At 44.1% G+C, this 144,179-nt stretch overlaps 4 protein-coding genes across 19 annotated transcripts in view; 3 read left to right on the forward strand and 1 right to left on the reverse strand.

Moving 5' to 3' along the window:
• The first annotated feature begins 92 nt into the window (after positions 1-92).
• On the forward strand, positions 93-6,115 carry CCK (cholecystokinin). Of its 2 annotated transcripts, none has more exons than XM_027451478.2 (3): positions 93-270; positions 2,035-2,292; positions 5,332-6,115. In XM_027451478.2, the coding sequence occupies exons 1-3, from the start codon at positions 108-110 to the stop codon at positions 5,466-5,468; spliced, it is 558 nt and encodes a 185-aa protein (XP_027307279.1). In that variant the 5' UTR covers positions 93-107; the 3' UTR covers positions 5,469-6,115. The 2 variants fall into 2 exon arrangements, with proteins under 2 accessions (XP_027307279.1, XP_027307280.1); XM_027451479.3 differs by lacking the exon at positions 93-270 and adding an exon at positions 831-959.
• Positions 6,116-26,258: 20,143 nt separating this feature from the next.
• On the forward strand, positions 26,259-58,841 carry LOC113840589 (uncharacterized). Its single transcript, XM_072033216.1, has 6 exons — positions 26,259-31,336; positions 31,820-31,904; positions 33,079-33,208; positions 33,769-33,900; positions 34,480-34,599; positions 58,210-58,841. The coding sequence occupies exon 1, from the start codon at positions 26,261-26,263 to the stop codon at positions 29,684-29,686; it is 3,426 nt and encodes a 1,141-aa protein (XP_071889317.1). The 5' UTR covers positions 26,259-26,260; the 3' UTR covers positions 29,687-31,336; positions 31,820-31,904; positions 33,079-33,208; positions 33,769-33,900; positions 34,480-34,599; positions 58,210-58,841.
• LOC113841408 (uncharacterized) lies at positions 35,648-114,857 on the reverse strand. Of its 15 annotated transcripts, none has more exons than XM_072033211.1 (28): positions 114,585-114,857; positions 111,810-111,862; positions 108,926-109,091; positions 97,989-98,199; positions 95,683-95,931; positions 94,333-94,472; positions 94,128-94,250; positions 91,867-91,977; positions 91,691-91,729; positions 91,539-91,592; positions 86,579-86,737; positions 68,888-68,940; positions 65,995-66,160; positions 55,058-55,271; positions 52,752-53,000; positions 51,402-51,541; positions 51,197-51,319; positions 48,936-49,046; positions 48,760-48,798; positions 48,608-48,661; positions 46,215-46,373; positions 45,041-45,093; positions 42,142-42,307; positions 39,723-40,487; positions 39,147-39,287; positions 38,081-38,171; positions 37,638-37,772; positions 35,648-36,257 (listed from the first exon to the last, which is right to left on the reverse strand). In XM_072033211.1, the coding sequence occupies exons 1-27, from the start codon at positions 114,642-114,644 to the stop codon at positions 37,681-37,683; spliced, it is 3,981 nt and encodes a 1,326-aa protein (XP_071889312.1). In that variant the 5' UTR covers positions 114,645-114,857; the 3' UTR covers positions 35,648-36,257; positions 37,638-37,680. The 15 variants fall into 15 exon arrangements, 13 of the variants coding, with proteins under 13 accessions (XP_071889312.1, XP_071889311.1, XP_071889310.1 ...); XM_072033210.1 differs by having other exon boundaries at positions 55,058-55,268; positions 97,989-98,202; XM_072033209.1 differs by having other exon boundaries at positions 38,081-38,168; positions 97,989-98,202.
• Positions 114,858-142,329: 27,472 nt separating this feature from the next.
• LOC101790104 (transmembrane protein 170B) overlaps positions 142,330-144,179 on the forward strand; it is a 14,893-nt gene continuing 13,043 nt past the window's right edge. Inside the window, exon 1 of the mRNA XM_038174657.2 lies at positions 142,330-142,786. Within this exon, the coding sequence (XP_038030585.1) occupies positions 142,690-142,786 (97 nt within the window). The 5' untranslated portion in view covers positions 142,330-142,689. The remainder of the gene's footprint in view (positions 142,787-144,179) is intronic.

Genomic DNA, 144,179 nt, shown 5'->3' on the forward strand with positions numbered 1-144,179 from the left:
TCCAGCAACGTGCTTCCACTTACTTTCCTGTCCTCAAAGCACGTTGCAGGTTTGCTCTTTCTTAACCAGCTTGGGACAGCAACTTCACCCGGCATCGGTGCTCAGCTATGTGGGAGACGAAAAGCTGCCAGAACACCGTTCTGGGGACATGCGCCTTGCCGACAGGCTGGGGCATGGTGAGAGCGCTTCCACAATCCCAACCCCATCCTCACCACCTCCGACGCCAACCCCATCCACAGCACGCCACCAGGAGACCCCCTTTCCAGGCCGGTAATCCTGAGGGCTGTGCCGCCTTCCTTCAATTTTTTATTATTTTTTTGCTGTTATTATTTGTATTTTCTTGCTGCCGTCAAGTGACTGGGGGCCGGGCTGGGTGGCCGCCGGAGGGGCGCCCCTCGCGGGGCCCCGTCGCCCCCTGCCGGTCGCCGCGGGACGAGCATCAGGAGCCCCCTCGGGGCCGGGGCAGTGGGGTACAAGGTGGGATTTGGGGAGGGAAAGCAGCTCCCTGCCCGGGGCGGCTGCTGCTTCAGGGGGTGGGGAAGCCCATTCTCGTGGTGTCTGGGCGGGGGGACAGCTCTCGGCGACTCAGTAGCCGGCGTGGGCTAGTAGTCCCGGGGGGGGCGAGGGCGGAGGGCAGGGGGCGGGCAGGGAGCCCTGCGTCAGCGTTGTGCAAACACCGCCGCCCCTATTTAAGGGGCCGTCGCCGAGTCGTCCCACAACTTCTTCTTGTCCCTGCCTGGGTGGGTTCTCGGTGCTCTGCCTCGCTCCGTCCTCGGGACAGGTAAGGGGCGGCACGCACGCGCACACCCACCCACCATCCCTAGGAAATGGGGGGAGAAGGTGGGACGGACACACAAACACACGGCATCCCTAGGAAATGGAGGGACAGGGTGGAACATACGTGGGAGTCGGGGTAAAACGAGGTCCCCGCGGAAAAGGGTGCAGAGCAGCAGTGGTGTGTAAGTACCAAACCCTGCGTGGGTACAGGACCTATAATTGCTGCTCGCTGGAGAGGTGCTTTTTGTTCAGTGCCTGGGGATGCTGACCAGGGGTAGCTCATGGGTTGTGATTGTTTTCATGCCGGTATGTGGTGGGCAATCAAACTTCGTTTTCCCCTCCACTAAAATTAGGAGTATACTCGATATGCTGTTCAAAAATGTAAACTATCAAAAACCCCAATATAGATGTTTTCATGGATATTTATAAATGGAAATTACCCTCATAGTGTTAAGTACTAGGTACCTCATTTCTCCTCTTAGCAGACTAACTTGGGTGTTTCAAAAATACAGTTTCAGCTTGTGTGATCAAATGATCTGGTAAAATGGCAGTCTTGTCTAATATCTGTTTCTTTAAGGAAGCAACAAAATTGTCTTACACTTGAATTGTCTGTTTTATATGAAAAAATATGGTTATATTGCATGCTATTTCTTACACAGCTTTTCCCACCGCAGCTGTTAGATCAAATGATTGGGGTGGTGTTAAATTTGTGTTTTGTTTTGTTTTTTCTACTGTAACAAGGTTTTGTTTCTTCTTTCCTTGTACAACGAGACAAAACCTCTTGAAAACTAAAGTTCAAACCAATTAAGGGTTAGAGAGTTTAGGCTCTTTGCAGAACTTGTCAAAATTAAGTATTTGTAATAGTGGATTTTAGTACAATGGGAAAGTACAAGAATGTTTGAATCCTGAGACTTTTTTTTTTTTTTTTAAAAAAAAAAAAGCTAGGTATAGCTCCCTTGTGTTTTACCGAAATGCAGCTTTGAAAAAAGGAAAGCAAGTAATAACTGAGTGAGTCAGGGAGATAGAATACATACACTGGAAGGGATAAAACCAATTCACTGTGGTACCTTCCTCTTACCAATAGATATTTAACTACTCCTGTGCATTTTGTCCAACTTAAGACAGATCCCACAGTTACCTGCAATTAAAAAAAGTTTTCTTGGAAACCAGCACCTCCAAAGAAATTTGGGGGTGAGGATAACACATGATGTAACAAGTTTGGTCATTCTAACAGCCTGTCACTCCTTTTTCCTCCAGCAATGTACAGTGGTATATGCATCTGCGTGTTCCTTGCTGTGCTCTCCGTGAGTTCTTTTGGACAGCAAACTGGGGGCTCACACAATGACAACTTTCTGGCTGCTGAGCTTGAGCAGAGCTTGACAGAACATCACCGACATGCCCGCGCCCCTTTGTCTACTGGCCCCCTGAAATCTGCGCCACAGCTGGATGGAAGCCTTGACCAAAGGGCTAGCATTGGAGCTTTGTTGGCCAAGTACCTTCAGCAGGCCAGAAAAGGTACTGGTTATGTGCTACTTCTGTATCCGTGGAGCTTCCTTCAAAGATACCTAGATGTTAACCCTGTCATCATCTAACATGAATTACTAAATTGCTATAGAAGATAGGAAGTAGATTTTTCCTGTTTATTCCAGAAGTAGAGACCATTCTTGTTCTCACCTACTGTAAAATTCCTCAAAAGAAAAAAAATATACACACACATACAATGTGTGTATATGTATGTATATATATACATATATAATTAGTACCATTTCCTATTAGATTTTCAGTCCCAGGTAGCCTTTGGACAGAATCTGGCAATTACTTAAAACCTCCATGGCACTGATTTTGTAACAAGGACGTGAGGTCCTCGTACAATGGTACATTATTGGAATTAAAGGATTTGAATTACTTTGAGATTCATTAGTCACTTGAGGAAACAATTGTATGTATTGTAATCGTATTGTATGTGAGCTAACAAGAGAAGGTGAAGCAGTTTCTGACATCTTACAGTGCATGTTTTACATAGGCAAAAACACATGCCATGTATATGTATACAGAACATGATAGATCAAAACCATTGCCCACTGCAACTCCTCACAAGAAAGAACTTTTGAACTCTCTCATCTCTGTACTGCTTTGTACCGGAATACAGTAGCACCACGGGCAACCTAACTGCTGTGTCCTCCAAGAATGACTACAAACCCCAGGAAAAGCCACTATGCAACTTAAAGGGTTAAAGGGTTGCATCTTGTTTACTTGCAATAGCTTCACTCCCATCTATCCCCTTGTACTTCAGGGAAGTAAGATACAGAAATAGAGCTTAAACTTGGGAAGCAGTAATTAGGATAACCTGTGCATATAGACACTGAGAATTTAACTCAGTTCCAGCCCCAGGCTGTATTTAGGATGAAATTCACTTTATTTATACAAGCAACGGTTTTCTTTTCCCTTGTCTCTCCATACAACCCTATGTAGATAATTTACTCCTCTCTTCCTGATAGCCTCACTGCTGACCTCTGTTATAGGCAGAATCCCATTCTTATTTTTGGTGGTGGTTTACAATTAAGAGATGTCACATGCATTTTATGCATTACATAGGCTGCCATACGCATTCATCCATGTACCTAAGAGGGCCAAATCAGAAACAACAGAAAAATAACCACTTCTAATATATTCTGAGAGACTTCATCTCATGTTACCAATTTTCACAATATCTATTAAAGAAATTAATTTTAGCATTTCACATGATCTAGTGGAAAGACAATTCAGATACAAAACTCTGTGCTACAGTTAAAGCTGCTACTGAATAAGAATCTTGCAGCAGGAGTCAGCACAGCAGAACCCTCCTTACATTTCTCCTGTATAGTCCTTGGCACCTTCCTGCAAGGAAACTGAACTTCTCATTCTAGTTTATGTAGCCATTATATTCTCTTAAATATTTGGCTGACATTTCCAAATAGCTCAACCACATGAAGTGTATGGTGAGGGGTGGACGCCTTCCTAGTACAGAAGAGAGAAGATTCACAGGGACAAAGTAGAAGAAAAATACGAAAAAACTTATAACAATGCATACAGTTGCCAATCAACTGCTTTCCCATCAACACATTATGTTATGTTCTCGTTTAACATAAAGGTTCAGGGCAACACTTCAGAAATCTCTGAAGAACACTCACATCTCCTGCACTAATCACTTTTAACCTGTACAAGCCATAACGCTCACTAGAAAATTCCATCCTGGGGGAAAAGGGAGTCTGCATTTGCTGGGGTTAGCTATTACCAGTGATAGCATCTGTCCTTGTGATTAATAGGCTAATTTGGGTCAATAATTCCAGTTAAAACAGGGAGAGTTAAATTCTCCCAAGAGGCTGCGGCTAGATGGCAGCCCTGTAGTCAAACTGCTACAATTTTGAAGCTGTTTGCTGTATGTTGATTCTACAGTATCCATGGGACATCTCTGGTGATTTAAGGAAAAGTAAGTAAGGTACTCTTAAGGAATTCGTTTGACTGTTTGTGACCCCTAGCTTTCAATTCACTTCATGTGCAGGCTTTCAGCATGAATTCAGCGCTGTGTAGCTGAGACAGGTGCATCGCTGATCTGTCCTCTGCAGAGCCCTTTTCAGGCCAGATCATAATGGCACCAGGGGAGTGCTTACAACCTGCAGGTCACTGCAGGCTCAGACATCTCTTAAATAGCAGTTTCTGAGTGATGGTCCTGCACTGTCCTAGCCCTGTCTGGTGCCAAGAAGCCATTCTCATCAACTTTGTGTTCTGAATGATGCTTGTGAATATAATGGGTTTTGAGGCTTTAAGGGTAGACAAACATACTTTCATAGAATTGTTTTGTCATTTTGTTTTAGGTAAATGTCTTTAGCATGTTTGTTTTCTTTTTGTGGTCCATTTACCTCTCCTATCCCTCTACTAGTAACAAAAACTTTGCATTTCTTTGATGCCCTGAACAAGGGTGATAGAAAGGCTATGGCAAGATCAAAGATCAGCATCCCACCCTGCTGTGAAAAAAGTTATGAGAACTTTATAAAGGCAGTGAAAATATCACTGAAATAGTAATAAGCCCTGTGTAATTTCAGCATTAAACACCTCTAGCTGTGAATTCCAGGCACAACGTCCTGAATTTCAGGACTATTCCTACTTCTTTACAAAACCTGGAATTCATAAATCTACAACTCTTGTTACTTAATTTGCACTGTAGGAGCTCCTATACTTACATATATGGCTCTTCAAGTAGTATAGAACTATAGGGAGGTCCTGGACTTTCCTTCTCTAGTGAAATAGAAATAAAATTTCCTATTCCTTTGCAGCAGCCAGGAGCAGAAAGAGATGAAAATAATCCGTATAATTAAAAAAAAAAAAAAAGTCAGAACATTACCCATAACATTCTGTGATATTTTCCCCAGTGATATAACAGCAGTGTTACGTGATCTGTATAAAGTCAAGCAGTTTCAATTATTTTATGCAGACATCTGCTAACAAATACAAAACACTCAGAAATGGATGAAAGTATGTCTACTTACTCTCTTCACTCCCACACTTTTTCATTAGGTCCCACTGGAAGGCTCTCAGTTATGGGAAACAGAGTACAGAGTATCGATCCTACGCACAGGATAAATGACAGAGACTACATGGGCTGGATGGATTTTGGACGCCGCAGTGCTGAAGAATATGAGTACTCCTCCTAAAGAACAGCAGACTATAGCAACAAGAAAAAAAAAATCACACTCCTATGTCTGTACAGAAAGAAAAAATAATTTGTTGTCCTCTTTAAATTAGTGTTTTAAATTATATCATGTATTTGATGTAAATTTGTCTGTAAGATTATACAATGCAATATATACATATGCAGAATTTTCCAGAAAATGTTTTCTTTCTTTTGTGGTTTCTCATACACCAATATTATATTAAAATGATTTCACTTATTCCGTCTTGTCCTTTCACCACATGTTGCTGGGTGTCTTACTATAGAGGCAGGAAAATACCTTCATTCATTCATTGTACATATTCCGTGTGTTAAGTAGGATGAACCACTTTATAGAAAAATCTTGTCACAGTAGTGGTGAGCTCTCTGAGGAGAACCTGTCCAAAACCAAACACAACAGCACAATGCTGCCGGAAAAGGCCAGCTGTCTTCATGGTAACCCCATCTGTAAAGGACTGAGTTATATACCCAACCTATGTGTTTGTGGCAAACAGTCAACAGTGCTAAAAACTGGAAGAGGAATGACACCAAAATGCTTCACCTTCTTGGCTTATTTATTTTATGTTGTGAACTAAATGTGAAAGTTCTGCTGATGGCTGCGAATCATGGAATAAACAGACCATTCCCTGCTGTGTGGTGAGCTAAGCCTTCATTTGGGGATGGCAAGGAGAGCTGTGCAAAGGGAGCAGTGGAGGCTTCTGAGGGAAGGGTGAGGTACTGGAGACAGCAAATCACCATGTTAAAGAGAAATGGGGTGATCCCAGTTACTGAACCCAGAGGCAGCCTGCAGGCTGCAAAAGGTGTTTCAGGTGTGTGCACCTCCACCCCAAGTAACACCTCCAGCAGCTACCAGCTCTGCTGCAGCAGCAGCAGGTTCGCACAGCCCAGGAATTCCCGTCGCTGCAAAAGGAGGGGGCTTTGAACGGCATAACGCAGAATTTCCACCAAGTGCATGCATTAATTATAACATGAGTGCATGTTTTACATTCTGAACATCAGGTGTTTGCCAAAGGAAGAAGGCAGGAAAACACCTCAGTAGCGTGTTCTGTAGCAGCTAATAGACACTACAGAAAACATTTATACTAAAATAAAACTCTACCAAAATAAAACTCTACAAAGGTTGGGGGAAACAAGCAGTTATGCCAACTACTGAACACAGCAAAAATAAAAACATTTTTGAGGAGCTGTTCCTAACAGAAGCCGAGAGACTAGACACTATCGTAGAAATGTGCAATGCAAAAGAGACTTCAACAAGTGGTAACAGACTTTTCTTTCTCAGTAACCCCAAATCTCCCATTCTGTGGATCTCAACTTGAGAAAATGAAAGTACCATACAAACTTTTCTTCCCCTCAGGGCCCCGTTAGACAAACTCCTTCCAGTCTGCCTTTTCTCCTTACTTCCTTTCCAAACATAATGAGTCTCTAAATACCTTAATTTTCTTCTCAGTGTTGATCATTGTCCATGGGAAAACTGTCCAAAGTACCATTTTTTTCCTCAAAATTTTACAAAAGATTAAAAGCAGTTAATCGACTATTGCTTAAAATGAGGAAAATACAAATTAATCTAAAAATGAGTAGATTGAAGCATTTCCCACTGAAGTGCTGTTTCTTTACAAGTAACATTTACTTTGCCTCTCCTCTCCTCTCCTCTCCTCTCCTCTCCTCTCCTCTCCTCTCCTCTCCTCTCCTCTCCTCTCCTCTCCTCTCCTCTCCAAGTCTACATGACTCTTGGGTGTAACTTCTTACAAATTATAAAAGATTCTCAAGAATGACAAAAAGATTCTCAAGATGAGAATCTTGATGCTGTACCAGTGCTGCTCAGCAGTAGACAAAGCATTGGTGTGATCTCAGTGCTATTCTAGCTACAAGTGCAGAGCACAGTACTCTATGGGCCACCGCAGGGAAAGTTAATTCCATCCCAGCCAGATCTAGTACACTTAACTATCATTGTTAACAGCTAAAATGTGTATATAAAGACAGTTATGGTGTTTGCACAAAGCTTATGAAATTACTACAATATTAAATGATAAAAGATGACTGCATCATATTACTCACATTGCTAAGTAAATCAGAGCCAAGGAGAGAGATAAAGTCTAGCATGTTTCCTGGTACCATTTTCACCTGTACCAACCTGCACTCTCCTACATAATGCCAGAATACAGTTCAAGAGATAGCATGTACCAACAACCACCCCAGATAAAACTCCATTATGTTTGTTCCCCTTCTCCACTACATAGCCATCAACAGGCCTTCGTGACACCATACAGTCATAAAACACATACCTAATTTTTGTTCTAATTTTTGTTCTATTTTATGAAATCCCCATTCTAATATAGTCTGAGAGATGTATTGCAGTCAGTATAGATTTAGGAAAAAAAAAAGTTAAAGAAAATTGAAGTTTTGTCTCAGAGCTGCCAGGGCATCATATGGTTCTTGGATATGAACAGCTTGCCACTAGAAGCAGAAAGCAACCTCTGGCCCTAAATCATTTGGCAATACAAACACAACCAAAGAAAATTAGCAGGTGTCCACAGTTATAAGCATCCATGAAAACAATGCCCTGTTCAGAAAAGTTCACAGAAAATCTACTCCATATACAACAAAACACAGAAAACTACCCAATACCTTATAACAAATGTAAGATAAATACAAAAATAAATTGTAATTGAATTCACAGATAAATATAAAAGTGAGAATTACAATATTCCACAGGACAGGGTTGGCAAGTTTGAGACAATGTACTTCCCCTTTACTTATGATTTATATTACATTACGATCCTGGATAATCCTAGTACGTTAGTACATTCCAAGTTCCAGAGAGGCTAAAACAGCTGCTCATCTTGCCAGTATGCCCATTTTATTCATTAGAAGACAGATATACCTATTTTACAGGTAAAAAATGGACCAAGGAGAAATCTGTTTAAATGTTCCAGGCCCTTTTTATCCATTAGTTCTTCTGTCTGGGGATTGTTATTGTCATCTTAGACTCTTCTTGATGCTGTTTAATTTCTTATGCATTGGATGCTAATGACTTCTTTGGACATTAGATTTTTCTAAGGTATAAACATTACCATTACTGTAATAAGTTGAAATTTATTCTATGAGTCATCCTGCTGAAGTCATTTATTCCATAAGCAAAAAGAAATCATTCTGGACCTACTAGCAAAAAGTGTTAGATTGGTAGATTTGTCAGATTGAAACTGAAAGCAACTGAAAGGCACCAGGGGTGATACACTCCAAATAGCAGTGGACTCTCTGCCCTGTCACTGTAAGGTGGAGTGGGAGGGGGAAGGGGTGGCTAAGAGATGGGGAGGAATTAAACAGGTCCCTGCTTAGCATTGCAGGCAAGCTCTCTCTCTCCCTACCTCGCCTTTGCAGGTGCCCTAAAACAATAGGTTTGAGATTCTGGAACTCGAGGGATGGGTAAGTGAGGATGTGATGAAAGGTCCACCCAGAAGGTTGTCTAGGGCAAAGCAGTTGACTCCACATATCAAGACTGCTTCCACTGTTATAAACGATGTCTCAACTCAATCTGAATTTAGTAATATTTATAAAAGACAAGTAAACAGTGCTGGGTGCATGGGGAGTCTATGCTCTACCAACACGCACACATGAACATCGAACCTTCTAAACATACAGTACATTGCTTTTACATACTAAACCCAAGTATGCCTATACATATGTACAATCAGAAAAGGCAACAAACAATCCTTTAAGTCTATTACTACCAATGTCCATGACCAGGGGAGCATAGTTGGCCTGGTTGAAATGCTCCCATATCTTCTATGACTTATAACAGTCTCCATTTTCCATTCCTTTTCTTGATTACAAACACCAGAGAATTCCAGGGCTAGTCGTGGGAACAATATGTCTTGCTTTAGGTTGTTAAGCAACTCAGTCTTCGGGCCTTATGTATCCCGTTCTTCCTGGATCGAAGAAAAGCATATCCATCTCCTTTTCAAGGCCAATGAGGCCTGGGTCAAGAGGCACGTCCAGGTCAGCAGGGGGCGGAACAGCAAAAGCCTTCGATGGCTGTAGTAGCAAAGGAGTCGATGCTGTAGCAGTCGGATCAGTAAAGGAGCCCGCAGCTCCCTCACTATCTGGCAAGCCACACGTTTCTGACTGTGGTCCCACATGGCTCTTTAAGGCCTCAGAGACTGCTCGCCAGGTGCCAAGCAATCCCACTGCAACCTTGTCATTTTTAGTTGCAGAGTCCCACACCTTGACCTCAGTTTGGTCCCATATTTCAGGAATAAGCTGTAAGGCTACCAGGACAGTCTTTGTTTCTAAGGACTTATGATTCCTCATAATGCGCAGCTGCTTACCAGTGAGGAGCAGTTGTGTGCACGGGTCCACTTCTCTCAGCTTGAGCTTCTTTCCAGCTCCGGTGTGCCTATTTCCAGTGACTTTCTGTACAAGCTTCTCTGAGCAGTTTGGTGAGTTTGGCCAAACCTATCTTCACAAGGCAATCAATGTGCCTGTTCCCATCCTGGTCCCTGTTCTGCTAGCCTGTCCCTATTCATTCCTTTTTCCTGCTTCTTTATTGATGACATAACTTCATTACATCGCGTTGCCTTTTTCATCTTGAGGGCAGGCTCCCCTCTTATACCCTTCTCCCCACAGCAGTCCTTTTCAAAAACAACTTCTCATTGTTCAAACGACATCGCCCAGCAACAGCAAACACCCAGAAACTTCCATGTCTTAACGGCTGGAGAACAAGCAACCCTCCAACCCGAGACTGCATGGTGATTCAAAGATCGAAGCCGAAATTCCTTTAAGTGGTATATTCTTTATTGCAGCGCTGGATGCACGGGGGATCTCTCCACCTATCGTGCATACCCAAAGCAAAAAGCAGTCTTGAATTTATACAATCAATCTATCAATATTCTACAAGCGCCTATACATATGCATTACCTATCCCCGCCTTCCCTCGCTTCTCATGCTAATTAGCCTTTTGGCACCTTGCGCCTGCGTAGAGCCTCCCAAGAATTGTGGGCAGGGGTCTTTGGGACGTGGGCAGGGGTCTTTGGGAGGAAGACCCCGAGTCTTCCTCACAGTGTACTTTTCACCTTTGGTCAGGAATCTGCTGAATTGGCACGTTTCTTAATTGCGAGAGCTGGTTGTTGCCAATTCTTCCGTTTGTTGTATCTTTATAATGAATTCCAATGTCCAGTTTTGAGATTTATAGTCCTTACATTTGTTTCTCTGTCCGTCTGCCGCTTCCTTATCATGAGTTTCAGTGTCTTGTTTCGAGATATACAGTCCATGTCTGGGGATTGTCCTTGCCTCCCCAATGCCTCCCCAATGCCTCCTTAATCAATGGAGTCTCCTGAATCACCCTTCGTTGTTCCCTCTATAAACATTTTTACATTCCTGATGGCCTCTTCGTTATAAGTCTGATGTTTTCATCAACCATGGGGCTTGCCGACCCCCATGGCCACACTCCCACATCTCCTCCTTCTTTATTAATATCACCCATTTTCTCGACACTAATTATTATGCCATATATCACATTAGGGACATGGTTTAGTACGTGGCAGCGATGGGAGGGTGATGGTTGGACTAGGCAACCTTGGAGGTCTTTTGCAAGCTTTACGGTTCTGTGGGTCTGTGATTTAAAACTGACACCGGAACAGCAATTCCAGCCGCTACGGACCTTACGGCACCCAACCCACAGGCGGGCTCCGCGCACCCTCCCTGAGCCCCCCGCCCCCCTTGCGGCCGCCAAACCCCCTCAGAGCCCCGGGCCCCTCCCCTCAGCGCCTCGGGGACAGCGGGGCGGGCGGGCTGCGCATGCGCCTCCTCCGGCGGGCCACAACCCGCGTGGAGGCGGTGGGCGGGGCGGGAGAGGGCGGCCTTGCTGAGGGGGCGGGGCTATGAGGAGCCCCCGCCCCGTGCCGGGCCCCGCCCCGTGCCGGGCCCCGCCCCGTCAGTCCGGCGCCGGCCCGCGGCGGGGCCGCAAGTTGCCCGGGACGGCGGCGGGGGCGGCTCCGCGAGGCTCGGTTCGGCCCGGCCCGGCCCGCGGGGAGAGGGGGACGGCCGTTGGCACGGAGCTCCCCCGCGGAGGGGACCGGGGGCTGCCGAGGCTGCCGGGGTCCGAGGGGATGCGAGCTGCGGGCCGGCCCCGCCGCGGCGTGGCGCGGGGGAGGTCGGGCCGGGCCGGGCCCTGCGGCGCTGAGGAGCTGGAGCCCCGTCCCGTCCCGTCCCGTCCCGTCCCGTCCCGTCCCGCCGGCCCGGAGCCTTCCGGGATGGATCATTTCTGTCAGCAGGTGCAGCAGAAGGACGTGGGCCGCAGGCTGCAGGTCGGGCAGGAGCTGCTCGAGTACCTGCGCGACCCCGCGGCGTCCCCGGACGTGGAGCAGGACCCGCAGCGGCTCGACAAAGTGATCGACGAGCTGGCGGCGTGGGTCAACTCCAGCAACTTCAAGGTGCGGGGCGGGGAGGGGCCGGGGCGCTCCTTGGCCACACGGACAGGCCGGCGTCTGGCCCGGCCTCCTGCCCTTCCTCCCCCGGAGACTCGGGAATCTGGCCTGGCTTTGGCTAACACTTCTCGCTTTCTGTTCCTTTTATCGTTGCCTGAACATTGCAGCACATTCCCTCTTGGGGGACACCCCCCCAACTGTTTCCTTAGCCTGACATAGCATGGCTATAACATAGCTAGTAATTCTTTTTTTGCTACCCCTCCCATTCCCTTCCCGTGCTGGGCTCTCTGCGCTTGGTGTAATGTTTCCTGGGATTCCCAGGATTTCCTGCAGGCCCTAAAGAGTCTTTTTCACTGTGTTCGTATTTCTCTCTGTTTAATGACTGAATTGCTTCCTCGGGTTCCAGTTGTAAATTTAAAGTTTTTCTATCGCTTTTAGGTGGCTTTTCCGTAGACGAGAAGTTACACGGTATTTTTATAGGTACCCGATGATGACTCATGTTTGGCTTTTTTTCCTGGTGCGCTTTTGGCTGACATACAGGAAAACAGTATTTACGGTGGACACGTGGGGAAGTAATATTTGTCAAATTTTCTGCTGTTGGTCAGCCGATAACGATAGACAATGTAGCTTTATTACCAAGCGCGATCGCATTCGTCTTAGCGCTTTATTTTATTTTTTTATTTTTTCCTGCTGTATGTAACTGTCGCTGGTCTGCACTCCCGTCATCTGGTGGCGGTGTTGATCTGTACTGCTGAGCTCAGGTCTGGCAGCAGGGCAAGAGCCGCCCTTCCTGCTGCGCAGAGTCCAGAGTTGCTGTCTTGTCTCCTAAGACACTTGTCCTTAGGACCTCTGGACTTAGTGCATGGAGGTTATGGTATTTTTTTTTTCCTATTTCTGTAATCTATGGAGGAAAACATAGGAACACCTTGCAAAGGCAGTGTGTTTGTGAAATACTTACTTTTACTCCTTAGGTTTGACAATGCTGTGTACTTGGCTGTGTTTGCACATAGCACTTCTAAGTTTGAGGCCTGAAAATGATCAGGCTCAGCTGTATTTGCATGTATCTCGCTTTTTTTTTTTTTTTTTGAGCAAATTTGTTCCTAAAGGTCGGGTTAGTTACAGGGAGTAATGTGGGTTGGATAAAGATGATTTACTTGCTTTTGAATTCTTAATATGAGGATAGTTGTTGGCAGTTGATAAATGTCAAAGCTAGGCAAGTTATTTTAAAACATCCTTAGGTGTAAAGAGGAACTGTTTAGTCACTTCTCTCAGTAGGATAACATAAAAGTTGTTTCCTGCATTTTAAATAATGAAATTGGGAATTGAAAAGGAAATGTCAAGGTGTTGTGGTGGTCGTTTCTTTTTATCTTTGTAAAGCAAGTCATTCTGGTTGCTGTTGATGCAAGGTAATAGTGATGTTGGCTGTTAGGACTGCACAACAAAGAAGGAATGTACAGTAGGCCAGATAACCTCATATTTTGACTGAGGCTTGGGAAGGTTATTATAAAATCTTATAATTTATAATTGTAATTCTTATTATATAACAATTATAATTCTATAAGTAGATTTCTATAAATTACGATGATTATCATAATTCTTACTATATTCTTACAGTCTCCTTTTCTGTGTGTCACCTGTTGGTGGCTCTGTATACATATAAAACTGCATTTTAAAGCATATTGTACATGCAGTATTAATGGCAACAGCACGAGGTGTTGGATTTTTTGTTTGCAATCAGTTCTGGTGTCCCTATCTATGATGGTGTTGTTTGGCATCTGATGTTTCCAAATGAAAATAAGGAACATTCTGGAAAACATCTAAAATTCATATTTCATCTTAAACAAGCATGGATGTTACATGCAGTGGGACTTGATCTTCGTAGCTCCCTTCCAAGTGAAGTATCCTGTCCAATGTTTAACTGCTAGGTCTTAGTTTGTTGGTAAGCTCAGGGCCTGAATGATGACAGAAGATAATGAGTGTCACAGGCTTGTATGTATTCTCGAGACAAGTATTTCAGTAGACTTTGTTTTTAATTATGGTATTTCTGTTGATTTGTTGGATGCCTTTTTGTCTGATGAGGAATAAGTATTCCTAGAAAATCCTACTTACCATCTTTCTTCCTATGTTGTCTTGGAGGTCTTCAAAGTCCTGAAGTAATGAATCCCTCCCAGTTTGCATGGCAGTTTAATTGGGTGATGGTTATGGCTGGCAATTCACTTATTTGTCAGAACTGCTGAGCTAGATGAACTGGAGTTACAAGCAGGGGATATTTAGAGAAAGTTACAAGAGGGTGCATTATTTTCTTGGAGGTGACAGGTATGGATAATGAGGCAGTAACTAACATAACTTGCCCTGGACGGGCTATATTTTTTCCCACTCCACCAAGTGGGAAACTTCAGTTCTTCTACATGAAGTGCTCCATCTGAACATCCTGAAAAAGAAGAGAGATCTGGCAGCTCTTGGTTCTTCTCTGTGCAATGTCTGAGAAGACACGACATCCTATGAGAGTTTCTGCCTCAAGTAACCACAAGGAGAGGAACTGGAGGAAATAGGAACAGAAGGGCTGATTTGGCAGACTTGGTAACGAATGAAAAGAGATGAGGGGTTCAGTAAGCAAGTGTGGACTTGTTATCGGCAGGGTTGAATTGAGGTCGAAATCTTTTTGCTACAAGTGCTTTTGCTTTTTGGAAGTTCGCAGCTATTCATAGCAGTTTACTAAGCAAAACTCAAACGGTAGTTCCAAACTATAAAAGCTGATCAGGAAAATGTCTGCGTTCATCTTTCTCATTGGAGAGGAGAGCAGTTACCAGTTGGAGCTGCTGACAAATCAGTAAGGTGGGATTAAGAACATGCATTGATTCAGCTATGAATGGCATGGAGTGAACGTTTGTTGCAGAACACTGCAAGCCTCCTAGAGAGGGAGATGAGCTGTCATCCCAGGCTGTCTGTAAGGGGTGTCCTGGGGACTTGAGTTGGGGTGTCCACTGTGCAACCAGCGATGTAGCAGCTTCCAAAGATGCTCGGAAACTTGTCAATACCAGGGAATACCCAGAAGAGGTGCACAATTAAACCTTTTCATTTCGGACCTCATTACAATCACAAAGTTGCCCACTGAACTGGAAATTGTTTGCCTAGCATCCTGGTGCTATGATTTGTTTTAATATACAGTGGCTGTGACTTTGATTTGTTGTTGCAACCTAAAAGTTTTTCATGATTTTGTGTTTTTTAAGTGGCCGTTTTCCCAACGCTGCGAACAATAGTGGGGAAAAAATGAAGGGGAATGAATTAATGAATTCTGATTTTATTTATTTATTTATTTATTTATTTTAAAGAGAAGTTGGATGCAGAGTATTGAGAGTTGGCTGATGGCATTACTTCACTGGTATTCATTTTCCTCAGACTTAGAAATACCTGTCAGACTCAGAAAACTGGAGCAGTGATAATATTTGTGATAATACTTCTGGGTATCTTGAAGCAGTGAACTGATGACTTCTGGAGTGTCCCATCCTTTTATTACTAACATATATAATCACTGGCTTTATGGGACTAACCTGGATGTTCTTCTTGATGAATATATGAGAATAAAACATCACTGGTCTTGTGTCAGAGCAGTAGATTTTTTTTTCCATGTGTTTTTTTGCAAAGCAGGTTTCAGTAATGAAGGAGAAATTGGAATGGCAATTAAGCAAAAAGGCTATGTAACAGCTAGAACCACCGGTGAATGAGGTGGGAGCTGAAGTTGAAAGGCATTTGAACAAAAAGGAGTGAGCAGCAGTGACGCAGAGTGGAGACAGACAGAGGACCAGGTCAGAATATGAGAAAAAATGTCTCAGGGTGCAGAAATGAATGCCACACGGGAGTCACTGCCACGTGCCTGAACCACACACATTTCAAACACACATGGAAAACGTCTCTTACCACCACACGTGTGGACAAGGCTATTGCCCCTGGACGCCTGAACGTGTTCAGGCCTCATCCCTGAGCACATGTGTAGCCACCACACACCTGAACATGCATGTAGCTGCCACATGCCTGAACAGGCGTCAACATGGGGGTAGCTGCCACACATATGAACATGGGTGTAGCCACCACATGTGTGAACACGTTACTGCAACAGGCTTCCACAGACATGAATGCTTGTGTTACTGCCAGAGGCGGAATCATGTGTTGCTGACGCATCCATGAACAGGCACGTGGCCGTCACACAGCAGAACACATGAGAACATTAGTGTTCCCAATACACACCTCAACACATGTAAACATGTCTTGCCACTGAATGGTTCCACATGTGTGAACACGTGTTGCCACCACGTGCCTGGACATGCGTGAGCATGTGTTGCCACTTCAGAAGTGAACAGGCATGTTGTAGCCACACACCTCCATATGCGTGACCATGTGTTGCTTCCATAGGCTGAACGTGTGAACATGAGTGAGCATGTGTGTTGTTGCCAACCCCCTGAAAATATGTGCAATTGTGTATTGTCACAACACAGGTGTTCAGAGGTGTCCATGCCTGGCGCGTTTTCTCCAAACACCTGAAAACATGTGAAAATGCATCTTGTTGCAACACATGTGAACACGTGCGTTGTCATCAAAGCCCTGAAATCATAAACAGGTGTTGTAACCAAATGCCTGAGAACACATCTATTCACGTTTTGTCACAACACACCTGAAAACATGTTTTTTCACAACATGCCTGAACACACATGAGCATGTGTTGTCACCATATGCCAGAAAATATGTGATAATGCATTTTGTCACAACACACATGAATATTTTCATGAAATAAATAATAATGAAAAAATATTTATTTTATGTGTTAGCTTTATCTCCGCTCAGATTAACTTTATTGCTTTTCCAGCAGATGCTGAAGTGCTGTTCCCATTGCTGCCCTTGTGTGTTGGAGGACAGATGCAACATGTGAAATACCTCTGATAAACCTCGGAGAACTCATGAATGTGCATTTATGTTTTCATGCATGAAAGGAGTGCCCTCAAACTATAAAGTAATCTTGCTTTCAGCATTTCTCAGTTCTAGAGTCCTCAGCTTGGTAAACTAAATAATATCCTGTTAGCATAGATTTGCATTTGAGCATGTAATGAAATGCCACCAAATGCTGATACCACTGGTTATTACATGTTGCTCAGATGAGGTTTATCAATTAAACGGATACAGTTTTTCTTCTCCACATGGAAAGAGACTTAAGATTCAGATGCATTTCATATACTGGAGTTATTAACCCCTGCTATTCCTGCTCCATACTCTGCTGCCACTACTGGTCCTTTCCCTGGTAATGGCAGAGATCTCTGTAGACATAGTGTAAAGAGTATGTAGAAATAATGAATTATAAGCTCATGAGTACTTGTTTCTGCTGTGCAGCTGAGACTGAAAAAAATAGAAGTTATTCATATTATTTCACGTGATTACTCAGGCCATTCAAACTTAACCAGTCTGGCTAGCATTTTGAATACAGACTATTCCTAGTAACATGGCTGCAAAGGATACACAGCTCAGGGATTCATGTTAAAAAAATTTTAGGGAAATCATTCTGAAAGAAGAACTTGCTTAAATAGATCATCTTTCAGCTGGTCACAGACAAAGCTACAAACAGTAGGAGAACATGCTTGTGGTGTGCAGTCCGTGGAATTGTAGCAGTTATTAGGTCAAGTCTAAGCAAGTGCATGAGATTTTGATTTCCTCCTCCTGCTGTTGTCCCTTTTGAGTTACTTGCACAAAAGCACCAACCAAATCAGATTTCACACAAAGGGATTCTTATCAGCACCTTCCATGTTACACAGGCAGATGAAAGAGAAGATATTTCTGATAACATATAAAGTTATTCTATTTCTAGGTCGTTCAACAGATTCACCACCGCACAGGGAAGGAAATCAGCTCTTTCGACTCTGCCCCTGAGACAAATCCCCAGGAGACAAATCATTCGCTTTGTTTACAGTGAGTCTTTGCTCTCTGCTTTTGACTTCATACACAACTTGACACAAGTTTGCCAGGCAAATGCTATTCTTTTTATCTTGCTTTAATGTTCTCAGGGATTTTTCTTTTTTTTTTTGTTAGCTGGCTTTGTTTTGGATTGGCATTTTGTGGACTCTCACAGTCAAGACCTCTGAGATAGTTCTAAAGCCCAGCATTACTTGCTGCTCTCCCGAGTTCAGTGATACAGGGGCAAATAGGAGTTTGGAGGTGTGAGGCTCAGAAACAAAACAAAACAAACAAACAAACAAAAACAATAACAATCCAATTTTCTTGTCAAAATGACAGAAATACACTAGGTTATGCTCCCAGGAATGTCCTTGGGTGATGCACTGAATGCTGGAATCCAGTGGTTTGCTCCCAGGTTTTTAAGGTGCTTTCCTGAGAGGGGCTGGGAAGGGGGCCTTGTGAGCCCTATATCTTGCTGCCCATACCTCATGTGCTGTGCAGCCACCTCAGCTCTCCTGGGGTAGCCTTCAATGTGAGGCTACCTCATGAACACCTCAAAGCTCTGTCATGCTGCGTCTGTGCTTTGTTTATGACAGCCCCCATCTTGCAGAGCAGCAGGAGGAGGCCTGTGAGGAACACATGCATCATTAGCCCCTCCAGCAAGGGCAAGATACTCAGTGTACTTGGTGTTGAGTTGGGCTGAGCTGTACTTTGAAGCTCTCAAGGACAGGGAAATGCTGCTTCCTTACCTTGGGTTGTTGCAAAACAGCTTTTAATGGTTGACAGGTATTTTTGAGAAAGTAAATAAGGAACTCTGTGTTTTTTCAGGGGAATATGTAGCGTGCCTTTTTGAAACTACCAAGTAAAAATTATGCCCGTGGCTTTTCAAAGAAAACTCTCACTAAGCACTGAAGAGAGGGGCATGGTTTTGTGGGCAAGCAGTAGGGTACAACTTTACTTGCAGCAGCACAGGCAATGAGGCTGTGTTGCCTGTTATCCGCAGATGTCATGAATTGCATGGCCCCAGGATGGCCTAAAGGAAAAACTTGTCCCAGTTGCAACAGAAGTTTTGGAATTTAGTAGGAACCTTTAATAAGGTTCCTTGTTAATCCAGCAGCAAAATCCTTTCCCTCCTGCGCTCTGTGACCAAGACAGAGAATAAGTATTCTGGGCTGGAAGACCTACAAAAAGAGGCCTGGTTTTACAGACCCTGGTTTCAGGCCCCTAGAAAGGGATTGCTTCAAGCTGTAAGAAGTCCAACCACTCCTTGTTTAACCTCTTCACTCTGTCCAGAGCTTTCTGATGCCTCCGGCTGCTGTGTTCATGCCCTTCCCCAGCCAAAATGGAGCCAGGTGGAGAGAAAGTGAGGCTGTAGACCCAGAGAACTCCCTCTTACAGGGTTTGGAGAGCAGAGAAAGTATCAGAGAAAAGCAGGAGCATCTCTTCCTTGGTCTGTTTTGCACCCTTTTGGTATGTACTTACCCCAATGTTTGATGATTGTTAATGCAAGTGTTCCCATGCTGTGGATTTTACTTTCATAGTAGGAGGTTAAAGTTTCAGCTTCTGATGGATGTAGCTTTTTGTAACTATCAATAAAAGCAGTGGATGAAGGTGAAGTCCTTGAACTCTAAATTGGCTAAGATCCAACTATTGAATCGGCTTGCGTTGGTGTGCTACAGTTTATAATTAGTCTAATCTCTGATAGATTATAATTAATCTCTGTAAGGACAGAAATTAGACAAGTGGTGCTGAGACTGCTGAATCATGTGATAATGGTCATAGGGAAGAGTATCAGAATTTTGTTGCTAGGATAGCACCCCTCTTCTGGAGGAGGAAGTGTTGTCTCTTTCCTGATGGTAACAACTTTTCGTGGCAGGACAGCCAGTCTTCATCACTGGAGAAATGTGTCTGTAAAACCAGTGTGTCTCCTACTTCATGCAACAAACAGAATATAGAAGACCACTCATTTGGATGCCAGACAAACATGCTAACCCCTTGCAGCTGGGTTGTGATGAGAAGGATTTTGCTTGTTATTTTTTCTGACAATGCTTAGGTAGTTCTGGGTACACAAAATTTATGGAGTCCATAAGACTTCTGCTCTCCTCCCTTGCTTGTGAGGAGGGTGGACTTTGTGTTGTGAAAGACAGGTTTTTACACTGTAAACTAGCTGTGATGCAGCTACATCACCAAGGCTTAGGAAAACAAGTTTATTTTGCTCCTTTTGATGGTGCTTAATTGAGAGGGGCTCATGGACCTTGTTTTTCATTCCAAGAAAAACTGTTTCTATTCTTATAGTGGAAGGAACTACATAATGTACCTAATGCTGAGCTAGCTGTTGTATTGCCTGATACTGCTTCTCAGGAAAGTCACATTAAAACCATTATAAGACTTGTGGCCAACCCAGGACTTCTGCTAGAGCAGGACAGTGGACCTCTTCCACTTGTATAACCGGTGCTTGACAGGCAACTTGTTTTCTGTGGCATGAGTCTGGGCTGGAACGGATGGAAACAGTAAACTAAAATAGATAACTCTTGGGATAATGTGGTGAAAATTACATGAAGTAGCACCTGTTACAGTACCAAGTAAATTTGTGGGACCTTCACCTCTCTAGCATTTTGCCTGGTCACACTTTTATCCCTCTTCCTCAGTGACAGGCATCTTAGAGGACACTGCCCCAGAGAAGCTGCTTGCTGGTCATGATGCACCGCCTGGGTGATTTTATTTTCTGCAGCTGAGGTTGTGGTAATTTGTCCTGTCCCTGCTCCTGCCTTCTTCCCCACAGCCCTGTTGCATGCTGTTCTACTCCCATCACCCTGTAAGCTCACAACAAAGCCTTTCACTAGGGAATGAAGGGACTCTCCCAGTGTCTCCTCCTGTCTCCATAAGGTCCTGTGCCAATTCTGTTATGGGGCTCAGCAGTATGACTGTGTAAACTTGCTTGTGGTTGAAATTATGTCCTCATAATCCCAATAACGGGGGTGGTGGGACCATTTAAACATTAACTGTTGTGTGATGGGCATAAGGGGTAATTATGGCAGGGTGTTTTTATCTAAACAAACATTCTCTTATGAACTTACATAAGCATACTTGATAAGGGGGGAAAAAAATTAGATTTTAAAAGAATTAAATTCTTAGCACAGATTTTAATTTGGAATGATGCCCTTCCCTGCCCCAACCAAACAGAGTATCTGCATACTTAAACTGGAAGGTGACTGGGGCTAATGAGACCCTTGTTCTGCTCTTGGTTGTGCTTCTGGCTGGCAGGCTGAACTTCTTCAGGCAGCCTCCCTTTTCCCCACTTAAAAAGGGTATAAAATGATATTGACCCAATTGGCAAAGTGTGTTGAGGTGGCAGCTTCGCTTCTCTGAGGAACTTGTGGCAGGTCAGAGGCTTGATAACAGCCAAGAACAAAGATGAGGTGTCATCTGGTGTGCATATGGAAGCGCTCCCACTACAGACACTATTTGGCATACAAGACCTGAGCTAAGCACTTCACGTGAAAGGTAACTGCAATGGAAGCACACTGAGATCACTTTGTTCATGGTTACTTCCTTGATAAAACAACCTGCAAACTGTGAAAACTCTTTCCCTTAGCAACTTTTCTTTTTCTCCCACAGCTCCTATTGTATGAATATTCTTATCCTATGTCCTGATAAAAATGTGTTATTTTGAAACCTTTTGCTGGTAACAGCAAAACCTTTTGCTGGTAACAAAACCAGTTATGTCCTGCTCATGCTTTCTAATGACATGGTTCGAAACCTTGTATGTGGACACACTCCGACCTTAACTGGTACTCAGACTGTGGTCTTCCATGAAAACACATAGCTGTCACTTGAATCACGGAATCACAGAATTTCTAGGTTGGAAGAGACCTCACGATCATCGAGTCCAACCTCTGACCTAACGCTAACAGTCCCCACTAAACCATATCCCTAAGCTCTACATCTAAACATCTTTTAAAGACTTCCAGGGATGGTGACTCCACCACTTCCCTGGGCAGCCTGTTCCAATGTCTAACAACCCTTTCGGTAAAGAAGTTCTTCCTAACATCTAACCTAAATCTCCCCTGGCGCAACTTAAGCCCATTCCCCCTCATCCTGTCACCAGGCACGTGGGAGAACAGGCCAACCCCCACCTCGCTACAGCCTCCTTTAAGGTATCTGTAGAGAGTGATAAGGTCGCCCCTGAGCCTCCTCTTCTCCAGGCTGAACAAGCCCAGCTCCTTCAGCTGCTCCTTGTAGGACGTGTTCTCCAGGCCCCTCACCAGCTTCGTCGCCCTTCTCTGGACCCGCTCAAGCACCTCGATGTCCTTCTTGTAGCGAGGGGTCCAAAACTGAACACAGTACTCGAGGTGCGGCCTCACCAGAGCCGAGTACAGGGGGACGATCACCTCCCTAGCCCTGCTGGTCACACTGTTTCTGATACAAGCCAGGATGCTGTTCGCCTTCTTGGCCACCTGAGCACACTGCTGGCTCATATTCAGCCGACTATCCACCATCACTCCCAGGTCCTCCTCTGCCTGGCAGCTCTCCAACCGCTCATCTCCCAGCCTGTAGCTCTGCTTGGGGTTGTTGCGCCCCAGGTGCAGGACCTGGCACTTGGCCTTGTTGAACTTCATGCAGTTGACCTCAGCCCATCGGTGCAGCCTATCCAGATCCTCCTGCAGAGCCTTCCTACCCTCAAGCAGATCAACACACGCACCTAACTTGGTGTCATCTGCGAACTTACTGAGGGTGCACTCAATGCCCTCGTCCAGATCATTGATGAAGATATTAAAGAGGACCGGCCCCAGCACCGAGCCCTGGGGGACGCCACTAGTGACCGGCCTCCAAACTGGACTTGGCTCCATTTACCATGACTCTTTGGGCCCGGCTATCCAGCCAGTTTCTAACCCAACGAAGCGTGCACCAGTCCAAGCCAAGAGCAGCCAGTTTCTTGAGGAGAATGCTGTGGGAGACGGTGTCAAAAGCCTTGCTGAAGTCAAGGTAGACCACATCCACAGCCTTTCCCTCGTCCACCCAGCGCGTCACTTTGTCATAGAAGGAGATCAGGTTCGTCAAGCAGGATCTGCCTTCCATAAACCCATGCTGACTGGGCCTGATCGCCTGCTTGCCCTTCAAGTGCCGCATGATGACTCCCAAGAGGATCTGCTCCATGAGCTTCCCTGGCACTGAGGTCAAACTGACAGGCCTGATGACTTAGTTTAATGACTTATTGACTTAGTTTATTTCCTTTTTACTTGCCTAATTTTATTTTCTATTTTTAACTGGGAATATTTATAATATTAGAAAAGTATTTTCACAGAATCAGAATCACAGAATTGTCTAGGTTGGAAGAGACCTCAAAATCATCAAGTCCAACCTCTGACCTAACACTAACAAGTCCTCCACTAAACCATATCCCTAAGTTCAACATCTAAAACAACTTTTTAAAACCTCTTTTAAAGGCCTCCAGGGATTGTGACTCCACCCTAGGCAGCCCATTCCAATGCCTCACAACCCTCTCAGTAAAGAAGTTCTTCCTAGTATCCAACCTAAAACACCCCCGGTGCAACTTTAGTCCATTCCCCCTTGTGCTTTCACCAGGCATGTGGGAGAATAGACCAATCCCCATCTCGCTACAGCCTTCTTTAAGGTACCTGTAGAGAACAATAAGGTCGCCCCTGAGCCTCCTCTTCTCCAGGCTGAACAAGCCCAGCTCCCTCAGCTGCTCCTCGTAAGACTTGTTCTCCAGACCCCTCACCAGCTTCGTTGCCTTCGTTGCCGTTCTCGCTTGAGCACCTCGATGTCCTTCTTGTAGCGAGGGGCCCAAAACTGAACACAGCACTCAAGGTGCGGCCTCACCAGATTCGGGGTGGGCAGTTTGGGATGAGAACTTACACCTGTCCCTGATACAAACAATTTCTCAAGTAATTAATAAGACAAACTGTTGGGTATGCACCCATCTGCCACAGCATGGGAATAAGGGTGTATCGTTAATCAGGATTCCCTTGTCTGCAAACTTACCTTGGACTAATTTGTGGGAAAACACATCTTGGGGTCAAAAATATGAAGAAGTTTTGGAACTAGAAGTTAGTAGCTTCGTGCCATTGGAATCTTACTATGTATGTGTACAAAGGTGTAACCCGCCTAAGGGTATGGGAAAACAGGATTGTATAAATACGGGTACTACTTATGTGGGAAATCAGACATCTTGTAATCAAACAATTGATATTAGTACAACTAGCAGTTGGGCAAATTCAACCAGCTGGCCGGTTCCAGAAGGAAAAGGGTGGTATTGGCTATGCAATGATACAGCCCGTAAGGTCTTGCCCGAGAACTGGAAGGGAACTTGCAGTCTTGGAGCAGTAGTCCCCAGTATGACAGTACATGATGTAGTGCCTCGAGGTTACTTGAGAAATCATATCTGGAGAATTAGACGAAAAATTAACAATCCATTGATAGAGAGACACACCGCTTTTCATAGTTTTGTTCGCCCATGGTTAGGAGTGAATGAATTGGAAAAGGCGATAGTTAATATTTCTGCAATTATAGAGAAGTTAGAAAACAAAACTCTGGATGCTATAAAGGCTCAACGAGAAGAGATATCTAGTTTATCACAGGTAGTATTACAAAATCGGATGGCCCTAGACTTGTTACTGGCCGCTCAAGGGGGAGTCTGTACAGTAATAAATACAAGTTGTTGTATGTATGTAGATCAGAGTGGAAGGATCTCTACCGACCTGGAAGAAATATGGAAGCAAACAAGGGTCCTACATGAGATCAGTAAAGATGATCTTTCATGGAGTTTTAGTGAAATATGGAATAAGTTAACCTCCTGATTGCCCAATTTCCAATGGTTGAAACAAGTGTTCATTGCTCCAATCACATTAGTAGTGTTAGGAATATTTGTGTGCATGTTGTTTAGATGCCTGCTTTGTTGTGTTACTGTAAATAATGAAAGTATCTGATGCAAAAGAATTTGCATGGGAAAAGAAAAGGGGGGATTGATTAAGGAGGTATTGGGGAGGCATTGGGGAGGCAAGGACAATCCCCAGACATGGACTGTATATCTCGAAACAAGACACTGGAACTCATGATAAGGAAGCGGCAGACGGACAGAGAAACAAATGTAAGGACTATAAATCTCAAAATTGGACATTGGAATTCATTATAAAGATACAACAAATGGAAGAATTGGCAACAACCAGCTCTCGCAATTAAGAAACGTGCCAATTCAGCAGATTCCTGACCAAAGGTGAAAAGTACACTGTGAGGAAGACTCGGGGTCTTCCTCCCAAAGACCCCTGCCCACGTCCCAAAGACCCCTGCCCACAATTCTTGGGAGGCTCTACGCAGGCGCAAGGTGCCAAAAGGCTAATTAGCATGAGAAGCGAGGGAAGGCGGGGATAGATAATGCATATGTATAGGCGCTTGTAGAATATTGATAGATTGATTGTATAAATTCAAGACTGCTTTCCGCTTTGGGTATGCACGATAGGTGGAGAGATCCCCCGTGCATCCAGCGCTGCAATAAAGAATATACCACTTAAAGGAATTTCGGCTTCGATCTTTGAATCACATGACCGCTAATCACAAAGGGGGTTGTTTTCCTGACTGCTAATCAAAAGGGGGGTTCTTTTCTTGCAGGTGGGGTTGTTTTCTTATAGTTTTTTGTCTGAGTGCTTTTGACCAATAATCTTGTGTGAAACACTGTCCGCCCCTGTAAAGTTCACTATAAAAGTTAGGCTATTCGGGCAATAAAATGGAGCAGCATGATCTGACTCTGCTGGTGTCTGTCGTGCTTTCGGCCGTGCTTCGCAACAAATGGCGCCCGAACAGGCTGGGACCTGAACAGGGCTTGAACAGACATCGCAGCGGGACAGACATCGCACCGGAGCAGGACATCGCAGCCGAGCACGGACATCGCAGCGGCGCCGGGGCAAACATCGCAGCGCAGCGGGACAGCAGCGGCGCCGGCACATCCGAACGCAGGTAGACCAGGAGACCAGCGGCGTCGGGACCAGCGGCGCCGGGACCAGTGCCGCTGGGGACCAGCGGCGCCGCGACATCACAGCGCCGAGACTGAGACATCGGAGCGGCGCGGGACATCGGAGCGGACATCGGAGCGGCGCTGCAGCTGACCAGACACCAAGCCGCACACGCTGTACACAGGAGTCACGGTGAGACGCGCTACTCCCGGTGAGAGACGCGGGACACGGGGGGACGCGGGGACGCGGGGACTCCCGGTGAGAGACGCGGGACACGGAACCGCGCAGGAAATTGAAGTAAAAGGGACGATAATCCCCGCACCCGCAGCCTGAGAGGTGAACGGGACGTAACGGGACGTAAACGCGGAATCCCCGCACCCGGGGGCACCTATAGAGGGTCCCTGTCAGTCGTGTCTCGCAAAGGCTGCAACAGCATAAATAAAGGCATGGAGACACAAGCGGCATATGATTTGCTAAAATGCTTTTTAGAAAAGCAGAGCACGCAGGGTATAGACTGCAAAAAGGATTTACCAGGATTATTAGCATATGGAGTAGCACAGGGTTGTTTTATCAATCCGGATACAGTTTTTGAACAAGCAGAGTGGCGCAAATTTGGGGACAAATTGTTTGATGAAGTTATTAAGGACAATAAGACTGCTAAAAAATTATCGAAGCCTTGGAAAGCTGTCACTAACGCCTTAGCTATACATCAGGCTGAGCAGAGAGTCGCTGCTGCCGCTACAGAGCGACTGGGATTGCCAGGAAGAGCTGCTAGTGTTAACCCTCAGATGGACGAGGAAATAAGAGAGCAAAAACCAGATAGGAAAAACACAAGCCCGTTTACAGACGGTGTTCAACAGAGGCAGAGGGTGTGGAACCAAATAGCAAATGAGGCCCTACGTGAGGGTGAACACGAGATAGCTGCACAATTGGTTCCAGAGGCCTTCCTGGTAATATACTCACCGCCGGACGCCCAGGGTAATGTTACGGTTAATCTAGTGAATTTGGACTGGAAATTGTTAACTCAGCTGCGGTCCACAGTAAACGAGTCAGGTCTGAAAGGTGAACCTACGAGACAGATGCTGGACTACATTTGGGGAACAAATATTTTGCTTCCAGGAGACATACGCAACATAATGAAGTTAATTTTGACCCAACACCAGCAGCTCTTATTTAATGCCCATTGGCACGCTGCTTGTCAAGAAGCAGTCGCAGTGATAAGAGCGCCGGGGGACCCTTTACATGGGGTCACGCTGGAAGAGTTGATGGGGATAGGACCGTATTTTAGGACAGAAGCACAGGCATTGCTGGGACCTGATAAAGCCAAGGAATCAATGAGAACGGCCAGAAGAGCATTGGATCGGATAAAGGGGCCAGGGGGAATACCTTCCTACATGAGAATCAAACAGGGTAGAGAGGAACCATTTGGGCTTTTTATTGATCGCGTAGCAAACGCCATACAGGCAGCAGGGGTGCCCGATTACCTCAAGGGCATGATATTAAACCAGTGCGCAATTCAGAATAGCAACCCCTCTACCCGCACTATATTGGCTTCCTTACCCGGGACATGGACAATCGAGGAAGGGTTGGAAAGAATGGCTCAGGTACCAGTAGGCCCACAGGCTATGTTAGTAGAGGCAGTAAAGCAATTAGGTGACAGCATGCGAGAACAGGCACAGGCTGTGAAAGAGCATGTTCAGTCTACACAGAGTCAGGTCCTTGCAGCTCTTGCTCCTTTGCAAACCGCCGGTGGTCAAGTACCACCCCCTAGTAGCCAATTACCACACCGCTGCCGATGTTATCGTTGTGGTGCTTTTGGACACGTGAGACGATACTGCAAAGCTGGGGCAGTATGGTGCTCAAATTGTCAGTCGAACAATCACAAGGAAGCGGCATGTCGACGCAACGTGCCGGGAAACGGTTGCGGCCGGGGCAGCCCCTCCGGCTGCGGGGCGCCCCTCGCCGCCTTCTGCAACGCCTCCGGAGAGGGGCGGCCGGAGCCGGAGGCGGCCGGGCTGGCGCATGTCAGGGCGAAGTTCAGCAGGATGGTGGAGGCCGTGGACAAGACGATGGAGAAGCGGCTCGACAGGCTGACCGGGGAGCTGGCCCAGAAGACGGCGGAGCTGCTGGAGGTGCGGGCGGCCTTCGTGCAGCTCTCGCAGAAGCAGCAGGAGGTGCAGCGGAGGGAGCGGGTGCTCAGCAGGCAGGTGGACGTGGCGGTGGAGATGATCGCGGCCTTGAAGCAGCGCCTCAGCGAGTTCGAGGAGGAGGCAGAAAAAGAATTGCGGGGAAAAGCCAGGCTCCAGCACTTCATTGAGAATCTGCTGCAGCGCGTGGACCTGGCGGAGAGGCAGCTAGAGTATTACCAAAACCAGCAGATCGCCTGCAGCCGTATAGCAGATGTTACACGCTCTTTCCTAACTAGTAATCATGTGTCTCATCCATTTGTGGTGAATGGTCAGTGGCAAAAAGAAAAGGGGGAGAGTAAGGGGCGGCAAAGACAGAAACGGTACCAGGAGGATGCCACTGACACTGACGGCACGGGTAATAGCAGTAGTATAAGTGACACAGGTGCGGGGCGGCGGCAGGCGCCAGTGTCCTGGAAATGTGATGGTGAAAAGGACTGTGACAGTGGAGAAGATGAAGAGAATTGTGGCAATGTGACTTGTAGTGCAGCAGAATTTACATGCAATAGTGGGCAATGTATTTCCAAAAGCTTTGTCTGCGATGGTCAAGGTGACTGCTCCGACCACTCGGATGAATCTTTGGAGCAGTGTGGCCGCCAGCCTGCACCTCTGGTGAGGTGTTATGTGAGTGAGGTGCAGTGCGACTCAGGTGAAAAAGACTGTGACAGAGATCCTGATTGCAAGGATGGAAGTGATGAAATTAACTGCCCTTCTCAGACCTGCAGGCCAGACCAGTTCAGATGTGAAGATGGGAACTGTGTCCACGGAAGAAGGCAGTGCAGTGGTGTGAGAGACGGTCTGGATGGCACTGATGAAGCAAACTGTAACGATGTTATTCAGTGCTCTGGACCTGGCAAATTCAAGTGCAGAAGTGGAGAATGCATAGATATCAACAAAGTGTGTAACCAGCAGAGAGACTGCAAGGACTGGGGTGATGAGCCCCTGAAGGAATGCAACATAAATGAATGTGACTGTCTAGCTGGGTTTGAGTTTGTAGACAAGAGAAACTGTGGAGATATTGATGAATGTCAAAACCCTGGTATCTGTAGTCAAATCTGTATCAACCTGAAAGGTGGCTACAAATGTGAATGTAGCCGTGGATATCAGATGATTCCTGCTACAGGAACTGGGAAAGGGCCATACCGGTACAAAAATACAAATAACACCTGTGATTACAATGACGCTGCAAAGCAGGGTTTAGGGGTTCATAGTATGGAGACAAGGGGTAACAGCTACAGTGTTTGGAACAATTGTACAGCTTTGGCCTTACCTCCTGATGTTTTTCTGATTTGTGGGGATAAGGCCTGGCAAGGTATCGCTGCAAATGCTATCAGATGTCCATGTTACTTAGATAAACTCACTGTATTTGCTCCTAGCTTGTTACAGTTGTGTGAGATCACCAGACATAAATGGGCATTGCTTGCACCGGATTGCAATGATAATGTTGAATTGTGTGGGGTTGCAGCTAGAGCGGCCTTGGCAATTTTAGTGCTTGGAGTGGCATCTGTGGCCACACGTAACAACTGCTCGGCTACGGGGATCGGCTGCGGTGTGGACGCCCCTAGGTGCACCCTGAGCGTTTTGTTCAGAGGGGACTCCACTCTCAGCTGCTCACCGCAGGAGCAGACAACGATCTCCTGTAGCTGCAGACAAACAGTATGTTTTCAGCTGCTGGAGGGATACTAACTGGAGTGTTAATAATTGTATGTGTTATTCTTAAATGTCCAAGTATTTTGTGTTGAAAGTATTTGTGTAAGGGTAAGGTTTTAAAACAAAGTGTTGCAGGTCACTTCACGAGGAACACAATGAGAGACAATACTTGTTTGGTTGGTTATCATTCTAAATTATATTCTTGTGGTATGATTGAGGTTGTGGTATGATTGAGAGTGAGATGTGCCAGAGGCCTCTGGGTGTACGATTGTGCTCTGTATGTGTGATTGTACTGTGTACTGCGTGAGTGAGAGTGCATTTATAACCATAGTACAGGTTATCGTTGCCATAGTGCAGGATTCCGGAATATAGCCTTAGTACAGGTTATTGTTGCCATAGTGTAGGATCCCAGGATATAACCACAGTGCAGGCTAAAAGCATAGGTAATTGGTGCCGGCAAAAATCATAGAAAAATGGATTTATTAGAAAGATTCAATATGATATCAATCCTTTCAATCAATGGTTCACTGATTTGTTTGAAACAATGCATAGATGGTTACTGGGATTAGTCAAAGGGGCATTAAGGATTCTGTTCATTGTGGTGTCAATCATCATTACACGTAGTATTGTGATAAATGTGGTTAAAGGGTTACTTGCAAAATGTTATAGGGATTTTGAAGTGGTGCCGGGAACAGGTACCCAGTGGATCACTGCAAAGTGGACTGAAGCAGTTTTAGAATCTGCACACACTGAAGACGACCAAGAAGAGGTTCCTGATTCTGACAATGACATGGGCTGTGACACCTCAAGGACTGTCAAGAACAGCCTTTGATCACCATCAAGTGATTAGGTTTAAGTGTGTTACTATTAAGTTGTGTTGCTTACTATTAAATTGTGTTACCATTAAGTGCTTACAGTAATTGTAGTGTTATTAGGGTTAAGTTGTATAGTTGTGTTATGTTACGTATTTGACATCTGATGTAAAACCAAGTACTGCTTGTACAAAAAGAAAACGGGGGAATTGTTGGGAATTGGCATACAGGACGTGGACATGTGCCCATGGAACAATTGTTCGATCTGAGCTTGCTTTAAGCAACCAGGGGTAGGCCTTAGAAATCTCAGGGCCTGCTGTAGCTGAGCAAGCCAAGCTGCCAGAGTAACTGTGAGAAGCTCCCAGGGCAGTGACTCCCACATCGCCCAATTAAGGAACTCAGAAAATACTGTTACCAGCAGCTGGCCTCAAGGACTAGGTCTACATGACCGCTAATCACAAAGGGGGTTGTTTTCCTGACTGCTAATCAAAAGGGGGGTTCTTTTCTTGCAGGTGGGGTTGTTTTCTTATAGTTTTTTGTCTGAGTGCTTTTGACCAATAATCTTGTGTGAAACACTGTCCGCCCCTGTAAAGTTCACTATAAAAGTTAGGCTATTCGGGCAATAAAATGGAGCAGCATGATCTGACTCTGCTGGTGTCTGTCGTGCTTTCGGCCGTGCTTCGCAACAAAAGGAGATGCAACCCATCTGGATTTCAACTTGCAGTTTTACTTCCAGCAACAAAGACAACTTCACTTAGAATAGAAGGGGCAGATGCACCCTAACAAACGCAGCGCTTAATGTAATGCTCTCCTATGTTCGTATTTATAGAAAATATTAACCAGATGTCTCTTAACATCTCTGCTCCTTTAGCAGGTAGGAAGTACAACTGCTTGTTTTCAGCTGTGTAACTGGTACCACAAGCAGATACAACTTCTAATTTGTCTCTAAGTGTGTGTGGGGGGGGGACTTGAGGAGTTGTAGAAAACATGAAAGCTTATATCTTTGTTGCCTCGCTTTTAATTACTTCAGAACATGGAACTATTAAATTATAATATTGCATGTTCTTTTAGAAATAAGGATAAGGTGTAGGTCACTTAAAAGCTCACAATTTCTTAGTGTCTTGGACAACGCGAAAACGTTGTGGACTGCTACAGTTTAAGAAAATGAAGAAGACTTCTAATCGTAGTCCCCTTGGCTATGTATCCTTCTTGTCATGGCTAAAACAATTGAGACACATCAGAAATGAAACTCCCGAGTTGTGAATTAATAATATTAAAAGCGTTGGACAGGGTGAGCATCTAAGAAACTGACCTCAAAGTTAAGATTATTCTTGCCCCTCCCTCACATTTTTTCTAGCTGACGGACTGCAATAAACTGAGCGTTTGCAGCTGCATTCCTTGAGAAAGACAGAAGACAGATTCTTTCAACCATGGCAAACCAGGTAAGATCCTGTGGTGAGAAATTCAGGTTTGTAGTGTCTAAATGGATCCCAGAACCATACTCAGAATTCCTAGTAAATGTAAAGCTGAAATGGCTGGCTCACTCTGAGTTGGGTGTTCTAGTCCTGTGATTTCCTCTGCTAATTTGGTAATTGGTGGTTGTCTTCTGGATGCTTGATCATAACAACCGAAGCAGGTTGGGGGCAAAACGTTAAGCTTTGCAGTTTGGATTATTTGAGCATGAGTTCTTCTGAAGGATCTTGTGAGTAACACTCTCTAGGTAAGTTATGTAGAGGTGTTCTAGAGGAAGAACACTAAAGCCTGCGTAAGTAAAAGCTACTGAAAAACGCCAATCATATTTTTGGAAATCCTTGTTCTTCAGAATACTAAATGAGGGAGGCAACCTGTGTTGTTATGGCTGTTTCTCTCCTCTTTTCTGTAGTTATCACACTTCCTTTTTAACTGTGGCTTTTTTTTATTATTTTTATTTTATTTTATTTTTATTTTTTATTTTTGGAGGCACTCTTTTTTATGCCTCTTAGTTCCTGGCCTTGCATCTGGGTTTTGAGTTTTCCCCTCAGCCAAGTTAGTGCCTGTTCCTGGTCTGCTTTCTCCTTGCGTTCCATTAATGGGCCTCCTGTCGTCGTTCCTGGCCTGAGAGAGTGACTGGCAGCTAGGTAGTGAGGAGAGGCATCTCACATAAGGAAGAAGAATTCCTAGGAAAGGGGAGACAGGGACAGATGAGATTTCTTCTGAGCAGGAGTGATGATTTCCTGCATGTTCATCACTCACTGTGCTACTGAAGACTTTTTTTTTTGAGAGTCCGAGAGCTCAAATGGAGCACAATCCAGTCCTAAGCTAATTAGCGCATAGGATTGACCAGCATCGAAGGGCTAACTGCTTTTTTCCGAATTCCAAGAGGAAGCTGTCAATCCTTTAGCCAGCTTGACAAGTCAGGGGAATATGGCTGTTCATACAATCCTTTGGCTCTGTTATTTTTGCCAGGCGTTTTCCCCAGAGGCTGCTTTCCCTCATGGGAGGCAGAGGGAGAAATGGGACCCCAGGCTTCTTTCAAGGGCAAGGTGAATATGGGGAAATCACCTGTGGTGATGGGGAGTGGGAGGGAGGAATGTAAATGAGGCTAAATACTATAGAGGTGTTTTTTTATCCCAACAGGACTTGCTTGGGAAAAAACGAGAATGCCTCCAGGCCTACAGCTGGTGGAGAACACCACAGAAAAAACGAAAGAAAAGAACAAAATAAAACCAGGAAGAATAGGGTTTGTTAGTTGTAGTAGTTCAGCCAGGTAAAAACCTTTTGAAATGAGAAACTCTGCCTTACCTGTTTGAATTGGTAGCGAATGCCATCACTCACTTTTCAAATTCCAAAATGGCTGGTGTGGTTGCATAGATGCTAAATGTTGCATTGGCAACATGTGTCTATAAATAATGGTTTATTTGTAGTTGCTGTCTCCCATGGTCACTGGGAAGCAGTAGCAAACTAGTCATAGCTCCTTTGAATCGTGGCTGTGGTTTAAGTTGATCATTTTTCTTGGTATTTTTATGCTGCTTTCTTGTTCAGACAATAAACTATGCTTCTTCTTGAAACAAACTGTTGCAAGTTGTCAGAAAATGGGTCCTTGTTGCTGAAACAGTAGAATAGACCCAGAGTAATGGAAAACTTTAGATTAGAGTGGTGGCATTGCAATTTTCTACGCAACTCAGTAGAGTTCTGGACTTAGTACTCCTTACAGATTTGTCTCTTTTTTTTTTTTTTTGTCTGATGATAACTAACTGTGAATATAATGGGAATCGGCTATCTTAGTCTTGAACCTTAAAATTGTTCTCTCTCTCTCTCTTTTTAAAGACCAGATTATTCAGTATTTGTTGGGGAGCTTACCCCAGAAGTGGATGATTTCCAGCTCTATGACTATTTCCCAAAGAGGTATCCCTCATGTATTGACTGCAAAACAGCAACAGACCTGCTGGGATATTCCAGGTAATTCCAGTGCAAATGTGTAACGTTATCAGTGTGTTCGCTTTTATAAGCGATATGTAAGAGCTTGCGTCGGAGCTGTTCCAGTGCTTTTTTTCTGGGGCACGAAGAGTGAGATTAGTCTTTAGCACTGCTTTTCTTAATAGCACAGATCCTTGAGTGTTTTTAAGAGCTTTCCGGTTAGTTCAAGCAGTTACTGTGATAAGCTTCAACTTACCCATATGCATATCTACATGGGGGGAAAAAAAAACAACTAGAAGCTGTGGGAGAAGGAAGAGCTGTGCACTGAAATCAGCGCTGCTGTGTGTCTACTTAGTCATCTGCAATACTGAAGACAAAATAATTCCTATTTTGTTTGGGGAAAAACATAAGCCCTGGCAAATCTTAGGGGGTTGGGTGATGGAACCTAATGTTAGTAGTAAATAAAGTCTAGCAGAAACTACTGGCCATGCAGTGAGTCAAGCAGGAATGAGCGAGTTTGCTGTTCAGACAATGCTGCCTGTAATAGACTAATTCAAGAACCTTTAGTTTTGTAACTGTTATGCATACTAGAATTTGTTTTCTCCCTTTTGAAAATTGTAGAAGGCATGCCTATGTCAGATTTGGTGAGCAAGGTGATCAGATGAGGGCACTGCAAGACTGCCAGAATGCACCAGGTCTGGGGGGAAAATGAATCCGGCTGAGCATAGGAATTTCTAAAAGGTAACCAATGAGTTGTGCATTGATACAGTTATTCTAAATAATCAGATTCTTGTAGCTCTGCCTTTGTAAAGTCTGTGGCCCTTGCTGTAATGGCTGTACACAGGATGCAGTCTACAAAACCAAAAATGCAGAAGTGCTATGTTTTGACTCCCTGGATTCATCAACCTGTTTCAGGATGGCTGGGGGAATCCACCTCTTATGTCTAGCCAGACAGTGTCACTTGGGCTTAGCTGCCATTGTAACCAGCCTTCTTTCTCAACAGTAGCAAAGCTGAATGCATTCGTAAATATTTTCAGGTTTGGGCCTATATGAACTAGAAGGGACAACAAGTGGTTTTATACGCTAGGGAGTTCTTGTTCTTAGACCTTTCCCTCTAGTTTGAGAAGAGCACAGAACTAGTTTCCCAGTGGGCTGACAGGAAAGAAGTGAGGGAACATCTGGGAATGCAGGGAGAAAGCCAAAGGAGTTTATTACTAGAACAGGTGTAGAATACTATTCTTTGCTTTTCATGAGCTTAGGGCAACGGGGAGTTTAAAGTTTAGCACTTCTTGAGAGGGTTTCTTACTCTACTGGCTCAGTTCTATCATTTATTTAGAGCAATTTAGGTCTCTGAATAGTTAAAGAACCGATACCAAATTTGATGAACTCTGATTCAGGATACTGACAAAAGAGGACTTCATATAAACAATTCCAATATGTTCATGAGGTTAGCTTGTGTGTTCTGTTAAACAGTAAAAAAATGACACTTCTGTTTCTGTTTACCTAGCATAATTCTGCAAATGTTGCCTCCTGCTTTAGAACAGAAATGCTCTTCTCCAAGAGAGCACTGTCCAAAATTTCTTTGCCAAATTTCTTTATTAAATTAATATTTTTATTTTGAAAACAAGAATAAGCCCCAAACATGTTTTCTCGCTTTGGCTATCCAGATGAATGTCAACAGTATTTTCAGATTTTCCTTCCCTACAGAACTGTATGTAGGAAGAGTGCAGTTGGAAACAGAAGATGTAAGATGATGTATCTTCTGTTTGTTTACTACAGTAACAAGACAATAGATTACCTCTTTATTAGAACTTGTGTAGCTTTACAGTATTGAAACAAGCATAGGTATTAAAAGACACATCAGTAACAAGTTTCTGAATGGCTGAGTACCATGCTCTCTTAGCATTGAAATATCCAGCCACTGGATTAGTTTCAGTTGTGTTTGCTTGTTTTGGAAGCTGTTTCAGAATGCCTTCAGCCTGTATTCTTGACAAAAAGCATAGAACTCACTTCTCTGCATCCCCAATTCAAGTCAGATAAATTGGGCACTGCAAACACAGAAGGCCTGCCTGTACAGAATCAGTGAAGAAAAGTCTAAACAGTGGATTTTTTTTTTAATATGCAACTGGGTTATCTGAACGTATTTTATGCAGTGTACATCAGTTTTAGTATAGATAGCACTTGTCTTGGTTCTTGTCCGTAGTCTGAAGCTGCCCCGGAGAAAATCTTGAAAGGGAAAGTAGTGAAAACTAATTAGCTGGCCCTTTCTTCTTCAGAACCGCTGTATTTTGTAATTCTCCCACTGGTAAGGCTTCCTACTGGACAATTGTGATTATGTAGTTAAGCAAGACTGACTTCACCTGAGTGGTATACTTGGCAGCTGTTGAATGTTTCATGGCCTGTAAACAAACCAAAAAATCAACTGAGCAGGTGGAGGTAGGCATGGCAAACTGTCAGGCAGTGTCAGATGCTTCTTTGAAATGGATAATCTGACTCCATTCACTTCTTTCTGGAAATAAGATCTAGTAATTAACCAAACAAAAGACAGAAGGGTTAAGACTGCATCTTTAAAGCAGCTGTGCTGGATAAATGTCTCTGGTCTTAATGAATCAATCTTTAGCAAAGCACAGAGACTTAGCAGCAGCTTTCTTATGCCAACACTAAAAATACTTGCTATATACAGGTAACAATGTCAAGGCTCTGGAGTTAACAATTACTTCTGGTATTGGCAAAGGTGAGGATGTTTGCTTCTGTATAGATGGGGTTTTGTGCTGTGACTTGTAGTCACCTAAGTGATGAACTCTGATTCAGGATGCTGACAAAAGAGGACTTCATATAAACAATTCCAATGTGTTCATGAGGTTAGCTTGTGTGTTCTGTTAAACAGTAAAAAAATAACACTTCTATTTCTGTTTACCTAGCATAATTCTGCAAATGTTGCCTCCTGCTTTAGAACAGAAATGCTCTTCTCCAAGAGAGCACTGTCCAAAATGACAGTAATAGCCAAATGCTGAATATTAATTAAATAATAAAAACTCGAGACAATTGAACAACTGTCTAATTTTCTACAATATTTGTTCAAAATGCATCGCACACAGGACAACTCCTGATTCAAAGGTGGCAATTTTAACAGAAAAGACAAGCTACTAATACAGACACTAAAGGAAACGCATCTTGAACAGCAGCTCAAGTTGCTCGTAAATGTACATTGAACGTAGTTGTTTTGTGTTTTTTTTTGTTTGTTTGCTTTTTTTTTTTTTTGCTGTTTTGTTTTTAAATCAGAAGTGAAGTTTTTGAACAATGTGGATTTAGATTCTGCTTCTTTTAAATTGATACAGTGAATGTCACAGATTTGCAGCTTTTGCAATATCTTTAGAACCGAAACTCTTTACTATTCTTTCTGCACCTGGGCTGAAGGTGGGACAGGAGCGTCGAGTTTTACAAACATTTCCTTTTCAATTCCACAAATTGTATTTACTTAAAATGAAACATTGATCATCTAGCTAGTTCTCTTAGTACCTCAGTTACAGTTACATCCTAACACATAAAGGAGATGCAACCCATCTGGATTTCAACTTGCAGTTTTACTTCTAGCAACAAAGACAACTTCACTTAGAATAGAAGGGGCAGATGCACCCTAACAAACGCAGTGCTTAATGTAATGCTCTCCTATGTTCATATTTATAGAAAATACTCTCTTAACCATAAGTTTGTTGTTTGTTTGTTTGTTTGAAATCAAAAATGCTAGCGTATTTTTTAAAAGGAGTTCATTATCTCACCAGGGTTTCTTAGAACGTCTAAGACGCTTCCTTCCTTTAATCCTCATCCATATTTAAAGGGAACTCTGAAGGGAACAGCAACAAAACCTTCCTTCTCCTCTTGCTCATTGTTGGTGGATGCGGATGAGCTAGTTTCTTTTGAAACAAAAGAAAACAAACAGCTGTCACAATGCGACCTACCTAGAGCACATTATACTCACTTGCGTTAGAAACAAGAATTTCCAACTTTCATGCTTCTCACCTAAGAACCTTCACCAATTCTACTTACTTTATAATGGTTTATAATTACAAGCAATAAAAACAGATCTGTCACTGGAAAAATACTGCGGAAGTCCAACACTGCCCGGAATTGCTAGCATGCACAGACAGGACAGGTTTAAGATTTAATAAAGAAGAAAAGAAAAATCAGCACTTCAGATGTGAAGTGCTAAGATTTCAGTTACCTAGGGTAAGAAAGGACGTCACGGGCGTATCACTGGATCCAGAAAGCTCTGATGATTTTACAACGGGAACACTAAATGTAAACCCAATCTGCTATGAACAAGAGAGGTTTTTCAGAGCCACAGGAACGTCAATCAAATGCATACACAAAACCAAATCTGAAAGCTGGTCTTCACATTTGTAGCATGCATGCTGAATGACAAATTACAAGCCAGAAGCCTACATAGTTCTCTCCATCAAGGCAGATTCAGCTTTAGTGTTCTGCAACAGCCTACTAAATGCCTAAGAAAACAAGTCTAGCTTCTTTATTAGTTTACTTACAGGAAATGTAGATAGCACTTCTGCCTCTGTAGACTTCACAATTGGAGATGAAAATGCAAACGCAGGACTGCTAACACTACTTGTTGGCTGTATCCGTATTTTCAAAAGAATTCAAGGTTTACATTTAAGAGCAACAACTACCTGAATTCACTACCCAACACAAGTCCTGCAGTGACGTTGAAAAGCTTGATGTTTCAGTTATTTTGCAGACAGAAGTAGTAATAAAACAAAGTCAAGTTTCCTAGTGGGTATAGGACAATATCTTCACAAGCAAATTCCAGAAACCCAGAGGAAAAGCTGGAGATGCTACTTAGGTCTAAATGCATGGAAAAGCAAACCAGGAAGCTGAAGAACAGTAAACTCAGCCCAATGATACTCCAAGAACTTCAGCAAACACCTCAACATATTACATCAGCTACCTACTTCAAACCATACAAAAATATTTCAATTGCTCTGGAACAGATTGATGTTTATTTTATTGCAATAATATGCCAATTATTGCACCCTAGGCTCATTCTATGCGAGGCTTATACGACCACATTACCTCTAATTTAATAACTTCAATAAAGTTGTGGTTTAACCATTGTAGGCAACTAAGCACCACACAGCCACTCGCTCACTCCCTTCAAGTGGAACAGGGAAAAGAACTGGAAACAAAGAAGTTAAGTTGTTAAATTTGAGGTACCATTAATGACTCATCACAGTAATGGCTACCTGGAAAGACGAATGCCATAACCCTGTACATACCCCCAGCTCCTTCCCCTTCTTTCCCCCACCATTTATTGCTGGGAATGATGCTAAATGGTGTGGAGTATCCCCTTGGTCCTCTGGGGTCGGTTGTCCTGGCTGGGTCCCCTCCCAGCCTCTTGTGCATACCCAACCTCCTCGCTGGCAGGGCGGTGTGAGAAACAGAAAAGGACTCGTCACTGTGCAAGCACTGCTCAGCAACAGCTAAAACACCAGTGCCTTACCAACACTGTTTTGGTCACAAATCTGCAACGCAGCACCATCTACTATGAAGAAAATTAACTCTACCCCCGCCCAAATCAGTATAAATAGCTTGCCATAAAATGCACACCCCATTCCCCCCCTGAATCCCGCAGCATTTGAAGCAGTTACACAATCGCATTAAACAGAAGTTTGCAAGGTCTAAGACTGAGAGAAGCAGAATCAAAACATTTGTGCGTTTTTCCCCAAACTGGCATGCGACCCCAATTTATTCAGCCAAGCACAAACTAACATTCATTAGCTTCACGAGCACCACACAACTCGCAACAAAGCGGCATACTCACCCGAAGAAGTACTGACAGCAAAAAGACTTACCTGGCCCGCCGCCGTGATTGCCATGTCTCCCGCCGCCATTGAATTTGTCATGCTCGTCGTAGTCGTCGCCGCTGAATTTGTCTTGCTCTTTGCCAGTGTTAGATAAGGTATGGCTGTCGCCACTGCTGGGTACGTCACGCCCGCCGACACCGTTGGATATGTCACGCTCCCCCCTGCCATCGAGTATGTCATTTGTTCTACCTCCTCCTCCTCCTCTAGATATGTCATGTTCGCCTCCGCTGCTGATGGATTGCCCGCCCCCGGCGCTGCAGCTGGATTTCCCACCCCCGGCGCTACTGCCGGGTTTCCCTCGCCTGCTGCTGCATTTCCTGCAACCGCATCTGCTTTGCGACTTCCCATATCTCCTGCTGCTTCTCCATGGCCCGTGCCCGTCGCTTCCACTCTTCTTGAAATTCCTGTTTTCGCCGCTCGATTATCCAGGCCAGCTCCTTCTGCAGGGCTTCCCATGCCTTTTGCTTCTGCTGGATTCGCTCTTCCCGTCGCTGCTGCCGGCGTTGCCATGCCCAGCGCTGCAGCAGGCGTTGCAATGCCCGTTGCTGCCTCTGGAGTGGCAACGCCCTTTGCTGCTGCTGGAATTGCCATGCCTGTCGCAGCTGCTGGAGTTGCCATGCTCGTTGCAGCTGTTGAAACAGCGCTTGGTGACACCCAGACAGCACTACTACCAACAAAACTAAAATTGAACTGAGGCAGCGACGCAGTACCGATGGGTAGGGGGATTTTCGGTAGCACTGGTTCCTCCACTTCCTAAAGTTGTAAAAGAAAAATTTAAATTTACCAGACGTACTTTTACAAGACTACTTTCTCACATTGTCCCACCCAATTTATTAACAAAATGAAATCAAACAAAAACCCATGCAAATTCAGAGAAAGCAAGTTTCCAGAAGAAAGCCTGATCTCCCTACCTCTGTCTACTAGGTCATTTTAATTTATGGCAGGCCTGCTTCCACATAATACTCTGTTCAACAACTGTACAGCAAGAACACTGAAAGTTAACTCAAAACCTGTGCAGAACAAAGAGGCACAGATCAGATTTTTCTTTTCCTTTCCTATACTTTGGTCATCAGAGCTCTAGAGAAGCATCATCCTTTCTAACTACCCTCACACCTCTTCAATTAAGAGTACACTCTCAAGACAAATGAGAAAGCGTTCCTCTTGCAAAATTAGGCAGGAGGGTTGCCAAAGTTTCTAAAGTCACTACAGCAGTGAACGTGGAAAAAGGTAATGTTTCAAGAAGCAGGTAGCTTCAACAACCAACCTAAACGCAAAAAGCACCAAAGAAAGTCAGACTAGCAGCACTGAAGACTCTATTCTGGTAAATACAGCCCATACCACGTATCGGGACACAAATGCAAAAATCAGAAAACGCTGTTTTCAAAACTTCCATTTTTATCCCTTCCACTTACTTTATTTGATTACTAAGATTGGATGAGTTATGTTTTAAATGACGTAGACAATCTGATCAAAATTTCAACACTACTATCACGATCTACTTAGAAATGACTAGGCAGGGACGTAAGGAGGTACTACTGATATTCAGTGCATAAGGCAGCCTACGTCTGTTTCACTGTTTTGATTTGAAAAATTTATGAACTTAGGATATTTGGATCATGTTTGGACCATTTAATGTCCCATTTAATGTTTTTAAACTTAAATTAAATACTTAATATTAAATATTAAATGCTTTAATTAATAAATAACATTTAAATTAAAACTATTTAATTGTAAATACTTTAAATTAAATACTTAACATTAACTTAGTATTAATTAAATATTTACGTTACTATTAAGTATTTAAATTAACTTACAGGCACCTCACATAACATCCAGTAAAAGAAAAAATAATCCGAATATTCACGGTCACAGTTTTATGGAATAGATTTTTCTGATTAAAATGAGAAAAAACTCTCACAAGGAGTTTGGTGATTCTCAAAAATTGAGTCATCATTAGCAGACATGCAGAATGCTGTCTTCTACTACTCTTTTTCAAACTCTTGGCCTGTATCTTTTTATACGACTTAAATATGAAACCAAAAATTAAACTTTTTCTTTCTTTTTATACTTGGCACTCATGTCAAGTATCATTCCTGTATAAAAACTACACAAACCTTCACCAAAACATTACTTCTGTTCTTAGGACTCACTCGTTCAGTGGCTAATGAGAAATGTTATAGTTCGAAGAATCTCCAAAGTAGCAGAACTAAAAATTTCAAAATTATGTAAGCAAAGTTCAGGCATTCAAACACAGTAAATCAATTGAGCCTGCTCTGAAACCCCCAGGAAAACATCATACAAAACGAAAGAGGTATTATTATAATGTACTATGATGCAATAAAACTGACACACTTAGCTACTGACTTCAGCAATCTCAGTCACAGCAATTAATTTAAGAGTCACTTACCTGTTCTTGTACACATCTGGATAAATAGTGTAACCCTCTTTCCCTTCTCATTTTGCCGCCTCCACTACTCATTCCTGAGGACAGACCATTGGATGCGGCAGCACCGAAGTTGTAGCTGGTCACATTTCTAGTAGTTTCACATTTCACACCGCTCACATTTCTGTAGCTGGTCACACAACAGTACAGAAGTTGGGAGAAAAAAAAGAGAAAAAAAACTTAATCAGACAATTTTTTTCAAGACATTATAGCTGTTATTAGTCCTAGAATTGAAACCTGCTAACCAGAAAAAAATAAAGCTGTCTCACAAGTTGCTAAATGCTGGTAAATACTTGATGTTCTATATCGGAAAATCTTTATTAACAGCAGCAATGAAAAGGACATACATAAGCGCACCGTTCATATGGGAACAATGACTAAGCCAGAAGACCTGAAATAGAAGAGCTGATTTAGATTGTTATTTTCCAACGCTTCCTTTAAACAGGACTGGTTCTCTGATTCTGCGATGAACATGCATCTTTGCAGGGATATAAAAGAACAACTCACGAAAATATAGAAAGAGTGCTCATATGCATACACACACGGGACACGCTGCCAACAGCTATGATAGAACAGAGAGGCCGTAGACTTGTGTGGCAAGGTAATACAGCATAAGCTTCAGAAGCAGCTCTGGCTTTCATGTGGCCATCAGCAGCAACAGCAGAGGTGTTTGGGTGTGCCAACATTCCAGTCTTTTCAGACATGAATAGAGATCCCTTTTGTAAGGCATTTCACACAAAGGCATTTTTCTGTTACTTAGAAAAGCCTAGACCAAAACCAGAAAGATTTCCTCATCTCAGTGGAAACAGGGAAAAAAATATCCCAAACCAGAAGTGAAATAGGGAATAGCACTAATAAAAGCACTATGGCAAGAAAATGAAGTCTGCCTGGAAAAACTGTGACATCAAAGCTTATCTTGCAGCCAATCAGGAAGTACAAAAGTGCATTAGATCACACTGGAAGACACCAGCTCAAACTTCCAGAAGACTGAGGAGGAGAACTGGTCTAAACTTGTCAAATACTTGACAACAGCCTGCTTAGCACTCTGACTGCATAGAGGAAGACAGATCCCTAAGGCATATGCTCAGACTTTTCTCTAATCCAAACTGTCAATCAATTAGAACACTGAAAAAGAGTCTTACATCAGAATAGGTCTTTATTCGGACAAGTATCGTTTGCCCATAATAGCCCATATTCCTCTTTCTGTTAACACCTGTCAGCTTCAAGGGGGCAAAGACAATTGTCAGCCTTCAAGCAAGTCTGATCTACAATTGGACTCAGGCTTAAAAAAAAAATATATATATATATATGTATATATACACACACACACACACATATATAGCATTGGTGGGCCAGAGATTTACTGAATATTCCAACTCAGCTGTCCAAAGGGACTCTTGCCAGCAGATCATTGTGGTGCTCCTGCTCCAGAACATGGCACCCAACAGAGACCAGCACCACAAAAAACACTACCACCACTACACCACTTTTGTTTGTAGAGTACTACAAACAAAAGGTAGGGCACTGCAATGGACTGTGTCAACAAAATCAAAAGCAGTATGAGTTTTCTGGATCTCCTTCCTAAATGGAGAAGTAGAAAGGAGTGCTAACAAAGATAATTCAGAACAGTTTGAAAAAAACATAATTAAAACCCAGCAGCTGTTTGCACCTGTACCAGAACCTTAAAGCCAGTCGCTTCCACCCCTAAAAAGGTGGTGGTTGTGAAGTCGAACTTTTAGATGCCAAGACAAAAACGTTGAGTTCTTTCTGCAAGCCAAAGAATGCCCACGGTCACATAAGAATTGCTTGGCAGATGAGCAGAGTCAGCAAAATTCCCTGCTACTGTTCTTGGAAAAGAGCAACCCCCTAAAAAGGTAGGGTGCAAAATGTCCTAACTCAAGCGTTATTACCCCAAACACCATTTGCCCAGAAGGGAAAGCCATCAATATTATCTGGAGGATAACTCATCCTAACCCTAACCAACTAACTCATTAATTAACATCCTAAACCAAGAAAGCAGTATAACACAAAGCAGTCTCCTCAAGAAGAAGTTCAGTTAATTCTTCTGGATTTAGTTTTTTTATTTTAGAGATGAGTTAGCATTTGGCCTCAAATGATTCTAAACAACACAGGGTCTTCATGTGAACTCAGAGCAAACAATTAACTTCATCATGAAAGGAGCATTAAAAATAAATAAATACTAATAAATCTTCTTCCAGGTTTTTGCTCAAAAAATAAAGAAAAAAAAACTGTGACTCACTTCGCCTACTTTACCTTCTAAAGAATACTTCAGAAAGAATCATTCCATGAGGACAGAGCTTTCAAACTCCCAGCAATTAACTAGCTAAAACTAATAGCTTTTCCCCTAGGGAACATTAAGAGGGACAAATTGTTTTGTTATAAATAAATTGACATACAAACTATGAAATAGCTGTCACAGCAAAATTTGTAACACTAAAGATTTAGTTAAACTACAAAACGATCCCTATTTCCTAGAGAAGGAAAAAATTAGGCCTCCAAAAGCACAGAGCCTTTCCGTGGATACAGCATTATAGCATGCCTTGTTTCCCATCTTCACATCCTACTCAGAAGATAAACTTGGCATAAAAAGTGGTGTATCAGTCATTTTATTATTGTTCATCTTCATTCTTTTCATAAAAGCAACAATTTTCTCAAAGTTACACTGGTCTTCAAACACAATCTGGACTTCGCTGTTCCCTCAAAATACAAAATTTTCCTTGCATTTCCCATTCCTTTTACTGACAACTGTCACCACCTTTCCAAAAAGGCAAGCATGCAGACTGTACTGAAAAGGAGATTTCTTTCTTCCTTCAAGTAAGTTTTAAATGAACAAATGTCATACCTTCCACATTGTTCTGCTTGCTGTCTCACAGGCGAAGTCTTTTCTCTCATCCACTGCAAGTTAAATTTATTTCAAGATTTAGCTGAATAGATACAGAATACACAAAGTACCCAAAACCACTTATGTGTTGGTTTTGTTTTTTTTTAAAATTATTTATTTTTAATTTTATAGCACTGAATACGCCTCACCTACTTAACCTTGTTCCCTAATTCAGCATTGTGGGTACAGTTCAGTTAAACTTTGGGGCTAAAGTGAGCATCACTGCTTCACTCAGCACTGAGGACAAACTGATAGAACACTAAATCAAATTTGTCAAATTCTCTACCAAAGAAAGTAATTATTTTAAACAACATGACAAAAATTGTGTACATGTGGGGCCGAGTTTACCAGCCCCGTAAAAGGGACATACTTTTCTGTTTTCTATCATTTATCAACAAACAAGCAAAAAAAAAACTAAACAAAACAAAAAAAAACAACTCTACCTCCCCTAAAAACTAAGCAGTTGCTGCTACATGTGGTCTAGAACTTCACCAAATGGAGATTGTGCTGGCTAAACAATACAGAGATGGAAAGATTTAAAAGCAGTAAGTAACCAGTATGACTGCTCACTTTGATTTCCTGCCTAAAAAGCCCATACATTTAACACGTCGTCATTTGTACGCTCAGACTGATACTGGAAACATTGTTGTTTTCGCAGAAGGAGATGCCAATTTAATTTTATGGAAAATTTATCAGACTCCATCTACACCAAAGCAATCAAAAAGGATAACTCAGTGCATTGTCAGCTCTCACTTGGAGCACATAGCTCACCTGAAATAGTTTACACAGAACATGAGCATGTTTCAGCAGTGACAGCTCTGTGTTCATGAGAATACAAAAGGAAAACATTTCTCTCTTTTAATATTCTTTCACTGAGCACAGGGTGACTCAATAGCACATCATGACATCGTGAAAACAACGACAAGACACTGAGCATTCCAAAAACAGAATTAAATCCATAAAAGCTCAATCTATTTCACAATGGTTCCCACTGCCTTAAAGCTCGCCTCAAACATACTATCAGTACTTTTTGCAAAGACAGTATAATAATTGGTTTGAGAAACATTCCAAGATTGTAATAAAAACAAAACAAAACAAAAAAAACAGGCATATAAGGACTCAAAAATGTACTTACTTGGTACTTTGTGTCTACTCCATTGCAAATTTTGCTGGAATCAGGAGTTGAAGTCTTTGACGGTTTAGAATACCGGACCCGACGCACTGAATGAAGGTTTAACCTTGGTTTCACAAGTCTCTTTACAGGTGGATGCGGGGACTCATTCTGGGAGTCCAGCTTTGAAAGGGAAACAGCAATCAATTTATCCTGACGTCTACCCAAAATAATTCCAATATTTATTGATGAAAACAAATTACAGAACTATAAAGCTCCCATCGGTCTTGGCACTCTGTGAATACAATTTGAGAATTCCAAAAAGCATTCAACCTATAGAGGGAAATCACCAGAAAACCAGTAACAAAATCCATAAAGCTATATTTAAGTAGCCAAAGTCTGACTGAATTCCATTTCAAAATGTGGCAGTTAGCTTTGTAGACAAAATAATTCATGCTACCATAATTAAAATAACTCAGGTTCCTATATGTTCCTATCTTTTCCTCAGCCCACACTGATTTTTTTTAACAGCTTAATTCATTAATTTAACATTCAAAGCGTTAAGCAACTAATTATACAGGCTTCTGGGCTTCACATTCCCTACATTTTCCCCCTTCAAAGTTACACAAACAATAGAACACATTCAAAATAAAGCTGTCAATCTTACAATAATCTCATTCATTAAACTATGATCCAATGCTTTAGATGTGCATTTAGATGCACATCAAGTAGTGGGTTTGACTTCATTTTTCAACACATTTTCACAGACCAGAGTTACTCTTTAACACAGACCACCGCATGTTCTGCAGAACTGACTTAACTGAACTGTCAAACAGAAAACAAACCCTGAAGCCTAAAAGATTTACCAATGGCTCCACCTGCAGTCTTAAGGATCAGAAGATACAGTCTTAGCAAGTATGCTATTGTTCAAATCAATACCAACAGAAAATGGTTTACATTGCAGCTTTAGTTTCGCAGTATCTCCCAACTCTTAGTAACAGAATTCACACCACCTATGAAGTGTACAAAAATATATCTTTCTAAAAATTATTACATTCATTTTGAAACCTTGAATAAAATACGTTTTATGGAAGCTCACAAATCTCCTTCGAGTGAACGATGGTTCACTGCTGGTTTAAAGGTAAAAAAGAAAAATATTAATTCCCCCAGTTAGGCATTTAATACACCAAGAGCTATTCTGCCTGGTACAGTTCCTTGAAATAAGAAAAATACCACATCACTGCGACCCGCTGCAGAAGTTTAGCCTGAGTGCACAAGTGTTCTGTCAACCCCACGTTCACTTCAGCAGGAAAACACACAATCATCTCCTTCGCAAATAATTGCTTCTCATCAAGGGCTACCCTTCTCCTGCCAAGCATTATGAATTCCAGTATTATGAAGAGACAATCTATCTCCTTCTACCCAGTGACAGCTGCGTGCAACATTCATTTAGTGGCTGACAACTTCAGGCTTTCTGTTGCAAATCTGGCAGATCTTTCTTAATGCCTTATCACAGGTGTATTTCTATAATAGAACTGAGAGTTCACACCAGATTTGTTTTTAGTTATTTGGATAATACTTATGATAGACTTCACTTCTCTATGCCTTTGTCATTTGGCATATGGTGAAAAGATGGCACAGGAAAGCTGACATGTTTGCAAACTCTCAAGTGATTGTAAACTTAATTATACATCCAATCAAGGAATTAGCACAGAAACTTCTTCAGACATTGTCCCTTTTCTCATTAGAACAGAAGATGAAGAGTGTGCACATCCTGTTCTTTCCTTCAGTCACCTCATCTTAAAGCGGTCCTTTCAGGGTTTTGCAATTTAATAAACCCAATGACACCCCTAATTAAAGTCACCAAAAAAAGATGACCGGTTTTCATTTTTTAAACAAAATGAAAGGAAATCATGCTTTACCACAGCACTATCACCAATTCTGTGCTACCTCCAAATAGGAATTCAGGAGCATAAGATTTATAGTGTCAGAAATTAACAATTTTCCCTGGTTTTACCTTGAATGGTGATAAAAAGCAGAAAAATAGTTTGCTGTGCCTAAATGAACACCCAAGTCCGTACAAAGTCTATATGACCAGTCAAGCAGTATTTTTCTGTTTGTGATCATTTCTTCAAGAGAAAAAATTTCCTCAACAGGAATTTTAATATGCAGCTTCACCCCAAACTGGGGGACAAGATAAAACTACTTCGTGTGTTCTAGAGTCGTTGCTCTCAACTTACAAAGATAACAAATCTTAACGTGAGTAATCTTTACAGCCCTTCATCTCTTGTAGATAGATGCCAATATTAACTTGATTAGATGCGTATGTTGTCATTGAGGTTTGAGAAAATTTTTCTAATAGTGATAAAGCATTAGAAAAGTTATCTACCTCATCTTAAGACATTATTGGTTCTTACCTTTCTTCGTTTGGGCTGAAGGTCAGGAACATTCAGTTCATCTATGTCTGGAGGCTAAGGGAAAAAATAAAGCCTAAATGTTAGAGGGCTTTTCTTTTTTCCTGAGAGAGGGTTCCCTGCAACAAAAATATGGGGGCTCATGGTCAACTTACAGAACTCAGCGGCAAAAGAGGTGGCATTTTTTTAGCATCCTGTTGAAAAAATAGTGCAATAAATTAAACTTGACACAACATAAGGAAGAACAGTTTTATCTTTCTCCTTTGATGGCACATTTACTAAGTTTTAGAAACACGTGAAGCAAAAATGGATTAAAAGAAGTGCTATTTACCATCAAAGGGCTTGACAGCTTCTCCATTGCCTCCAAGATGCACCGTGCTGCGGTACTTAAGGTAGCGTGGGACTGCACTTTTTCTTGCCTAACTCTCCTTCTCATTTGTACCTGGAAAATTAGCATTTTAAGTGTTACAATGGTCAATTCCGAGTTAAGGAGGCATGTATTTTATGTTCCAAGGCTACACTGATGATATAACCAATATATTCTGATGACAGAGAAAAATGCAGTCACTGGGAGTTCAAGCCGTAAAGAAGAGTACATGCTGAGTACAACGAAGTTTACCTTGGGCCTCAGTGCATCTTGCTCGTGCTTGTTGCGCGAGTAATAAAAGAAATCCATACTTGTAAAAGGTCAAGACGGATGATGCTAGGACTGCTAAGGCCTCCAAAGCAGTAATCAGGGAAACAGAACTCAAGAAAAGGCTTGTGGTACAGAAAGTGCTTTCACTAACAACACAGACCTCAGAGTTTCACGATGGTGTAGGTGTACCATCTTAAAATCAGTGTATACAATCATAACCAGGAACTAGTTTTACTTCTCTCTTGCTTCCTCCCTTCCCCCAAGATTAAAGTTGGCTGCAAATCTTTGCTTTAAAAGATAAAGATCCGATTTCAACTGTAACACATCTAAATATTACACTGAAAAAGTGAACTGTTTATTTGCACCACCCAGCTTCAAATATCATGCAAAAACTTCCCTTGGTGTGACTTTTTTCTTCCCATGTTAAACCCCTCTGTGTTTATCACACGATATGAAGACAGGAAGCAGACCATGCAGCATATAAAAACACAAGTGAGACTCACAGAACGGTTACGGTTGGAAGTGACCTCTGGAGATCACCTGCTCTACCCCCTGCTCAAGCGGGGCCACCCCAAGCAGGTTGCCCAGGACCATGTCAAGTCAGCTCTTGAAGATCTCCAAAGAGGGAGACTCCACAGCCTCTCTGGGCAACCTGTGCCAGGGCTCCATCACCCGCACAGGAGAAAAGCATTTCCTGATGTTCAGACAGAACCTCATTTTGTTTGTGCCTGTTGCCTCCTGACCCGGCACTGGGCACCGCTGAAAACAGAATGGCTCTCTTTGCTCTTTGCACCATCCCTTCAGGTATTTACATACATCAATAAGATCCCCCCCCCCGAACCTCCTCTCCTCCATGCTGAACAGTCCCAGCAGTCTCGGCCTCTCCTCAGAGGAGAGGTGCTCCCAGACCCTTGATCGTCTTGGTGGCCCTTCGCTGGACTCTCTAGTACATCGCTGTAATCCACAGCAAGCAGCAATAAGCAAGCTTCTCTCTCCTTTAAAAGCCTAGTATTTTGGTTCCTCTTGTTACCATAATCCACTAATATTGTTAGAAAACAAAAATAGCTGACCAAAGAGGGTTCCCAGCTTTGAACCACAAGTTTTCAAGGTTTCCCCTAAGTGAGCTACTGCCCTTGTTCCATTGCAGAGCTGGACTGTCAGAACAGATCCAGCAAACCCACGTTTTCATTTCCTTAAAATTCCTTTTGATTTATTGATAAAAGTCAAATTGATTTAAATGCATTCCTACCAAACCTGATTTGACTTTCCTTTTCGATTCAGCTCTAGCTAATCAGAGTTGTCAGCAGTTTTTATTTGCTATTTCCAAGAACTCTTGGGCGCAAATACCTCTCTTCAAGAACTATATGAATCATTCAAAATAGAAAGCATGTTACTGCTTATCTTGAGACTGCATTTAGGCCTGCATGCCTCTACGTAACAGAAGAGCAAAGGATCAGCAAAGTTAATTTTAGATATTTTTAAAGAGCGCAGTTTTATACAACAGATCCATAGCATGAGTGCAGGCATGCTTGCAAAAAAAGATCCACAGATAAACATTGGCCAGGTTTGACTACTGTAGCTTTTGCTACTATAAACACAACTTTTCAAAGTTATGCTGCCATTGTTTTTATTTACATTAAAATAACACCATGCAATGTAGTCAGAGGCAGACAATGGCACTCAAATGGAACTTCTTGAAAGAAGTAACAACAGAGGAAACCCCAACTACCAACAACTAGCCTAAACTGTCATTCTTGCTCTTTCTGGCAAGTATTACCTGTGGTAAAAACTGCTAAAAAAAGAACTTAACCCGAAATCAATCTCTTCTATTTTTGTAGACCAAGAGGGCAGAAGAGCAACTGGTACCACATACTCAGCTCCCTGCTCAGAGCTCCTTTGGCAGTGCTGCTTTTTTATTTCCATCACTATTTCCCATTACCCTACTTTTCTCATACCCGATAAGGTTCTATCATCGACGGCTTTGATCTTCCAGCTGCACCACCATAGGCCGTCTTTCCAGGGTAAAATGGAGAATACCCAGGCTGGTTTTTCTTACAGTCAGATGTGCTTCCGCGTGCCTACAGAAACACAGTACGTTAAGTGGACAGAAAAACAGGTACACATTCAAAGTGATTGAAAGAAAGACTGTGCAGTACTTACAGGAAACATTCCTCCAAAAGCAGATAAACTGAATGCAGGTTTCTTAGAGCTAGCTGCAGAATGCTGCGAGAGGGAATGAGTTCTATCAGCTTCTGTGGTCCAGAGCAGTGATGAAGAAGTATTTTTTAAAACTCCAACATCTGCCAAAGTGACATATATGTTAAATGTAAACGTCTCTAGTACATACAGAACTTTAACAGTAAAGACCACACTAATTCAAGTTCTTCAACACGGAAAAATAAACGTGGCTTCAGCTTCTTTAAACAGCTTCGTGTACAGACTGAAAATCAAGTAACAGCTACAAACTTGAAAACTGTTCACTGAGCTGCAAGCAGTTTTCAGCAATCTTAACAAGTTAATACTGTGCTTCCAGTGCAGAAGATTTTTTTTTCCTTTTGTGCTAAAAGCAAAGAGAATTGCATAAACATCAGTGCATTTGTACAGACAAAGCTTTTTTCTATGTTGGTGAAAGGCTGGAGGCCAGCACAGATCATAATTGCACAGGTTTTACACCTGGAAGATTCCTAGAAGGCTGCTCTAAGAGTTAACGATCTTCTTCCCACATATGTTTTACGACGACACACCAGAAAGTTGTTGTGCGCTCAGGTTACACTGCTGAAGCCCAGCAACTCTACTCTCAACCATACACAAGTTCTCTGAAAAACCTGCTGAGGACACTTCAGTCCCTGTCTATCTGGGGGACTAGAAAAAGCTGCAAACCTGCTGTTTGCCCTTTCAACGAGAAGACCTAGGTACCGATCTACATCGACACAATGCTTATTTCTTATTTTAAAATGGTGTGCCTTCCTTAAGGAATTTGGCAAAAGACATGAAAGTATTGACAGCTGAAGCCTTCTACCAAGAAAGGTCAAAAAAACAGCCCGCAACGTGTTATGTCAGAGTACTTTCCTTATCTTCTCCTGCTAAAACACAGGAAAACATCTTGTGATTCTATTTGTCACCTACACTTATTCACATTTAACCAGATGTCTTGTCTGTTAGATATTCTGAGTCACTCTTCCTTCTAGACAATCAGCCTAGTTGTCAAGCTACAGCAAGTCAGCCTGATTTCCTACCATCCCAGTTCAAAATTTACATATAACCTAGCTGAAAGTGTGTATTTCAGCATCGACTCTTTGTAACAGCAGGGTATCACAAGCCTATTCCAAAGCAGGCTTCTATTCAAAAGGTGATAGGATTATACACTTCTAAGACACTAAAACAAATTTAATTCTTGCATCCAAAGCTGACATTCTCCTATTTTGTTTACTAAGGTGATGTGCAATATTAAAGAACGCAAAGGACTTCACCTTAAAAAAAAGTCAACTAAACAGAGAACAGAAAAATCACCTTTGTCAGATGCTCTAGAGGAGAAGCCACCGGTTCTTGACATGTTGTCATTGTCTTGTTGAGAGGTAGAATCTTTGATTTCTTTTATGAAAGAGAGTCCAGGACTGCCAATGCCAAATATTGAAGATGTCGTGGGCTGAGAAGGTGGGACAGAAGAATCCGACATGGTATAATTCAAATGGCTCCGATGAAGAGCGGGCCTTGTTAAGGCAACTGGGTAGTTCAGTGCTGAGCTACTTGTGGATGGTTCTAGACAAGAACAGGGAGATAATTAGCTTTGCTATAGACAAGCTCACAGAAGCCAAAACCTGTTTCCTATCAACAGCCATGCTATTGCCAAGTTCTAAGCGCAAAAATAGAGAAGCCAAATTTAACTTCTTCCTCACCCAGATACGGTTTCATCTAACTGTCTGGCTACAACAACAACACTGCTTGCAATACTGAGTATTAATGTTGCATTCAGAAGAAGTTAACTGTGAGGTTTCACAACACCAGATTCTGACCCCGTGTTCAAATGCTCTAACACTGACTTGGCCTTTCACCAAGTCAAACACAAATACTCCTCCTCACATGTACAGCTTGCAAGAAGCTTTACAAAATTTGAGATTACATGCTAAGGCACAGATAACACTGCAGCTTATATAATGTTGGAACAAAGGTCATTAATCTAAATACACAGCATGAAAATGAACACTTGCAGTACTTTTTTTCCCAAGTTCTACCAGATCAGCTCATCTTAGAGGCAAAACACTACCTCCTACCCGTTAACTACTGGGATTTTGACCCAAGGGAAAAGTACGTTGACCCAAGTAACCAGATGAGCATTTTTCCCTCTTGAAGCAAAGGGTCTGCAAACAATGCCAGTGGCCTGATAAAAGCCTACAGTCTCCCCCAGGAATCTGGGCAATTAAAATGATTTTGCGCCACTATCCTCTTGATGCTCGCACTCAAGCTTAAACTAGTTAGTTCAATCTTCATAACCACTGCAGTACCACTAATTAGTTCTCCAAACCATGAGCAGATTTTTAGAACAGTACCGTTTGAGATACACAAAGTTATTCGGGCTGAAGGCCACCTAAGCAAGGAATATAGGCTCCAGCACATTGATACCTCAGAGCTGAAGAAACACATTTGTTTAAAAATGAAGTAATAATTTTTAAAAAATATCTTATTCTTAAGCAGAGCAAGTAACACCCACAGACAGCTACATAAGCTACAAAAGGTTCTAGGATGTCCACCTGCTCCTGATCTCCTGGAGTTAGTAAGCTTGCAGTGCAGCTGTTCTTACTGAAAGCTCCTTTCACACAGTTACATAGAAAAGCCAACATGTGTTCCTCAGTCATGAAGACCTTCTCTATTCTTTTCTCCAAACTTATTCCCAAGCTACAGCTACACAGAAAGCAATCAATCTCCTTGTTTACAATTAGATGAGATTGGAGGCAAAGCTATTTCCGCATTATTTTTTGATTCTGCCAACAACAGAAGCAACTGACTTTCCAGTTTACCTATGGTTATCTACGCACACTCAGACAAAACTTCTTTACTTATTAAAAGCTGAGGTCCCCAAAACAGCTAATTTAAGAGAAACTCCAGTAAGAGTATGTGCGGATTTATACAATAAGACTACAGTAGCAGTGAGAGGCATCGGATATAAGACAAATTCATCTTTTATGCAGTAAAGTAAAGTAAAGTACAAACCTCGTTGCCAACGCTCCCAATACCTTTTCAAAGACACCCCTTCCCCCTGCGTAGACCTTAAGGTTATTGAATATTTTAAGGATAATAATGTCATAAACCACATCCATGCACAAGTTCCCTAGTTCTCCATTAAGTTAACAAGGAACTTGACTAAATTGATCAAAGCCCAAAACAAAACCAAACAAAAAAAGTCAGGACTCGAGATGGAATTTTCCTGTGCCACTCTAGCATCTATTATTTTGTTTTGAAGACTGCAAAGCAAATTCATTTTTAATTGCCTTACGCAATTAGATTTTCATTCCGTTTCTTGTAAAATATGGAAAATGCAACCTAGCACACTTGCAAATGAGTTCTTTCCAGCATTTAGCACCTGGCTAATAGAGTACGTAAAGTTGACTGATGCCTTCCAAGAGCATAAGAGGTATGCTTCGTAATTGTGCGGACAGTTTAAAGCTAAGACAGTTTCACAAACAGTTGTTTCGACTTTCTTGTTTGTTTTTTCATTCTGTCAAAACCCTCCTTCCAATTTCCTTTTGATATTCGGATTCAAAACTAGAAATCTGTGAATAAATACAGGTGGCCAGAATTCCGAATGATTTTTCACGTACCTTGTCTATTAAGTGTCGCTCGTTCAGGCATGTATCTCCCATCATTTAGGGTACCTCCATCTGCGTAATTATGATGCTGGTTTACTGGAGTCGCCGCCTGGTTTGCAGATTTATTTGCAGCTGCACACTCATTCTCACGCTTATTGAAATACTTCTGCAGCCACGCCGGTACAATACTTTTCACCGTTTCTGTCACTCTGCTAATTATTCCCTGCTTGAAAGAAAAAACACTCGTTTAATTACAGAAACACAGTCAACGGCATATGCTGGGATACAACTTTCCACGGACCCTGAAGACAGATATTATATAGCACATACTCAGAAGACGACGACAAGGTTGATCCTTAGCATAGGACCGCTATACTTCTGGTACACCTCAAATTCAGCTGACATTGATTTACGACTACTTACCGGTTTCTGCACTTCCAAGTGACCTTGGCAAAGTTCAAAATTTTGAAACTTCTGCCAAAATTCACCTGCAGGTTGTCAATTCGCAAGGGCATCAGGAAACTCTGTGCCTAAATACCTCCTGACCTACAGACTTGTTCCAGGACTCTTCGCGCTCTCACGTGAAAACCAACTAAACCTGCCTACAGCCACACGACGGGCTGCTCGCCTCCCTGGTGCGAGCAAACACGAAAGCTAACTCAGCAACCCCAACGCAATGACAAGTGGCAGGAGGTGATGAAGTTGAGCAAAAATCTGTTCATCAGTTGCTAACGCACGGGTCTGGCTGGGTCTGCACCAACAGCCCTGCTCGCCTGCTTCTCTGGTGTCAGGCAACACGATTGTCTAGTCTAAACTACTATTTGGGCGTCGAAAACTGGTAATGTAGTTTGAACATGCAGAAGTTACAGTCTAATCATTCTGAAACAAGAACTGTGCTGTATTCAACTCTTAAAACAAATTAGCGTAGAAGCCAAAACAAAAGCCTGAATCATTTAGGTTTTCCACACATGATAACGCAAACTGCGGAAAATAAGACAACCAGACAGCCCTGAATCTGGGGTTAAGAGAGAGGCATGGGAAGAGGAAGAAAGGAAGACCGAAAACACAAAGCCTTTCTCCAGAAAGACATCTTAATTCACGGTTTGACATTTTTCCTAGTGATCTGTAATTTCATCGTGTACTTGCACGAAGACAGAATAAATACCCAAGGACAGTTAAAACCACGCAGGACACCACCAAATAAACACAGCCATCACGGTTAATACCTTAAAACGCACACAGGTACAAAATGCTCTGGATGTTGCTATTCTTCTCCAAAAATCCTACGCCTCAGCTTCCCTACAAAAACCATTAAACGCACGTAATGCCATAGCTGACACACAGTCCGACACGCGGTACCAGCGGAGGCAGCCCCTTCCTCCTCCCCTGCCCCTCATTTCCACGTTCCCCTTTTATTGGGGCCAATATTCCTCTCCGATGAATGGAAGCCTATCAGGAACTCACATGGGTCCAAGTTTGCGAAAACAGACACTAGAATAGGCCTGCAGGATTCTGTTGCTGTGCAAATCCTCCCCGTACAGAAAGCGGCCCGAGACTCAAGACGGAACAAGTCACAGGCACTCAGAAGAGCAAACACCCCGTCACCTTGAATAACCTAAATGAGTAACTACAGAGCCTAGCTAGACGAATAATTAACCAAGATGACATTTTACCATCCAAACCTAAAGCCAGACTGCTTTGACCCTTTCCTGCATATGGCAGCCTGGCTGCTGCTCCCCGCATCAGTGGCATTTGAAGAAAGAACTGAACCCCGAATAATTTCTCCAGCCCTTTCAGAAGCCACAAGTGGGAAGTACTGACAGCCTGCTCCATCCGACCCGTGCATGGCGTAAGACAAGAAGCTTTGTCAATGACAAAGCAAGGAAAAGTAAAATATGCTGAAACATACCTCCAATTTCCTGCTGCACAGCAAAAAGGTTGATTAAATGACCGCAAAAGAACAAGGCAGGCGCTGTGAACGAGCCAGAGCCTGCCATCTAACATCGATATTGCCAAAAAAAGAAACAAACGCTCCCCCCAGAAGTAAAACACACCCTGCACACGTGCCCACTCACAACAAGGTTCAAGAAATCGAGGACTTCCCAATGGTGTCTCCCACCTGCCCGTCACAGCTACAGACCCAGAAATAAAGCACCACATCCCAGGTTCCCTACTGCCATCATTAATCCCTCTAGGGTTTAACACCCAACAGGCTGCTGCACAAGCCCCCTGCTTTCAGAGGAGGGAGCTGCTCTGGGGGCTCCCCATTGCCACAGGACAGGCAGTTTCACCCCAGCCGCATGGAGCAGCGCTTCAGCCGGTGACTGTGCTCCCGTCCTTCAGCAGACTCAGCATTAGCCCACTGATTTCAGCAGCCTGAGAGCTGCCGTCAGTCTCAACAGTTGCCTGCTCGTCTGAAACGCACTCGCACGCTATTCTCGTCCTAAAATAGCAGCAGGAAAGGAGAACAACACAGCACACGAAAAAATACCCCCTGAAAAGGCCCAATAGCTTACTAATAGGGATTTACAGCAGCTCCTCAAATGCTGCGCATCCCAAGAGCCCGCAGCCCTGCTACATACCTCTCTGTCAAGGTCTACACACACCAAGCAACAGTAGCTACAGTTACCAGAGGCAAGCTGCCTTCAGAGGCATCCCGAAACAAAAGATACAGAGGGGGAAATACCAGTAAACAACCAGGTGTCCTAGTTTACTACTTTGAAACACCATTTCTTTAAACGGTTTATATAAAGGGAAAAAATAATGTTACAGTTTAACTTCCGAACTTAAAAGCGGGCTATTTCTTGGCAAAAAATACTTAAGGAATAGGACAGTTCTCCCAGCTTGCCAGGGGTCTCTCACACAGCAATGGGGGCAAAAGTATTGGCAGGAAGACTTGGCAACGATGCCTTACTGGAAACCGTCTATTTTTGTAACAGAGCTGATGTCAGTATGAGAGACTTAAGTAAATCCCACTCTCTGACAAAGGACGGACTAAAACAATTATCCAGAAAGGCAACACACTAACACAAATTCTTCAGAGATGCAAAAAGCACAACCCGATAAAAGAGCTAATTCATTAGATGCACACCTCTATCAGCATCAACTTTTTACCTCCAGCTGAACTCTGATTCTTGTATTTTCATTTTCTCCTCCAATTTCAGGAGTCTCAGGTCTTAAAGCATACGAATCAGTAAATCCTCAAAAAGAAAGCCTGCACCTGAGGGTGAAGTTCAGCGAGCGGCAGCGGATCGGAGGAAGCGCTTCCCACCACCAAAAAGGGCTTCCAGGCTCTCTCCATCCCCCACGGTTACCTTGTGCCAGCTCTGGCGCACAGCAGGCTGCCCTCCCTGCTGGCTGCATTCGTTAAGCTGGCAAAACGCACGGGTTTCCCTGCTGGACTAATGAATTCAGCTGGCGTGGTGCAATGCAAACGGCCCAGGAGGGAGAGCAAGATCAAGCAGCCAGCACACGAGAAGGAAGAAACGAGACCTCTCCCTCCTTTTGATTGAGTGTGCGCACACCATGCGGGTTGTATCAAACCGACCCAGACAAACATTCACCTGTGGGCTGTGATGTATTTTGGGGGCAGCCCCGGGGCCAGCTCACCGTGTGCTTACACAGGCGCTGGTGCCAACCCCGACGTGATCCCCTCTCTTGTGCAGCAGCGCGGGCTCAGGCTGCCTGCGGACTAACCAAGCTCTTGCTGTCTAGGGAGTGGGTTCGGTTTGGATGCAGGACAGCAGAGTTTTTCAGTTAGAAGAAAAAGACAATAAAGCTTACGACTTAATATGAACAGTATGTTACAGGAATGTCATTAATTACGCGACAGTGGAAAAACCAACCACTTCATTGAAAGCAACTGGACTAGTTCAAATTTATTTCTAAAAATCGTGAAGAAGGGATTATGCTTCCCCATGCCAAAGCGAGCCTCCTTTTCCTTACCGTAGCTAGCTTGAGAAGGAACCTCCCAGGGAAATTCTGCTGCTGCTTTACATTTCAGCGCTGCTTGATGATTTCTCCCATGAAGACACAGCCCACTGTTACCATTTCCACCCGAGTGCAAAAGGCCAGTAGATGCTCTGACAGCTAAATCAGTGTCTAACTCGCTAGGTTAAATCCTTGTGGCGCTGAACGGCCTTATCTCAAGCTTGGTCCACACCTTCAGCCGACAACATTTCAAGAGAGGGTGCAAAGCACAAGACACCTTCCTTCTTGGTAAAAAGCACTACTTTAGGCTGTCGCTAATCCTCAGCAGAGATCAGTGGTGGTGCTGTAGATCTGAGCGCACGTTTTGTGCTACACTTTGAGATAGACACCTATCAGCACCAAAACCAAACGTTTAAGACCCAGGAGCAGTCTTAGGCGAGTGTGTTCTTAAACCCAAGAAGGGACGCATAAGTACGGTTACTATTCTTTACTGAAAGACTGCTTCACATATGCAGCGTGTCTGCAGCTAAGTTTCAAAGCCAGTCTACAGAACCGCACTAACAAAATGCAGTTCAGATTTGGTTTTCCCTTACCACACGGTCTAAACCAATTATTCTGACTCAACAAGCACAACGACAACTAAAACAATACCTGGTATGAGGATAACAGACTCTGGCATAACCCAGGAGACAAGAAGTTTAAAGTTTTCAGAATTAAGATGATCAAGAAATACACTGCCCATAGCACCAGATGGTCTTTACAGGGCCATTAGCAGTTACCAGATTTAGCAAGATGGATGGTAACATACTTTTATATTTAGGATTTAAGTCGACAACGTGATGCCTAAACTGCCTATCTTATTTCCAGGTATTCTCCATTAAGCAAAACACAATTCATTGCAGCAGTTCACCACCAACCAACATATTTGCCAAAAGAAACAGCAAACTCCCTATTCCCCCCACTTATTCTAAGTCAATCTGTGCATACGAAGGCACACCACATGCTACAGATCCGCTACCTCCAACAACACGCTTGACTCCCAGCAATGAATTAAACAATATTTTCAGTGCCACTTTGCCTAAAAGCACTCGCAAGCTACAGCTCGCAGGCGGGAGGACACGTTCTGCAGGTCAAACACAAGCAGGGGCAGGCCAAGTCCCACAACAGCTTCTAAAAGATGGTTAAATGCCACTCGAGGGCAGCTCACTGCTTGATGCTCATCGTCCCCGTGCCCAACGCTTTCTAGTGCAGAAGAGACGTTACAGGTAACCTGAAACACATCTCACAAACTGAAGTACTTCCTGACACAAAATGTAAGTCCTGGCACTTCGCAGTAGCACTCCAGAGTAAATCACCATTTTGTAACACGAGAAATGGAATTACATTTTTTAAATAACCGTGGTGTATATAAAAGATGTCAGAGTACTCTTACGCTCCTTCTGAACGACCTTTCCTATCCATGCTGATCTACAAACAGAGCTGACAACAGCTTATGCGGGTTTGCAAAACGCTATTATGTCAAGCCTGTCGTACATTCAGTACTTTTTCTTATAAACTATCTCAAACATGCAAGCTAAAACCAAGTAACCAAAGAGTCACCTTCAGCTATTTTTCTACGCTCCCATTAGGTTTCAGCAAAACTAAACCTTTCCTACTTTCAAAGCATCACACACAGACGTTGCCTAGCGTGTAACTTACACCACACAATGCAACCGCATCAGCAGACCCTGCAATTAACTAGGGCACGAGAGTTTTTTTAAAGCGTGTTACATTTGCCCCTGCTGCATGCACTCCCTAACAAGATGGAAGAGAAGCTAAAATGCTGAGTCTCAGACACAGCTGCGTTAGCTGCAGCAGCAGCTAGGGTTACATTTGTTGACATTCAGGGCTAACCTTCTGAAGCTGCAAAGGTGATGCAGGCTCACCTCAGCTGCAGGGCCGTAACCTCCAGTCACCGGAGGCAGCAACATCCTTCCGGCCACGTGCTTTCACCACAGCTCAGCTGACAGAACCAAGAGCAACTCACAAACGTAAGCCATGGCTCGAAATACTTTCCTCTTATGGGTAACCAAGAATTGCTGTTGCACAGAGATTTTTTTTAGTGACCCTAGGCTATGACATCTGCAAATCTCTATATAATCCACAGCTTTGTAAGGTAAGTTTAATAACAAATACTAAACAATTGCAGAGTTGGAATTATCATGCATCTGGCACAGTTGAACAGCTTGCATCTTTGGCTGGTCTTGGAGATCACCAGACCTGCACCTCTAACAGAGGAAGGAGCCCTGAGACCCAATTGCTTCAGGAAAAGTTTGATTCAAAACACAGCTATAGCTTAACAGCAAAGTCAGCGAGCTTTCAGGACACACTCGCACAACCCCTTCCAACAGCAGAGCTGTGGAGACAGTCATAAACAACCTTGGCAAGGACAATGAACATTTTCTGCTGGCACAGGTATTTGCAAAGCCAGCACATGTGGTAAAACCATAGCTGTAGGACCTTAGTGCATGCTGCTCGTACACGAGCAGGCACTTTTTTTGCAGCAAAGGTAAAGCTTATTATGAATTTATGCTTACTTTAAAAAACAGCTGGCGATCGCAACCAAGCCAAACACACACAATGACACGGTAAGTAAATGCAAAGTGCAGTTATAAGTTACAGAATCTCAAAGGAAACTGCCCCCCAGAACGTCAGTGTTACTGCCCTAACAAAACCACTTTAGTGCTGTGCTAATTCCTAGACAGTGAGCAGAATAAATACTTAAAATCTCTGCTTGTCAAAAGAGGGGAAGGTATCTGGAACCTCGCCCACAACAACACAGAAAAGCAAATAGAGTTGAGAGGCTCTTTTAATTAATAAGTATTTTTGTAAAGCAACCTAGAATACCACAACGACAAACACTGTATCAGCAAGTTGCAAAACGACTTACGCTTCAGGCAAAGTCAAACACGCCAGTTCATACTCACCTTGGCTCAATTTTAAGATGACCCAACCGACTTGGCTTGAAAGGGTTCAGAGAGTACTCACCCAGTCCCTAACAGAGCTGAAGGAGTACTAGCCTTCCTCCAGACGTGGTGACAAACAGCTGTGAAGAACGCTAGCTTCAAGTGGCTAGCAAAATTACTATCTCTTTGGCTTATAGAAGTGTATTTAAATCCTACCTTCACTAAAAAGGTAGGTAAGACCTGGAGGGCCTAGGCATAAGGAGAAAGCAGGTCAAGGCTTTTAAGAAGCACCGTAAAAAAAATACAGAATGTAGTAGCACAAAGGAACTGTGCAAGGGAAAACAATAAACGTGCCCAAATGTAGGGCCGTTGGTCATGAAACTGAAGAGCTGAATTATTTAACAGATAAAAAGTAATAAAAGTTTTGCCTAATTGCTAAAAAAAATCTTAATTAGAAAAATATTACAGACACTAATTCTTGAGCTTCAGACACGTATTTTATGCTACAAAAAGCACAGAGGAGTTTTTGTTATGTTCTCTTAGCAGCATGTACCACGAGAGGTACATTGGGGAACATCTCCCGGCTTCTATCGTGACTGCATAAATACGACTACCCAACGTTTCCTAGTTGTACGATAGCTACACAATAAATATTGGATTGACGAAACAGAACATCAAAAAGATGGCAAAAAAATTCTGCAGTTTTGCAGTTCAACGAGAGTAAAATGGAAAATTGTACCACATTAACAAAAGAGACGACTTGCTAAAAAGTGGTCTGGAAATAGCAAGCTCAGAGAAAAGTCTCTTAGCTGCGATCTCAAGGGCAACCTTGCCATTTACAAAAACTAAAAAACTGTTTTTCGGCAAGCAAAAAGAGATGTTGCACTCTCTCCTCGCAGTCTTCTGAATCAGCAGCTCAGCTCCTCCACAGCAGGGGAGCAAGAACCAGCGCTAATTACCGGCTGGAGGAATAAATAACGCAGAGGAAGTGATGTGCCGCCAGCAGATGAAGGCAACGTGCGGTGTCCCAGCTCACACAGGCATTTATTTCATCCGCTTTAAAATCTTCTGTCCTGAGACAACGCTCACTGCTATTGTTTTTCCCCAACACTGTCACGACAGCAACAAAAATAGGAATAAAACGGTATAGCAGTCACATTCTGCAGTTTGTGGTACCGCTGACAGGACTGCCAGCCTAAATGGGAGAAAACCGTCAGTATCCCAGTTTAGAAAGTTCTTCCCCACCAGGATACGTTTTTTGCTTTGGGTGGCAGTAAAAAGCCAAGCTGTATCTTTCAACACCTGTTCTGCCAATACAATTTGATATTGCTGCGACAGAGACAAAACCTCTGCAGTCAGTTACCAGCCCCTTCATTTAAAAGAATCTTTACACACAGTTTAAGCAACTCTTAACAGCTACAAATACTTAGCTCCAAGTGCTAACTTATTCCTACACCAGAAGGAGCAGGGAGATGCATATAAATATTAACACAATCACCTCAGCAGATTTCAAGATGTAATTCTGTCGATAAGAATTAAACCCATAAAGTCACACTTGCATAGCTAGCTCCCTATGGATGTTGTTTAATACATTTCAGAGTTTTATAAATTACTATTTCCCTGCTTCAGGTTAACATGAACTAATTTACATTACTCAATAGGATATTCTAGGAACTCTTCAGCATGAGTTTCAAGATTTCCTCCCAAAATAAAGCCGGCAGCTTGCAAGACTCCTTCTGCCCACTGCCTGCAGTCACTGCACGCCAAGAAAATCCCAGGCATAAATCAATCATTTACAACTGGCCCACCTTCAAGACAGAAGCAGGTGAGAATGTAATGACTTAGGCATTGCTGCATAGAGTTTAAATTCCTCATCCTGCAACTGCTCTGCAGTCTCACATGGCTCTGTAAAACTCGCCCATCAGACAGAGGTGCTATCTGATCGGGACATTCAACGAGTGGCTTTCTGGTAACACCAGAAGCATAAGACCAATTAAAAGCATGTAGCAACTTACGCTGGTTTCTTCAAGGAAAATGTTTGGATTGTTCTCTTGTATACCAGCGGAGCACATCTACGTTACGAGTGTGCACTGGCATACGCACGTGTAAGAAAAATAAAAAAGCCAGCAGAAGCTTCAATCTACAAATCTGACAGCCAATATGAAAAAGCTCTGATGTGAAGCTTAACACGAACGGTTAAAGAAACATTTCAGGTAGAACTAATTATTGATTTCTCATGCCTGAATCTGCCTGCACGAGTTTAAAAGCCCGAGAGAGTCAAACTTCTCTGACATTTTCATTTGAATGATTAATAATCAAATAAAAAAAATAACCCCCAAAGTTAAGCTAGCCTCTTCTCCTCCTGTAGGGAAGATGGTTAATAAGTGAACAATGCGAACAGTCATCCCAATCATGCATCCACACGAGTAACGCCTACCTAAATGGCTGGGGCAACCCAGCACTTCGGAGCACTTCTGGCCACATCCTGCAGACGAAAGCCCGGCGTTGGACACAGCAGCTCCCTCACCCTCACGTGCTCGGCTCTCAGGGCACAGATGCAATTTTAACCCAGGTGCCCAGGCTCCTTACACCATACAGAAGCAGGATGGATATTTCAGCATGAAATGGCTGAGGAAATGGGTAGCACGCCAAGCCCAGCATTATCTCAAGTCAGTGCAATCAGCCCGGGGCCATTAAGAAAGCTGTCCACAGGAAGGACTCCTAAATTCTACTCCCAGACTGCCTAACCCAGAAATGCAGAAAGCTTTTTGTTTCTGAGGATTCCCAGCCCAGAAACCTTCGGGGTGGGTGAGCCTATACTACCTGTACCTAGCAGCGCTGTTACTTGTTGTCAGTTTAATAACACAGCTGCTGATGGTGCCCTTTTTATAAGGCAGGATGGTAGCCCTGAAGGGAAAATACCACAGCTTAGTTCCTTCACTGGTGGGGCAATCTGTATCCATATCTCCATCTCCTAGGACACTACACAAGCTGCAAGTCACGAGTGCTCTCTTCCAGACAGCGTCTGTTCACCTCTCCTATTTCACCCGGTTTAAAAAAAGGCACTAGATTTAAAAACAAACAAACAAAACCATAACGAAGCGGGGCTCTAAAGTTTAGTCATCAGGCATACGGGCAGAAAAGGGCAGGAAATGATAGGCTTTGGATGCTTGCTGTAAGCAACATCTAACATTAAACGAGCACAAAGTTCTGAAACCAAAGGCCAGAACCTGCACGTCTCCTTTCTTGGAGGGCAACATTTTCTTATCCATCCTCTTTCTGGCTCAGTGAATCATGCGTTCTTTTTCTGGATAGTAACACGGCCTCAACCAGGAGAACTGAAGATAACACACAGCTTGACGACTGGGATACTTGCCTGGGACGTGGAAGATGTAGGTTGATCGCTCCAGGCAAAACAGGAAGCTGAAGTAGGGTCTACCACATTCTGAACAAACGCTTTAACTAATAGTTTTTAAAAAGCAGCAGCACCTCCTCTTGCAAGAGCCTCCTAAAGCTGTTGCTGTATTTTGGAGGAGACTGACTCTGCAGCTCACATCGGGTACGATCAGAGAATTCCCACCCGACCAAAACCCCAGGACCTACAGTTAAATAATATTCAGCAAGCTGACAATCATGAGCTAGGCATCCTGCTGATCATCCCTCCTGCAGGTAGGGGGGAAAAAAAAAAAGAGAGGGGGTAAAAGGCTGGGTAAAGCGATAAGGGGGATAGTGAGGGGCCGAGGGGATAACTAGGGGGGTAACTAGGCAGTTGCGGGGGGTTGCTGGGGGGGGTAACTAAGGGCAGTAACTAAGTGGTTGAGGGGGTAACTAGGGGGGTACGGGGGTGGCTGGAGCGTGATTAAGGGAATAAAGGGGGAAAGTAAGGCGCTGAAGGGGTAAATAAGGGGGTAAGGAGGTGGCTAGAGCCATTGAGCCTGCTCTGAAACCCCCAGGAAAACATCATGCAAAACTAAAGAGGTATTATTATAATGTACAATGATGCAATAAAACTGACACACTTAGCTACTGACTTCAGCAATCTCAGTCACAGCAATTAATTTAAGAGTCACTTACCTTTTCTTGTACACATCTGGATAAATAGTGTAATCCTCTTTCCCTTCTCATTTTGCCGCCTCCACTACTCATTCCTGAGGACAGACCATTGGATGCGGCAGTACCGAAGTTGTAGCTGGTCACATTTCTCGTAGTTTCACATTTCACACCGCTCACATTTCTGTAGCTGGTCACACAACAGTACAGAAGTTGGGAGGAAAAAAAAAGAGAAAAAAAAATTAATCAGACCATTTTTTTCAAGACGTTATAGCTGTTATTAGTCCTAGAATTGAAACCTGCTAACCAGAAAAAAATAAAGCTGTCTCACAAGTTGCTAAATGCTGGTAAATACTTGATGTTCTAAATCGGAAAATCTTTATTAACAGCAGCAATGAAAAGGACATACATAAGCGCACCGTTCATACGGGAACAATGACTAAGCCAGAAGACCTGAAATAGAAGAGCTGATTTAGATTGTTATTTTCCAACGCTTCCTTTAAACAGGAGTGGTTCTCTGATTCTGCGATGAACATGCATCTTTGCAAGGATATAAAAGAACAACTCACGAAAATATAGAAAGAGTGCTCATATGCACTTTTTCACACACGGGACACGCTGCCAACAGCTATGATAGAACAGAGAGGCCGTAGACTTGTGTGGCAAGGTAATACAGCATAAGCTTCAGAAGCAGCTCTGGCTTTCATGTGGCCATCAGCAGCAACAGCAGAGGTGTTTGGGTGTGCCAACATTCCAGTCTTTTCAGACATGAATAGAGATCCCTTTTGTAAGGCATTTCACACAAAGGCATTTTTCTGTTACTTAGAAAAGCCTAGACCAAAACCAGAAAGATTTCCTCATCTCAGTGGAAACAGGGAAAAAAATATCCCAAACCAGAAGTGAAATAGGGAATAGCACTAATAAAAGCACTATGGCAAGAAAATGAAGTCTGCCTGGAAAAACTGTGACATCAAAGCTTATCTTGCAGCCAATCAGGAAGTACAAAAGTGCATTAGATCACACTGGAAGACACCAGCTCAAACTTCCAGAAGACTGAGGAGGAGAACTGGTCTAAACTTGTCAAATACTTGACAACAGCCTGCTTAGCACTCTGACTGCATAGAGGAAGACAGATCCCTAAGGCATATGCTCAGACTTTTCTCTAATCCAAACTGTCAATCAATTAGAACACTGAAAAAGAGTCTTACATCAGAATAGGTCTTTATTCGGACAAGTATCGTTTGCCCATAATAGCCCATATTCCTCTTTCTGTTAACACCTGTCAGCTTCAAGGGGGCAAAGACAATTGTCAGCCTTCAAGCAAGTCTGATCTACAATTGGACTCAGGCTTAAAAAAATATATATATATATATATGTATACACACACACACACATATATAGCATTGGTGGGCCAGAGATTTACTGAATATTCCAACTCAGCTGTCCAAAGGGACTCTTGCCAGCAGATCATTGTGGTGCTCCTGCTCCAGAACATGGCACCCAACAGAGACCAGCACCACAAAAAACACTACCACCACTACCTACTCTACAAACAAAAGGTAGGGCACTGCAATGGACTGTGTCAACAAAATCAAAAGCAGTATGAGTTTTCTGGATCTCCTTCCTACATGGAGAAGTAGAAAGGAGTGCTAACAAAGATAATTCAGAACAGTTTGAAAAAAACATAATTAAAACCCAGCAGCTGTTTGCACCTGTACCAGAACCTTAAAGCCAGTCGCTTCCACCCCTAAAAAGGTGGTGGTTGTGAAGTCGAACTTTTAGATGCCAAGACAAAAACGTTGAGTTCTTTCTGCAAGCCAAAGAATGCCCACGGTCACATAAGAATTGCTTGGCAGATGAGCAGAGTCAGCAAAATTCCCTGCTACTGTTCTTGGAAAAGAGCAACCCCCTAAAAAGGTAGGGTGCAAAATGTCCTAACTCAAGCGTTATTACCCCAAACACCATTTGCCCAGAAGGGAAAGCCATCAATATTATCTGGAGGATAACTCATCCTAACCCTAACCAACTAACTCATTAATTAACATCCTAAACCAAGAAAGCAGTATAACACAAAGCAGTCTCCTCAAGAAGAAGTTCAGTTAATTCTTCTGGATTTAGTTTTTTTATTTTAGAGATGAGTTAGCATTTGGCCTCAAATGATTCTAAACAACACAGGGTCTTCATGTGAACTCAGAGCAAACAATTAACTTCATCATGAAAGGAGCATTAAAAATAAATAAATACTAATAAATCTTCTTCCAGGTTTTTGCTCAAAAAATAAAGAAAAAAAAACTGTGACTCACTTCGCCTACTTTACCTTCTAAAGAATACTTCAGAAAGAATCATTCCATGAGGACAGAGCTTTCAAACTCCCAGCAATTAACTAGCTAAAACTAATAGCTTTTCCCCTAGGGAACATTAAGAGGGACAAGTTGTTTTGTTATAAATAAACTGACATACAAACTATGAAATAGCTGTCACAGCAAAATTTGTAACACTAAAGATTTAGTTAAACTACAAAACGATCCCTATTTCCTAGAGAAGGAAAAAATTAGGCCTCCAAAAGCACAGAGCCTTTCCGTGGATACAGCATTATAGCATGCCTTGTTTCCCATCTTCACATCCTACTCAGAAGATAAACTTGGCATAAAAAGTGGTGTATCAGTCATGTATCAGCCATTTTATTATTGTTCATCTTCATTCTTTTCATAAAAGCAACAATTTTCTCAAAGTTACACTGGTCTTCAAACACAATCTGGACTTCGCTGTTCCCTCAAAATACAAAATTTTCCTTGCATTTCCCATTCCTTTTACTGACAACTGTCACCACCTTTCCAAAAAGGCAAGCATGCAGACTGTACTGAAAAGGAGATTTCTTTCTTCCTTCAAGTAAGTTTTAAATGAATAAATGTCATACCTTCCACATTGTTCTGCTTGCTGTCTCACAGGCGAAGTCTTCTCTCTCATCCACTGCAAGTTAAATTTATTTCAAGATTTAGCTGAATAGATACAGACTACACAAAGTACCCAAAACCACTTATGTGTTGTTGTTGTTTTTTTAAAATTTATTTATTTTTAATTTTATAGCACTGAATACGCCTCACCTGCTTAACCTTGTTCCCTAATTCAGCATTGTGGATGCAGTTCAGTTAAACTTTGGGGCTAAAGCGAGCATCACTGCTTCACTCAGCACTGAGGACAAACTGATAGAACACTAAATCAAATTTGTCAAATTCTCTACCAAAGAAAGTAATTATTTTAAACAACATGACAAAAATTGTGTACATGTAGGGCCGAGTTTACCAGCCCCGTAAAAGGGACATACTTTTCTGTTTTCTATCATTTATTATCAACAAGCAAGCAAAAAAAAAAAAAAAAAAAGTAAATTAGATATCCTAGGAACTTCAAAGCTGTTAACTACACTGTCTAGTGCCCAGGTACCTTCAGAGCTTAGTGATAAGAGACGGAGGGTTTGGTGGGCTGTAATTCGGATCACAAGCACACAAAACAGATCTATTTCAGTACTTCTACAAACTGACTTATTGACAAAAGTTGTAGGGGGAAGGATGAGAAAAACAGCCGGTAGGGATCAGAATCAGAGGTATAACCTCATGTTAAAATCGCCTCCATCGCTTTCGTGTCTCCCCAACTGCGTCACAGAGAGACAATTCACATTAAAGCACAGAGCCTTCTGCAGAGCGGGCATCACATTGAAAACAAACTGAAATCAATTGACAAATGCTCTAAGCAAGCTATTTACCCAAAGTTCATCCTGTTATGTTACGGGCATTTGCACGGTTCATATGGCTACAAAGTTATCAGCTATAATAAATAATATTAATAAATATAATATTATAATAAATAACATAATAAACGCACATGTATAGCGTCTATCAGTTTGCCTATTTATCAAATCATTACAATTTTTTCCCCGATAAGTTGCTGTTAATTTGATCTGCGTTGGATGTGCAGCATCCGTTCTCTGTGCAGAATCCCCCAGATATCCCCAAGCACCTCTTTGCTCTGGCACACTGCTTCAATAAACCTACTGGAAAACACCCAGAGATAACAGGCAATAGCAAAGTTGGAAAACCATCTCCGCTGATTATTAATTCACCTGTAAGGTTTATCAGTTACCTACGCAGCGTCGGCACACGCGAGATACAACACTTTCAACATTAACGTGTTGCTGAAGCCCGAGGTTTCAATGTTTGCTCTGTAAGCGTGGGGAATGTTTTATTGCCCTTCCAGGCCAGCTTTAGATGGACTAGACTGATTGTCAATATACGGTGTAAGGGACTTGGCACTTCTGCGAGTGATAAAAACCTAACTGAGCAGCTATCCATGCATAGTGCTCCCTCGGCTTTGCATATGATACTCAGTTACGTTGCTGATTTCATAGCGGAGAGGTTTTGGCTGAACGAACACGTGCAGAGGGCGTCTGCAGAGCACCTCTCTGGGCGCCTGACATTTCTTCGCAATGAGCTGCTGGCAGGGATCTCAGCGTGTCCCCCCTCCAGCACGGGGATTTTCACACCCTGAATTTACAGAATTTGCATTCACCGTCAACCTACCGGACCCTCCCGCACGAAGGAGAAGTAAAGCCCGGCAGGTAACGTGCAGAGAATTTACGAGGGGGCGAGGCGGGGTGCAGGGAGTGGGGAAAGCCCTGGAGGTCCTGAGGGCAGTGGGCTGGGGATGAAAGGGAGGGTGAGGAGGGGGGTAAAAGGCTGGGTAAAGCAATAAGGGGGATAGTGAGGGGCCGAGGGGGTAACTAGGCAGTTGAGGGGGGTTGCTGGGGGGGGTAACTAAGGGCAGTAACTAAGTGGTTGAGGGGGTAACTAGGGGGGTACGGGGGTGGCTGGAGCGTGATTAAGGAAATAAAGGGGGAAAGTAAGGCGCTAAGGAGGTAGGCAGGGGGTGATTAAGGGGATCAGTAAGGGGCCGAGGGGATAACTAAGGGGGGTTAGTAAGGGGTTGAGGGGTAACTAGGCAGTTGAGGGAGTAGCTAAGGGGATAAGGAGGTGGGTAGGGGGTGATTAAGGGAATAAAGAGGAAGTTGAGGGGGTCAGGAAGGGGCTGCAGGCGTAACTAAGGGGGGTTAGTAAAGGGTTGGGGGGGTAACTGGGGGGGTAACTAGGGGGGTAACTGGACAGTTGAGGGGGTAATTAAGGGGATAAGGAGGTGGGTACAGGGCAATTAAAGGGATAAAGGGGCGGGTGAGGGGGTCAGGAAGGGGCTGAGCGATAAGTACACGGGCAACCGAGGCGCTGTGGGGCAGGGCCCGCTGCGTGGGGGCCGCTCCTCACCTGCCTAAACCGGGGGTAGGGGGCCCTCGCGGCGCCCCAACGGTGGCGCCGCCTCTTCATCTTGCTGCCAGCCGCAGCAACTTCTCCTCCTCCTCCTCCTCCTCCTCCTCCTCCAAGCGCTCCGGCTCCGGCTCCCGCTCCGGCGCGGCCGCACCGCCACCGCCGCCGCCTCCGCCGCACCCGCCGCCGGCCGAGCCCTCCGCGGCCGTTCCGCCGCCGGCCGTTGGGCCGCCCGAGGCCATGCCGCCGCGCCCCTCGCTCTGTGCCGTCACACGCCCCCCGCCCGGTCCCGGTCCCGGTCCCGGTCCCGGTCCCGGTCCCGTCCCGTCCCGTCCCTCGCCCTCCCCGCTCCGCCGCTCGCCTCACGCGGCCAACTGGGGCAGGCGATGGCGGCTCCCGTCAGCGCGGTGCGCGCCGCGCGTCACCCGCCCGCGACGGCCCCGGCCCCGGCCTCGCGAGAGGGGAGGGAGGGGAGGGAGGGGAGGAGGAGGCGGGGCCGCGCGGGAAAGCGCGAAGTGAGGGGACGGGGACGGGGACGGGGACGGGGACGGGGACGGGAGCGGGGCTGCCTCGCCTCAGGGATGGCGGCCTCGGGGAGCGGCCGCCATAAGAAAAGCCGGCCCGGACAGCACGAGAACGGGGCTAAAAGACGGCCGCGGAGCCTCCCCGCCCCGTGCCCCGTGGTGCCGAAGGCTGGGGTGCAGCAGCACCGCGCCGGGGGTGGGACAGCGCCACAACCCCACAGTGCTCGTCAAAAAAGCCCCCCACCGATAACCAGTGTGGGAATAGAAATGTTGTTTGTGCAGAGTTACGTTGTTTAGAAGGAGGGAATGTGGTACTTGTTATAAGTTGCCCCCTTAATTAATTTGGCCTCTTGAAGGCCTTGATGTCCACCAGTGCTGGTCACTCTTTAAACGATGCCTCCTAGAAGCACAAGATCAGGCAATTCCTAAATATCGCAAGTCAGGCAGGCGGGGCAGGAGGCCGTCGTGGCTGACCAGGAACATTCTTATGGAGATTAGGCGGAAACAGAGAGTGTTTCGCTACTGGAAGGAGGGCCAGGTGACATGGAAAGAATACAGGGATGCTGCTCGTGTCTGTAGGAAGAAAATTCGTGTGGCTAAAGCACACCTAGAGTTGAAGCTGGCTGTGTCTGTGAGAGAAAATAAAAAGGGTTTTTTTAGATATGTGAATGGAAAAAGGAGAACTAAAGAATACATAGGGCCGCTCCTTGACAGGGAAGGTCTTCTCACAGACGATGACATAGGCAAAGCAGAGACGCTTAACGCCTTCTTTGCCTCTGTCTTCAATGCCGATGATGTGCTTCGGGAACCAGGGTGCCCCGAGCTGGAGGACCGGGACGGTGGGGATGACAAACTCCCAACCGACCCTGAACGTGTGCGGGATCTGCTACTCCACCTGGATCCCTACAAGTCCATGGGTCCGGATGGGATTCATCCCCGGGTGCTGAAGGAGCTGGCGGACGTCATCGCGGAACCTCTCTCAATTATTTTTCAACGATCCTGGGAGTCTGGAGAGGTCCCGGTAGACTGGAAGCTGGCAAATGTTGTGCCGATTTTCAAGAAGGGTCAGAAAGAAGACCCTAGCAATTACAGGCCTGTCAGTCTCACATCAGTGCCTGGTAAAATCATGGAGAAGATGGTTCTCGAACGTATTGAGGCGCACCTGGTGGACAAAGCAGTCATTGGTCCCAGCCAGCATGGGTTTGTGAAGGGTAGGTCCTGCCTAACTAGCCTGATTTCCTTTTATGATAAGATCACCCGTATGGTAGACCAAGGGAAACCAGCTGATGTGATTTTTTTGGACTTCAGCAAGGCTTTTGACACGGTTTCCCATAGGATCCTACTGGACAAAATGTCCAGCATACAGCTAAATAAAAACATCATACGATGGGTGAGCAATTGGCTAACGGGCAGGGCCCAAAGGGTTATGGTGAATGGGGCTGCGTCAGGCTGGCGGGCGGTCACCAGTGGGGTCCCTCAAGGCTCCATTTTAGGGCCGGTACTTTTCAATATTTTTATAAACGATCTGGATGTGGGAATAGAAGGCATTTTGAGCAAGTTTGCTGATGACACCAAACTTGGAGGAGTTGTGGACTCGAATGAGGGTGGAAAGGCCTTGCAGAGGGATCTGGATAGGTTGGAGAGCTGGGCGATCGCCAACCGCATGAAGTTCAATAAGAGCAAGTGTCGGGTCCTGCACCTGGGACGGGGAAACCCTGGCTGCATGTACAGACTGGGCGATGAGACGCTGGAGAGCAGCCTAGAAGAGAGGGATCTGGGGGTCGTGGTAGACAACAAGTTGAATATGAGCCGGCAGTGTGCCCTGGCAGCCAGGAGGGCCAACCGTATCCTGGGGTGCATCAAGCACGGCATCGCTAGTAGGTCAAGGGAGGTGATTGTCCCGCTCTACTCTGCGCTGGTGCGGCCTCACCTCGAGTACTGTGTGCAGTTCTGGGCACCACAGTATAAAAAGGACATGAAACTGTTGGAGAGTGTCCAGAGGAGGGCTACGAAGATGGTGAAAGGCCTGGAGGGGAAGACGTACGAGGAACGGCTGAGGGCACTGGGCCTGTTCAGCCTGGAGAAGAGGAGGCTGAGGGGAGACCTCATCGCAGTCTACAACTTCCTCGTAAGGGGGTGTCGAGAGGCAGGAGACCTTTTCTCCATTAACACCAGCGACAGGACCCGCGGGAATGGAGTTAAGCTGAGGCAGGGGAAGTTTAGGCTGGACATCAGGAAGGGGTTCTTCACAGAGAGAGTGGTTGCACACTGGAACAGGCTCCCCAGGGAAGTGGTCACTGCACTGAGCCTGACTGAATTTAAGAAGAGATTGGACTGTGCACTTAGTCACATGGTCTGAACTTGGGTAGACCTGTGCGCTGTCAAAAGTTGGACTTGATGATCCTTAAGGGTCCCTTCCAACTCAGGATATTCTATGATTCTATGATTCTATGAATTTTCAGAGAGCATTGCATTAATAATAGAAAGGAATTTATTGAGTAAGCAACAGCAAGCAAAACAGCGCTGGGCGGCCGGGGAGTCTCGGCTCCGCCAACGGTGCGCACCTCACCCCCCCCAGGGTCCCTTTTTATATCTTGGTGATTTCAGGATTACGCAGCACGTCTGGGTGTGTTCTGCGACTGCGCGCACTGTTGCTAGGGGGTCGTCTCTGTCCCTCTGGTGGTCGTGAAGATGAAGGCCGTAGTCTTCCTCGGCGTTGTGGTTCAACTTCTTTCTTTATTTGGTCATGTTGGCCCAGCGTGAGACAGGAAGGCAAGATGTTGATACACTAGTTTAACAACTTATCAGGAGATGGCTACATGAACTTTGCAGCGGTGTCTTTTGAACAAAAGAGGCTACTGAGATGCAGAAGGAGAGAAGGGGAGAGGGTTCTCTTTTTTGTTACATTAAGCAAAGGAATTTTCATAGTGTCTAGCTAAGCATTATACAGCTCCTTACTTCAGCAGGGAGTTTTCACAACTCCCGTTCCTCAAACAGAACTCCTTGTTTTTACAGAAGACAATGAACGAACATTCATTGTGTATTACAATCCCTCCTTTTTCTTTTAGTTACTCATTTTGTTCATTGAAGCTCTGCAATGCCTGGCTACTAAGAACTAATGTTTCCTCGATTCCTTCGTTGGTACTTATTGGCTCGTATCTGGCATGTATGAGCATTAAATGTGCCGCTTCTAAATGTCCCTTTACAATCGCAATCAATTTATTAAAAATACATGGTCCAAAAGTTAGTGCTATTATTAAGAACAACAAAGGTCCTGTTATTGTTGATAATAAAGTAGTAAGCCAAGGTGAATAATTAAACCAAGATTCGTACCAGCTCTGTCGGGCTTCATTCTCCCGTTTCCTTTTTTTTTCAACCCTTCCCTGGGTCTTGCCATTGTATCTCTGACCTCTCCAGTGTGATCAGCATACACACAGCATTCCTCTTTCGGGGCTGCACACAGCCCGTCCTGTTATAAAAAAAATACCAAATCTAATCCCCTATGATTTTGTAACACTACCTCTGAAAGCAACCTGATAGATTTTCCAGGGCCGAGATGGATTGTTCAATTTGGGTCAGGTCCTCGTCCACAGCAATGCATAAGGAAGTAAATTCTTGATTTTGTTTAACCAATGAGGCTACCCTGGTCCCCACTCCAGCTCCTCCCAGGATTATTAGGGTGGCCAAAGTTAGAGCCATGAATGGTTCCCATCTTTCCAGATGATGACTTTCCACTGTGTCTGGGTGTACATATAATCCTCAGGGTGGTATAGAATCCTTGGTATAATTATCACCTGTATACAGAAATCACGAGACGCATTAAAGAGTTTTAGTGATAGACAAGGAGTTATGCCCACTCACAAACAAACCCACTTAGCGTTGTTGGCTGGGATTAACCACTCGGCTGATTGTTTTCCATTCTCCATGATATTACGTAGGTGACACTTCCCACTAGGAACCGTGCACACACACCTACCACCTCCAGTGACTTGTGTTAGTGTTACCCTTATGTCTTTTCCCCAACTGCATTGTAGAGGGTTGTTCTCGTTTGTGCGGGAGGGCTCCCCAGGATTCCCGATAGCATCATAATATGAAGGCCTTATACTAAAGCATAATCAACAGTGTTTTGTTACATTTGGGTTTGTTTTGTTTAATAATTGGTAGCTGGCATTCATGACCCCCCCATATGTTATTCTCAGCTATGTTATCATTCTCGGCTTTACCTGAGCTCGTAGGGCTGCCGAGGGTTGGAAGTGTAGTATTTTCCGCAGGCTGGATTCCCTGGACATTTTCTGACAATACCTCATTTGGTCCTACTGCCTGGGGCCTATCGGCATCCTCCTTTTTATTAGTATGAGTCCTCCCCTATCTGTTCTGTGTTTGTAAAATCTGACACCTCACATTTTTCCTAGTACCCAGCTAGTATCATCCAAGTTTGTTATATTTATATATAGAACCTTGCAAATTTCTTTATTTCCATGGAAGGTTCCTGTATACCCTATACCATGCCCTCACCACCTGTAACGGGGACCTGCTTGTTGGTTACAACCTTGCGGCCCATATCCCACTTGTAAGAATTTATTCCGACCAGCCCCGAGTGTCCAGTCCATAGCAATCATAGAATCATAGAATCATAGAATATCCTGAGTTGGAAGGGACCCTTAAGGATCATCAAGTCCAACTCTTGACAGCGCACAGGTCTACCCAAGTTCAGACCATGTGACTAAGTGCACAGTCCAATCTCTTCTTAAATTCAGTCAGGCTCGGTGCAGTGACCACTTCCCTGGGGAGCCTGTTCCAGTGTGCAACCACTCTCTCTGTGAAGAACCCCTTCCTGATGTCCAGCCTAAACTTCCCCTGCCTCAGCTTAACTCCATTCCCGCGGGTCCTGTCGCTGGTGTTAATGGAGAAAAGGTCTCCTGCCTCTCGACACCCCCTTACGAGGAAGTTGTAGACTGCGATGAGGTCTCCCCTCAGCCTCCTCTTCTCCAGGCTGAACAGGCCCAGTGCCCTCAGCCGTTCCTCGTACGTCTTCCCCTCCAGGCCTTTCACCATCTTCGTAGCCCTCCTCTGGACACTCTCCAACAGTTTCATGTCCTTTTTATACTGTGGTGCCCAGAACTGCACACAGTACTCGAGGTGAGGCCGCACCAGCGCAGAGTAGAGCGGGACAATCACCTCCCTTGACCTACTAGCGATGCCGTGCTTGATGCACCCCAGGATACGGTTGGCCCTCCTGGCTGCCAGGGCACACTGCCGGCTCATATTCAACTTGTTGTCTACCACGACCCCCAGATCCCTCTCTTCTAGGCTGCTCTCCAGCGTCTCATCGCCCAGTCTGTACATGCAGCCAGGGTTTCCCCGTCCCAGGTGCAGGACCCGACACTTGCTCTTATTGAACTTCATGCGGTTGGCGATCGCCCAGCTCTCCAACCTATCCAGATCCCTCTGCAAGGCCTTTCCACCCTCATTCGAGTCCACAACTCCTCCAAGTTTGGTGTCATCAGCAAACTTGCTCAAAATGCCTTCTATTCCCACATCCAGATCGTTTATAAAAATATTGAAAAGTACCGGCCCTAAAATGGAGCCTTGAGGGACCCCACTGGTGACCGCCCGCCAGCCTGACGCAGCCCCATTCACCATAACCCTTTGGGCCCTGCCCGTTAGCCAATTGCTCACCCATCGTATGATGTTTTTATTTAGCTGTATGCTGGACATTTTGTCCAGTAGGATCCTATGGGAAACCGTGTCAAAAGCCTTGCTGAAGTCCAAAAAAATCACATCAGCTGGTTTCCCTTGGTCTACCATACGGGTGATCTTATCATAAAAGGAAATCAGGTTAGTTAGGCAGGACCTACCCTTCACAAACCCATGCTGGCTGGGACCAATGACTGCTTTGTCCCCCAGGTGCGCCTCAATACGTTCGAGAACCATCTTCTCCATGATTTTACCAGGCACTGACGTGAGACTGACAGGCCTGTAATTGCTAGGGTCTTCTTTCTGACCCTTCTTGAAAATCGGCACAACATTTGCCAGCTTCCAGTCTACCGGGACCTCTCCAGACTCCCAGGATCGTTGAAAAATAATTGAGAGAGGTTCCGCGATGACGTCCGCCAGCTCCTTCAGCACCCGGGGATGAATCCCATCCGGACCCATGGACTTGTAGGGATCCAGGTGGAGTAGCAGATCCCGCACACGTTCAGGGTCTGGTTTCACACCCCCAGTATGCACAATAATACATGTTCGGGTAATTACAGTACCCCTTTCCTGGGTTAGAACTTGGGCAGAAATAAAATCCTGATCGGTTAAAGCATGGCTGCACTGACACCAGGTCACATAATGTGATGCGGAAACTGGGAGCACCCGCTGTCGTTGTTTGCTGGATGACGAATTGATCCTTCCATCTGATCAAGCTCCATTTAAAAGGCTGATGGGGATGCGCAGACCCATAGCTGACCAAAATGATGATACTGACTCCCATGTATCGTAGGAGGTGGTTGGAGCCCATCTAAATTGGCGGCCCCTCAGTCCCCCACCGTTTTCACTTCTCTGCCTCGCTTGTCAGTTCGGTTGCAGTGAACTACAAGGTATCGGTTCTTCTTGGCAGCAGCAGTGTTCTTCAGGGGAACCTACTAGGGAGCCTTTGAAACAGGGCCTCCTCCCCTTCCCACGATACACAGATAATATAAAATACTTATCGAGTCCGTCTTAGTGTCAGCTTCAAGTCGTCAGGGCCTGGAGCTGCCTCCCATTTACCTTCCCGGATTGGTCCTTTCACACGGCTGGCATGCGTCCATCCTTTCTCCGCAGTTCGAACAGCCGTTTCTGTGGTAAGCAAAACAACATAGGGGCCTTCCCCATCGTGGTGTTAAAGCAGTCTCTTTCCAAGTCTTAATTAGAATTGAGGGTGATCAAGTGGCAATTCCAAGTCATAGGGTATACCATATAGCATTTCAAAAGGAGAAATTCCTACATCAGTTCTGGGCTGTGTCCATATGTTTAACAGTGCAAGGGGTAAGCATTTTACCCAAGAAGCCTTAGTTTCCAGCACAAGTTTTGTTAGTTGTTTCTTAATTTCACCATTCATTCGCTCTACCTTTCCAGAAGAGGAGGGGTGCTGTGAAAAATCCCACTCAATTGCTAAGGCCTGCTTTAACCCTTGCAGTAAAGCTTTACACCCATTCAGTCACATGGTCAATTACGACAAACAAGTAACTTAGTAAAGTCTACCTGTATACTTTGGAAAGGTCAAAACCCTGGCTCCCGTCCCCCTCTAGACAGGTTACAGAAGGCCTTTTTATTTACCTTTTGACATATAGTACATCCTCTGCATGTGTGCTTCTCTAAAGTATATATTCCTACATAGACATGCTTTCTTAGAACAACATCACACATTGCTTGCACCTCCCAATGACTCTTCTGATGTAAAACAGTTAATATTTGCCTCATTATCACTTTATTCAGCATTTCTCTCCCATCAGGGAGTATCGATTTTCCTTAAAATGATCCACATATTTGTAACATTAATACCTCCTTGGGAGGTTGTAGTTGCTCCAAAATCTTTTTTAGAATTTACCCAAATAGATAGGTGGCCCTGTATAGCCCTGAGGTAAAATTGTCCACCTATATTGTTGCTTCCGCACCCATTTCAGGGTCTTTCCAGTCAGAGGTGAATATACATGTATGTTTGCTCTCAGGGCCAGAGAGCACTCCATTAATAACACTGTTATTCTAGTCTAACAATTTACTAGTTGAATGCCCAATTTAATCATCAAATCCCTTCCCAACAAGTTAGTCTCTGCCTTGGATACATACAATAATTGCCCAGTGATCATTTTATCCCCTAGTCTCAGCTTGGTATCCCCCAAAAGTGGCACTGTTATCCCAGTCCCTTCTACCCCTATCACATTTAGGGTTTCATTTGTTAATTTAATCCCTGATACTTTACAAGTCAGTAATGACTTAGCTGCCCCAGTGTATTGGGTTTGATGGCAAGGTTCGGGGGTGTGAGGGGTGTGGGGGTGGGAAACTGCAGTGGCAGCCCCCGTGAAAAAACAAAAACAAAAACAAAAACAAAAAACAGAAACCTCCCCGTGGTAGATAAGGGACAATTTCATCTGGCCCTAAAGGGGCCCACTGCTGCCCAGAGCCAATCCAAACAAACAAACAAAGAAACAAACAAAAAGCTGCTGCTCAACAGCAGTTGGGAGAGCGAGAAACCCCCCCGCAGACACCAAAGTCAGTGCAGAAGGAGGGGGAGGAGGCGCTCCAGGCGCTGGAGCCGAAGCCCCCCTGTGGCCGCTGGAGAGGCCCCTGGTGGAGCAGGCTGTTCCCCCCTCCCCGATGCTTGGGAAACTGAACAAACACCACAGCAAATATGCAAATATACCAAAACTTCTAGACTGTTACTTAGATAATGCCTACATCACCTTTCCCTGCTCATACAACTTTGAATACCTTTAACACTTTCAACAAACCTTTTAACACTTCCTTTATCTTTCTCTAGCCTTTACTTTTCTAATGCCGACATCAAAGGCTCAGTCAGGGGCCAACTTAATTCCGTACCTTTTCCCTCCAAGATGCTGAAACAACCTCAATATACAACATTTCATCCTGTTTTCCTTCTTTCCACAAAAACAACATTGACTGTAATATGGTGTTATAATTAATACTTCCATTTAGGGGCCACTCCGCTCCATCCTCTAGTTTATAAAGTGGCCACCACTGATTACAATATTTGATAAGGGTTCTTTTACTCTCTGTACCCTCTCATCCCACTATATCCCTCCAATGTGTTAGTATACATCCTAGGGGGCTTTTCCTCGGGATTTCTTTGCTTTGAACTTTTCCTATTGTAATCTACAGTGGTTAATATTCCACCGCTTTCCTAGAATCTCTTTACTAGTCAATCCCAATCCCTCCAAAATCCACAATATATAGATACACAAGTAAAATCAGACCACTGTAAATTAATTGCCTGTAGACAATTACACTGGGAACATTTAAACCTGATGAGCCGATAATATGCCTGGGCAAATTTTGTTCCCTTAGACATACACCTCAATGGCAGTTCTTATATTTACATATTTACATATTAACATAGGTATAAAAGAACACTTTAACAAAAATGCCCGGGCTTGTATATATACAATATACAATGTACAGTTATTATTCCAGTTAGAATTATTCCTCAGCAGCTGGAAACATTATGCCAGTTGCCATTAAAGCTCGCTTACCCTCCTCCTGTCTTTCTTAAAATCTTGGACGTCCCCAGAGTTAATGGGGACAGCCACATATTCCTAGTCACTGGTCCCTGAACGCTAGAGTCAGAGTCGCTATCAGAGTCTCCCTGGGGTTGCAGATTAGGAAGCCCGGGAGTCTGAGGGGCTGCAGGTGGTGGTGGTGAAATATAGGGAGGCAGTGGGGCTGGGGTCTCTAATTCTCGTTTTTTCTTGTGCCTCCCATCCCCTCCTTTTTCTTTTAGAGGATATAAATTGGCTCGAGTTTCCAAGCTGATCCACAAATGTGCATATTCACTTTCTTCCAAACTAAAAGGTTCCTTTGAGTTTACATAAATATTTAGGGCCTGGCAAACCCAATCTTCAAAGGACCCAAATACGGGCCAGTAAAGGTGGTCTCCTCGAATCTGTTTACCACCCCAAACTTCAACACAATAATGTATCATTTTTACTTTATTCCTTCCCCGCCTAAAAGGGGAATCCTCCCAATTTTTAATCATTAATCCCGGGGTAACCTAACATCAGACGTTACCCCGCCCATGGGACCAGAAGGCTTACTCTTCTTCTGTCCCATCTTCTGGAGGGCCTTCACACACACACACACAAATCGCTTCCCCCTTTTCGTGGCCCAGTCCCTCGCGGGATGTGGGAACCGCACTACCGAGGGGTCCGCACTCGCTTCGTCCGCAATTGGACGTCTCACAACGCTACGCTCCAGGATACCCAACCCCAACCGAACGGATCACCAGCCTATACTTACTCACTCCTGAGTCTCCGTTCGGTCTTCGTGCACAAAGATTACTAGGGGTTGCCGGCTTTATTTGCTTGCTGCCGAATTTAGGGTTCGTCGGTGAAGGATTTGAATGAAAGTAATCCTAGCGAAGGCCGCTGAAATCAGCGGGGCGCCCCCTCCGAAGGTCTTTCAATCAGATTGCCTTCATCCGAGTCACGGCACCAAATTTGTTATAAGTTGCCCCCTTAATTAATTTTCAGAGAGCATTGCATTAATAATAGAAAGGAATTTATTGAGTAAGCAACAGCAAGCAAAACAGCGCTGGGCGGCCGGGGAGTCTCGGCTCCGCCAACGGTGCGCACCTCACCCCCCCCAGGGTCCCTTTTTATATCTTGGTGATTTCAGGATTACGCAGCACGTCCGGGTGTGTTCTGCGACTGCGCGCACTGTTGCTAGGGGGTCGTCTCTGTCCCTCTGGTGGTCGTGAAGATGAAGGCCGTAGTCTTCCTCGGCGTTGTGGTTCAACTTCTTTCTTTATTTGGTCATGTTGGCCCAGCGTGAGACAGGAAGGCAAGATGTTGATACACTAGTTTAACAACTTATCAGGAGATGGCTACACGAACTTTGCAGCGGTGTCTTTTGAACAAAAGAGGCTACTGAGATGCAGAAGGAGAGAAGGGGAGAGGGTTCTCTTTTTTGTTACATTAAGCAAAGGAATTTTCATAGTGTCTAGCTAAGCATTATACAGCTCCTTACTTCAGCAGGGAGTTTTCACAACTCCCGTTCCTCAAACAGAACTCCTTGTTTTTACAGAAGACAATGAACGAACATTCATTGTGTATTACAGTACTGAGATATGCTTACAGTGATAAGAAAGTTTAGCAGGCGACCTAGTGAAACGCAGACAACCAGACTCCTTAGGACAATTAGGTGAAAATCACGGTGTCAAGTCAGATAAGTGAAGAAACATTACCACTTCAAGCAGTAAAAATGTCAAAAGACATTTGAAATTTAACAGGCCGGCAACTGAAGGCCATGCATTGTTTGTGAAGCATCAGATAGATTGTGAACCTGGATTACCCACTCAGTGGGGAAACAGGGGAGGGTCCTGCCATCAAAAGGTATATAAACTGTGTTTTGGAACTAGTAGATGCGCTCTCTCCTGCTTGTGGGGCGCCCGCCATTGCAATCGCAAATAAATTACTACTTCACTGAGATCCTCGCCTGAGCCTAAGTTATTGGCTACGGAGTGTTTCTCACACCAGTAACCCCCACACCGATAACCCACAACCACACCAGTAACAAAAAAAAACCCACACCAGTAGCCCCCACACTGTTAACCCAAGCACACGCAGTGTTTGAGGCTGGGTTCGTGGCCGCCTTGGTCCAGGAAGCGATCGCCACGCTGAATTCTACCATGTGGCACGGGAAACATAGGCACTGTGACGGATTTTCACCACAGAAAATAAATGAAAGTGGTAACGGGGTACACATTGTGCCCTTAATAACACGCATCGGGCAGTGAAATCACTGATTTCCACACCAACGTGCTCAGGGAATCACTCTCAGCCCCCTCCTGCATTGGACATGGAACAGCTGGGCCAACAAAAAACACTTCCCTCCCTCACCTACACCAAACCTATTAAGGCAACCCTATTAAGATAACGTGATTTTTCTCCTCCAGATCAGTGTCAAAGGCAGCTACGCTATGTTTGCTCATAAGTTCAAATGCTGCTTTATTTATTTATTTTAATTCCATTTTTCTTATTTAGAAGGATTTCCATAGGGTGACGGGCCTTTAATGACACTCATGACTCAGAAATATTTGCCGATGCAGTCAAACGGTGTCTATTAACGTGAGTCACTGAAGTTAATTGGTTAATTGAAGTTAATTGGACCCTCATTACAAGTCACATGTTAGGGACCAGCCTCTCAAAGGCCAAAAAACAGCACTGATACTTCACATTGTTTCTGCTGGGCCAACACATCTGTAGCACTACCTTTTCAGTTGACAACACAACGAGTGTTTCCACAAAGTACTCAATGCAACCTAACTACTGTGTTTGGTGATGCAAAGCAAGCCATGTCAAAGCAGGCACACACCTGGAAGCTGCCTTGCTGCTCACATTGAAGAAAATAGATTAAAAAAAAAATCGCACTACAATTGAAGTGGCATCAAACCTTGTAAGGCTCTGAAGCTTCAGCGCTGCCATCCAAATTCAAGGAGGCTGCATCTATTACCTTGAATCTGCCCCAGCTCAATCCCCTGAAACAATTCCAAATACACATACAAGCAACCCTTTTCCCACCCAGATTTTCTTTGCTTCATCTATTCCACCTCTAACTCCTGTCTTATTAATCTGCCCCTCTAAAGACTCACTGGCTCACACAAGGAAGCAACCCACCAAGCCCCTGATTCCCCGCCACATTGCTTCCATGCTTTGGGAAGATCTAACTGCAACGGCTCAAACTGTGATGCCACCTCACCCACCTCACCCCCTCCGCCTACGTGAGGTTCCTTGCCTTCTGTCTCTTCCTACATGTACACCGGCACTAGAACCACGAAGAACATGTTTCCTGTAACACTCCAAAAGCCTTTTCTGTTTCAGGATGTCGTCATTTCAATTCAGGACTGAAAACACTCCTAGCAAAAACCCAACAGCTAATAGCAAACAGAAGCTGTTTCTGCTGATCAGCTAGAAGTAACCTCTAAGTACTGAGGAGTCACAAAGGAGAATTTGTATTACATTCAAGAACAGCACCCAGCTTACGACTGCTACTTTCCCTAACTACACTAAGCCATAAGAATTTGATTCTTACCTGCCATCACAGTAATTATGGTTTATATTGCCCCCAAAACACACAGGGCAGTACCAAAGCTGTGTCAGCTAGGTTTAACAGCTTCCACAGCTATTAAGTACAGTAATTTCTGCTTCCTTTTTTTTCTTGGAAGAATATTCTTTTGTTTCCAGCCTCAGTTAATTATTATATACACTGTTAATTAGCAACTATTTCTCAATACTCATAGGGTTATGGAGTCCCTATGACTGGAAAATACTCTACACCCTTCGAGATGAGAACAGCATATAAAGGCAGCAACTTGCAAGACCGCTCTAGCTTCAAGCAAAGCTTTCCTCATTGCTCTCGTCTCCTTTGACTTGAATACTGTCATCCTTCTACCAAAGCTTTATAAACTTCATTACCATGAATGAAGGAAGACCAGAGAAATTAGAGAGTAGCAGAGGATATAACTTAAGGAGCTGTTACTAGGATTATTTTTTTTTATTGTTCCTGGTGTTATTTTTCCTTCTTTAAGCCAGCAAGCTGTTTTCTCCAAGATTTTTTTTGTTAGGTTAAGAATATGTATTATATTGCAGCAACTTCTTTGCTGTAAGTCAGCTGAGAAGTCTACCAGTAAGAAGGTCAAGGGAAAGCTGAATGCTGATGCAGAGTGCCAACAGACTTCATCCTCATTCCATGGGATGTTTGTAGCTATGGCAGTTCAAGTTACGCTTCCATATGCTTAAAATTCCAGATTTAGAAGCCAATTTCAGCTGACCTAGCAGATATCAGCAGTACAGTTAGAGCCAGCAGCCTGCAGGAAGGAGCAGACAGGTGCTCCACAGCAAGGCCTGTAGGTGTCTCCCATACACACTTCCAATCTAAGCAAGCACATGAAGGGCTTGGCTTGTCACTTACCTAAGTGACCAGGAAAACAAGTGAAAACGAGATTTCGCTTGTGTCCTAACACCCATATAAAAATAAAGGCAGATGAAATACCCTTACTACCTTGTTAAGTTTCACAAGCCAGAAGAGAACGTGCTGCACACAGGTACAAGTAAATCCCTTGCTGGCAGGTTTGCAGAAACAAATTTTTATTTACACAGGCAAGTCTATCTTTAGACCCCATTTAACTCTTTACATTTCTAGAATATTTACATGATTTCATGATGCTCCAAGAAGAGAGTGATGAACAAAAAGATTACAGAAACTGTCAAAAGCATAGCAAAAAAAAAAACAACCTATCATTGTGCTTTAAAACTTATGAGCTAGAATAACGTAGAAGAAATGTAGTTTTAGCACCTTGGTCATAACGGTCATGCTATATAAGACACTTAAATAGCAGAGGAGATTTCAGAAGTGACCGTATCCAGAGGTTGCCAGTGACAATTCATGAGTGAATCGTAGAGTTCTTCGCTTGTCTCCATAAATTGTCTGTTCATTTCATCAACATCCAAGTAGAGCTGTGGATCTGAAAATAAAAGCCTGGTAAGTACAAGTATCGGATCTGAGGCATGCACACAAAAAACACTCATGTGAAACGGCTGATAAGATGTATTTTAAGCTATATGTAATAAGCTATTAGACCTACTTATTTTAGTGAGATATTTAGTCCTCTAAAATGTTAAACCTCACAACTCCAACTTTTGGGAATCCTACGGGCTAGGACTGCATTATCTTTATCTTGAAAGACGAATAAAGATGACGTTTAAGGATAATCGGCCATGAGACCTTCCCAAGAGCCATTTAATTCACTTCTACTCTAATAGATGTTACACAAGATAGTTTCTCAACACTGACACAAAATGCCTCCACGTGAAAAACTCTGCAAACCTTCCAGGACACAATTACGTTTTGTACCAAATTTGTAAGAGCAAGCCGAATCCTCCTTTGGGAATCTGCAACATAAGCTTTTACCTCGGGGTGGAGAACAAAGCTTTTGCGTATTATTGAGTTTCTAATATAGAATCTGCTTAGTGGAATCAATATGAAGAGCAAAAATGTACTCAAAAATGTACTTACTTGGTACTTTGTGTCTACTCCATTGCAAATTTTGCTGGAATCAGGAGTTGAAGTCTTTGCTGGTTTAGAATACCGGACCCGACGCACTGAATGAAGGTTTAACCTTGGTTTCACAAGTCTCTTTACAGGTGGATGCGGGGACTCATTCTGGGAGTCCAGCTTTGAAAGGGAAACAGCAATCAATTTATCCTGACGTCTACCCAAAATAATTCCAATATTTATTGATGAAAACAAATTACAGAACTATAAAGCTCCCATCGGTCTTGGCACTCTGTGAATACAATTTGAGAATTCCAAAAAGCATTCAACCTATAGAGGGAAATCACCAGAAAACCAGTAACAAAATCCATAAAGCTATATTTAAGTAGCCAAAGTCTGACTGAATTCCATTTCAAAATGTGGCAGTTAGCTTTGTAGACAAAATAATTCATGCTACCATAATTAAAATAACTCGGGTTCCTATATGTTCCTATCTTTTCCTGTGCCCACACTGATTTTTTTTTTAATAGCTTAATTCATTAATTTAACATTCAAAGCGTTAAGCAACTAATTATACAGGCTTCTGGGCTTCACATTCCCTACATTTTCCCCCTTCAAAGTTACACAAACAATAGAACACATTCAAAATAAAGCTGTCAATCTTACAATAATCTCATTCATTAAACTATGATCCAATGCTTTAGATGTGCATTTAGATGCACATCAAGTTGGGTTTGACTTCATTTTTCAACACATTTTCACAGACCAGAGTTACTTTTTAACACAGACCACCGCATGTTCTGCAGAACTGACTTAACTGAACTGTCAAACAGAAAACAAATCCTGAAGCCTAAAAGATTTACCAATGGCTCCACCTGCAGTCTTAAGGATCAGAAGATACAGTCTTAGCAAGTATGCTATTGTTCAAATCAATACCAACAGAAAATGGTTTACATTGCAGCTTTAGTTTCGCAGTATCTCCCAACTCTTAGTAACAGAATTCACACCACCTATGAAGTGTACAAAAATATATCTTTCTAAAAATTATTACATTCATTTTGAAACCTTGAATAAAATACGTTTTATGGAAGCTCACAAATCTCCTTCGAGTGAACGATGGTTCACTGCTGGTTTAAAGGTAAAACAGAAAAATATTAATTCCCCCAGTTAGGCATTTAATACACCAAGAGCTATTCTGCCTGGTACAGTTCCTTGAAATAAGAAAAATACCACATCACTGCGACCCGCTGCAGAAGTTTAGCCTGAGTGCACAAGTGTTCTGTCAACCCCACGTTCACTTCAGCAGGAAAACACACAATCATCTCCTTCGCAAATAATTGCTTCTCATCAAGGGCTACCCTTCTCCTGCCAAGCATTATGAATTCCAGTATTATGAAGAGACAATCTATCTCCTTCTACCCAGTGACAGCTGCGTGCAACATTCATTTAGTGGCTGACAACTTCAGGCTTTCTGTTGCAAATCTGGCAGATCTTTCTTAATGCCTTATCACAGGTGTATTTCTATAATAGAACTGAGAGTTCACACCAGATTTGTTTTTAGTTATTTGGATAATACTTATGATAGACTTCACTTCTCTATGCCTTTGTCATTTGGCATATGGTGAAAAGATGGCACAGGAAAGCTGACATGTTTGCAAACTCTCAAGTGATTGTAAACTTAATTATACATCCAATCAAGGAATTAGCACAGAAACTTCTTCAGACATTGTCCCTTTTCTCATTAGAACAGAAGATGAAGAGTGTGCACATCCTGTTCTTTCCTTCAGTCACCTCATCTTAAAGCGGTCCTTTCAGGGTTTTGCAATTTAATAAACCCAATGACACCCCTAATTAAAGTCACCAAAAAAAGATGACCGGTTTTCATTTTTTAAACAAAATGAAAGGAAATCATGCTTTACCACAGCACTATCACCAATTCTGTGCTACCTCCAAATAGGAATTCAGGAGCATAAGATTTATAGTGTCAGAAATTAACAATTTTCCCTGGTTTTACCTTGAATGGTGATAAAAAGCAGAAAAATAGTTTGCTGTGCCTAAATGAACACCCAAGTCCGTACAAAGTCTATATGACCAGTCAAGCAGTATTTTTCTGTTTGTGATCATTTCTTCAAGAGAAAAAATTTCCTCAACAGGAATTTTAATATGCAGCTTCACCCCAAACTGGGGGACAAGATAAAACTACTTCGTGTGTTCTAGAGTCGTTGCTCTCAACTTACAAAGATAACAAATCTTAACGTGAGTAATCTTTACAGCCCTTCATCTCTTGTAGATAGATGCCAATATTAACTTGATTAGATGCGTATGTTGTCATTGAGGTTTGAGAAAATTTTTCTAATAGTGATCATAGAATCATAGAATATCCTGAGTTGGAAGGGACCCTTAAGGATCATCAAGTCCAACTCTTGACAGCGCACAGGTCTACCCAAGTTCAGACCATGTGACTAAGTGCACAGTCCAATCTCTTCTTAAATTCAGTCAGGCTCGGTGCAGTGACCACTTCCCTGGGGAGCCTGTTCCAGTGTGCAACCACTCTCTCTGTGAAGAACCCCTTCCTGATGTCCAGCCTAAACTTCCCCTGCCTCAGCTTAACTCCATTCCCGCGGGTCCTGTCGCAGGTGTTAATGGAGAAAAGGTCTCCTGCCTCTCGACACCCCCTTACGAGGAAGTTGTAGACTGCGATGAGGTCTCCCCTCAGCCTCCTCTTCTCCAGGCTGAACAGGCCCAGTGCCCTCAGCCGTTCCTCGTACGTCTTCCCCTCCAGGCCTTTCACCATCTTCGTAGCCCTCCTCTGGACACTCTCCAACAGTTTCATGTCCTTTTTATACTGTGGTGCCCAGAACTGCACACAGTACTCGAGGTGAGGCCGCACCAGCGCAGAGTAGAGCGGGACAATCACCTCCCTTGACCTACTAGCGATGCCGTGCTTGATGCACCCCAGGACACGGTTGGCCCTCCTGGCTGCCAGGGCACACTGCCGGCTCATATTCAACTTGCTGTCTACCATGACCCCCAGATCCCTCTCTTCTAGGCTGCTCTCCAGCGTCTCATCGCCCAGTCTGTACGTGCAGCCAGGGTTTCCCCGTCCCAGGTGCAGGACCCGGCACTTGCTCTTATTGAACTTCATGCGGTTGGCGATTGCCCAGCTCTCCAACCTATCCAGATCCCTCTGCAAGGCCTTTCCACCCTCATTCGAGTCCACAACTCCTCCAAGTTTGGTGTCATCAGCAAACTTGCTCAAAATGCCTTCTATTCCTACATCCAGATCGTTTATAAAAATATTGAAAAGTACCGGCCCTAAAATGGAGCCTTGAGGGACCCCACTGGTGACCGCCCGCCAGCCTGACGCAGCCCCATTCACCATAACCCTTTGGGCCCTGCCCGTTAGCCAATTGCTCACCCATCGTATGATGTTTTTATTTAGCTGTATGCTGGACATTTTGTCCAGTAGGATCCTATGGGAAACCGTGTCAAAAGCCTTGCTGAAGTCCAAAAAAATCACATCAGCTGGTTTCCCTTGGTCTACCATACGGGTGATCTTATCATAAAAGGAAATCAGGTTAGTTAGGCAGGACCTACCCTTCACAAACCCATGCTGGCTGGGACCAATGACTGCTTTGTCCCCCAGGTGCGCCTCAATACGTTCGAGAACCATCTTTTCCATGATTTTACCAGGCACTGATGTGAGACTGACAGGCCTGTAATTGCTAGGGTCTTCTTTCTGACCCTTCTTGAAAATCGGCACAACATTTGCCAGCTTCCAGTCTACTGGGACCTCTCCAGACTCCCAGGATCGTTGAAAAATAATTGAGAGAGGTTCCGCGATGACGTCCGCCAGCTCCTTCAGCACCCGGGGATGAATCCCATCCGGACCCATGGACTTGTAGGGATCCAGGTGGAGTAGCAGATCCCGCACACGTTCAGGGTCGGTTGGGAGTTTGTCATCCCCACTGTCCCGGTCCTCCAGCTCGGGGCACTCTGGGTCCCGAAGCCCATCATCGGCATTGAAGACAGAGGCAAAGAAGGCGTTAAGCGTCTCTGCTTTGCCTATGTCATCGTCTGTGAGAAGACCTTCCCTGTCAAGGAGCGGCCCTATATATTCTTTAGTTCTCCTTTTTCCATTCACATATCTAAAAAAACCCTTTTTATTTTCTCTCACAGACACAGCCAGCTTCAACTCTAGGTGTGCTTTAGCCACACGAATTTTCTTCCTACAGACACGAGCAGCATCCCTGTATTCTTTCCATGTCACCCAGCCCTCCTTCCAGTAGCGAAACACTCTCTGTTTCCGCCTGATCTCCATAAGAATGTTCCTGTTCAGCCATGCCGGCCTCCTGCCGCGCCTGCCTGACTTGCGGTATTTAGGAATTGCCTGTTCTTGTGCTTCTAGGAGGCATCGTTTAAAGAGTGACCAGCACTGGTGGACATCAAGGCCTTCAAGAGCAGCTTCCCAGGGGACCTTGCTGACTAGTTCCCCGAGCAGCCTGAAGTCCGCCTTCCCCATATCTAGGGATGAGGTCTTGGTGGCACTTTTCCTTCTGTCACCGTAAATTTTGAACTCAACCACTTCATGGTCGCTATGACCGAGGCGGCCACCAATCACCACATCTCCCACCAGACCCTCTCTGTTTTCTAGCAACAGGTCTAGGAGGGCACCTTTCCTAGTTGGCTCCGTCAGCACCTGCACCAAGAAGTTATCATCTAGGTGCTTCATGAACCTCCTGGACTTGCTCGTGTCAGCCGTGTGGCACTCCCAGTTAACGTCTGGCAAGTTGAAGTCCCCCATAAGGACAAGGGGAGTTAATCTTGAGGCCTCTCTTAGTTCTGTAAAGAATAAGTTATCGGCACTATCGTCCTGGCCGGGCGGTCTGTAATAGACTCCCACAACGACATCCCCTTTATAAAAGGTGATAAAGCATTAGAAAAGTTATCTACCTCATCTTAAGACATTATTGGTTCTTACCTTTCTTCGTTTGGGCTGAAGGTCAGGAACATTCAGTTCATCTATGTCTGGAGGCTAAGGGAAAAAATAAAGCCTAAATGTTAGAGGGCTTTTCTTTTTTCCTGAGAGAGGGTTCCCTGCAACAAAAATATGGGGGCTCATGGTCAACTTACAGAACTCAGCGGCAAAAGAGGTGGCATTTTTTTAGCATCCTGTTGAAAAAATAGTGCAATAAATTAAACTTGACACAACATAAGGAAGAACAGTTTTATCTTTCTCCTTTGATGGCACATTTACTAAGTTTTAGAAACACGTGAAGCAAAAATGGATTAAAAGAAGTGCTATTTACCATCAAAGGGCTTGACAGCTTCTCCATTGCCTCCAAGATGCACCGTGCTGCGGTACTTAAGGTAGCGTGGGACTGCACTTTTTCTTGCCTAACTCTCCTTCTCATTTGTACCTGGAAAATTAGCATTTTAAGTGTTACAATGGTCAATTCCGAGTTAAGGAGGCATGTATTTTATGTTCCAAGGCTACACTGATGATATAACCAATATATTCTGATGACAGAGAAAAATGCAGTCACTGGGAGTTCAAGCCGTAAAGAAGAGTACATGCTGAGTACAACGAAGTTTACCTTGGGCCTCAGTGCATCTTGCTCGTGCTTGTTGCGCGAGTAATAAAAGAAATCCATACTTGTAAAAGGTCAAGACGGATGATGCTAGGACTGCTAAGGCCTCCAAAGCAGTAATCAGGGAAACAGAACTCAAGAAAAGGCTTGTGGTACAGAAAGTGCTTTCACTAACAACACAGACCTCAGAGTTTCACGATGGTGTAGGTGTACCATCTTAAAATCAGTGTATACAATCATAACCAGGAACTAGTTTTACTTCTCTCTTGCTTCCTCCCTTCCCCCAAGATTAAAGTTGGCTGCAAATCTTTGCTTTAAAAGATAAAGATCCGATTTCAACTGTAACACATCTAAATATTACACTGAAAAAGTGAACTGTTTATTTGCACCACCCAGCTTCAAATATCATGCAAAAACTTCCCTTGGTGTGACTTTTTTCTTCCCATGTTAAACCCCTCTGTGTTTATCACACGATATGAAGACAGGAAGCAGACCATGCAGCATATAAAAACACAAGTGAGACTCACAGAACGGTTACGGTTGGAAGTGACCTCTGGAGATCACCTGCTCTACCCCCTGCTCAAGCGGGGCCACCCCAAGCAGGTTGCCCAGGACCATGTCAAGTCAGCTCTTGAAGATCTCCAAAGAGGGAGACTCCACAGCCTCTCTGGGCAACCTGTGCCAGGGCTCCATCACCCGCACAGGAGAAAAGCATTTCCTGATGTTCAGACAGAACCTCATTTTGTTTGTGCCTGTTGCCTCCTGACCCGGCACTGGGCACCGCTGAAAACAGAATGGCTCTCTTTGCTCTTTGCACCATCCCTTCAGGTATTTACATACATCAATAAGATCCCCCCCCCCGAACCTCCTCTCCTCCATGCTGAACAGTCCCAGCAGTCTCGGCCTCTCCTCAGAGGAGAGGTGCTCCCAGACCCTTGATCGTCTTGGTGGCCCTTCGCTGGACTCTCTAGTACATCGCTGTAATCCACAGCAAGCAGCAATAAGCAAGCTTCTCTCTCCTTTAAAAGCCTAGTATTTTGGTTCCTCTTGTTACCATAATCCACTAATATTGTTAGAAAACAAAAATAGCTGACCAAAGAGGGTTCCCAGCTTTGAACCACAAGTTTTCAAGGTTTCCCCTAAGTGAGCTACTGCCCTTGTTCCATTGCAGAGCTGGACTGTCAGAACAGATCCAGCAAACCCACGTTTTCATTTCCTTAAAATTCCTTTTGATTTATTGATAAAAGTCAAATTGATTTAAATGCATTCCTACCAAACCTGATTTGACTTTCCTTTTCGATTCAGCTCTAGCTAATCAGAGTTGTCAGCAGTTTTTATTTGCTATTTCCAAGAACTCTTGGGCGCAAATACCTCTCTTCAAGAACTATATGAATCATTCAAAATAGAAAGCATGTTACTGCTTATCTTGGGACTGCATTTAGGCCTGCATGCCTCTACGTAACAGAAGAGCAAAGGATCAGCAAAGTTAATTTTAGATATTTTTAAAGAGCGCAGTTTTATACAACAGATCCATAGCATGAGTGCAGGCATGCTTGCAAAAAAAGATCCACAGATAAACATTGGCCAGGTTTGACTACTGTAGCTTTTGCTACTATAAACACAACTTTTCAAAGTTATGCTGCCATTGTTTTTATTTACATTAAAATAACACCATGCAATGTAGTCAGAGGCAGACAATGGCACTCAAATGGAACTTCTTGAAAGAAGTAACAACAGAGGAAACCCCAACTACCAACAACTAGCCTAAACTGTCATTCTTGCTCTTTCTGGCAAGTATTACCTGTGGTAAAAACTGCTAAAAAAAGAACTTAACCCGAAATCAATCTCTTCTATTTTTGTAGACCAAGAGGGCAGAAGAGCAACTGGTACCACATACTCAGCTCCCTGCTCAGAGCTCCTTTGGCAGTGCTGCTTTTTTATTTCCATCACTATTTCCCATTACCCTACTTTTCTCATACCCGATAAGGTTCTATCATCGACGGCTTTGATCTTCCAGCTGCACCACCATAGGCCGTCTTTCCAGGGTAAAATGGAGAATACCCAGGCTGGTTTTTCTTACAGTCAGATGTGCTTCCGCGTGCCTACAGAAACACAGTACGTTAAGTGGACAGAAAAACAGGTACACATTCAAAGTGATTGAAAGAAAGACTGTGCAGTACTTACAGGAAACATTCCTCCAAAAGCAGATAAACTGAATGCAGGTTTCTTAGAGCTAGCTGCAGAATGCTGCGAGAGGGAATGAGTTCTATCAGCTTCTGTGGTCCAGAGCAGTGATGAAGAAGTATTTTTTAAAACTCCAACATCTGCCAAAGTGACATATATGTTAAATGTAAACGTCTCTAGTACATACAGAACTTTAACAGTAAAGACCACACTAATTCAAGTTCTTCAACACGGAAAAATAAACGTGGCTTCAGCTTCTTTAAACAGCTTCGTGTACAGACTGAAAATCAAGTAACAGCTACAAACTTGAAAACTGTTCACTGAGCTGCAAGCAGTTTTCAGCAATCTTAACAAGTTAATACTGTGCTTCCAGTGCAGAAGATTTTTTTTTCCTTTTGTGCTAAAAGCAAAGAGAATTGCATAAACATCAGTGCATTTGTACAGACAAAGCTTTTTTCTATGTTGGTGAAAGGCTGGAGGCCAGCACAGATCATAATTGCACAGGTTTTACACCTGGAAGATTCCTAGAAGGCTGCTCTAAGAGTTAACGATCTTCTTCCCACATATGTTTTACGACGACACACCAGAAAGTTGTTGTGCGCTCAGGTTACACTGCTGAAGCCCAGCAACTCTACTCTCAACCATACACAAGTTCTCTGAAAAACCTGCTGAGGACACTTCAGTCCCTGTCTATCTGGGGGACTAGAAAAAGCTGCAAACCTGCTGTTTGCCCTTTCAACGAGAAGACCTAGGTACCGATCTACATCGACACAATGCTTATTTCTTATTTTAAAATGGTGTGCCTTCCTTAAGGAATTTGGCAAAAGACATGAAAGTATTGACAGCTGAAGCCTTCTACCAAGAAAGGTCAAAAAAACAGCCCGCAACGTGTTATGTCAGAGTACTTTCCTTATCTTCTCCTGCTAAAACACAGGAAAACATCTTGTGATTCTATTTGTCACCTACACTTATTCACATTTAACCAGATGTCTTGTCTGTTAGATATTCTGAGTCACTCTTCCTTCTAGACAATCAGCCTAGTTGTCAAGCTACAGCAAGTCAGCCTGATTTCCTACCATCCCAGTTCAAAATTTACATATAACCTAGCTGAAAGTGTGTATTTCAGCATCGACTCTTTGTAACAGCAGGGTATCACAAGCCTATTCCAAAGCAGGCTTCTATTCAAAAGGTGATAGGATTATACACTTCTAAGACACTAAAACAAATTTAATTCTTGCATCCAAAGCTGACATTCTCCTATTTTGTTTACTAAGGTGATGTGCAATATTAAAGAACGCAAAGGACTTCACCTTAAAAAAAAGTCAACTAAACAGAGAACAGAAAAATCACCTTTGTCAGATGCTCTAGAGGAGAAGCCACCGGTTCTTGACATGTTGTCATTGTCTTGTTGAGAGGTAGAATCTTTGATTTCTTTTATGAAAGAGAGTCCAGGACTGCCAATGCCAAATATTGAAGATGTCGTGGGCTGAGAAGGTGGGACAGAAGAATCCGACATGGTATAATTCAAATGGCTCCGATGAAGAGCGGGCCTTGTTAAGGCAACTGGGTAGTTCAGTGCTGAGCTACTTGTGGATGGTTCTAGACAAGAACAGGGAGATAATTAGCTTTGCTATAGACAAGCTCACAGAAGCCAAAACCTGTTTCCTATCAACAGCCATGCTATTGCCAAGTTCTAAGCGCAAAAATAGAGAAGCCAAATTTAACTTCTTCCTCACCCAGATACGGTTTCATCTAACTGTCTGGCTACAACAACAACACTGCTTGCAATACTGAGTATTAATGTTGCATTCAGAAGAAGTTAACTGTGAGGTTTCACAACACCAGATTCTGACCCCGTGTTCAAATGCTCTAACACTGACTTGGCCTTTCACCAAGTCAAACACAAATACTCCTCCTCACATGTACAGCTTGCAAGAAGCTTTACAAAATTTGAGATTACATGCTAAGGCACAGATAACACTGCAGCTTATATAATGTTGGAACAAAGGTCATTAATCTAAATACACAGCATGAAAATGAACACTTGCAGTACTTTTTTTCCCAAGTTCTACCAGATCAGCTCATCTTAGAGGCAAAACACTACCTCCTACCCGTTAACTACTGGGATTTTGACCCAAGGGAAAAGTACGTTGACCCAAGTAACCAGATGAGCATTTTTCCCTCTTGAAGCAAAGGGTCTGCAAACAATGCCAGTGGCCTGATAAAAGCCTACAGTCTCCCCCAGGAATCTGGGCAATTAAAATGATTTTGCGCCACTATCCTCTTGATGCTCGCACTCAAGCTTAAACTAGTTAGTTCAATCTTCATAACCACTGCAGTACCACTAATTAGTTCTCCAAACCATGAGCAGATTTTTAGAACAGTACCGTTTGAGATACACAAAGTTATTCGGGCTGAAGGCCACCTAAGCAAGGAATATAGGCTCCAGCACATTGATACCTCAGAGCTGAAGAAACACATTTGTTTAAAAATGAAGTAATAATTTTTAAAAAATATCTTATTCTTAAGCAGAGCAAGTAACACCCACAGACAGCTACATAAGCTACAAAAGGTTCTAGGATGTCCACCTGCTCCTGATCTCCTGGAGTTAGTAAGCTTGCAGTGCAGCTGTTCTTACTGAAAGCTCCTTTCACACAGTTACATAGAAAAGCCAACATGTGTTCCTCAGTCATGAAGACCTTCTCTATTCTTTTCTCCAAACTTATTCCCAAGCTACAGCTACACAGAAAGCAATCAATCTCCTTGTTTACAATTAGATGAGATTGGAGGCAAAGCTATTTCCGCATTATTTTTTGATTCTGCCAACAACAGAAGCAACTGACTTTCCAGTTTACCTATGGTTATCTACGCACACTCAGACAAAACTTCTTTACTTATTAAAAGCTGAGGTCCCCAAAACAGCTAATTTAAGAGAAACTCCAGTAAGAGTATGTGCGGATTTATACAATAAGACTACAGTAGCAGTGAGAGGCATCGGATATAAGACAAATTCATCTTTTATGCAGTAAAGTAAAGTAAAGTACAAACCTCGTTGCCAACGCTCCCAATACCTTTTCAAAGACACCCCTTCCCCCTGCGTAGACCTTAAGGTTATTGAATATTTTAAGGATAATAATGTCATAAACCACATCCATGCACAAGTTCCCTAGTTCTCCATTAAGTTAACAAGGAACTTGACTAAATTGATCAAAGCCCAAAACAAAACCAAACAAAAAAAGTCAGGACTCGAGATGGAATTTTCCTGTGCCACTCTAGCATCTATTATTTTGTTTTGAAGACTGCAAAGCAAATTCATTTTTAATTGCCTTACGCAATTAGATTTTCATTCCGTTTCTTGTAAAATATGGAAAATGCAACCTAGCACACTTGCAAATGAGTTCTTTCCAGCATTTAGCACCTGGCTAATAGAGTACGTAAAGTTGACTGATGCCTTCCAAGAGCATAAGAGGTATGCTTCGTAATTGTGCGGACAGTTTAAAGCTAAGACAGTTTCACAAACAGTTGTTTCGACTTTCTTGTTTGTTTTTTCATTCTGTCAAAACCCTCCTTCCAATTTCCTTTTGATATTCGGATTCAAAACTAGAAATCTGTGAATAAATACAGGTGGCCAGAATTCCGAATGATTTTTCACGTACCTTGTCTATTAAGTGTCGCTCGTTCAGGCATGTATCTCCCATCATTTAGGGTACCTCCATCTGCGTAATTATGATGCTGGTTTACTGGAGTCGCCGCCTGGTTTGCAGATTTATTTGCAGCTGCACACTCATTCTCACGCTTATTGAAATACTTCTGCAGCCACGCCGGTACAATACTTTTCACCGTTTCTGTCACTCTGCTAATTATTCCCTGCTTGAAAGAAAAAACACTCGTTTAATTACAGAAACACAGTCAACGGCATATGCTGGGATACAACTTTCCACGGACCCTGAAGACAGATATTATATAGCACATACTCAGAAGACGACGACAAGGTTGATCCTTAGCATAGGACCGCTATACTTCTGGTACACCTCAAATTCAGCTGACATTGATTTACGACTACTTACCGGTTTCTGCACTTCCAAGTGACCTTGGCAAAGTTCAAAATTTTGAAACTTCTGCCAAAATTCACCTGCAGGTTGTCAATTCGCAAGGGCATCAGGAAACTCTGTGCCTAAATACCTCCTGACCTACAGACTTGTTCCAGGACTCTTCGCGCTCTCACGTGAAAACCAACTAAACCTGCCTACAGCCACACGACGGGCTGCTCGCCTCCCTGGTGCGAGCAAACACGAAAGCTAACTCAGCAACCCCAACGCAATGACAAGTGGCAGGAGGTGATGAAGTTGAGCAAAAATCTGTTCATCAGTTGCTAACGCACGGGTCTGGCTGGGTCTGCACCAACAGCCCTGCTCGCCTGCTTCTCTGGTGTCAGGCAACACGATTGTCTAGTCTAAACTACTATTTGGGCGTCGAAAACTGGTAATGTAGTTTGAACATGCAGAAGTTACAGTCTAATCATTCTGAAACAAGAACTGTGCTGTATTCAACTCTTAAAACAAATTAGCGTAGAAGCCAAAACAAAAGCCTGAATCATTTAGGTTTTCCATACATGATAACGCAAACTGCGGAAAATAAGACAACCAGACAGCCCTGAATCTGGGGTTAAGAGAGAGGCATGGGAAGAGGAAGAAAGGAAGACCGAAAACACAAAGCCTTTCTCCAGAAAGACATCTTAATTCACGGTTTGACATTTTTCCTAGTGATCTGTAATTTCATCGTGTACTTGCACGAAGACAGAATAAATACCCAAGGACAGTTAAAACCACGCAGGACACCACCAAATAAACACAGCCATCACGGTTAATACCTTAAAACGCACACAGGTACAAAATGCTCTGGATGTTGCTATTCTTCTCCAAAAATCCTACGCCTCAGCTTCCCTACAAAAACCATTAAACGCACGTAATGCCATAGCTGACACACAGTCCGACACGCGGTACCAGCGGAGGCAGCCCCTTCCTCCTCCCCTGCCCCTCATTTCCACGTTCCCCTTTTATTGGGGCCAATATTCCTCTCCGATGAATGGAAGCCTATCAGGAACTCACATGGGTCCAAGTTTGCGAAAACAGACACTAGAATAGGCCTGCAGGATTCTGTTGCTGTGCAAATCCTCCCCGTACAGAAAGCGGCCCGAGACTCAAGACGGAACAAGTCACAGGCACTCAGAAGAGCAAACACCCCGTCACCTTGAATAACCTAAATGAGTAACTACAGAGCCTAGCTAGACGAATAATTAACCAAGATGACATTTTACCATCCAAACCTAAAGCCAGACTGCTTTGACCCTTTCCTGCATATGGCAGCCTGGCTGCTGCTCCCCGCATCAGTGGCATTTGAAGAAAGAACTGAACCCCGAATAATTTCTCCAGCCCTTTCAGAAGCCACAAGTGGGAAGTACTGACAGCCTGCTCCATCCGACCCGTGCATGGCGTAAGACAAGAAGCTTTGTCAATGACAAAGCAAGGAAAAGTAAAATATGCTGAAACATACCTCCAATTTCCTGCTGCACAGCAAAAAGGTTGATTAAATGACCGCAAAAGAACAAGGCAGGCGCTGTGAACGAGCCAGAGCCTGCCATCTAACATCGATATTGCCAAAAAAAGAAACAAACGCTCCCCCCAGAAGTAAAACACACCCTGCACACGTGCCCACTCACAACAAGGTTCAAGAAATCGAGGACTTCCCAATGGTGTCTCCCACCTGCCCGTCACAGCTACAGACCCAGAAATAAAGCACCACATCCCAGGTTCCCTACTGCCATCATTAATCCCTCTAGGGTTTAACACCCAACAGGCTGCTGCACAAGCCCCCTGCTTTCAGAGGAGGGAGCTGCTCTGGGGGCTCCCCATTGCCACAGGACAGGCAGTTTCACCCCAGCCGCATGGAGCAGCGCTTCAGCCGGTGACTGTGCTCCCGTCCTTCAGCAGACTCAGCATTAGCCCACTGATTTCAGCAGCCTGAGAGCTGCCGTCAGTCTCAACAGTTGCCTGCTCGTCTGAAACGCACTCGCACGCTATTCTCGTCCTAAAATAGCAGCAGGAAAGGAGAACAACACAGCACACGAAAAAATACCCCCTGAAAAGGCCCAATAGCTTACTAATAGGGATTTACAGCAGCTCCTCAAATGCTGCGCATCCCAAGAGCCCGCAGCCCTGCTACATACCTCTCTGTCAAGGTCTACACACACCAAGCAACAGTAGCTACAGTTACCAGAGGCAAGCTGCCTTCAGAGGCATCCCGAAACAAAAGATACAGAGGGGGAAATACCAGTAAACAACCAGGTGTCCTAGTTTACTACTTTGAAACACCATTTCTTTAAACGGTTTATATAAAGGGAAAAAATAATGTTACAGTTTAACTTCCGAACTTAAAAGCGGGCTATTTCTTGGCAAAAAATACTTAAGGAATAGGACAGTTCTCCCAGCTTGCCAGGGGTCTCTCACACAGCAATGGGGGCAAAAGTATTGGCAGGAAGACTTGGCAACGATGCCTTACTGGAAACCGTCTATTTTTGTAACAGAGCTGATGTCAGTATGAGAGACTTAAGTAAATCCCACTCTCTGACAAAGGACGGACTAAAACAATTATCCAGAAAGGCAACACACTAACACAAATTCTTCAGAGATGCAAAAAGCACAACCCGATAAAAGAGCTAATTCATTAGATGCACACCTCTATCAGCATCAACTTTTTACCTCCAGCTGAACTCTGATTCTTGTATTTTCATTTTCTCCTCCAATTTCAGGAGTCTCAGGTCTTAAAGCATACGAATCAGTAAATCCTCAAAAAGAAAGCCTGCACCTGAGGGTGAAGTTCAGCGAGCGGCAGCGGATCGGAGGAAGCGCTTCCCACCACCAAAAAGGGCTTCCAGGCTCTCTCCATCCCCCACGGTTACCTTGTGCCAGCTCTGGCGCACAGCAGGCTGCCCTCCCTGCTGGCTGCATTCGTTAAGCTGGCAAAACGCACGGGTTTCCCTGCTGGACTAATGAATTCAGCTGGCGTGGTGCAATGCAAACGGCCCAGGAGGGAGAGCAAGATCAAGCAGCCAGCACACGAGAAGGAAGAAACGAGACCTCTCCCTCCTTTTGATTGAGTGTGCGCACACCATGCGGGTTGTATCAAACCGACCCAGACAAACATTCACCTGTGGGCTGTGATGTATTTTGGGGGCAGCCCCGGGGCCAGCTCACCGTGTGCTTACACAGGCGCTGGTGCCAACCCCGACGTGATCCCCTCTCTTGTGCAGCAGCGCGGGCTCAGGCTGCCTGCGGACTAACCAAGCTCTTGCTGTCTAGGGAGTGGGTTCGGTTTGGATGCAGGACAGCAGAGTTTTTCAGTTAGAAGAAAAAGACAATAAAGCTTACGACTTAATATGAACAGTATGTTACAGGAATGTCATTAATTACGCGACAGTGGAAAAACCAACCACTTCATTGAAAGCAACTGGACTAGTTCAAATTTATTTCTAAAAATCGTGAAGAAGGGATTATGCTTCCCCATGCCAAAGCGAGCCTCCTTTTCCTTACCGTAGCTAGCTTGAGAAGGAACCTCCCAGGGAAATTCTGCTGCTGCTTTACATTTCAGCGCTGCTTGATGATTTCTCCCATGAAGACACAGCCCACTGTTACCATTTCCACCCGAGTGCAAAAGGCCAGTAGATGCTCTGACAGCTAAATCAGTGTCTAACTCGCTAGGTTAAATCCTTGTGGCGCTGAACGGCCTTATCTCAAGCTTGGTCCACACCTTCAGCCGACAACATTTCAAGAGAGGGTGCAAAGCACAAGACACCTTCCTTCTTGGTAAAAAGCACTACTTTAGGCTGTCGCTAATCCTCAGCAGAGATCAGTGGTGGTGCTGTAGATCTGAGCGCACGTTTTGTGCTACACTTTGAGATAGACACCTATCAGCACCAAAACCAAACGTTTAAGACCCAGGAGCAGTCTTAGGCGAGTGTGTTCTTAAACCCAAGAAGGGACGCATAAGTACGGTTACTATTCTTTACTGAAAGACTGCTTCACATATGCAGCGTGTCTGCAGCTAAGTTTCAAAGCCAGTCTACAGAACCGCACTAACAAAATGCAGTTCAGATTTGGTTTTCCCTTACCACACGGTCTAAACCAATTATTCTGACTCAACAAGCACAACGACAACTAAAACAATACCTGGTATGAGGATAACAGACTCTGGCATAACCCAGGAGACAAGAAGTTTAAAGTTTTCAGAATTAAGATGATCAAGAAATACACTGCCCATAGCACCAGATGGTCTTTACAGGGCCATTAGCAGTTACCAGATTTAGCAAGATGGATGGTAACATACTTTTATATTTAGGATTTAAGTCGACAACGTGATGCCTAAACTGCCTATCTTATTTCCAGGTATTCTCCATTAAGCAAAACACAATTCATTGCAGCAGTTCACCACCAACCAACATATTTGCCAAAAGAAACAGCAAACTCCCTATTCCCCCCACTTATTCTAAGTCAATCTGTGCATACGAAGGCACACCACATGCTACAGATCCGCTACCTCCAACAACACGCTTGACTCCCAGCAATGAATTAAACAATATTTTCAGTGCCACTTTGCCTAAAAGCACTCGCAAGCTACAGCTCGCAGGCGGGAGGACACGTTCTGCAGGTCAAACACAAGCAGGGGCAGGCCAAGTCCCACAACAGCTTCTAAAAGATGGTTAAATGCCACTCGAGGGCAGCTCACTGCTTGATGCTCATCGTCCCCGTGCCCAACGCTTTCTAGTGCAGAAGAGACGTTACAGGTAACCTGAAACACATCTCACAAACTGAAGTACTTCCTGACACAAAATGTAAGTCCTGGCACTTCGCAGTAGCACTCCAGAGTAAATCACCATTTTGTAACACGAGAAATGGAATTACATTTTTTAAATAACCGTGGTGTATATAAAAGATGTCAGAGTACTCTTACGCTCCTTCTGAACGACCTTTCCTATCCATGCTGATCTACAAACAGAGCTGACAACAGCTTATGCGGGTTTGCAAAACGCTATTATGTCAAGCCTGTCGTACATTCAGTACTTTTTCTTATAAACTATCTCAAACATGCAAGCTAAAACCAAGTAACCAAAGAGTCACCTTCAGCTATTTTTCTACGCTCCCATTAGGTTTCAGCAAAACTAAACCTTTCCTACTTTCAAAGCATCACACACAGACGTTGCCTAGCGTGTAACTTACACCACACAATGCAACCGCATCAGCAGACCCTGCAATTAACTAGGGCACGAGAGTTTTTTTAAAGCGTGTTACATTTGCCCCTGCTGCATGCACTCCCTAACAAGATGGAAGAGAAGCTAAAATGCTGAGTCTCAGACACAGCTGCGTTAGCTGCAGCAGCAGCTAGGGTTACATTTGTTGACATTCAGGGCTAACCTTCTGAAGCTGCAAAGGTGATGCAGGCTCACCTCAGCTGCAGGGCCGTAACCTCCAGTCACCGGAGGCAGCAACATCCTTCCGGCCACGTGCTTTCACCACAGCTCAGCTGACAGAACCAAGAGCAACTCACAAACGTAAGCCATGGCTCGAAATACTTTCCTCTTATGGGTAACCAAGAATTGCTGTTGCACAGAGATTTTTTTTAGTGACCCTAGGCTATGACATCTGCAAATCTCTATATAATCCACAGCTTTGTAAGGTAAGTTTAATAACAAATACTAAACAATTGCAGAGTTGGAATTATCATGCATCTGGCACAGTTGAACAGCTTGCATCTTTGGCTGGTCTTGGAGATCACCAGACCTGCACCTCTAACAGAGGAAGGAGCCCTGAGACCCAATTGCTTCAGGAAAAGTTTGATTCAAAACACAGCTATAGCTTAACAGCAAAGTCAGCGAGCTTTCAGGACACACTCGCACAACCCCTTCCAACAGCAGAGCTGTGGAGACAGTCATAAACAACCTTGGCAAGGACAATGAACATTTTCTGCTGGCACAGGTATTTGCAAAGCCAGCACATGTGGTAAAACCATAGCTGTAGGACCTTAGTGCATGCTGCTCGTACACGAGCAGGCACTTTTTTTGCAGCAAAGGTAAAGCTTATTATGAATTTATGCTTACTTTAAAAAACAGCTGGCGATCGCAACCAAGCCAAACACACACAATGACACGGTAAGTAAATGCAAAGTGCAGTTATAAGTTACAGAATCTCAAAGGAAACTGCCCCCCAGAACGTCAGTGTTACTGCCCTAACAAAACCACTTTAGTGCTGTGCTAATTCCTAGACAGTGAGCAGAATAAATACTTAAAATCTCTGCTTGTCAAAAGAGGGGAAGGTATCTGGAACCTCGCCCACAACAACACAGAAAAGCAAATAGAGTTGAGAGGCTCTTTTAATTAATAAGTATTTTTGTAAAGCAACCTAGAATACCACAACGACAAACACTGTATCAGCAAGTTGCAAAACGACTTACGCTTCAGGCAAAGTCAAACACGCCAGTTCATACTCACCTTGGCTCAATTTTAAGATGACCCAACCGACTTGGCTTGAAAGGGTTCAGAGAGTACTCACCCAGTCCCTAACAGAGCTGAAGGAGTACTAGCCTTCCTCCAGACGTGGTGACAAACAGCTGTGAAGAACGCTAGCTTCAAGTGGCTAGCAAAATTACTATCTCTTTGGCTTATAGAAGTGTATTTAAATCCTACCTTCACTAAAAAGGTAGGTAAGACCTGGAGGGCCTAGGCATAAGGAGAAAGCAGGTCAAGGCTTTTAAGAAGCACCGTAAAAAAAATACAGAATGTAGTAGCACAAAGGAACTGTGCAAGGGAAAACAATAAACGTGCCCAAATGTAGGGCCGTTGGTCATGAAACTGAAGAGCTGAATTATTTAACAGATAAAAAGTAATAAAAGTTTTGCCTAATTGCTAAAAAAAATCTTAATTAGAAAAATATTACAGACACTAATTCTTGAGCTTCAGACACGTATTTTATGCTACAAAAAGCACAGAGGAGTTTTTGTTATGTTCTCTTAGCAGCATGTACCACGAGAGGTACATTGGGGAACATCTCCCGGCTTCTATCGTGACTGCATAAATACGACTACCCAACGTTTCCTAGTTGTACGATAGCTACACAATAAATATTGGATTGACGAAACAGAACATCAAAAAGATGGCAAAAAAATTCTGCAGTTTTGCAGTTCAACGAGAGTAAAATGGAAAATTGTACCACATTAACAAAAGAGACGACTTGCTAAAAAGTGGTCTGGAAATAGCAAGCTCAGAGAAAAGTCTCTTAGCTGCGATCTCAAGGGCAACCTTGCCATTTACAAAAACTAAAAAACTGTTTTTCGGCAAGCAAAAAGAGATGTTGCACTCTCTCCTCGCAGTCTTCTGAATCAGCAGCTCAGCTCCTCCACAGCAGGGGAGCAAGAACCAGCGCTAATTACCGGCTGGAGGAATAAATAACGCAGAGGAAGTGATGTGCCGCCAGCAGATGAAGGCAACGTGCGGTGTCCCAGCTCACACAGGCATTTATTTCATCCGCTTTAAAATCTTCTGTCCTGAGACAACGCTCACTGCTATTGTTTTTCCCCAACACTGTCACGACAGCAACAAAAATAGGAATAAAACGGTATAGCAGTCACATTCTGCAGTTTGTGGTACCGCTGACAGGACTGCCAGCCTAAATGGGAGAAAACCGTCAGTATCCCAGTTTAGAAAGTTCTTCCCCACCAGGATACGTTTTTTGCTTTGGGTGGCAGTAAAAAGCCAAGCTGTATCTTTCAACACCTGTTCTGCCAATACAATTTGATATTGCTGCGACAGAGACAAAACCTCTGCAGTCAGTTACCAGCCCCTTCATTTAAAAGAATCTTTACACACAGTTTAAGCAACTCTTAACAGCTACAAATACTTAGCTCCAAGTGCTAACTTATTCCTACACCAGAAGGAGCAGGGAGATGCATATAAATATTAACACAATCACCTCAGCAGATTTCAAGATGTAATTCTGTCGATAAGAATTAAACCCATAAAGTCACACTTGCATAGCTAGCTCCCTATGGATGTTGTTTAATACATTTCAGAGTTTTATAAATTACTATTTCCCTGCTTCAGGTTAACATGAACTAATTTACATTACTCAATAGGATATTCTAGGAACTCTTCAGCATGAGTTTCAAGATTTCCTCCCAAAATAAAGCCGGCAGCTTGCAAGACTCCTTCTGCCCACTGCCTGCAGTCACTGCACGCCAAGAAAATCCCAGGCATAAATCAATCATTTACAACTGGCCCACCTTCAAGACAGAAGCAGGTGAGAATGTAATGACTTAGGCATTGCTGCATAGAGTTTAAATTCCTCATCCTGCAACTGCTCTGCAGTCTCACATGGCTCTGTAAAACTCGCCCATCAGACAGAGGTGCTATCTGATCGGGACATTCAACGAGTGGCTTTCTGGTAACACCAGAAGCATAAGACCAATTAAAAGCATGTAGCAACTTACGCTGGTTTCTTCAAGGAAAATGTTTGGATTGTTCTCTTGTATACCAGCGGAGCACATCTACGTTACGAGTGTGCACTGGCATACGCACGTGTAAGAAAAATAAAAAAGCCAGCAGAAGCTTCAATCTACAAATCTGACAGCCAATATGAAAAAGCTCTGATGTGAAGCTTAACACGAACGGTTAAAGAAACATTTCAGGTAGAACTAATTATTGATTTCTCATGCCTGAATCTGCCTGCACGAGTTTAAAAGCCCGAGAGAGTCAAACTTCTCTGACATTTTCATTTGAATGATTAATAATCAAATAAAAAAAATAACCCCCAAAGTTAAGCTAGCCTCTTCTCCTCCTGTAGGGAAGATGGTTAATAAGTGAACAATGCGAACAGTCATCCCAATCATGCATCCACACGAGTAACGCCTACCTAAATGGCTGGGGCAACCCAGCACTTCGGAGCACTTCTGGCCACATCCTGCAGACGAAAGCCCGGCGTTGGACACAGCAGCTCCCTCGCCCTCACGTGCTCGGCTCTCAGGGCACAGATGCAATTTTAACCCAGGTGCCCAGGCTCCTTACACCATACAGAAGCAGGATGGATATTTCAGCATGAAATGGCTGAGGAAATGGGTAGCACGCCAAGCCCAGCATTATCTCAAGTCAGTGCAATCAGCCCGGGGCCATTAAGAAAGCTGTCCACAGGAAGGACTCCTAAATTCTACTCCCAGACTGCCTAACCCAGAAATGCAGAAAGCTTTTTGTTTCTGAGGATTCCCAGCCCAGAAACCTTCGGGGTGGGTGAGCCTATACTACCTGTACCTAGCAGCGCTGTTACTTGTTGTCAGTTTAATAACACAGCTGCTGATGGTGCCCTTTTTATAAGGCAGGATGGTAGCCCTGAAGGGAAAATACCACAGCTTAGTTCCTTCACTGGTGGGGCAATCTGTATCCATATCTCCATCTCCTAGGACACTACACAAGCTGCAAGTCACGAGTGCTCTCTTCCAGACAGCGTCTGTTCACCTCTCCTATTTCACCCGGTTTAAAAAAAGGCACTAGATTTAAAAACAAACAAACAAAACCATAACGAAGCGGGGCTCTAAAGTTTAGTCATCAGGCATACGGGCAGAAAAGGGCAGGAAATGATAGGCTTTGGATGCTTGCTGTAAGCAACATCTAACATTAAACGAGCACAAAGTTCTGAAACCAAAGGCCAGAACCTGCACGTCTCCTTTCTTGGAGGGCAACATTTTCTTATCCATCCTCTTTCTGGCTCAGTGAATCATGCGTTCTTTTTCTGGATAGTAACACGGCCTCAACCAGGAGAACTGAAGATAACACACAGCTTGACGACTGGGATACTTGCCTGGGACGTGGAAGATGTAGGTTGATCGCTCCAGGCAAAACAGGAAGCTGAAGTAGGGTCTACCACATTCTGAACAAACGCTTTAACTAATAGTTTTTAAAAAGCAGCAGCACCTCCTCTTGCAAGAGCCTCCTAAAGCTGTTGCTGTATTTTGGAGGAGACTGACTCTGCAGCTCACATCGGGTACGATCAGAGAATTCCCACCCGACCAAAACCCCAGGACCTACAGTTAAATAATATTCAGCAAGCAGACAATCATGAGCTAGGCATCCTGCTGATCATCCCTCCTGCAGTTAGGGGGGAAAAAAAAAAAGAGAGGGGGTAAAAGGCTGGGTAAAGCGATAAGGGGGATAGTGAGGGGCCGAGGGGGTAACTAGGAGGGTAACTAGGCAGTTGCGGGGGGTTGCTAGGGGGGGTAACTAAGGGCAGTAACTAAGTGGTTGAGGGGGTAACTAGGGGGGTACGGGGGTGGCTGGAGCGTGATTAAGGGAATAAAGGGGGAAAGTGAGGCGCTGAAGGGGTAAATAAGGGGGTAAGGAGGTGGCTAGAGCCATTGAGCCTGCTCTGAAACCCCCAGGAAAACATCATGCAAAACTAAAGAGGTATTATTATAATGTACAATGATGCAATAAAACTGACACACTTAGCTACTGACTTCAGCAATCTCAGTCACAGCAATTAATTTAAGAGTCACTTACCTTTTCTTGTACACATCTGGATAAATAGTGTAATCCTCTTTCCCTTCTCATTTTGCCGCCTCCACTACTCATTCCTGAGGACAGACCATTGGATGCGGCAGTACCGAAGTTGTAGCTGGTCACATTTCTCGTAGTTTCACATTTCACACCGCTCACATTTCTGTAGCTGGTCACACAACAGTACAGAAGTTGGGAGGAAAAAAAAAGAGAAAAAAAAATTAATCAGACCATTTTTTTCAAGACGTTATAGCTGTTATTAGTCCTAGAATTGAAACCTGCTAACCAGAAAAAAATAAAGCTGTCTCACAAGTTGCTAAATGCTGGTAAATACTTGATGTTCTAAATCGGAAAATCTTTATTAACAGCAGCAATGAAAAGGACATACATAAGCGCACCGTTCATACGGGAACAATGACTAAGCCAGAAGACCTGAAATAGAAGAGCTGATTTAGATTGTTATTTTCCAACGCTTCCTTTAAACAGGAGTGGTTCTCTGATTCTGCGATGAACATGCATCTTTGCAAGGATATAAAAGAACAACTCACGAAAATATAGAAAGAGTGCTCATATGCACTTTTTCACACACGGGACACGCTGCCAACAGCTATGATAGAACAGAGAGGCCGTAGACTTGTGTGGCAAGGTAATACAGCATAAGCTTCAGAAGCAGCTCTGGCTTTCATGTGGCCATCAGCAGCAACAGCAGAGGTGTTTGGGTGTGCCAACATTCCAGTCTTTTCAGACATGAATAGAGATCCCTTTTGTAAGGCATTTCACACAAAGGCATTTTTCTGTTACTTAGAAAAGCCTAGACCAAAACCAGAAAGATTTCCTCATCTCAGTGGAAACAGGGAAAAAAATATCCCAAACCAGAAGTGAAATAGGGAATAGCACTAATAAAAGCACTATGGCAAGAAAATGAAGTCTGCCTGGAAAAACTGTGACATCAAAGCTTATCTTGCAGCCAATCAGGAAGTACAAAAGTGCATTAGATCACACTGGAAGACACCAGCTCAAACTTCCAGAAGACTGAGGAGGAGAACTGGTCTAAACTTGTCAAATACTTGACAACAGCCTGCTTAGCACTCTGACTGCATAGAGGAAGACAGATCCCTAAGGCATATGCTCAGACTTTTCTCTAATCCAAACTGTCAATCAATTAGAACACTGAAAAAAAGTCTTACATCAGAATAGGTCTTTATTCGGACAAGTATCGTTTGCCCATAATAGCCCATATTCCTCTTTCTGTTAACACCTGTCAGCTTCAAGGGGGCAAAGACAATTGTCAGCCTTCAAGCAAGTCTGATCTACAATTGGACTCAGGCTTAAAAAAAAATATATATATATATGTATATATACACACACACACACATATATAGCATTGGTGGGCCAGAGATTTACTGAATATTCCAACTCAGCTGTCCAAAGGGACTCTTGCCAGCAGATCATTGTGGTGCTCCTGCTCCAGAACATGGCACCCAACAGAGACCAGCACCACAAAAAACACTACCACCACTACCTACTCTACAAACAAAAGGTAGGGCACTGCAATGGACTGTGTCAACAAAATCAAAAGCAGTATGAGTTTTCTGGATCTCCTTCCTACATGGAGAAGTAGAAAGGAGTGCTAACAAAGATAATTCAGAACAGTTTGAAAAAAACATAATTAAAACCCAGCAGCTGTTTGCACCTGTACCAGAACCTTAAAGCCAGTCGCTTCCACCCCTAAAAAGGTGGTGGTTGTGAAGTCGAACTTTTAGATGCCAAGACAAAAACGTTGAGTTCTTTCTGCAAGCCAAAGAATGCCCACGGTCACATAAGAATTGCTTGGCAGATGAGCAGAGTCAGCAAAATTCCCTGCTACTGTTCTTGGAAAAGAGCAACCCCCTAAAAAGGTAGGGTGCAAAATGTCCTAACTCAAGCGTTATTACCCCAAACACCATTTGCCCAGAAGGGAAAGCCATCAATATTATCTGGAGGATAACTCATCCTAACCCTAACCAACTAACTCATTAATTAACATCCTAAACCAAGAAAGCAGTATAACACAAAGCAGTCTCCTCAAGAAGAAGTTCAGTTAATTCTTCTGGATTTAGTTTTTTTATTTTAGAGATGAGTTAGCATTTGGCCTCAAATGATTCTAAACAACACAGGGTCTTCATGTGAACTCAGAGCAAACAATTAACTTCATCATGAAAGGAGCATTAAAAATAAATAAATACTAATAAATCTTCTTCCAGGTTTTTGCTCAAAAAATAAAGAAAAAAAAACTGTGACTCACTTCGCCTACTTTACCTTCTAAAGAATACTTCAGAAAGAATCATTCCATGAGGACAGAGCTTTCAAACTCCCAGCAATTAACTAGCTAAAACTAATAGCTTTTCCCCTAGGGAACATTAAGAGGGACAAATTGTTTTGTTATAAATAAATTGACATACAAACTATGAAATAGCTGTCACAGCAAAATTTGTAACACTAAAGATTTAGTTAAACTACAAAACGATCCCTATTTCCTAGAGAAGGAAAAAATTAGGCCTCCAAAAGCACAGAGCCTTTCCGTGGATACAGCATTATAGCATGCCTTGTTTCCCATCTTCACATCCTACTCAGAAGATAAACTTGGCATAAAAAGTGGTGTATCAGTCATTTTATTATTGTTCATCTTCATTCTTTTCATAAAAGCAACAATTTTCTCAAAGTTACACTGGTCTTCAAACACAATCTGGACTTCGCTGTTCCCTCAAAATACAAAATTTTCCTTGCATTTCCCATTCCTTTTACTGACAACTGTCACCACCTTTCCAAAAAGGCAAGCATGCAGACTGTACTGAAAAGGAGATTTCTTTCTTCCTTCAAGTAAGTTTTAAATGAATAAATGTCATACCTTCCACATTGTTCTGCTTGCTGTCTCACAGGCGAAGTCTTCTCTCTCATCCACTGCAAGTTAAATTTATTTCAAGATTTAGCTGAATAGATACAGAATACACAAAGTACCCAAAACCACTTATGTGTTGTTGTTGTTTTTTTTAATTTATTTATTTTTAATTTTATAGCACTGAATACGCCTCACCTACTTAACCTTGTTCCCTAATTCAGCATTGTGGATGCAGTTCAGTTAAACTTTGGGGCTAAAGCGAGCATCACTGCTTCACTCAGCACTGAGGACAAACTGATAGAACACTAAATCAAATTTGTCAAATTCTCTACCAAAGAAAGTAATTATTTTAAACAACATGACAAAAATTGTGTACATGTGGGGCCGAGTTTACCAGCCCCGTAAAAGGGACATACTTTTCTGTTTTCTATCATTTATTATCAACAAGCAAGCAAAAAAAAAAAAAAAAAAGTAAATTAGATATCCCAGGAACTTCAAAGCTGTTAACTACACTGTCTAGTGCCCAGGCACCTTCAGAGCTTAGTGATAAGAGACGGAGGGTTTGGTGGGCTGTAATTCGGATCACAAGCACACAAAACAGATCTATTTCAGTACTTCTACAAACTGACTTATTGACAAAAGTTGTAGGGGGAAGGATGAGAAAAACAGCCGGTAGGGATCAGAATCAGAGGTATAACCTCATGTTAAAATCGCCTCCATCGCTTTCGTGTCTCCCCAACTGCGTCACAGAGAGACAATTCACATTAAAGCACAGAGCCTTCTGCAGAGCGGGCATCACATTGAAAACAAACTGAAATCAATTGACAAATGCTCTAAGCAAGCTATTTACCCAAAGTTCATCCTGTTATGTTACGGGCATTTGCACGGTTCATATGGCTACAACGTTATCAGCTATAATAAATAATATTAATAAATATAATATTATAATAAATAACATAATAAACACACATGTATAGCGTCTATCAGTTTGCCTATTTATCAAATCATTACAATTTTTTCCCCGATAAGTTGCTGTTAATTTGATCTGCGTTGGATGTGCAGCATCCGTTCTCTGCGCAGAATCCCCCAGATATCCCCAAGCACCTCTTTGCTCTGGCACACTGCTTCAATAAACCTACTGGAAAACACCCAGAGATAACAGGCAATAGCAAAGTTGGAAAACCATCTCCGCTGATTATTAATTCACCTGTAAGGTTTATCAGTTACCTACGCAGCGTCGGCACACGCGAGATACAACACTTTCAACATTAACGTGTTGCTGAAGCCCGAGGTTTCAATGTTTGCTCTGTAAGCGTGGGGAATGTTTTATTGCCCTTCCAGGCCAGCTTTAGATGGACTAGACTGATTGTCAATATACGGTGTAAGGGACTTGGCACTTCTGCGAGTGATAAAAACCTAACTGAGCAGCTATCCATGCATAGTGCTCCCTCGGCTTTGCATATGATACTCAGTTACGTTGCTGATTTCATAGCGGAGAGGTTTTGGCTGAACGAACACGTGCAGAGGGCGTCTGCAGAGCACCTCTCTGGGCGCCTGACATTTCTTCGCAATGAGCTGCTGGCAGGGATCTCAGCGTGTCCCCCCTCCAGCATGGGGATTTTCACACCCTGAATTTACAGAATTTGCATTCACCGTCAACCTACCGGACCCTCCCGCACGAAGGAGAAGTAAAGCCCGGCAGGTAACGTGCAGAGAATTTACGAGGGGGCGAGGCGGGGTGCAGGGAGTGGGGAAAGCCCTGGAGGTCCTGAGGGCAGTGGGCTGGGGATGAAAGGGAGGGTGAGGAGGGGGGTAAAAGGCTGGGTAAAGCGATAAGGGGGATAGTGAGGGGCCGAGGGGGTAACTAGGGGGGTAACTAGGCAGTTGCGGGGAGTTGCTGGGGGGGGAACTAAGGGCAGTAACTAAGTGGTTGAGGGGGTAACTAGGGGGGTACGGGGGTGGCTGGAGCGTGATTAAGGAAATAAAGGAGGAAAGTAAGGCGCTGAAGGGGTAAATAAGGGGGTAAGGAGGTGGCTAGGGGGTGATTAAGGGGATCTGTAAGGGGCCGAGGGGATAACTGAGGGGGTAACTAGGCAGTTGAAGGAGTAACTAAGGGGATAAGGAGGTGGGTAGGGGGTGATTAAGGGAATGAAGAGGAAGTTGTGGGGGTCGGTAAGGGGCTGAAGGGGTAACTAAAGGGAGTTATTAAGGGGTTGAGGGGGTAACTAGGGGGGTAACTGGACAGTTGAGGGGGTAACTAGGGGGGGTAACTAAGGGCAGTAGCTAAGTGGCTGAGGGGGTTGCTAGGGGGGTACAGGGGTGGCTAAAGAGTGATTAAGGAAATAAAGGGGGAAAGTAAGGCGCTAAGGAGGTAGGCAGGGGGTGATTAAGGGGATCAGTAAGGGGCCGAGGGGATAACTGAGGGGGGTTAGTAAGGGGTTGAGGGGGTAACTAGGCAGTTGAGGGAGTAGCTAAGGGGATAAGGAGGTGGGTAGGGGGTGATTAAGGGAATAAAGAGGAAGTTGAGGGGGTCAGGAAGGGGCTGCAGGCGTAACTAAGGGGGGTTAGTAAAGGGTTGGGGGGGTAACTGGGGGGGTAACTGGGGGGGTAACTAGGGGGGTAACTGGACAGTTGAGGGGGTAATTAAGGGGATAAGGAGGTGGGTACAGGGCAATTAAAGGGATAAAGGGGCGGGTGAGGGGGTCAGGAAGGGGCTGAGCGATAAGTACACGGGCAACCGAGGCGCTGTGGGGCAGGGCCCGCTGCGTGGGGGCCGCTCCTCACCTGCCTAAACCGGGGGTAGGGGGCCCTCGCGGCGCCCCAACGGTGGCGCCGCCTCTTCATCTTGCTGCCAGCCGCAGCAACTTCTCCTCCTCCTCCTCCTCCTCCTCCTCCTCCTCCTCCAAGCGCTCCGGCTCCGGCTCCCGCTCCGGCGCGGCCGCACCGCCACCGCCGCCGCCTCCGCCGCACCCGCCGCCGGCCGAGCCCTCCGCGGCCGTTCCGCCGCCGGCCGTTGGGCCGCCCGAGGCCATGCCGCCGCGCCCCTCGCTCTGTGCCGTCACACGCCCCCCGCCCGGTCCCGGTCCCGGTCCCGGTCCCGGTCCCGGTCCCGGTCCCGGTCCCGGTCCCGGTCCCGGTCCCGGTCCCGGTCCCGGTCCCGGTCCCGGTCCCGGTCCCGGTCCCGTCCCGTCCCGTCCCTCGCCCTCCCCGCTCCGCCGCTCGCCTCACGCGGCCAACTGGGGCAGGCGATGGCGGCTCCCGTCAGCGCGGTGCGCGCCGCGCGTCACCCGCCCGCGACGGCCCCGGCCCCGGCCCCGGCCCCGGCCTCGCGAGAGGGGAGGGAGGGGAGGGAGGGGAGGAGGAGGCGGGGCCGCGCGGGAAAGCGCGAAGTGAGGGGACGGGGACGGGGACGGGGACGGGGACGGGGACGGGGACGGGGACGGGGACGGGGACGGGAGCGGGGCTGCCTCGCCTCAGGGATGGCGGCCTCGGGGAGCGGCCGCCATAAGAAAAGCCGGCCCGGACAGCACGAGAACGGGGCTAAAAGACGGCCGCGGAGCCTCCCCGCCCCGTGCCCCGTGGTGCCGAAGGCTGGGGTGCAGCAGCACCGCGCCGGGGGTGGGACAGCGCCACAACCCCACAGTGCTCGTCAAAAAAGCCCCCCACCGATAACCAGTGTGGGAATAGAAATGTTGTTTGTGCAGAGTTACGTTGTTTAGAAGGAGGGAATGTGGTACTTGTTATAAGTTGCCCCCTTAATTAATTTGGCCTCTTGAAGGCCTTGATGTCCACCAGTGCTGGTCACTCTTTAAACGATGCCTCCTAGAAGCACAAGATCAGGCAATTCCTAAATATCGCAAGTCAGGCAGGCGGGGCAGGAGGCCGTCGTGGCTGACCAGGAACATTCTTATGGAGATTAGGCGGAAACAGAGAGTGTTTCGCTACTGGAAGGAGGGCCAGGTGACATGGAAAGAATACAGGGATGCTGCTCGTGTCTGTAGGAAGAAAATTCGTGTGGCTAAAGCACACCTAGAGTTGAAGCTGGCTGTGTCTGTGAGAGAAAATAAAAAGGGTTTTTTTAGATATGTGAATGGAAAAAGGAGAACTAAAGAATACATAGGGCCGCTCCTTGATAGGGAAGGTCTTCTCACAGACGATGACATAGGCAAAGCAGAGACGCTTAACGCCTTCTTTGCCTCTGTCTTCAATGCCGATGATGTGCTTCGGGAACCAGGGTGCCCCGAGCTGGAGGACCGGGACGGTGGGGATGACAAACTCCCAACCGACCCTGAACGTGTGCGGGATCTGCTACTCCACCTGGATCCCTACAAGCCCATGGGTCCGGATGGGATTCATCCCCGGGTGCTGAAGGAGCTGGCGGACGTCATCGCGGAACCTCTCTCAATTATTTTTCAACGATCCTGGGAGTCTGGAGAGGTCCCGGTAGACTGGAAGCTGGCAAATGTTGTGCCGATTTTCAAGAAGGGTCAGAAAGAAGACCCTAGCAATTACAGGCCTGTCAGTCTCACATCAGTGCCTGGTAAAATCATGGAGAAGATGGTTCTCGAACGTATTGAGGCGCACCTGGGGGACAAAGCAGTCATTGGTCCCAGCCAGCATGGGTTTGTGAAGGGTAGGTCCTGCCTAACTAGCCTGATTTCCTTTTATGATAAGATCACCCGTATGGTAGACCAAGGGAAACCAGCTGATGTGATTTTTTTGGACTTCAGCAAGGCTTTTGACACGGTTTCCCATAGGATCCTACTGGACAAAATGTCCAGCATACAGCTAAATAAAAACATCATACGATGGGTGAGCAATTGGCTAACGGGCAGGGCCCAAAGGGTTATGGTGAATGGGGCTGCGTCAGGCTGGCGGGCGGTCACCAGTGGGGTCCCTCAAGGCTCCATTTTAGGGCCGGTACTTTTCAATATTTTTATAAACGATCTGGATGTAGGAATAGAAGGCATTTTGAGCAAGTTTGCTGATGACACCAAACTTGGAGGAGTTGTGGACTCGAATGAGGGTGGAAAGGCCTTGCAGAGGGATCTGGATAGGTTGGAGAGCTGGGCGATCGCCAACCGCATGAAGTTCAATAAGAGCAAGTGCCGGGTCCTGCACCTGGGACGGGGAAACCCTGGCTGCACGTACAGACTGGGCGATGAGACGCTGGAGAGCAGCCTAGAAGAGAGGGATCTGGGGGTCGTGGTAGACAACAAGTTGAATATGAGCCGGCAGTGTGCCCTGGCAGCCAGGAGGGCCAACCGTGTCCTGGGGTGCATCAAGCACGGCATCGCTAGTAGGTCAAGGGAGGTGATTGTCCCGCTCTACTCTGCGCTGGTGCGGCCTCACCTCGAGTACTGTGTGCAGTTCTGGGCACCACAGTATAAAAAGGACATGAAACTGTTGGAGAGTGTCCAGAGGAGGGCTACGAAGATGGTGAAAGGCCTGGAGGGGAAGACGTACGAGGAACGGCTGAGGGCACTGGGCCTGTTCAGCCTGGAGAAGAGGAGGCTGAGGGGAGACCTCATCGCAGTCTACAACTTCCTCGTAAGGGGGTGTCGAGAGGCAGGAGACCTTTTCTCCATTAACACCAGCGACAGGACCCGCGGGAATGGAGTTAAGCTGAGGCAGGGGAAGTTTAGGCTGGACATCAGGAAGGGGTTCTTCACAGAGAGAGTGGTTGCACACTGGAACAGGCTCCCCAGGGAAGTGGTCACTGCACCGAGCCTGACTGAATTTAAGAAGAGATTGGACTGTGCACTTAGTCACATGGTCTGAACTTGGGTAGACCTGTGCGCTGTCAAAAGTTGGACTTGATGATCCTTAAGGGTCCCTTCCAACTCAGGATATTCTATGATTCTATGATTCTATGAATTTTCAGAGAGCATTGCATTAATAATAGAAAGGAATTTATTGAGTAAGCAACAGCAAGCAAAACAGCGCTGGGCGGCCGGGGAGTCTCGGCTCCGCCAACGGTGCGCACCTCACCCCCCCCAGGGTCCCTTTTTATATCTTGGTGATTTCAGGATTACGCAGCACGTCCGGGTGTGTTCTGCGACTGCGCGCACTGTTGCTAGGGGGTCGTCTCTGTCCCTCTGGTGGTCGTGAAGATGAAGGCCGTAGTCTTCCTCGGCGTTGTGGTTCAACTTCTTTCTTTATTTGGTCATGTTGGCCCAGCGTGAGACAGGAAGGCAAGATGTTGATACACTAGTTTAACAACTTATCAGGAGATGGCTACATGAACTTTGCAGCGGTGTCTTTTGAACAAAAGAGGCTACTGAGATGCAGAAGGAGAGAAGGGGAGAGGGTTCTCTTTTTTGTTACATTAAGCAAAGGAATTTTCATAGTGTCTAGCTAAGCATTATACAGCTCCTTACTTCAGCAGGGAGTTTTCACAACTCCCGTTCCTCAAACAGAACTCCTTGTTTTTACAGAAGACAATGAACGAACATTCATTGTGTATTACAGTACTGAGATATGCTTACAGTGATAAGAAAGTTTAGCAGGCGACCTAGTGAAACGCAGACAACCAGACTCCTTAGGACAATTAGGTGAAAATCACGGTGTCAAGTCAGATAAGTGAAGAAACATTACCACTTCAAGCAGTAAAAATGTCAAAAGACATTTGAAATTTAACAGGCCGGCAACTGAAGGCCATGCATTGTTTGTGAAGCATCAGATAGATTGTGAACCTGGATTACCCACTCAGTGGGGAAACAGGGGAGGGTCCTGCCATCAAAAGGTATATAAACTGTGTTTTGGAACTAGTAGATGCGCTCTCTCCTGCTTGTGGGGCGCCCGCCATTGCAATCGCAAATAAATTACTACTTCACTGAGATCCTCGCCTGAGCCTAAGTTATTGGCTACGGAGTGTTTCTCACACCAGTAACCCCCACACCGATAACCCACAACCACACCAGTAACAAAAAAAAACCCACACCAGTAGCCCCCACACTGTTAACCCAAGCACACGCAGTGTTTGAGGCTGGGTTCGTGGCCGCCTTGGTCCAGGAAGCGATCGCCACGCTGAATTCTACCATGTGGCACGGGAAACATAGGCACTGTGACGGATTTTCACCACAGAAAATAAATGAAAGTGGTAACGGGGTACACATTGTGCCCTTAATAACACGCATCGGGCAGTGAAATCACTGATTTCCACACCAACGTGCTCAGGGAATCACTCTCAGCCCCCTCCTGCATTGGACATGGAACAGCTGGGCCAACAAAAAACACTTCCCTCCCTCACCTACACCAAACCTATTAAGGCAACCCTATTAAGATAACGTGATTTTTCTCCTCCAGATCAGTGTCAAAGGCAGCTACGCTATGTTTGCTCATAAGTTCAAATGCTGCTTTATTTATTTATTTTAATTCCATTTTTCTTATTTAGAAGGATTTCCATAGGGTGACGGGCCTTTAATGACACTCATGACTCAGAAACATTTGTCGATGCAGTCAAACGGTGTCTATTAACGTGAGTCACTGAAGTTAATTGGTATTAAAATGAGCCAAAACGAAAGGCAAGTATATGCGTGTCCAGCAGAATGACAGCGATCATCACCATTTGATCAATCTTCCCTGTGAGTTCTATCTGCAAGTTACTTTGAGGTAGCGCTAGAAAGAAGCGGTTGGTCCAGAGCATCCCTGCAAAAAGAAACATTCGTGGCTTAAGTACCATTTACTCTTTTTGTATCCTTTTAAGTATTTTTTTAACCCGTTTCGGACTCCTGCCTTCTCCTGGCTCACTGATGACAGGATCAGTAGCCCCTCAGACCGCTGCCCTACTGCCTTTCTTACCAGACAAGGGGCAGGAAAACCCCCACTACTATTCTTGAAGAAAACAGCAGGTTTTTGAGCACTTTCTATTGCAGCTAGGTACAATGAAAAGAGCTTATGAAATCATTACGGGATATTCTTGTAGAAAACTTCATCACACTTGGAAGAAAAAAACATCTCAGCTAAGTAAAACAGAAAACTTGAATTGAAGCATAGTGGTTTTAGAAGAGTTGCTTCAAAGACTTGTTTAATTAAAAAGAAGGAAGCAAGTTCCTACTGCAATCCCATCTTTGTCAAACTGATGGTGGGCACCAATACAATGTGTTCAGCTAATACAGGCTGGAAGTTGTAACTGCAGCTGTGAAGTTTACCCAGTAAAAAGACTCTACAAGGCATTCTAGCAGTTCTGATGCAAACACAAGTTCAGGAAGCAGTGATTCATGGTTAACACAGCAGAACAGGAAGAAGTCTGGCATTCACTGTGCTCTTACAGTAAAGAACCTGCACTGCACACACCATCCCAATCCAGGTATGCACTCCTAACAGGAAAGGGAAATAGGCTAATAAATCTCAGGAGAGGGAAAAAGACGTCAGAGAACTACTTTGTAACAGCAGCACACAGACTGCAATCAACTTTCTCTTCCTCTCATCATTTTCATTTATGTAGACTACACGAGAATACACTCCCAACATTTTTCAGCTCTGGACAACAAACAGCCCAACCAACCTCATTCACTGAACTACAAAACTGGTATCTGCACTATCTAGTCCAGAAAAGAAGGTGCACGTCTCTATGCTGTACATTAGAGAACTTAATAGGCAAAGTCTGCATAAAATGGGTGGCCACAGCCTGATTTTTTGATGTTTAGACTTGGGTCATACACCACCACAGTGTCAGACTAGATGAAATCGTCTATCTATGTGGGCCCCTCATTACAAGTCACATGTTAGGGACCAGCCTCTCAAAGGCCAAAAAACAGCACTGATACTTCACATTGTTTCTGCTGGGCCAACACATCTGTAGCACTACCTTTTCAGTTGACAACACAACAAGTGTTTCCACAAAGTACTCGATGCAACCTAACTACTGTGTTTGGTGATGCAAAGCAAGCCATGTCAAAGCAGGCACACACCTGGAAGCTGCCTTGCTGCTCACATTGAAGAAAATAGATTAAAAAAAAAAATCGCACTACAATTGAAGTGGCATCAAACCTTGTAAGGCTCTGAAGCTTCAGCGCTGCCATCCAAATTCAAGGAGGCTGCATCTATTACCTTGAATCTGCCCCAGCTCAATCCCCTGAAACAATTCCAAATACACATACAAGCAACCCTTTTCCCACCCAGATTTTCTTTGCTTCATCTATTCCACCTCTAACTCCTGTCTTATTAATCTGCCCCTCTAAAGACTCACTGGCTCACACAAGGAAGCAACCCACCAAGCCCCTGATTCCCCGCCACATTGCTTCCATGCTTTGGGAAGATCTAACTGCAACGGCTCAAACTGTGATGCCACCTCACCCACCTCACCCCCTCCGCCTACGTGAGGTTCCTTGCCTTCTGTCTCTTCCTACATGTACACCGGCACTAGAACCACGAAGAACATGTTTCCTGTAACACTCCAAAAGCCTTTTCTGTTTCAGGATGTCGTCATTTCAATTCAGGACTGAAAACACTCCTAGCAAAAACCCAACAGCTAATAGCAAACAGAAGCTGTTTCTGCTGATCAGCTAGAAGTAACCTCTAAGTACTGAGGAGTCACAAAGGAGAATTTGTATTACATTCAAGAACAGCACCCAGCTTACGACTGCTACTTTCCCTAACTACACTAAGCCATAAGAATTTGATTCTTACCTGCCATCACAGTAATTATGGTTTATATTGCCCCCAAAACACACAGGGCAGTACCAAAGCTGTGTCAGCTAGGTTTAACAGCTTCCACAGCTATTAAGTACAGTAATTTCTGCTTCCTTTTTTTTCTTGGAAGAATATTCTTTTGTTTCCAGCCTCAGTTAATTATTATATACACTGTTAATTAGCAACTATTTCTCAATACTCATAGGGTTATGGAGTCCCTATGACTGGAAAATACTCTACACCCTTCGAGATGAGAACAGCATATAAAGGCAGCAACTTGCAAGACCGCTCTAGCTTCAAGCAAAGCTTTCCTCATTGCTCTCGTCTCCTTTGACTTGAATACTGTCATCCTTCTACCAAAGCTTTATAAACTTCATTACCATGAATGAAGGAAGACCAGAGAAATTAGAGAGTAGCAGAGGATATAACTTAAGGAGCTGTTACTAGGATTATTTTTTTTTATTGTTCCTGGTGTTATTTTTCCTTCTTTAAGCCAGCAAGCTGTTTTCTCCAAGATTTTTTTTGTTAGGTTAAGAATATGTATTATATTGCAGCAACTTCTTTGCTGTAAGTCAGCTGAGAAGTCTACCAGTAAGAAGGTCAAGGGAAAGCTGAATGCTGATGCAGAGTGCCAACAGACTTCATCCTCATTCCATGGGATGTTTGTAGCTATGGCAGTTCAAGTTACGCTTCCATATGCTTAAAATTCCAGATTTAGAAGCCAATTTCAGCTGACCTAGCAGATATCAGCAGTACAGTTAGAGCCAGCAGCCTGCAGGAAGGAGCAGACAGGTGCTCCACAGCAAGGCCTGTAGGTGTCTCCCATACACACTTCCAATCTAAGCAAGCACATGAAGGGCTTGGCTTGTCACTTACCTAAGTGACCAGGAAAACAAGTGAAAACGAGATTTCGCTTGTGTCCTAACACCCATATAAAAATAAAGGCAGATGAAATACCCTTACTACCTTGTTAAGTTTCACAAGCCAGAAGAGAACGTGCTGCACACAGGTACAAGTAAATCCCTTGCTGGCAGGTTTGCAGAAACAAATTTTTATTTACACAGGCAAGTCTATCTTTAGACCCCATTTAACTCTTTACATTTCTAGAATATTTACATGATTTCATGATGCTCCAAGAAGAGAGTGATGAACAAAAAGATTACAGAAACTGTCAAAAGCATAGCAAAAAAACCCCAACCTATCATTGTGCTTTAAAACTTATGAGCTAGAATGACAGTGACATCCTCCTCGAGCAGCACTGACACGACACTCACTCTGGACTTTGGAGACAAATTTAAGAAGCCGAAAGGCTCTTGGGACTGTGCAATATGTCTTGTATCAAATAAGGCAGAAGATAACAAATGTGTAGCTTGTCAGTCTGAGAAACCAGGTATGGTCCTTTTTATTTTTTCCTGTTGTTTCCAGCTTAGCCTCTGTGAATCTTGTACAGAAGAAAAGTACGTTGCATTTATGGAACATTTTAAGCAACGTGATTCCCAGATCCAGTTGATGGATTAGAGGCTGTCTGCAGGATTGGTTTACAGGCACTTCAGAGGTCTCAGCCCAGGTTCCAGCCTGTCGCATAAATTGAAGCGGTTGTGAAACCTATTAGTACGGAGCTGGATCAATGCAAATATGCCCTGCTTTGCAGCTGGTGAGGGAAGATGGCTGGACTGGGTGACTTAATTCAAAAACGACGTACTGATTTTTCACTGGCGCAAAGGAGAACTCCATAGAAAGAGTTAAAAATTGTTTTTTTTTTCTCTTTCAGAAATAAGTAAAAATAATTACAAAATATGGCCAAAATGCCTCTATTCACCATTTGTATGTAATTGAGGCAAAGCCAGATTTCAAGACAGTGCTGTAGTCTTAACTGGTCTTAAGCTAAAGCAGAGAGATGCCTATGAAGGTCAGTGATAGGCTTCAAGAAAGTGAGTGACCCGCTGGGTAACTTGTTGAGGGCAGTCCTGGGTTGTTTCCCATTGTGCGCGACTGTAATTGATTTTGAGCGTGGTTGTATTGTTTTTAAAATACGATTCTGATTTTAACTTTGACTCTAAACGTCACTTAATATGCCATTATGTTGCAGGAAGCACGGCCGAAAGCACGACAGACACCAGTAGAGTCAGATCATGCTCCATTTTATTGCCCGAATAGCCTAACTTTTATAGAGAACTTAACAGGGGTGGACAGTGTTTCACACAAGGTTATTGGTCAAAAGCACTCAGACAAACAACTATAAGAAAACGACCCCACCTGCAAGAAAACAACCCCTTGTGATTAGCAGTCACATAGACCTTGTCCTTGAAGCCAGCTAGTGGTAACCATATTTTTCTGAATTCCTCAATTGGGCGATGTGGGAACACTGTCATGGGAACTTCTCATAGTTGCCCTGGTAGCTTGGTTTGCTCAGCTACAGCAAGCCATGGGATTTTTGCTGTTTCAAGAAATCCCTCAACAGTTGAACTTCATGCAGTTGACCTCAGCCCATCGGTGCAGCCTATCCAGATCCTCCTGCAGAGCTTTCCTACCCTCGAGCAGATCGACACATGCGCATAGCTTGGTGTCATCTGCAAACTTACTGAGGGTGCACTCAATGTCCTCGTCCAGATCATTGATGAAGATGTTAAAGAGGACCGTCCCCAGCACCGAGCCCTGGGGGACGCCACTAGTGACTGTCCTCCAACTGGACTTGACTCCATTTACCACGACTCTTTGGGCCCGGCTATCCAGCCAGTTTCTAACCCAACAAAGCGTGCACCAGTCCAAGTCAAGAGCAGCCAGTTTCTTGAGGAGAATGCTGTGGGAGACGGTGTCAAAAGCCTTGCTGAAGTCAAGGTAGACCACATCCACAGCCTTTCCCTCGTCCACCCAGCGCGTCACTTTGTCATAGAAGGAGATCAGGTTCGTCAAGCAGGATCTGCCTTCCAGAAACCCATGCTGACTGGGCCTGATCGCCTGCTTGCCCTGCAAGTGCCGCATGATGACTCCCAAGAGGATCTGCTCCATGAGCTTCCCTGGCACTGAGGTCAAACTGACAGGCCTGTAGTTTCCCGGGTCTGCCCTCTGGCCCTTCTTGTAGATGGGTGTCACATTCGCTAGCCGCCAGTCAACTGGGACCTCCCCTGATAGCCAGGACTGCTGATAAATGATGGATAGGGGCTTGGCCAGCTCCTCTGCCAGTTCTCTCAGTACCCTTGGGTGGATCCCATCCAGCCCCATCGACTTGTGCACATCCAAGTGCAGTAGCAGGTCACCAACCAGTTCTTCATGGATGGTGAGGGCCACATCCTGCTCCCCATCCCCTTCCACCAGCTCAGGGTACTGGGTATCCAGAGAACAACCGGTATTGCCGCTAAAGACTGAGGCAAAGAAGGCATTGAGCACCTCCGCCTTTTCCTCATCTCTTGTAACTAAGTTTCCCCCCGCATCCAGTAAAGGATGGAGATAGGGCTGCCTTTATTTCTGCCTTGGAGTTTTACCCTCTCCCAGAGCTATGCCACCTTCCTCAGAGTGTTTACGTCCCCTCCCCAGGAAACGATTACTAATCATGTCTCATATGCATTTAAAACACACAGCCTCTTACAAAAATGTTTATAAGTAAAACAGCAGGTGAGCTTGTTAACTCCATCTGCTGCTCCTTGCATGGAGTGTATGTTTTGTAAACAAACTTTAATATCCTCTACTGAATTAAAGTGATGTTTTCAACAGGAATACCCTGAGTATAATCATGATATACATACATGGCCTTGTTCAAAAAAAAAAAAAAAAAAAAAAAAAAACAATAAAACACACAAAACCCAAAACAACAGTAACTACCATCTGCTGCTTTCCTTAGTAAACATTGTGATACATGTATCATGAACTCGGTTACACAGATCACTGGGGCATGTTGTCCTAGTTGCTGCTTTTTTGAAATAAGTGTTGAAATAAAGCTTTGCTTCAGGTGTAGCAAACCCATTACTGAATGCTTGTCAAAGAGAAAGGACTTGTTTCAGTGGCTGTGTGTGCTCCTTTATGTCAGTGGGACACTGCCTAGGCACAGCTAATTTGTTTCTTATTGACTTGTGTAATTATAGGCAGGGTTAATAAACAGCACCAGTTACTGCAGAGTCTATCCCCAAATGTTCTATCTTTCTCAGTACGTACCCTGATTCTGTCATCTGTGTTTTGCCAGGCCTGTTGAGAAATGATAAGATATTTAATCAGATCCATTTTTTGCCCTAACATTACCCCTGGGGTTCACAAGCCTCATGCCTAGTTTTAGAAAAATACTCATTTATTTAGAAAAATGCCAGCCAGAAGTGCTGAGACACTGTGAATGCAGGGGAGGTAGAGGCAAAAGAGAATTTTGCTTTCATGAGGAGAAAATCATAGAATTGCCACATGGCTTGGTTTGGAAGGAACCTTAGAGACCATCCATTTCCAACCCCCCTTCCACAGGCAGGGACACCTCCAACCAGCCCATGCTGCTCGAAGACCCATCTAGCCTGGCCTTGAACACTTCTAGGGATGAGGCATCCATGGCTTCCCCAGGCAACCTGTTCCAGCGCCTCACCACCTTCTGAGTGAAGAATTTCTCTCTAATATCTAATCTATATCTGCTCTCTTTCAGTGTAGAGCCATACTTCCTTGTCCTATCACTGCGCTCCCTGACAAAGGGTCCCTCCCCAGCTTTCCTGTAGACCCCTTTTAGGTACTGGAAAGCCACTTTAAGGTCTCCCTGGGGCCTTCTCTTCTCCATGTTGAGCAACCCCAAATCCCTCAGCCTGTCCTTGGTCACCCTGATCATCCTTGTGGCCCTTCTCTGGACTTGCTCTAACAGCTCCTTGTCTCTGTGCTGGAGGTCCCAGAGCTGAAAGCAAGGCTCCAGGTGGGGTCTCATGAGAGCAGAGCAGAGGGGGAGAATCACCTCCCTTGCCCTGCTAACCACACTGCTTTTGATGCAGCCTGGGACATGGGTCGCTTTCTGCGCTGCGAGCACCCCGTTGAAATGTGAGATTGGAAGCTGCTGGGGAAGATCAGAAGGAAAGCGGGACTTGGAATTCATGGAGAGGTGCTTAAGTTCAGTGAGCAAAGGTATTGGACTGAGATATAAAGAGCATGTGAGAAGAAAGGCAGAAAAGTGGCAAAGAGAGTCAACAAGCATTTAAGGAATGGAGTGTGGGAAAGAAGTTTGTATTTCTCTTCCTTCACCCAAGAAATCACAATCTGTTCATTAAAGAAATGGCAGAAGCTTGAAAGCTAAGAACTCCACGGTTGAGATGTTTGTTTTAATTTGAGCCTTTTTGGATATAAATAACCTGAAATAGTTCTTAATTGTACACTAGGTGTGATAATGCAATGAACAACTTCTGCTAATTGAATTAGGAAAGCATCTTTTAGGAGGGGAAACAAGTTACAAGTCTAGAGGTAATCTATGATGCAAATCTAGGAAGAGAATCATAATCATGGTATGATTCCTAATTTATTGCTCACAGGGTATGTGTATGTATTTGTTTTATTCTACATTCACAGAACATACAGGGCAGACTCCTATCATCCTGCTTTGCTATTGGTTGTAAGTTAATGTTGGGTTGATACACCTAAAATGACTGCATTTTAATACCTTCTCTCTATTTTGGCCAGTCTTCCTTCCCCTCCGTATCCAAACTGACCTGCTGTATTTAAGCAGCTAATGTGGGAGGAAGGAAACTTCTCTGTATCAGTTTTGCACAGCAAAACTCCTGTTGACTGCAGTGGAAGAAAGATCAATCTGCAGTCTTTCTCTCTCTTTTTTTTTTTTTTTTTTTTTTTGGCCAAAGTACAACCACATGCTGTGTACATGAACCTATTGCATTCAGCAAGACACAAATAGAAAACATCATAAAGTTCCCAAGGCCTTTTTAATATTCAGGAGGTGTCTGTGTTTGATGTGGTGGACACATTGTACGTGATTTGTTACACCTGTTTGTTTCTCAGGTGAAACCCACTGGTGCAAAACTGCAGCCCATTGTATTAAGCAGACTGGTCTCTTGGCAGGTTCATTGTGAGTAAATGATATGCCTCTCGCTGAGTAAGACCTTGATGAACTTGTGTCAAAGTACTTTCAGAATTCGTTTTAGGAGCATGATGTGAATTATATGGAGCAGGTGTGAGTGCCAGAGGAAGGTGGAGGTTGGTGTCACACTGCACAGCTGAAAGTCACCCACCATCAAGTTTGCTTTTCATGTGCTTGGCCAGTGTGAACTCTACTGGAAACAGGAGGCCCTCTGAGGCTATGGTAAGCCTGAAGGCTTTCCAGATCAAACCAGTTGCATGACTCCGCTGCAGCTGAACAGAAGAAAGGCTTCATAGCTTTGTAGAGGGAGCAGGTTACAATCCCAGCATTGTGGTGCTACCTTCTCTTAGGAGGGGGTACTTGGCTTCAAGTCAGATTGTGCCGTGCCACAGGTGGTGAGGGACGCAACCAGCTACCCTGACTAGGAGACAGGGGAAATGTGCGCCCCCTGTTTGGCCCTGGGGAAATGACAACATTTGGATTTGTATCCTTTTGTGCTATAGGTGTTCTGTTAGAGCTGCCCAATGCCTAGTCTCTTTTCTCTTGGAAACGTAACATTGGTGATGCCCTAAGGGCACCTACAGAACATCTTTGAGGGACAGCCTGCAGCTTCCTTTCCAGCAAAGTTCATGAGCTGCTACAACTGACAGAGTTTTTGTAGGTTGGGGGAAAGGGGGGTTCATGGAAATTCTTGTTTGCAAAGCAATTTTGTCTGGCTCCTAGTGGTTAGGTATGGAACACAGACAATAAAGTGAAGTGGCAAGTTACTCTTGTCACTCTGTATACTGAGGCACCTATGAGTTAATTGTTTTTCTTCTGGTAATGCCCCTGCATATCCAGTGTTAGATGCTGCAGAAGGCACCAAAGCCTATAGCAGAAATCCCAGTACACTTGACAGAGACTGTATCTCTAGTTCAGTATGGAAAGAAAAAAAAAGAATCATGAAGTGGCAGAACTTTGGGCAGCTGTGCTCTATGAGATGCTCATGTTAAATATATTTTTTTTTTTTTTTAACTGGGTTGGCTCTCCTGTGTTGATCCTCCCTTGAGGAAGGGAAGCCTTCCATTTGCAAAACACTACCATGGAAGACTTCTCCATGGTAGTCTTATTAAACTAAAATAGGGGCACTTAACCATGAAAATGCTGTACCTGCCAGGTTAAATCTATCCAGGTCCAGCATATTTTTAAAGGTGTACAGTCAGGAATAGGTAGTGGTAGTAGTGGTTCCTGTAGTGGTTCTAACAATGTTTTGTTTTCAGCAATTGGGATTGTGGGGAACAAAAAAAAGTAGTGGGAATATCAATTACTAAGAGTGTCAAAAGGAGTCTGATAAACTGCCACTCAAAACAGACTTCTTTCAAAGCTAGAAAAGCTATGTTAGAAGCATAGCGAATTTCTTCGCTATGTTGGGACAATCTGAAAAACTTCTTAAGCTTCTCTACATGTTTCCAAGTACTTTAAAAAAAACAGGAAAGATGGATTACAATGTTACCCTATATCAGCATCTCTTATGTAATTATAAGGCAGTAAAGTTACAAATTCAGAACCTGTTTGATTTTATTTTTCATAGAAGATTTTAAATAGTACAGTTTGTAATAACAGTCACTACTTATAAAGAAGAAAAATGCTTTCTGCCAGTTCTTAAAGGTTATGTTTGCAGAAGCAACCTTGGTTAGGGATTTGCATTTCAAAGCTATAATTTTCTGAAGTCACGTTCCTAGTAGCGTTATGCTCTGTTGGTGTGAACTGTGACACCTACATGCATAGCATCACGTGCGACTGTCACTGTTTGAACAAAGCCTTCTGGCTAGATTTGAACTTCTCATAATTAGAATGTCATTTAAAAAAAGATTTTTTTCCCAGTTTTTCAGAGCCAACATAATTCCCCCACATGCCCCCATCCTTATTGCTTAAGTGATGCAAGAGAAGATCTCAAGTAATACATTGACATCTGCAAACTAGACTTAATTAGTTCTCACGATATGCTTTTGAGAAGTAATCTCTTTTACCAGTTCTTGGTGAGTGGGGCTGTGCTAACATCTGCTACCAGTGGGGCTAGCTCATGATCAAGGAGTACACAGGCAGCAGAATAGTAAAGAAGCAGAGCTAAGTTAACCTGCTTCCCCTCTCTGTAGTCTTCACTCAGCAGCTTGTTTTACGTTTTGACTCGAGTCCATTGTGCCATGCATCATGATCTTACTTACTCTGTACAGTCTGGTTATAGTGAAGAAAATGCTTAGTTCTATGTTTAAAATCCTCCTAACAAAGCTAATTTAAAAGAACACAATGCATTCCAGTCAACAAACAAGCAAAACAGAAGGGGTATTAGATAGCCAAGAACAGGTATTACTTAGCGCTTGGCATGGTAAGAATGATGACTAATTCTCCTGGTATTAAGGAGTTGAGGACAGGGCAGCAGAAGAGATTTTAGACTGCTCTAAGAAAGTGGTGAAAGCTTATATTTACTAGGCTGGCTTTTGCCATCCAAATGATCTTTGGATCTTACAGGACTTGTAAGACCATAGGTGACTGCAAAGGACACTTTCAAGGTAAACACCTGAGGGAGGGTTAGGGAGGGTTAGGTATACAGAAACAAAGATGATAGGTTCTCCTTCATTTTTCCTTCTCCTGAAAAAGTATATGTGCAATGTGCCACCTCTACTATCAAATGGGCTTTGTATTTGCTTGCGCTATTTTATAGTGCCCCATCTCTCCCACCAGTATCCTCTTAAGTGAATGTTTTTCACTGTGCAATTCTACTTTGGTGGTAGGAGTAAGAACAGGGAACGAAGAGTGTTAGGGAAGACAGTCTGCTGCATTCTGAACTACTTCTAAGGTGGCCTTCATGAACCGCTTCATGGTGGCCTTGTTACCTCCTTCCCTCTATTCCCTTTAAGTGTTGAGTCATGCTTTCCATGATGGAAATTGCAGATGGAGTTTGGTTTAACACCCCCTCCCTCCTGCCTCCACCCATGGTTTATGGTTACTTTAGGTCAGGCTGTTTTGCCTCTTTTAATGTAACAGGTGGCAGGTGCTGATGGCCTAGAATAACAGTGTGATGTAGTTTTAAACATGACTTAGTTCTTCTAGCTATTTCTTATATTAGCAAAGTGCATTCCCTTTTGCATCAACCTAAAAGTAGTTGAAAACTGCAGTTAATAATACCCATTAACCAGAAACTAAGCACAGAAAAAATAAAAATGGTAATGTGATGCTTTTATTCTTTATCCTCAAATAAACTTATGTTTTGGCTGGATGTTTTAGATGTACTTCAATTCCTCTGGAGCAGATATTACAGGTTCCTCCTAAATCCTGTTTTGAAAGTAGCTGCAGTGCAGTTATGTCGTTAACTGACAATGTTGACATAGTAAGGAACTGCTTGGAACAAATATGTATGACAGAAGCAAGGTCATCTGCATCTGGAGTACCTGTGTTAATGTGCATCTTGTTGGTATTTCAGCAGTAAGAGTGACATAGTCAAAATGTTCAAGGGGAGGAAGGGGGATTGGAATACAAGGCAGTAAACTGTCAAAGTCTGCCTCTTCTAAGCACATAATGAAGTCCCCTCCACTTTTCAAAACCACTTTAAATTCATCTGGATTAAAGCAGTGAAAAAATATAGCATAATTGTTTGCTAGGAGTATGGCAATTTGTGACAACTGTAGTATAGGAGAGATGTGTGCTGAAATGCCCAATAGCTTCTGCATCATCCGGAAATTATCCTGGTACAGCAGAATAAGCCTGTTAATGAAGTAGCCCTAAAAAATTTTTCCTACTTTTCAGGTAGGAAATTCCTACAAAATGCATATGCAGAATATGACATTTTGTACTTAATGTTAGCTGACCCTTCTCTCTTCATCGGTGAAGTTTCTTTTGGCATGTACAACTGTAATCCTCTTCTTTATAACTGCCTTGTTTGGCTTTCTTGTGTTTATCTGAAGTATGTTGTTTATTGGCAAGAATGGTCTAAAGATACTGCTGACCCCTTGCTCCTGTTACTGCTGCCATATGCTGACCTGTCAGCTCTGTCCATGCAACCATCTGTGGTGAGGCAAGCTTAATGCTTTCCCCTGCCAAAGGCCATGGAAGGCCACTGAGCACCACTGTGTGCGCCAGCCACATGCTATGCTGAAGAGCTTGAGAGGTTTTTCTGGATGCAATCATGCAAAATAGGCAATAACAGTATATTCAAAAAAACTGAAAGCACCTTGAAGGTGGCCTCCAAAATAAGTGTTAAGGAGGGCACCGAGCTCTGATTTCTGCTTATAGCTGGATTACGCATTTCACAATGATCATTTTACTTCCCAAAACACATTCCAAGAGACTATTCTGGTCTTGCCTAACACGTTTTCAGAAGTGCAAAATAGTCATTGGGGTATCCCATTTCTCCTTTTCCTGCCTTCTCAATAAGATCCCTGTCGTGGTTTAACCCGGCCGGCAGTTAAACACCACGCAGCCGTTCGCTCGCCCTCCCCCCTCCCTCTCTGGGACGGGGGAGAGAAATGGAAAGTGAAGCCCATGAGTTGAGATAAAGACAGTTTAATAAGACAGGAAAATAATAATAACAAAATAATAATAACAATAATAACAATAATAATACAATGGTGATAATAGGGAAATAATAATAATATGTACAAACAAGTGATGCACAATGCAATTGCTCACCACTCGCTGACCGATGCCCAGCCTCACCCCGAGCAGTCCGGCCCCCTCCCCCCGGCTAGCCACCCCTATATATTGTTCAGCATGACGTCAGATGGTATGGAATACCCCTTTGGCTAGTTTGGGTCACCTGTCCTGGGTCTGTCCCCTCCCAGCTCTTACTGCACCCCCAGCCTGCCCGTTGGCAGGACAGAGCAAAAGGCTGAGACGTCCTTGGCTTAGTATAAGCACTGCTCTGCAACAATTAAAGCATCGGGGTGTTATCAGCACTCTTCTCATCCTAAGCCAAAACACAGCATTCCACCAGCTACTAGGAAGAAAATTAATTCTGTTCTAACTGAAACCAGGACATCTATCTACCCCTTATTCCATACCATTTATGTCATGCTCAGGTTACACTCTTTTCCATACATTCTAATTAGTCACCTATAGTAATCATGGTAGTGATAACATACAGTATAATATACTAATTAACATGGTACAATTCAGTTCATGGGCTATTCTCACCCAGTATTAAATCTCCTTGAGGTACACACCGGACCTCTCCGTTCTTTTGCATCACCCACCAAGTGTATCCAGGTCCCTGAGCGAAAACAATTCCACGAATAGGTTTGCCTTTTCCTGAGGCAGGAGTAGCCCAGACTGTTTTACCCAGCATATTTTTTACATGCACTACAGGAACTTTATCCCCATCTACGGTACGTAACAGGTTTGATTGGGCAGGTCCAGCTCGGTTGGTAGATCCCCTAGTATTGACTAACCAGGTGGCCTTTGCCAAATGCGTATCCCAGTTTTTGAACGTCCCAGCGCCCATTGCTTTCAAGGTAGTCTTTAACAGGCCATTGTATCGTTCAACTTTCCCGGAGGCTGGTGCATGATAGGGGATGTGATACACCCATTCAATACCATGTTCTTTGGCCCAAGTGTCTATAAGGTTGTTTCGGAAGTGAGTCCCATTGTCTGACTCTATTCTTTCTGGGGTGCCATGTCGCCATAGGACTTGCTTTTCAAGGCCCAGGATAGTGTTCCGGGCGGTGGCATGAGGCACAGGATATGTTTCCAGCCATCTGGTGGTTGCTTCCACCATTGTAAGTACGTGGCGCTTGCCATTGCGAGTTTGAGGGAGTGTGATGTAATCAATCTGCCAGGCCTCTCCGTATTTATATTTCAGCCATCGTCCTCCATACCAAAGAGGCTTTGACCGTTTGGCTTGCTTGATTGCAGCACATGTTTCACAGTCATGAATAACCTGTGCTATAGCGTCCATGGTCAGGTCCACCCCTCGATCACGAGCCCATCTGTATGTTGCATCTCTACCTTGATGGCCTGAAGTGTCATGGGCCCATCGGGCTATAAATAATTCACCTTTATGCTGCCAATCCAGGTCCACCTGAGCTACTTCAATCTTAGCAGCCTGATCCACCTGCTGGTTGTTTTGATGTTCTTCAGTAGCCCGATTCTTGGGCACATGAGCATCTACGTGGCATACTTTCACAGCCAGGTTCTCTACCCGAGCAGCAATATCTTGCCACAATGCAGCAGCCCAGATGGGTTTGCCCCTACGCTGCCAGTTGTTTTGCTTCCATTGCTGTAACCATCCCCACAGGGCATTTGCTACCATCCATGAATCGGTGTAGAGATAGAGAACTGGCCATTTTTCTCGTTCAGCAATGTCTAAAGCCAGCTGAATGGCTTTCACTTCTGCAAACTGACTCGATTCACCTTCTCCCTCAGCAGCTTCTGCAACTCGTCGCGTAGGACTCCATACAGCAGCCTTCCATCTCCGATGCTTCCTAAGTAGTTGTTTAACTTTAAGCAGAACCTGAAGTGCATTCATGAGGCAGAACAACAAGACTATGGTGGTCTGAGTATCCCAAGAATATTCAATATCTTGGAGAGCTATTGTGACAAGCTCAGGGGATAAGAGGGTGGTGAAGGAGGAAGGCAGAGTGATCCAGGAGGATACAGGGGTGGTGAAGGAGAAAGGGTGAGTAAGCAAGTAAGGAAAAATATCCTCCCCTTTCCCCTCCACAGATTGACTCCCTAATGGAAAAAAACAATAGGTATAATTGCTAATAGTTTCCAAGATACAGTTTCCAAAGTACAGAGTCGACGATGTTACTGAATACAAATAACAAGTTAGAGTCATGACCACATATTTCATCGTCTCATAAGCCATTGCTACAACACACAGTACCATAATGATCTGAAACCAGGGCCCGGAGAGGATAAACAACACGACAGAGAGCAAATACGGAAAATAATGTACTATAATACTCAATTTGGAAAACAGGCGCAGCAGAGTTGAGATTAAAGCAATCAGCATTATGACAAGTGACTATTAAGCAGGTCTAATCCTTACACCAATTTTAGTTTAACACACTCTGGTCAGATCTGCTGTTATCTCAACCTTTCGGGCCCCACATTGGGCGCCAAAAAGACTGTCGTGGTTTAACCCGGCCGGCAGCTAAACACCACGCAGCCGTTCGCTCACCTTCCCCCCTCCCTCTCTGGGACGGGGGAGAGAAATGGAAAGTGAAGCCCATGAGTTGAGATAAAGACAGTTTAATAAGACAGGAAAATAATAATAACAAAATAATAATAACAATAATAACAATAATAATACAATGGTGATAATAGGGAAATAATAATAATATGTACAAACAAGTGATGCACAATGCAATTGCTCACCACTCGCTGACCGATGCCCAGCCTCACCCCGAGCAGTCCGGCCCCCTCCCCCCGGCTAGCCACCCCTATATATTGTTCAGCATGACGTCAGATGGTATGGAATACCCCTTTGGCTAGTTTGGGTCACCTGTCCTGGGTCTGTCCCCTCCCAGCTCTTACTGCACCCCCAGCCTGCCCGTTGGCAGGACAGAGCAAAAGGCTGAGATGTCCTTGGCTTAGTATAAGCACTGCTCTGCAACAATTAAAGCATTGGGGTGTTATCAGCACTCTTCTCATCCTAAGCCAAAACACAGCATTCCACCAGCTACTAGGAAGAAAATTAATTCTGTTCTAACTGAAACCAGGACAATCCCCTATGAATTATGCTTGCCCCTTCTCTTCCCCTTTTCAAGAGGTTGAAATTGTGTTGCACTGAGTTCTACAGAGAAGTTCGTACATATAGGCAATATTCAGCAAATTTCAGTTGTCCTGCAGGAAGAAAACCTGCCTGACTGTCCTTAATTCCTAGCTTCTACATGAAGAGTAGTCCTTTAAAATTTCAATGAGCTTTTCATACTTACTATGTTGATTAAAAGACAGTTGTTTACTAATATTCTAATTGTTTTGAAGTATAAATTTTTGGGGGAGGGTGATAGTTTCAGATCATACCTTAGGGAACTGTCAAAGGATATGCAGTCTTTGATAACTGCTGAAATAGTGAGAGATACACTTACGTTTTAGTTAGAATAACAATCTACTCCTGAGTAAGAGAGAGAGCTATTTGTGCCCTAAGGAAGGGTACATGACAGAAGTCTGTGTTCAGAGAAGGCAACAGTAAACAATGCCAGCAATATCCAGTAGATCAAATGTTTCTAGGATCTAGTGTTACTTGTCTGTGAAATCAGGTTGAATTGCTGGTTCCCAAGGAACTCATAACATTAGTAATGGTCCTAGATGAGATAATACTTTGCACACACTCTAAATGCATGTTATGTCTCCATCATCATTATTGTTAGGTATTCCAGGATGCGCATGTTAATTGCAGCTGCATGTATTAGTAGGCTCTTAGGCAATGAAGCAGTAATTCTCTGGTATCATTTGCTTTGCCGGCCAGAAAGTCAATGCAGAATTTCTATCTACTACATTTGTATCTACTACATTTCTATCAAAGTTTAGTTTCTTTACTCAGAGATTCTCCTGAACACAATGCCCTTACTGTCTTTACTAACTTTCATCAAAAAGCAAAATAAAACTGTCTTTAAGCCAAAGTCTACACTGACATATGTAGCATTCCTCTTTCAGACTAGTTATATAGGATGCATAAGGCAGACCATGCATGTTTCTGGACTGACTGTGTACCTCCAACTCAAGATGCATATAGCATGCCTTGAATTTGACCTTTATTTCCAGTTGTGGCATGTGGTTGAGTCAGCAGAGAAGTCAAAATGAGTTGCAGCTGGATGATATGGAGGCTGGAGTAAAGGGAGTGAATAGTGTGAGTAGTTAGGGCCTGGCGGCCGGAAGATGTGGCGCTGTACGGAAAGGTGGAGCCCCTCCCTTGATGGACAGTAGCGTGTGGTCTGTGATGTAAGCAAGCGGAAGTGACGCTATGGGCCTCGGGTAGATAACCCCATGTGACTCGACAATAAACGCCATTTGCCATGCACCACATTGGTGTCTGTGAGCCGATGGACCGAGCGGCCTGGGGTTGGTCACCGTGCCGTTCCTGAACCAGGTCGCCACTGCCCCCTGAAGGCAAAAGAATAGTTGTGCCAAGTGCTATAGAAATAGAAAAGAATTCAGAGTAAATTCTGAAAATTGGCATTTAAATTTCAGAAGTTACAGGTTATAGGAACTGATTGGAAAACAGACTTTTGTTAGGCCTGTAGAATTATTGTTAATAATATGAAGTATGTTTCAGACTATGGAAGATCTATGAGTGATAATTGTGATGTTAATTCTGCAAAGAGCTTGTTACTCATACTTGATGCACATCTGGCATCCTTTCGTAGGTAATTTTGTAACTCACCATAGAAATCTGCATGATCCTAAGCTTATAGAAACTGAGACAGATGTAAAACCCAGTAGTAGGCTGTGCAACAGAAAGACATGGAATTAACATGATAAATGGAGCAATTTCAGAAATGTGCTTTTCCTTGGTTCTGTTTTCATGGAGGGTGGCATTTCAGCCTTATATGGAGAACCTGCCTAAAACCTGGGCAATGTTAATGTACAATTTAAGCTCTAACTCTTTGACTTATTTGTAACTGCTGTCAGAATAGTATTGTTTTGGACTAGTCATGATGGCGCTGAATTTCACCCTTTGGGTTTATATTATCATACTTAATGTTGCAACAACCAGGTGAAAACTGAGTCTGAATATGACTACGCTCTCCAAGTATGCCTCCCTGGAGAAGACCTTTTTGCATTCCTTATCTGGTTACATCTAAAGTTGATGATGCTTTTACATAACATTTATTAGTTCCATAAATGAAAGAAAAGACCCAATTTAGGTGTGTTCTGCAGAAAACAAACACTACTACTGTGACTCACCTGCCCAGCATATATTATGTTATTCTTGATTTGTGCATAGCACAGCTGCCTTGGAGGAAAAGTAGGAGTTTTGAGGATGTCTTAGTTTGTGATGCTGATGTGCCTGCTCCTGTCTGCTCAAAAGTGCACTGAGCGAGGAGCAAACAAGGTGAGAGACAGAGTTCAGTGAAAGGGTGCTACAGATCATAAGTGTGTGTGTGTGTATACACACACAAATATTGCATTTTTTCTAAGGTTTGCAAATTGTGCAGTTTCATGTTCCAGATATTTCAACAAAATGTATATATTTGAAGCTGAGTTTTCTTGAATTCTGAATCAGAAAAGAATTATAAATATGTTTTACGAATCTGTTGCCTCAGTACTTAGGATTGTATAAACAAACTATGCAGAAAATGCTCTACTCTTTCTGGAGAGTAACATACTTACGTGAGGGTTAAATTAAAAACTAGTTTAATGAAGGAACAGATTTTTCTGCCAAACTTCCATCAACTTCAAAACAAAGAATTTAAAAAGACGATATTTCAAAACTAATTGCTTGACAATGTCCTGCTAGCTAATGACCTAAGCATATAAGAAACTCAATGTGACTACCATTTGTTGACATGGATCTCTTGAGTTTGGTATATATATATATTTTTTTTTTAAAGGGGGTGGAGATGTGGGACAAGAGGGAACTATTCCAGAAGAAACACATCTTGCAGGATTTAAGGTTTTTGCATTTTAGACACACATTTTTGAACATGGCACAGAAGAGAACAAAGGAGCAAGGGTTGTTCCTCATGTATTTATTCTTAAATCCTGAGGGAAGGGTGGAATTAATTTCATTCATGTTTTGAAAGATGGTTGTTTCCTCTAGCCTATTCCAAATGTTTTCTGAAGACAATTTTTATTTGTAATTGCCTTTTTTTCAATGATCTTGAAAAAGGGAAATACAAAGGTTAACTTAGCCTTCAGCGTGAACCCTTGTAACGTTCTTAATCACAAGAAAAGAGTACTTTAGATGTGTAAACACAGAGTATAAGCCTTTTATAAGAAGCAGCATAGTTGATACTAATAGCAGGACTGACATAAAACTGTGCTGTTAACGTGTATGAGTGCATACTTGTGTGTGTCCAGTAACAGTAGGAGAAAGCAACATTTTTCTGAATGGTGATCTTGTTTAAAACAAGCACATTGCTCATTATTTAAAGCAGTGCAGACATAAATGCTAAAAAAAAAACATTTCAGATCCCAAGTGTAGGCAGAGGATTATTTACAACAACACTTCACAATTCATATTGGAGTAGTCATTGGGATTTTAATACGTATTTCACAATGTGGCCAATCTTTAAGACTTTACGACCTGATACGTACAAGCTACCAGTGGCTTTTATAGAAGGATATTCTGATGCTACTAAGCAGACTTAGTCTTTCAAAGCTTTAATTAAAAAACGACATTCTGGCTGCCGATATTTTAGCTACCCATAGGTTGTGGGGCAAAATAACACCTGAGCTTCTCTACAAAACCTAAAGAGTGGCATTACAGGGTCACGGCAGCTCCTCGCTATGGCTGAGGCCTCACCCCGCGGTGGCCAGCCAGCCATGCCGAGCTCTTCGGGGACACTGGGCTCCATCTACTGGCGTGAGGGAGAAGGCTCCTGGGCGCCACCTCCTCCCCTTGCTACCAACACTTTCTGGGGCCCTGCAAGCCAGCACTGAATGAGTTTTGGTGGCTTAGATCAACTTGTGAGGCTGTTTTTGTGCTGGGAAGAGTTGCGATGGTTAGCCTGTGATATCACCTTCCTTCCTCTCCTCCATCGCCATTGAGGCACTTTCATCCATCATTGGGTGTGGGGGCTGAGCTCACCTTTCGGCCTTTGAAGAGCTGGGGTGACAAGGCCAAGTATCTCCGAGTCACCCAGTGCTCAAACCATAACTAACTGTAGCTGCCAGCTCTTCTGTCTGAGCAGTAACTGTTGTGTGTGAAGCTGTGGGCTTATGGGGGGCAAGCATGCAAAAATCTATTGCTAATGTTGGAGGTTAACGTCATTTGCTACCTGCACTTGGTCATGTCTTGTCAGCAGTTTGAATCATAAGCTAAAAAAAAAACCTTTGAAGTGGAAAAAAAAGTCCAGATATCCAAACTGTGTTGAGGTCATCCATCCAGTAAAAGCAGGTTGTCTCAAACAGATCTTTAACTGCAGTGCCTGTGGATCTGCATGGCTAACTAGCTAGAAGATCTCCAGGGGAAATTTTTTCTTCAATGTAACCAAAATACATCATTTGGATTTTGACTTCTTACTATTACAGAAAGCTGATTTCATGATGCAAAAAGCATTTGTTTCAAAGCATGACAATACAGGATGCTCAGTGTTGTTCATTTCCCTACAGAGACACGACTTATGAAATTGTTTCATTTTGAGCAGCATTACCGTTTCAAATGGAAAATGATTCAGCCAAGGGCTTTCCAAATTTATCATTATTTCTTCAGCTTCTGAAAGTAATAACAGAAAAAGTATCTAAACATTGTATGTAGATGTAGTCTAATCTTTTAAAGGGCAGAGAAACTACATTGACCCTACTTTTCCACCTGTAAAACTAACCTTCTTCACCCAAAGCCATGTTTTACAATCAGCTTTTTGCCATGGTTCACATTCATGCAGCTCAAGGAATCGTCTACGTCTTCCAGCTGCAGAAGGAGGATAGGGGGAACTAAAGTTACACTGGGAGGAAAGTGAGGTCTTCTGGAATAAAGATTAGTCCATGTGTAGGTTTTCAGGAGTTGTAAAGGCAGACCTGAGCCTCAAAGACCTAATGATCACAAGCCAGCAATGTTGGTGCTGCATGCAAAACATGGCCAACTCTCTCAAGCTTCACCAAGTGCACAGTCAGGTATCTCCAGTGTTCATTAATAAATTGCAGCTGTTGCATCTCTTCTCAAGATGCAGGAAAGCAGGCAGCTTCTGAGCTCAACAAACAGGTATTTCAATGTATATCCTGGGAGTTGTTTCCCTCCCTACTCCCTCATTGTTGTTTTCCTAGGGAAAACTGTGGCCAGGACTCTTTCCTCCAGTTATAAACCTTCTCCTAATTCCTAGCCTAATTGTATTAATGGGCCATTTATATGGGCCGTTCTGCCCCTGCCCCAACTCCACACTATAAATCATCTCCCTTTGCTGGTGATTACTCCTGCAGGGTGTTGACAGGTTCAAGTTAGACACACAGCTTGGCAGCCTTCCTTCTGCCCAGCTAAGCTAAGCCCATCAGCCAGCTCCCTTGGCCCTCTCTCACACAACGACCTCCTCTGATCTTTTTCAGTGTTGTCTTCTAGGCCTGCCCTGACTGACTCCTTTCCTTCAATATGAGGTGCCACAGTACCATGAAGCATGTCAGAGGAGGGCTCACCAGGCCCTTACAGACAGGCTATTTCTCTTTTGTAATCTCTAAGACTTAAAGGAACTACCTTACCTGATTAAACACTAACATCATGTTCCTATCTTTTTTTTTTTTTTTTTCCCTCCTGCTTTATTTACATCTACAGAGCTTATGATAACGCCTACGGCAGCACAGGAAACTAATACTCTCAAGTCCTCCTTGGCAATGTCTCCCAGGTGAAGGTGCCTTATGAGGACAAAATGCTGGCCACAAGTCCCTGCTTGTATCAAGTTATGGCTCCTACAGAGGGAATTTTGATGCTTTCTGCTGCTGCATTCAAGGCACTTGTGTCAGTAGTTCTGACAATCTTTTCCTCAATGATCCAGTCAGCCCAATTTTCAGATGACAAAAACTGCATTACAAATTTGTATCCAGATCACCTGCTCAGTGGGTAATGAAAGAGCAGGACACAACAGAGAGAATCCAGGGAGAACATTTTGGAAGCTGAACAGAGTTAACATAAATAAAATCAGAAAGAGATTTGCTGAGTTACCTGGAGAACAACTGGAGAAAGACCTATGGAAAGCACAGGACAAAGGGTGCTGCATGAGCCGAAAAGCAGCACCTGGCACTACCGTTAAGCCCAACAGGTTTCCAATGTTTGGGTCTCCAGAGAAAGAATGATCTGTGCAACCTCTCTCTGTACCTCCATCATGAAGTGGAGCACACTTGGTGTTGAGACAGTGGTCTAAAATACAGAGTTAGGATTGGGTTTTCTTAAGCTCGTTGAGAAGTGTTTGCTTTCTCAAAGTTGAGCGTCCAGAAGTTAAAAAGAATAAACCAGCATAAGTTTTTTTCTGGACGCTCCTTTGTATGTTTTACCTTTAAGCATAGAAGATACACTATTTTCCCACTGTGCCCATGTGTGCAGTGAAGTAGGCTGGTATCTGTGGGTACCCTGCCTGAATCACACAGGGGTAGGTTGCTGCTGGTGAGATTGCAGGGAGAGGGAGGGAGGACATTCCTTCCATCCTGGAATGGATCTGTCCTGGCAGTTGGGTTCTTTCTCTGCTGCAGTTATGCTGTGCTCAATCAGCCAAACCCGGAGCCCTCTAAGGAGTCTCATTGTGTGTTTTCATTGCCTGGCTTGATACCTATTTGCAGAAATGCCAAGCACTGTTGGCTGCAAACAAAAATCCTCTGAACTAAACACCACACAATAGCATATCTGAAAAAATCAAGCAGGATATTAACTGATTTATCTGTCATGGCTTTATCCATAAAGTGCAAATTACTTTACTGCCCCAACCCCATACATCAAAGGGTGCCGACAGAAAATGATGCTTACAAAGTACTGTTGCAAGCGCCATTTATTAAAGATGGGAAATGTGCAGTAAATGTAACTTAGGACGTCATATTTAAGAGTGGGGAAAAAATTGCTATTAAATCAGTAATCACCACACATCCTGCACTTCCAAAGAGGCAGCATTCAACTTAATGGTTGTATTTCTTTTATTATGTAAGGAAAGGAACTAGGGGCTTAAGCGTAGTTACAGGATTAGGACTGACTCAAGGTTTGTCATCTTTTTTAACTTTTGAGGGTTTGCCCTGCCCCGTGCCCGGGCGACATCTCCGCACGCCGCCGCCGAGCACCCCCACGGCACGCTGTGGGGAGCCAGCGCCCCAGCGGCGCCGGGACAACGGCCCCAACCGCTGCAACGGCCACTGCCGCACGCCCGCCCCTCGCGGCGACGACCAATCAGGCGGCGCGCGGCCCGACGGTCACGGCCGAGCGGGCGGGGCCGTGCGTGGGCGGGGCCTCGTCGCCTCGCCCCGCCCCCCGCAGGTGATGGCGGTAGCCGGGGCGGCGGCTGTTGGCGCCGGGGAGGTGAGAGGGATCCTGCCCTGCCGGTGAGGGGCTCGGGGGACACGCGGACACGCACGGCCGTTGGGCGGCCCCCCTGACCCGGCAGCATGAAGGTGGAGGCGGGGGATCTGTCCGCGATCAACCTGTCGGTGCAGCAGGTGCTGAGCCTCTGGGCACATGGCACCGTCCTGCGCAGCCTCACCGGTAACCGGGGGCAGGTTGGGGCGGTTGGCGTTGAGGCGGTTGGGTCCCGGTTAGGACTGGGACTGGGATTGGGGTGCTTCTTGTGGGGATGCTCGGAGCGGGGTGGCCGCGAGGGCTCCTCCGGCGCTGCCAGCGGGTTTATTTTTTATGGGTGGCATCTGAGGGAAAGCTGTTTAAACGAAAAATGAATACTAGAAGCAGAGACTTTTACTATTTTGTTATTTTTTTTCACCCTGCGCAGTGAGGGAGGTAACGGGGTGACAGGTTAACGGGGCTGGCACGTAAACCTAATTGTAAGCTTCAGGGGTTCTGCTCTGGAACGGTGAAAACAAGCTGTGGAAGGGGATCTCAAGACAGGTCGTTACAGCCTGCTAGGAGAGGGGAGCTTTGGCAGGAAAAAAAGTTCTAGAGCAGTCCTTCGTACCCTATCTTAGAAGGTATAGAGCAGGGAAGCATGTCTGTGTGCTACTTGTCCTGTCCAGGCATAAAGGGAATGGTGAGTTACTACCTCCGGACTAGAAGGGGCTTTGTGTTGACAGTAGGGATGTTACTGAGTAAATTCCCTGCAAGAATCTTGAGTAAAGGGTGTATGTTTCTAATACTTCTGAAAAAGTATGATATCATCTTTTCCCTCCCATCTGTGTGAAAGATACATATGTGTAGCACAGAGGTGGAGTCTTAGGCTTTATGATCTTTCTTGTTAACTTCCAGTTAAAAGTAACTTTTAATAGGTTATACTTTATTAAACTTTTTAAAATAAACTTTTTAAAGTGCGTACACTTTGTATCGCTGTGTCTGGTGATTAAATCTTAGAGGTATTAGTGTGTCCCCACACGAATATAGCTCACTTCCTGAGTAGTTATTCTTGCATTCTTTCTGTGGAAATACTAGTTGTACCGTTAAAGGAAGGAGCTAACAATGGATGTAACTTTGTATTAGACGTCCTCCAAAGTTTTTCTTATTAGAACATGATGCAATGCAGGCGTTTCTGTGAAATTCAATGCTGAGTGTTAGGTAAGAAAAAATGTTTCTTGGTGCTTTTGCAATATAACAAGAAGTTGCAAAAGGTATTTTTAATGTCAAATGGTTATTTTTAATTTAAAGAACATGAAAAAAATAGTTAATCATCTGTGATAATGCTGTAGGAGAGTGTATTAGTGTCAGTTGTAGATGCACTGTAGTTTCTGAATTGGTGTATTAAATACAAGTTGTCCTAATAGCTATGATTGGGTATGTGGCATGCTCTCATGGAATGTCAAAAATGAATAGCTTAAAGTGGATTTAATTGTTTATATAAGTTTGTGTTCCTGATTATATGTAAGGTGATTTTTTTTTTTTAAGTGTAGTAACTGATATTAATCAGTAACTGTTGTTAAACTTGCATAAAATCTTT

The sequence above is a fragment of the Anas platyrhynchos genome, chromosome 2 (genome assembly GCF_047663525.1).
Source record: "Anas platyrhynchos isolate ZD024472 breed Pekin duck chromosome 2, IASCAAS_PekinDuck_T2T, whole genome shotgun sequence".
Taxonomy (NCBI): Eukaryota; Metazoa; Chordata; class Aves; order Anseriformes; family Anatidae; genus Anas; species Anas platyrhynchos.

What these genes read in the sequence shown, in the direction of transcription:
- LOC113841408 (XM_072033208.1), bottom strand. Translation starts at nt 114,644, where the DNA reads ATGAAGAGGCGGCGCCACCGTTGGGGCGCCGCGAGGGCCCCCTACCCC. An exon ending in CTCTAGAGCATCTGACAAAG is followed by an intron (nt 51,542 to 52,751) that starts GTGATTTTTCTG and finishes TCACTTTGGCAG; the next exon opens with ATGTTGGAGTTTTAAAAAAT. An exon ending in CTCTTTTGCCGCTGAGTTCT is followed by an intron (nt 48,662 to 48,759) that starts GTAAGTTGACCA and finishes TTTTTCCCTTAG; the next exon opens with CCTCCAGACATAGATGAACT.
- LOC113840589 (XM_072033216.1), top strand. Translation starts at nt 26,261, where the DNA reads ATGGAGACACAAGCGGCATATGATTTGCTAAAATGCTTTTTAGAAAAG.
- CCK (XM_027451478.2), top strand. Translation starts at nt 108, where the DNA reads ATGTGGGAGACGAAAAGCTGCCAGAACACCGTTCTGGGGACATGCGCC. An exon ending in GAGACCCCCTTTCCAGGCCG is followed by an intron (nt 271 to 2,034) that starts GTAATCCTGAGG and finishes TTTTTCCTCCAG; the next exon opens with CAATGTACAGTGGTATATGC. An exon ending in CCTTCAGCAGGCCAGAAAAG is followed by an intron (nt 2,293 to 5,331) that starts GTACTGGTTATG and finishes CTTTTTCATTAG; the next exon opens with GTCCCACTGGAAGGCTCTCA.